This window comes from Anomaloglossus baeobatrachus, chromosome 1 (assembly GCF_048569485.1).
Source record: "Anomaloglossus baeobatrachus isolate aAnoBae1 chromosome 1, aAnoBae1.hap1, whole genome shotgun sequence".
Taxonomy (NCBI): Eukaryota; Metazoa; Chordata; class Amphibia; order Anura; family Aromobatidae; genus Anomaloglossus; species Anomaloglossus baeobatrachus.
Window position 1 is genome coordinate 163,975,507 of NC_134353.1, and position 144,179 is coordinate 164,119,685.

At 46.6% G+C, this 144,179-nt stretch overlaps 1 protein-coding gene across 3 annotated transcripts; it reads right to left on the reverse strand.

The window, feature by feature from the left end:
• Positions 1-8,294: 8,294 nt before the first annotated feature.
• Positions 8,295-88,745, reverse strand: NEIL3 (nei like DNA glycosylase 3). 3 transcript variants are annotated; one of them, XM_075347181.1, is made up of 10 exons: positions 88,603-88,745; positions 67,869-67,996; positions 60,298-60,432; positions 55,496-55,709; positions 51,653-51,727; positions 51,360-51,526; positions 43,833-43,996; positions 40,144-40,519; positions 22,021-22,195; positions 8,295-8,720 (listed from the first exon to the last, which is right to left on the reverse strand). In XM_075347181.1, the coding sequence occupies exons 1-10, from the start codon at positions 88,705-88,707 to the stop codon at positions 8,562-8,564; spliced, it is 1,698 nt and encodes a 565-aa protein (XP_075203296.1). In that variant the 5' UTR covers positions 88,708-88,745; the 3' UTR covers positions 8,295-8,561. The 3 variants fall into 3 exon arrangements, with proteins under 3 accessions (XP_075203296.1, XP_075203297.1, XP_075203298.1); XM_075347182.1 differs by lacking the exon at positions 88,603-88,745 and adding an exon at positions 80,605-80,678; XM_075347183.1 differs by lacking the exons at positions 67,869-67,996; positions 88,603-88,745 and adding an exon at positions 61,015-61,097.
• Positions 88,746-144,179: the final 55,434 nt, after the last annotated feature.

A 144,179-nucleotide genomic window follows, 5' to 3' on the forward strand; every position in this document is an offset into this window, starting at 1 on the left:
ACCTGGCAAATTTTGTTTAAATGCGGATTGCACATTGTCTGTTAGTACAATAAACCTCATTTCAATCCAGAAATATTACTCAGTCCATCAGTTATTAGATATATGAAACTGAAATAGCTGTTACAAAAACCCAAATTGTTATAAAGAAAAAAGGTTTACATTAATAGGGGTGCCCAAACTTTTTCATATGACTGTAGGTGCTTTGGAAGGTTTGACAAGATTTCAGGTCTAGACCCTACTATTCTCAACATTCACAACAGAAAAAAAAACACCAACTGAAAGCTCTACTAGACAAAACCCTTCTGTGTATAACTCTGATATGTTGGCTTCATGTCCGTAGTAAATGAAATTTTTATCCACGCTCAGCAGTTAAGACAAATAGACCCCTGCAAAGCTCCGGTAATGCTACTAGTGTTCAATATATGATAGTTGTTAGCCGACCTTTGACATCACCTGATATTTACTACCTTTGAGCAGCAAATTTATGGGCAGCTGAATTACGAGCTTGTTACTTAGTTGTTGTTTTGTCATTTTACTTGATATACTGTACTTAGAATAAACTCAAGCGTCGCAAAATAATATAGAAACATAAGTTATTATTGTGCCACAAAACAGGAGAACAATATACAGTGGTATGCAAAAATGTGGACACCCCTGATTAAAATTACTGTTATTGTGAACAGTTAAGCAAGTTTTAGATGAAATGATCTCTAAAAGGCATAGAGTTAAAGATAACACATTTCCTTTGTATTTTTAGGCCCAAATTATTATTTTTTTTATTTTCATCTTTTACATTTTAAAGTTATCAAAAAAGGAAAATGGGCCAATGCAAAAGTTAGTACCTAGTAGCACCCCCGGTTGGCAAGTATCATAGTTTTTTTAAGGTTGAAGGGAGACTCTAAGTCCATCTAGTTCAACCCGTAGCCTAACATGTTGATCCAGAGGAAGGCAAAAAAAAACAAAAAAAGAAACAATGTGGCAAACAAGCTACAATGGGGAAAAAAAATCCTTCCTGACTCCACATCCGGCAATCTGACTAGTTCCCTGGATCAATACCCTGTCATAAAATCTAATATACATAACTGGTAATATTACATTTTTCAAGAAAGGCGTCCAGGCTCTGCTTAAATGTTAGTAGTGAATCACTCATTACAACATCATGCGGCAGAGAGTTCCACAGTCTCACTGCTCGTACAGTAAAGAATCCTCGTCTGTGATTATGATTAAACCTTCTTTCCTCAAGACTTAGCGGATGCCCCCGTGTTCCAGTCGCAGGCCTAGGTGTAAAAAGATCTTTGGAAAGGTCTCTGTACTGTCCCCTCATATATTTATACATTGTGATTAGATCCCCCCTAAGCCTTCGTTTTTCCAGACTAAATAACCCCAAGTTTAATAACCTGTCTTGGTATTGCAGCCCCCCCATTCTTCTAATAATCTTGGTGGCTCTTCTCTGCACCCTCTCCAGTTCAGCTATGTCCTTCTTATATATCGGTGACCAGAATTGTACACAGTATTCTAAGTGCGGTCGCACTAGTGACTTGTACAGAGGTAGAACTATATTTTTTTCATGAACACTTATACCTCTTTTAATACATCCCATTATTTTATTAGCCCTGGCAGCAGCTGCCTGACACTGTCCACTAAAGTGAAGTTTACCATCCACCCATACACCCAAGTCTTTTTCTGTGCCTGTTTTACCCAGTGTTCTACAATTAAGTACATAATTATACATTTTATTTCCTCTACCCAAGTGCATGACCTTACATTTATCTACATTAAACTTCAATTGCCACTTCTCAGCCCAATCCTCCAATTTACATAAATCTCCCTGTAATATAAAATTATCCTCCTCTGTATTGATTACCCTGCAGAGTTTAGTACCATCTGCAAATATTGAAATTCTACTCCGCATGCCCCCAACAAGGTCATTAATAAATATGTTGAAAAGAAGCAGGTCCAATACTGACCCCTGTGGTACCCCACTATGAACTGAGACCCAGTCCGAGTACGTACCATTAATAACCACCCTTTGTTTCCTTAAATAGATATAAAACAAGCGCACTATGAGAAGCACCCGTGGAATCCTTTTAGCGTTTAAAAAATTAGAATTGCTCACCTTTGTTGGTTGTGCGCCCCCGCACAACTTCAGTGAAGGCTAATCAGTCTGGAGTTCCTCCGAACAGATCCTATGTCCAGGCTTCCAACATCCAGATTGTGGGTATCGTTGTCGGCTACTGATTTCCACCGGCACCATGGAAATCAGGTTCTTGTTCCTCTCTCCTCCAGCTAACCAGCTGGATTTTTTGATATGTCAGCAGGTCCTTTGCTGCTAATACCGATTCCCAACAGGGAGGGGGTAAATGGATAATTATTTCGGTCTAATATAGCGCAAAAAGGATATTTGCTGATATTAATTATTTGAACTTTATTGAATAGGCACTCCTATTATTACAACGCGTTTCAGCAGAGTTGCTTTCATCAGGTAAAATAGGAGTAGTAACTCCTATTTTACCTGATGAAAGCAACTCTGCTGAAACGCGTTGTAATAATAGGAGTGCCTATTCAATAAAGTTCAAATAATTAATATCAGCAAATATCCTTTTTGCGCTATATTAGACCGAAATAATTATCCATTCACCCTTTGTTTCCTATCACTGAGCCAGTTTTTAACCCAGTTACACATATTTTCCCCTATCCCCATTATTCTCATTTTATGTACCAACCTTTTGTGTGGCACTGTATCAAAAGCTTTTGAAAAGTCCATATACACAACATCCACTGCATTTCCCTGGTCCAGGCTTGAACTTACCTCTTGATAGAAGCTGATCAAATTAGTTTGACAGGATCGATCCCTCATAAACCCATGTTGATACTCTGTCATAAGGTTATTTTTCTTGAGATACTCCAGTATAGCATCTCTCAAGAAACCCTCAAGGATTTTACCAACCGTAAAGGTTAAACTTACCGGCCTATAATTTCCCGGCTCAGTTTTTGTCCCCTTTTTGAATATTGGCACCACATTTGCTATGCGCCAGTCCTGCGGTACCGACCCTGTTATTAAGGAATCTGTGAAGATTAAAAATAATGGTCTATCTATCACAGAACTCAATTCCTGTAGTACTCTGGGGTGTATGCCATCCGGGCCCGGAGATTTGTCAACCTTAGTGATTTCGAGGCGGCGGCGTACTTCCTGCTGGGTTAAGCAGGTAATATTCAAGGGTGAATTTATGGTATCACTGGTCATGTCATCTGCCATGACATTTTCTTGTATAAAAACCATAGAAAAAAAGTCATTCAGCAGGTTGGCTTTACCCTCATCCCTCTCCACCATTTCACCAAGACTATTTTTAAGGGGACCAACACTATCGCTTTTCAGTTTTTTACTGTTTATGTAGTTAAAGAATATTTTAGGAGTATTCTTACTTTCTCGCAATGAGTCTCTGTGTCTCAAATTTAGCTAACTTAATTTGCTTTTTACATATTTTATTTTCTATAATTATATAATGCCTCATCAGTACCTACCCTCTTTAATTCTTTTAAGGCTTTCTGTTTTTCTTTTATTGCTTCCCTTACAGCTCTATTTAGCCATAAGGGTTTCCTCCTATTTCTAGCATGTTTGTTCCCATAGGGTATATTTTCTGCACATGCCCTATTCAGGATGCTCATAAATGTCTCCCATTTCCTTTGTGTACTTTTATTACTTAGTGCAATAAACTGGGATGATGTACTAAGATCATCTCTCAACCGTTAAAAATTTTCTTTCCTAAAGTTTAGTGTCCTTGTAGCCCCTCTACTATACATCTTACTAAAGAATACATGAAAACTTATTATTTTGTGATCACTATTCCCCAAGTAACCCCCAACTTGTATATTTGATATGCGGTCTGGCCTATTGGTTAGTACAAGGTCTAGTAGTGCTCCCCCTCTTGTGGGGTCCTGTACCATTTGTGAAAGGTAATTATCTTTCATTGTTATCAAAAATCTATTTCCTTTGCTGGAACTGCAAGTTTCTGTTCCCCAATTTATATCAGGATAGTTAAAGTCCCCCATAATAATTACCTCTCCGAGACTCGCTGCTTTATCAATTTGCTTTATGAGGAGATTCTCTACTTCTTCCATAATATTCGGCGTCTTATAACATACCCCTATCTATTTTATTATTAATTCTCCCCCCCCCCACTTATCTCCATCCATAGGGACTCTACATTCTCAGTACCCTCACATGTTGTCACGCAGGATGGGTTTTAAGGATGATTTTACATATAGACACACACCTCCCCCTCGCTTATTTGTACGGTCATTCCTGAATAGGCTATAATCCTGTACATTAACAGTCCAGTCATAGCTCTCATCCAGCCATGTCTCTGATATCCCCACTATATCCTAATTTGTTTCCAACAATATTAATTCTAATTCCTCCACCTTATTTGTGAGGCTTCGGGCATTAGTGTACATGCACGTTACGTATGACTCTGTACCTCTATTCCTCCTTACTGTATTAACTGTCCTAACCCTTCCCCCCCGTACCACCCCCAATTTCATTACTTGTGCCCTGGTCACTATCTGCACTACATTCCCCTTCTATAAAGTGAATACCCTCGCCCCCCATTCCTAGTTTAAACACTCCTCCAACCTTCTAGCCATCTTCTGCCCCAGCACAGCTGCACCCTCCCCATTAAGATGCAGCCCATCCCTAGCATAGAATCTGTAGCCAACTGAAAAGTCAGCCCAATTCTCCAGGAACCCAAAACCCTCTTTCCTACACCAATTCCTGAGCCACCTGTTAACCTCCCTGATCTCCCTTTGCCTCTCTGGTGTGGCTCGTGGCACAGGTAGTATTTCCGAAAATACCACCTTGGAGGTCCTTGCTTTAAGCTTACAACCTAATTTCCTGAAATCATCTTTAAGGACCTTCCACCTACCTCTAACTTTGTCATTTGTGCCAATGTGTATAATGACCGCTGGGTTCTCCCCAGCCCCTCCCATAATCTGTCAACCTGATCAGCGATGTGCCGAACTCGAGCGCCAGGAAGACAACACACTGTTCGGCAATCCCGGTCTTTGTGACAGATTGCCCTATCTGTCCCCCTAATAATTGAGTTCCCCACTACCAGTACCTGTCTTGCCTGCCCTGCACTCCTATTCCCCAACTTACTGGAGCAGACACTCCTCTGGCGTTCAGAGGTCATGCCTTGCTGCAGCAATGCTACCCCTCATCTGCCAAGTTTGCAAACCTATTGGGCTGTGTCAGTTCAGGACTAGCCTTCCTAGCACTTTTCCCTTTACCACCCTTTCTGTCACCCAGCTACCTACCTCACTGTCCTGCCGCTCCCTACTACGATCCTCCCCCACATTTGACCCAGCAAGCTACTGCTCAGTGAGCAGCAAACTCCTTTCCATATTGCTAATGCATCTCAGAGTTGCCAGCTGCTCATTTAGATCCAGTATCTGGTCTTCCAAATGTGCAACTTGCACACATCTCAAACAACAGTATGCACCCTCGAACGGCTTTTCAAGGACTGAATACATGAGACAAGATGTACACTGGATCGCATTAGCAATAGTGAAGCACATTTTCTAATGGAGATAGTAGAATTGTTTGTATTTAGTTGCTAACACTTACTTTTGCTCACACTTTGTTCACTCACGCTCACAATGAAGAAGACGGGCCAAAATGCGGTGACTCTTCATTTATCCCAGAAGGCACTGGGAATATGCAAATTATCCTCGCAGGACTCCTCCCTGTATAACAACTGCCAACAACAGTCTTTCAGTTCTTTCATAATACTAAATAGGATAACTGAAGTGAGCACTAATCTATATTATGAGTGCAAGCCAAAAAAAAAAAATAGTACAAAAGGATAAGGCTGCACATCAAAGTAAGATAATAGTATAATTCTATAAGCATACCGAAAAACATTGAAGCATACAATGAAAAATGCCACTTGCTAACTTGAAAGTGTGAATAATGAAATGCATACCTGCCATGAATATTAGGAAAAAGGAGATATTTAGCAATCGCATTGATCAATGTAACTGAGCCCCAAAACCTCGTCAAGGTATATCTCTATATTGGGGTCCCTAGCTCTATGACCCTAACTGTGTGTCATCTTATTGCAATTAAAAACTGCTGTGTGTGGAGAGGGGTAACCAAGGACTTTCTTATATAGGAGATGGAAAAAACATGGCCGAAAGGGGCGGAGCTGTGTTCACATTCAGAAAAAAACTTCATAATACTAAATAGGATAACTGAAGTGAGCACTAATATATATTATGAGTGCAAGCCAAAACAAATACATAGTACATAAGGATAAGGCTGCACATCAAAGTTAGACAATAGTATAATGCTATAAGCATACCGAAAAACATTGAAGCATACAATAAAAAATGCCACTTGCTAACTTGAAAGTGTGAATAATGAAATGCATACCTGCCATGAATATTAGGAAAAAGGAGTTTCAGTTCTTTCAGGGATTTTTATCCATTCCTTCCTTGGAAAAGTCTTCCAGCTCTGTGAGATTCCTGGGTGATCTTGCATGCACTGCTCTTTTGAGGGCTAGCTGCATATTTTCAATGCTGTTCAGGTCAGGGGACTGTGACAAGGTCCATTTTTAAAACCTTTAGCTTGCGTCTTTTGAGGTAGTGTATTGTGGATTTTGACATGTGTTTAGGAATATTATCCATTTGTGGAGGCCATCCTCTTTTCAACTTCAGCTTTTTTACAGATGTAATGTTTGCATCAAGAATTTGTTGAAATTTCATTGAATCCAATTTTCCCTCAAGCTGTGAAATGTTCTCCCTGCCATTGGCTGCAACACAACCCAAAAGCCCGATTGATTCACTCCCATCCTTAATGGCTTTTAGAGATTATCTTCAACTTGGGCCTAACAGATGAATCTCCTTTTTAGATCAATAATTTAAAAACTAACATTTTATTTATATATATTAAAAATCTCAGTTAAGGTGATGCTTAGAGTGAAAAGTGACTAGTGCGAACACAGTGGGGCACAGCGAGAGAGCGAGACCAAATAGGTATAACAGTAAAAACGGGAAGACTCCTAAAGCCTTAAAGGGAACCAATCACCAGGATTTTCGTATATAAGCTAAAGCCAGTGCTATACTGGCACTATCAGGCTGATTCTATACATACCTGTAGTGGTCAGCTCCGATGTTTAGGTTTTGAAATCCAAAAAAGTAAAGTTTATAAAATTAGCTGCTTGTTGAGTGACAGCAGGTGAGGAGCAGATAATATAATCATACTTATCCCCTCCCTTTGTTAGAATTAGTATAAGTATTATATAAACTATTCGCTTTGTTGCAAGACCTGTGTGAGGTCATACCCATGTGACCTGGTATAAGCTGTTGGCTGAGGCTCCGCCCCTTCTGGTCCCATGGGTATGCCCTCACAGGTCCTGCAACAGACAAAGTGAGTCATTTGTATAATATTTATGCTTATAACAGCGGGAGGGGGTAACAATGAGTAGATTATCTGCTCCTTTCCTGCTGTTATTCAACAAGCAGCTAATCTTATAAACTTTACTTTTTTGGATTTCAAAACCTAAACATCCGAGCTGACCACTGCAGGTATGTAGATAAGCAGCCTGATAGTGCCAGTATAGCACTGGCTTTAGGTTATAAACGAAAATCCTGGTGATTGGTTCCCTTTAATTCCCATCGTGCCAGTGACCCTGCCATTTAACACCATCTCTGCCATCTGTTTGCACTATTACAGCAGCTGGCTTAGTAAGGGGGCACTCTCTGTTCGCCTCACTGTAGCTGTGGGGTTGTGGTCTGTTCCAATCACCTTGACTCTCTCCTGCACAATATTGGCCTGTTCCACTCTGCTACATTTGTTCCTTGCACTACTCTGTCACTTTTCCTTATCTGACTAAAACCGGGAAATGCCTTCCGCTATATTCCTCTTCACTGTGGGCTGGGTTCTATTTGGCTAACCCTTTCAGTCCTGCCACTATACCTCTTCCCTGAGCCTCCCTTCCCAGTTAAGGGCGGCACGGTGGCTCAGTGGTTAGCACTACAGCCTTGTAGCGCTGGGGTCCTGGGTTCGAATCCCACCAAGGACAACATCTGCAAGGAGTTTGTATGTTCTCCTTGTGTTTGCGTGGGTTTCCTCTGGGTACTCTGGTTTCCTCCCACACTCCAAAGACATACAAATAAGGAATTTAGATTGTGAGCCCCAATGGGGACAGCGTTCCTGATGTAGGTGAAACGCTGCGGAATATGTTAGCGTTATATAAAAATAAAGATTTATTTTATTTTTAGCTAAGGAGCCCAGGACTATTGACACCTAGTGGTAAGCTGACAGTACTGCGATATAACCACACAGTACTGGACATTTTGACATTTCCACATTACCAAACATTTCAATACACATATGACAATGATGTCTTCCGGAGGTCACAAGCCACTGCTCCCTCTATTACATGTCCAAAGCAGAAACATATTTTATTGTAGAGTATTAAGTGGAGAACAAAAGTAAGATACATTCATCACAATCTGTGTAAGTAACACTTAAGTATATGTGTGGTCCCAGACACAGACAATTACACTGTGGGTTTTGCCCATTCAAAGAAGCCACATTGCTTGTCTTTGCCAAAAGGGCACACGTAAAAATTTCTGCCATTGTTTGGGCCAAGCTTCAATACTGTCCTCATAATGCATCTCTTCACATGGTTGCAGAATGGAAAATGCAGATCAGCCCACTGAAAGAAAAGCAGAATCCTCTGTTAATTCAGACTAAAATTCAATGTGAACTTCTGTATCTGAAATCCAAGACTGACCGCACTCCCCCCTACCACAGATGCGCAGCTCAATATTCAACAGATCCTCGTGATGATTAACCCACTGTCATTCATTCAGTGGGGTTAATCCTCGGTGACTTTATCTAGTAGTATTACTTATTGCTGTGCCTATTTTTTTTTCAAAGCAGAAATTTTCCATTACTTGTAAATAGGGTTTCAGAAATCCAATTGATATGCGCTGGATGAGGAATTCAAAGAGTTCTGGATCAAATCAGACACGTAGAAGGGGCAATTAAAGAAACCGCATATTGGGAGATAGACTTGCTCCTAGCAAACAGGAAAAGGTCACTTTTCCTATTAATAGACTAATGATTGGATTAGCCGCTTTTTTCTCCGTCACAAATTTTATATATTTCACCCATTTATTGAATATCTCAAACATCTCAACTCTGCTGGACAGACCGCAAGTAGACCAGGAAAACACAGCAGAATGCTCACTGGATAGTCAGTGAGAGACTAAGGGCTGCTTCTCACTTGTGAGTTTCTCGAGTAGAGCAATGCAAGAAAATCTCGCATTGGACTCGGACACATGTTAGTGAATGATTCAGCTCGCATTTGCGATTTATTTATTTTTTTTCTCTCAGTCCAAATCGGACTGAGAAAAAAAAAAAAAAAAAAATCGCAGCATGCTGCTTTTTTGCGAGTTTCTACTGCGAGTCTCTCCAATGCAAGTCTATGGGAGCGTGTAAAAAATCGGATATCACGGGACGGCACTCACACCATCCTAGTGACATCCGATTTTCTAAATACATTTCTCGCATGTTTCCTAAAACACTGGAAACGAGTGATGTCTCACAATGTCTGTCAATCACTATTCTCTGTCAGTCGGTCTCTCCCTCTCGGTCTCTATTCTCTCTCTGTCAGTCGGTCACTATCTCTGTCCCTCACTCTCTGTCCATGTCTGTCTATCCCTCTCCCCCCCTCTCTCATACTCACCAGCGCAGCGCAGCACGGCGTTCACACTGCTCCGGCGGCTTCTCCTCTTTTGAAAAAGCCGGCCACTCATTATTCAATCTCGTATTCCCTGCTTTACCCGCCCACCGGCACCTACGATTGGTTGCAGTGAGACAGCTGTCACTCAGTGTGGGGGCATGTCTGACTGCAACCAATCACAGCAGCCGGTGAGCGTGTCTATGCTGTGCAGTAAAATAAATAAATAAATAAATAATTTAAAAAAACGGCGTGCGGTCCCCCCCAATTTTAATACCAGCCAGATAAAGCCATACAGCTGAAGGCTGGTATTCTCAGGATGGGGAGCTCCACGTTATGGGGAGCCCCCCGGCCTAACACTATCAGCCAGCAGCCGCCCAGAATGGCCGCTTCTATTAGATGCGACTGTTCTGGGACTGTACCCGGCTCTTCCCGATTTGCCCTGGTGCATTGGCAATCGCGGTAATAAGGAGTTAATGGCAGCCCATAGCTGCCACTAAATCCTAGATTAATCATTGCAGGCGTCTGAGACACCCCCAATGATTAACCTGTAAATTAAAGTTAATAAACACACACAGTGAAAAAATCCTTTATTTGAAATAATAAACAATAACAAAGACCCTCGTTCACCACTTTATTAAGTACGCAAAAAACCCATCCTTGTTCGACGTAATCCACGGAGGTCCCGCGTTGCTTCCAGCTCTGCTACATGAAGGTGACACGAGCTGCAGACGACACCGCCGCTCCTGTCAGCTCCACGCAGCAACTGAGGTAAGACGCGCGATCAGCTGATGTCAGTCAGGTAACTCGTGGCCACCGCTGGATCCTCCAACAGTGACAGCAAGTCGCCCGAGTGACAGCAATGAAGTCACAGGTGAGTTGCGGTCACGGGGGGGAGAATACAGCTGGCCGCGGGTAACCTGAGTGACAGCAGCGCTAATCGCTTTGCTCACTGCAGTCACTCAGGGGATTAGCGGTCACCGGTGAGTCCTTCACGGGTGACCGCTAATCAGGATGCGACACAGACAGAGCTGCGGTATGACAATGAAGTCGGGTGAAATTCACCCGAGTTCATTCTGATCGTGCGGCTCTGTCTGTGTCTGCTGTCATCTGCCATTCAGCTCTGCTACATGGCTGTCTGTGGCTGCTGTCAGCGGCCATGTAGCAGAGCTGAATGGCAGATGACAGCTGCTGAGAAAAAAAAGGATCACACACTGATCACACACGCATTGCACACGCACTGCATTCATGAGAAAAATCTCAGGATCGCAGTGCAGTTGCATTACACTCTGACCTAATGTGAACTAAAATCAGCCGAGTCTTTTTCAGCTAACTCGGACCGATTTTACTCGCATAGATGTGTTTCCAGCCTAATAGTGGATGTGCACGCCTAAAATGTCCACAGAGAATGGCATCCAAGTTCAGAGATTAATGTAAAGCCATGTGTATTCAGCAATGTTCACACGTCTTTGCAACAAAACAATTGTTCAAACAAAGCATAAGTGTCGGGTGCACTCTTGGTGTGACCAAGCAGTTCACCACACCTTCCCACCTACTTGTTTTCCCTCCATTTCTGCCCCTTTTCCTTGATTGGCAGCTCAGGCTTCACAGGAGCCAGAGGTCACAGATAGAAAACTTGTAGATGGGAATGTGCACTTAAATATTTGGTTATGTCAAGGGACAGTCATTTTGTGCAGAGATTCTCCTTAACCCCTTCGCGACTGGCCGATTTTGCGTTTTCCGGGGGGGGGGGGGGTTGCCATCCTTCCAAGAGACGTACCTTTTTTTTTTTTTTCAGCCAATATGGTCATGTGAGGGCTTGATTTTTGCAGGACGAGCTGTACTTTTAAATGAAGCCATGAGTTTTACCATATAGTGTACTTGAAAACGGCAAAAAAAAATTCCAAATGCAGAAAAATTGCAAAAATAAGTGTGATTGCACTATTGTTTTTGAGGTATTTTATTCACCGTGTTCACTATATGGTAGAACTAATGTGTCGGTGTGATGCCTCAGGTTGGTGCGAATTCATAGACACCAAACATGAATAGTATTACTTTTATCTAAGGGGTTAAAAAAAAAAAATCAGAAGTTTGTCCGAAAAAAGTGGCGTACGTTTTGCCATTTTCCGTGACCCGTAGTGTTTTCATTTTTTGGGATCTATGGCTCATTGACTGCTTATTCTTTGCTATCAAGCTGACGCTTTTAATGGCACTATTTTTGCGTAAATGCTACGTTTTGATCGTGTTATTGCACTTTGCTCAAAATTTGTGGTGACCAAAAAACATAATTTTGACGTTTTGAATTTTTTTGCCGCTACATCTTTTACCGATCACATTGATTTGATTTTTTTTTATTTTGATCAGACATTTTGCAGCGATACCAAATGTGTATATTTATTTTTTTAACCCTTTCATTTCCAATGGGGCAAATGGTGACTATAACAATCAGCAGTCTGATCGCCCATTCATTTCTCCCGATCAGAGCAGCACTGCTCAGACCGGGAGAAATTATCATCTCTTGTAACAGTCAGAACTTGGCTGTTTATTACAGGACCTTTAGGCATGTGAGCACAGGAGTCATCACATGACCATGACAACCACTGGTTCTACGTGATAACGTCACGTGAGTTCCGGTGGAGGCCTGTGAGTAAAGTTATAGCGCGATCACTATTATAATGGCACTGCCACATATTCACAGCGCCATTTAAGGGGTTACAAGGCACGGGCAGATAGCAATTCCGCTCATGCCTGGCAGGCACACATGTCAGCTGTACAAATCAGCTGAGATGTGCGCCGATCTGCAGCAGCCGGGAGATATTAACATTACAACCGCTATGACATAATTTTACTGCCAGCGGTCGTTAAGGGGTTAAAGGGGAACATATTGTCTCCAGAACTGCTATTTACCTGGAGATATAGAATTAATCTGCAGGATAATAGCATTAAAATTATGCCTGACTACTGGAGCAGCAAGTACAAGAAGAAATGTGAGGCCGGCGTCAAACTTACGATTGACTCGCACGAATGCAATGTGAGAAAATCTCACATTGCACTCGGACCATTGTTAATCAGTGAAGCAACTCCGATCTGCTGCTTTTTTTCTCGGCTCAAATTGGACTGAGGGAAAAAAAATCACAGCATGCTGCGATTTCTAGAGTTTCTCGTGCGAGACTCTCCAATGCAAGTGTATGGGTGTGAGAAAAAGACGGATGTCACAGGGACAGCACATGGACCATCCTAGTGACATCTGTTTTTCTAAATACAATTTTATCATGTAGTAGAGCACACTGTAAATGCTCACTGTATGCATCACTGTAATGACTAATAGCTGCTGAGGAAAAAAATGGATTGCATACTGACAGCAAACTGATGCAAAGTGAGAAAAAAATCATCCTACTCTCCGGCATGAGAATGGGACCGATTTTTCATACGCAAGTGTGACTCCAGCCTTACTTCTATTCGCTCTGTTGCTTTTTTTTTTAAAGGCTTTGGGGCAGTACAAGGAGAAGTTACCATCAACGCCTACTACAGAGTGAGCCTATAATGACTCCCCGGTATCTTGGTAGATAGCCTGGATGGCGAACACAATGCACAGAAGACTATCAAGTGATGAGTGATTACAGGTACGTTTAAGCTGGGGTCACACGTAGCGACGCAGCGATCACGACGACGACCTGACCTTATGCTGCTGCGTCATTACATGGTCGCTGGTGAGCTGTCAAACAGGCAGATCTCACCAGCGACCAGCCCCCAGCCAGCAGCGACACGTGGAAGCGTAACTAAGGTAAATATCGAGCAACCAAACAAAATGCTTCGCTGGTTACCGGATATTTACCTTGGTTACCAGCGCACACCGCGTAGCGCTGGCTCCCTGCACTCGTAGCCAGAGTACACACCGAGTTAATAAGCAAACCTCTTTGCTTATTTACCTGATGTGTACTCTGGCTACGTGTGCAGGGAGCCGGCACTGGCAGCCTGAGAGCGGCGGACGCTGGTAACGAAGGTAAATATCAGGTAACCAAGCAGCCTTTGCTTAGTTACCCGATATTTACCTTGGTTACCAGCGCACATTGCTTAGCGCTGGCTCCCTGCACTCGTAGCAAGAGTACACACCGGGTTAATAAGCAAACCGCTTTGCTTATTTACCTGATGTATACTCTGGCTACGTGTGCAGGGAGCCGGCACTGGCAGCCTGAGAGCGGCGGATGCTAGTAACGAAGGTAAATATCGGGTAACCAAGCAGCCTTTGCTTGGTTACCAGCGTCCGCAGAAGCCTGCTCCCTGCACATTCAGTTTGTCGCTCTCTCGCTGTCACACACAGCAATGTGCGCTTCACAGCGGGAGATCAACGTCCAAAAAATGGTCCAGCACATTCAGCAACAACCGGCGACCTCCCAGCAGGAGCCAGGTTGTTGCTGGATATCACACACGACAGCGACGTCGCTGAAAATGGTGACTTAGCAGCGACGTCGTCATCGTTGTGTGTGACATGACCACACGGCTACTGTATGTGTGCACGTTGCCTTTTTTGTGACCACAAACATGCAACGTTTTTGTGAGTTTTTTTGCCACAAAACGCACAAACGCACCTGCGATAAAAAAACCCCATTAAAAACGCATGCGTTTTTTGCAGCGTTTTTTCCTATGCATTGCATGGGTGAAAAACGCTGGCAAAACGCAGAAATAATTGACATGTTGCATCGTCGTGGTCACCACAAAACGTACCTAAAACAAAATTGCACTGTGCAGACAGCAAAAATGAAAACTCAGAGTTTCCTAAGGCAGCAAAGTCATGCAGTTTTTAAACCAAAAACACCGCGAAAAACGCATCGTGCGTACATAGCCTTCGTGTAATGTGCAGTGACTGTAACTGCGCCCTCCACCAACAGAGCTGAATGGAAGAGAGTGGCTACAGAGAGAATAAACCTTCATTTTCTCCCTGTAGCCGCTGCTCCAGTAAGCCAGCTACACAGGAATACTATTTACCTACGTAGCTGGACGTGTTAGGTACCCTTTAAAGCACCTCTCCATTTTTGTTTTTTATTTTACTGCTGGAGTGGTGCTGATAATCTCAGGTCCCTGCCCCCTGTCTTGCACTTGGTCTCCCATGTCTTCACCTATCTCCACTGCTCCGGTCAGCCTGTGGCAGTTTATAACCTGCCGTATCGCTTGAGTATTTCATGTAGCACACCCGAGGTCACTCTTCCACACAAGTCTATAAGAGCCTCATTCTCCCCCTCAGAGATGCACTGAGATTTTGTGATGTAACCTCTGACTTTGACCTCCAGCCAGTCAGAAGTTTTCGTTTTTGTCGGCATTGCGGGACTGGACCGGTGTTGATGAAGGTGAAAACACTGGAGGGTATGTATAAGAGTGGGGGCAGGGACCTCAGGATTAAAAGCATTACTACAGCAATAAAGAAAAAAAACTGGTTTGGTAATTTTAAAGTGTGTGTGTATACACTATGTTTTACAGGAGAAGTGGAGAAACTTTGTCGATGCTGCATATTCTAGATCTTGTAGTGATCCGCAGCATTTATAACCCGCAGGTTGCTTTCTTTGTCTTGTGGCATTTGTTGTAGTTTTTCGTGCCAAATTCTTCAAAATGACGCATTAATTTTGCAGGTTTCTCATAGACTTTGCTGGCATCACCATTTGCTTGCTGGATGAGGAATTCAAAGAGTTCTGGATCAAATCAGACACGTAGAAGGGGCAATTAAAGAAACCGCATATTGGGAGATAGACTTGCTCCTAGCAAACAGGAAAAGGTCACTTTTCCTATTAATAGACTAATGATTGGATTAGCCGCTTTTTTCTCCGTCACAAATTTTATATATTTCACCCATTTATTGAATATCTCAAACATCTCAACTCTGCTGGACAGACCGCAAGTAGACCAGGAAAACACAGCAGAATGCTCACTGGATAGTCAGTGAGAGACTAAGGGCTGCTTCTCACTTGTGAGTTTCTCGAGTAGAGCAATGCAAGAAAATCTCGCATTGGACTCGGACACATGTTAGTGAATGATTCAGCTCGCATTTGCGATTTATTTATTTTTTTTCTCTCAGTCCAAATCGGACTGAGAAAAAAAAAAAAAAAAAAAAAAAATCGCAGCATGCTGCTTTTTTGCGAGTTTCTACTGCGAGTCTCTCCAATGCAAGTCTATGGGAGCGTGTAAAAAATCGGATATCACGGGACGGCACTCACACCATCCTAGTGACATCCGATTTTCTAAATACATTTCTCGCATGTTTCCTAAAACACTGGAAACGAGTGATGTCTCACAATGTCTGTCAATCACTATTCTCTGTCAGTCGGTCTCTCCCTCTCGGTCTCTATTCTCTCTCTGTCAGTCGGTCACTATCTCTGTCCCTCACTCTCTGTCCATGTCTGTCTATCCCTCTCCCCCCCTCTCTCATACTCACCAGCGCAGCGCAGCACGGCGTTCACACTGCTCCGGCGGCTTCTCCTCTTTTGAAAAAGCCGGCCACTCATTATTCAATCTCGTATTCCCTGCTTTACCCGCCCACCGGCACCTACGATTGGTTGCAGTGAGACAGCTGTCACTCAGTGTGGGGGCATGTCTGACTGCAACCAATCACAGCAGCCGGTGAGCGTGTCTATGCTGTGCAGTAAAATAAATAAATAAATAAATAATTTAAAAAAACGGCGTGCGGTCCCCCCCAATTTTAATACCAGCCAGATAAAGCCATACAGCTGAAGGCTGGTATTCTCAGGATGGGGAGCTCCACGTTATGGGGAGCCCCCCGGCCTAACACTATCAGCCAGCAGCCGCCCAGAATGGCCGCTTCTATTAGATGCGACTGTTCTGGGACTGTACCCGGCTCTTCCCGATTTGCCCTGGTGCATTGGCAATCGCGGTAATAAGGAGTTAATGGCAGCCCATAGCTGCCACTAAATCCTAGATTAATCATTGCAGGCGTCTGAGACACCCCCAATGATTAACCTGTAAATTAAAGTTAATAAACACACACAGTGAAAAAATCCTTTATTTGAAATAATAAACAATAACAAAGACCCTCGTTCACCACTTTATTAAGTACGCAAAAAACCCATCCTTGTTCGACGTAATCCACGGAGGTCCCGCGTTGCTTCCAGCTCTGCTACATGAAGGTGACACGAGCTGCAGACGACACCGCCGCTCCTGTCAGCTCCACGCAGCAACTGAGGTAAGACGCGCGATCAGCTGATGTCAGTCAGGTAACTCGTGGCCACCGCTGGATCCTCCAACAGTGACAGCAAGTCGCCCGAGTGACAGCAATGAAGTCACAGGTGAGTTGCGGTCACGGGGGGGAGAATACAGCTGGCCGCGGGTAACCTGAGTGACAGCAGCGCTAATCGCTTTGCTCACTGCAGTCACTCAGGGGATTAGCGGTCACCGGTGAGTCCTTCACGGGTGACCGCTAATCAGGATGCGACACAGACAGAGCTGCGGTATGACAATGAAGTCGGGTGAAATTCACCCGAGTTCATTCTGATCGTGCGGCTCTGTCTGTGTCTGCTGTCATCTGCCATTCAGCTCTGCTACATGGCTGTCTGTGGCTGCTGTCAGCGGCCATGTAGCAGAGCTGAATGGCAGATGACAGCTGCTGAGAAAAAAAAGGATCACACACTGATCACACACGCATTGCACACGCACTGCATTCATGAGAAAAATCTCAGGATCGCAGTGCAGTTGCATTACACTCTGACCTAATGTGAACTAAAATCAGCCGAGTCTTTTTCAGCTAACTCGGACCGATTTTACTCGCATAGATGTGTTTCCAGCCTAATAGTGGATGTGCACGCCTAAAATGTCCACAGAGAATGGCATCCAAGTTCAGAGATTAATGTAAAGCCATGTGTATTCAGCAATGTTCACACGTCTTTGCAACAAAACAATTGTTCAAACAAAGCATAAGTGTCGGGTGCACTCTTGGTGTGACCAAGCAGTTCACCACACCTTCCCACCTACTTGTTTTCCCTCCATTTCTGCCCCTTTTCCTTGATTGGCAGCTCAGGCTTCACAGGAGCCAGAGGTCACAGATAGAAAACTTGTAGATGGGAATGTGCACTTAAATATTTGGTTATGTCAAGGGACAGTCATTTTGTGCAGAGATTCTCCTTAACCCCTTCGCGACTGGCCGATTTTGCGTTTTCCGGGGGGGGGGGGGGGGGTTGCCATCCTTCCAAGAGACGTACCTTTTTTTTTTTTTTTCAGCCAATATGGTCATGTGAGGGCTTGATTTTTGCAGGACGAGCTGTACTTTTAAATGAAGCCATGAGTTTTACCATATAGTGTACTTGAAAACGGCAAAAAAAAATTCCAAATGCAGAAAAATTGCAAAAATAAGTGTGATTGCACTATTGTTTTTGAGGTATTTTATTCACCGTGTTCACTATATGGTAGAACTAATGTGTCGGTGTGATGCCTCAGGTTGGTGCGAATTCATAGACACCAAACATGAATAGTATTACTTTTATCTAAGGGGTTAAAAAAAAAAATCAGAAGTTTGTCCGAAAAAAGTGGCGTACGTTTTGCCATTTTCCGTGACCCGTAGTGTTTTCATTTTTTGGGATCTATGGCTCATTGACTGCTTATTCTTTGCTATCAAGCTGACGCTTTTAATGGCACTATTTTTGCGTAAATGCTACGTTTTGATCGTGTTATTGCACTTTGCTCAAAATTTGTGGTGACCAAAAAACATAATTTTGACGTTTTGAATTTTTTTGCCGCTACATCTTTTACCGATCACATTGATTTTATTTTTTTTTATTTTGATCAGACATTTTGCAGCGATACCAAATGTGTATATTTATTTTTTTAACCCTTTCATTTCCAATGGGGCAAATGGTGACTATAACAATCAGCAGTCTGATCGCCCATTCATTTCTCCCGATCAGAGCAGCACTGCTCAGACCGGGAGAAATTATCATCTCTTGTAACAGTCAGAACTTGGCTGTTTATTACAGGACCTTTAGGCATGTGAGCACAGGAGTCATCACATGACCATGACAACCACTGGTTCTACGTGATAACGTCACGTGAGTTCCGGTGGAGGCCTGTGAGTAAAGTTATAGCGCGATCACTATTATAATGGCACTGCCACATATTCACAGCGCCATTTAAGGGGTTACAAGGCACGGGCAGATAGCAATTCCGCTCATGCCTGGCAGGCACACATGTCAGCTGTACAAATCAGCTGAGATGTGCGCCGATCTGCAGCAGCCGGGAGATATTAACATTACAACCGCTATGACATAATTTTACTGCCAGCGGTCGTTAAGGGGTTAAAGGGGAACATATTGTCTCCAGAACTGCTATTTACCTGGAGATATAGAATTAATCTGCAGGATAATAGCATTAAAATTATGCCTGACTACTGGAGCAGCAAGTACAAGAAGAAATGTGAGGCCGGCGTCAAACTTACGATTGACTCGCACGAATGCAATGTGAGAAAATCTCACATTGCACTCGGACCATTGTTAATCAGTGAAGCAACTCCGATCTGCTGCTTTTTTTCTCGGCTCAAATTGGACTGAGGGAAAAAAATCACAGCATGCTGCGATTTCTAGAGTTTCTCGTGCGAGACTCTCCAATGCAAGTGTATGGGTGTGAGAAAAAGACGGATGTCACAGGGACAGCACATGGACCATCCTAGTGACATCTGTTTTTCTAAATACAATTTTATCATGTAGTAGAGCACACTGTAAATGCTCACTGTATGCATCACTGTAATGACTAATAGCTGCTGAGGAAAAAAATGGATTGCATACTGACAGCAAACTGATGCAAAGTGAGAAAAAAATCATCCTACTCTCCGGCATGAGAATGGGACCGATTTTTCATACGCAAGTGTGACTCCAGCCTTACTTCTATTCGCTCTGTTGCTTTTTTTTTTAAAGGCTTTGGGGCAGTACAAGGAGAAGTTACCATCAACGCCTACTACAGAGTGAGCCTATAATGACTCCCCGGTATCTTGGTAGATAGCCTGGATGGCGAACACAATGCACAGAAGACTATCAAGTGATGAGTGATTACAGGTACGTTTAAGCTGGGGTCACACGTAGCGACGCAGCGATCACGACGACGACCTGACCTTATGCTGCTGCGTCATTACATGGTCGCTGGTGAGCTGTCAAACAGGCAGATCTCACCAGCGACCAGCCCCCAGCCAGCAGCGACACGTGGAAGCGTAACTAAGGTAAATATCGAGCAACCAAACAAAATGCTTCGCTGGTTACCGGATATTTACCTTGGTTACCAGCGCACACCGCGTAGCGCTGGCTCCCTGCACTCGTAGCCAGAGTACACACCGAGTTAATAAGCAAACCTCTTTGCTTATTTACCTGATGTGTACTCTGGCTACGTGTGCAGGGAGCCGGCACTGGCAGCCTGAGAGCGGCGGACGCTGGTAACGAAGGTAAATATCAGGTAACCAAGCAGCCTTTGCTTAGTTACCCGATATTTACCTTGGTTACCAGCGCACATTGCTTAGCGCTGGCTCCCTGCACTCGTAGCAAGAGTACACACCGGGTTAATAAGCAAACCGCTTTGCTTATTTACCTGATGTATACTCTGGCTACGTGTGCAGGGAGCCGGCACTGGCAGCCTGAGAGCGGCGGATGCTAGTAACGAAGGTAAATATCGGGTAACCAAGCAGCCTTTGCTTGGTTACCAGCGTCCGCAGAAGCCTGCTCCCTGCACATTCAGTTTGTCGCTCTCTCGCTGTCACACACAGCAATGTGCGCTTCACAGCGGGAGATCAACGTCCAAAAAATGGTCCAGCACATTCAGCAACAACCGGCGACCTCCCAGCAGGAGCCAGGTTGTTGCTGGATATCACACACGACAGCAACGTCGCTGAAAATGGTGACTTAGCAGCGACGTCGTCATCGTTGTGTGTGACATGACCACACGGCTACTGTATGTGTGCACGTTGCCTTTTTTGTGACCACAAACATGCAACGTTTTTGTGAGTTTTTTTGCCACAAAACGCACAAACGCACCTGCGATAAAAAAACCCCATTAAAAACGCATGCGTTTTTTGCAGCGTTTTTTCCTATGCATTGCATGGGTGAAAAACGCTGGCAAAACGCAGAAATAATTGACATGTTGCATCGTCGTGGTCACCACAAAACGTACCTAAAACAAAATTGTACTGTGCAGACAGCAAAAATGAAAACTCAGAGTTTGCTAAGGCAGCAAAGTCATGCAGTTTTTAAACCAAAAACACCGCGAAAAACGCATCGTGCGTACATAGCCTTCGTGTAATGTGCAGTGACTGTAACTGCGCCCTCCACCAACAGAGCTGAATGGAAGAGAGTGGCTACAGAGAGAATAAACCTTCATTTTCTCCCTGTAGCCGCTGCTCCAGTAAGCCAGCTACACAGGAATACTATTTACCTACGTAGCTGGACGTGTTAGGTACCCTTTAAAGCACCTCACCAGTTTTGTTTTTTATTTTACTGCTGGAGTGGTGCTGATAATCTCAGGTCCCTGCCCCCTGTCTTGCACTTGGTCTCCCATGTCTTCACCTACCTCCACTGCTCCGGTCAGCCTGTGGCAGTTTATAACCTGCCGTATCGCTTGAGTATTTCATGTAGCACACCCGAGGTCACTCTTCCACACAAGTCTATAAGAGCCTCATTCTCACCCTCAGAGATGCACTGAGATTTTGTAATGTAACCTCTGACTTTGACCTCCAGCCAGTCAGAAGTTTTCGTTTTTGTCGGCATTGCGGGACTGGACCGGTGTTGATGAAGGTGAAAACACTGGAGGGTATGTATAAGAGTGGGGGCAGGGACCTCAGGATTAAAAGCATTACTACAGCAATAAAGAAAAAAAACTGGTTTGGTAATTTTAAAGTGTGTGTGTATACACTATGTTTTACAGGAGAAGTGGAGAAACTTTGTCGATGCTGCATATTCTAGATCTTGTAGTGATCCGCAGCATTTATAACCCGCAGGTTGCTTTCTTTGTCTTGTGGCATTTGTTGTAGTTTTTCGTGCCAAATTCTTCAAAATGACGCATTAATTTTGCAGGTTTCTCATAGACTTTGCTGGCATCACCATTTGCTTGCTGTTTTGTGACTAAACTCCACCAGAAGACACAATAAAAATGCACTGTGCACATATAAAAATAAAAAAAAAAAAGCACAAAAAGGAAAAGACGACAAAAAAAATCAAAACATCAAAAACCAGCCCAAACAAATGCATAAATGAATTGGACCCAATACATGAGTTAAATCTGAAGACACCGAGTCACTCACTTCAAAATAGTCACATTGTTTCTCTTTCGGTAGAGAACAACTATAAAACTGTCGTCCTTTGTTCTCTCCATCTTTTTTCACGACATGACGAACAGCGGCTCGGTTATGCTTACTGCAGTGGGGGCCGATTGCATTCAGTGGACTTGTGCCCCCCGTCATGTGAACACGGGGCGAACTGCAAGAAAGTCAAAGTAGTATAATCAAGAAATCTGGTATATACCAAAGAATATATGAAGGGAACAGTCACAATTAGCAGATAAATTAAAGGGAAACTTCCACTTTATCCAGCAATTTATCACTTTCAGGGATACCGTATTTTTCGGACTATAAGATGGACCAGACCATAAGACGCACCCCCCTGGTTTTAGAGAAGGAAAATAAAATTTTATGCAAAAAATATGGTCATGACACGTTGTTATGGGGCGAGTATCTGCTGCTGACACTATTATGGGGGTAATGTCCCCAAATTCTCTACTAAGGTACCCCATCCTGGTAATGATCCTCCTGCCTTGTGTATATATATATATATGTCCCTCATCCTGGTATAGTCCCATCTTATACTGCCATCCTGGTATGTGCTCTCATCCTGCTATATACGCCATCATCCTGCTCCTATACCCCCATCATCCTGCTCATATACTCCCTTCATCCTGCTCATATACCCCCATCATCCTGCTCATATATCCCCATCAACCTGCTATGTCCTGCATCCTGTGGCACAGAAAAAAAAATAAACGTTTACACTCACCTTTCCTCGCTCCACGCAGCGTCGCTCCTCCTCCTGTCTGCCGGCAGCGCTGTGTGGAGCCAGCCACGATCCCTGCAGCATCGCGATGTCCTCCTGTCTGCCGGCGCGGCTGTGTGGACATATGTGCACAGCGATGACGTCATCGCTGTTAGCACCGCTAATTTCCATACAGCCGCAGCCGGCAGACAGGAGGACATTGCGATGCTGCAGGGGAATGGTGAGTACATTGATTCACTGCACCCCGCGCTGATGATGATGCGCGGGGGGGGGCAGTGAATACAGTCGAGCATGATCACTCCATGCTGTAGTTGCCAGGGGTGATCACAGGGGTCGGCTGTTTACTATGCGCGTGTCCCTGCCCACCTGTAGCGCCGTCTTCAGCGCTGAGAGATGATGGGCGGGAGGATGGGCGTGCATATGGAATGAGCGGGCCCACGTGGTCACGGCAGGCACTGCTACAGCCTGCTCGTGCCCCCGATGACCCTCATTCCCCGCAGCCACATTCAGACCATAAGACGCACCCTCCACTTTCCCCCAACATTTGGGGGGAAAAAAAGTGCGTCTTATAGTCTGAAAAATACGGTACTTGCTGTAGTTTTGATAACCGCACTATCAGCAGTAGTTTACCACTGGAGGACTAGTAATCTGCTGCCAGGTAGGAAAACATATTCATGATTAATGTAGAACCTCGCCATGACTGAGTGGCAGCTTTCTGCTTATGCACAGTGTCAAGCAGTGATGTATGCAGGGTTATAAAGAGCTCAGCTTTCAGAGAACTGAGATCTGCAGGAGATAAAACAGTGATTTTATAAAAATTACGACCAGTAAGTGACATCGCAAGAATCAGGGTCTGTGCCCATATACATCATCCTACTCACAGATGGGGAGCCAAAACCTGGTGCCATTCCCTTTAATAGATGCGGGCTTTCTCTAATAATTATATATATATATATATATATATATATATAGATATATATATATATATAGTTAGGTCCAGAAATATTTGGACAGTGACACAATTTTCGCGAGTTGGGCTCTGCATGCCACCACATTGGATTTGAAATGAAACCTCTACAACAGAATTCAAGTGCAGATTGTAACGTTTAATTTGAAGGTTTGAACAAAAATATCTGATAGAAATTGTAGGAATTGTACACATTTCTTTACAAACACTCCACATTTTAGGAGGTCAAAAGTAATTGGACAAATAAACCAAACCCAAACAAAATATTTTTATTTTCAATATTTTGTTGCGAATCCTTTGGAGGCAATCACTGCCTTAAGTCTGGAACCCATGGACATCACCAAACGCTGGGTTTCCTCCTTCTTAATGCTTTCCCAGGCCTTTACAGCCGCAGCCTTCAGGTCTTGCTTGTTTGTGGGTCTTTCCGTCTTAAGTCTGGATTTGAGCAAGTGAAATGCATGCTCAATTGGGTTAAGATCTGGTGATTGACTTGGCCATTGCAGAATGTTCCACTTTTTTGCACTCATGAACTCCTGGGTAGCTTTGGCTGTATGCTTGGGGTCATTGTCCATCTGTACTATGAAGCGCCGTCCGATCAACTTTGCGGCATTTGGCTGAATCTGGGCTGAAAGTATATCCCGGTACACTTCAGAATTCATCCGGCTACTCTTGTCTGCTGTTATGTCATCAATAAACACAAGTGACCCAGTGCCATTGAAAGCCATGCATGCCCATGCCATCACGTTGCCTCCATCATGTTTTACAGAGGATGTGGTGTGCCTTGGATCATGTGCCATTCCCTTTCTTCTCCAAACTTTTTTCTTCCCATCATTCTGGTACAGGTTGATCTTTGTCTCATCTGTCCATAGAATACTTTTCCAGAACTGAGCTGGCTTCATGAGGTGTTTTTCAGCAAATTTAACTCTGGCCTGTCTATTTTTGGAATTGATGAATGGTTTGCATCTAGATGTGAACCCTTTGTATTTACTTTCATGGAGTCTTCTCTTTACTGTTGACTTAGAGACAGATACACCTACTTCACTGAGAGTGTTCTGGACTTCAGTTGATGTTGTGAACGGGTTCTTCTTCACCAAAGAAAGTATGCGGCGATCATCCACCACTGTTGTCATCCATGGACGCCCAGGCCTTTTTGAGTTCCCAAGCTCACCAGTCAATTCTTTTTTTCTCAGAATGTACCCGACTGTTGATTTTGCTACTCCAAGCATGTCTGCTATCTCTCTGATGGATTTTTTTCTTTTTTTTCAGCCTCAGGATGTTCTGCTTCACCTCAATTGAGAGTTCCTTAGACCGCATGTTGTCTGGTCACAGCAACAGCTTCCAAATGCAAAACCACACACCTGTAATCAACCCCAGACCTTTTAACTACTTCATTGATTACAGGTTAACGAGGGAGACGCCTTCAGAGTTAATTGCAGCCTTTAGAGTCCCTTGTCCAATTACTTTTGGTCCCTTTAAATAGAGGAGGCTATGCATTACAGAGCTATGATTCCTAAACCCTTTCTCCGATTTGGATGTGAAAACTCTCATATTGCAGCTGGGAGTGTGCACTTTCAGCCCATATTATATATATAATTGTATTTCTGAACATGTTTTTGTAAACAGCTAAAATAACAAAACTTGTGTCACTGTCCAAATATTTCTGGACCTAACTGTATATATATATATATATATATATATATATATATATATATATATATATATATATATATATATATATATATAAATAATATATATATATATATTTTATTAACCATATACTATCATGGCCAAATTGCTATTTTGCACTTATTTTTTTTTTATTCTTCCCTGTTATTTTCTGTGTGATAACACTATTCATTTTACTTAATGCATTTAATATACTGGACAATAAGAAACATTCCAAGCCCAGGACAGTGAATGCAATTGTTTTCTTCAGGTTCGTTTTGCAGCAATTAATATATAGTAAAAATTACCGTTTTTTCGGTTTACAAGACACACCCCAAATTTAGAGGGGAAAAAAATATTGTTTAATGTTAAAATGAGGGTCTGTCGTATAATCCTAATTTGTCTTCATCCTAATGCTTGTCAGGGAGAGCAGTGGTGGTGGAGAGGCTCAGGAAGGTTATAGGAGGCAGGGTCAGTGATGCTGTGGGCTCAGAGCAGGGGGTTTTGCATCTCACGAGGGTCAGTAAATGGATGGTCGACAATACTGCAGCCTCGGGGGTGTCGTGGCGGCGGGCGCCATTGATCTGCCGATGTGCTGTGGGGGTGTCACTGCAGTGGAGCAACTCAGGAGGGTCACAGGACGAGGTGTCGCTGTGGCGGACAGGCGCCTGATTTAACTGCAGACTCCATTGAATCGCCCGCGGTTGACACTATGGACTTCAAGAAAATGGCCGCAGAGGCGGCGCTTGTTGCAGAAAGGCCTTCACGGCCATTTTCTTGAAGTCCATCGCATCAATCTGTGCACGCGCTGCCGCAGCAGCCATTTTCTTTAAGTTCATCACGTCAACTGCGGGTGATTCAATAGAGCCCACAGTCAGATCAGGCGCCCACCACTGCGACACTGCAGTGACACTTTTAGTATCACTGACCCTGCCTCCTTTGACCCCGCTCCACCACCACCACCCCGGTAAGCCAAATCCGTATTGTAAAAAGCACCCCCATTTTACCTCCAGTTCTGGGGGGAAAAATATGCGTCTTACCATCAGGAAAATACGGTACCTGTTGGCCTCATCTGCCGGGTCAGTGTAATTACACATAGCAAAAAAAAAAAAAAGTGATGATAAAAATAAAAACTGGTTTTAGAGCACCATTTTTCGAGACTTGTAACTATTTTTTCCCTTCGGAGCTATGCGAGACATTGCGTGTGTACCTACATGTAGTTCTTATTGATACCGTAATGGGCTACATATGTATTGGGTTCAGGTGCAACAATTAAAAATAAAGGCAAATTTATACACTTTCTATATTTTTTTTTCTGTGCATTTACTATTGGGGTTTAATAATTTTATACAGTGGAGCAAATCTATTTTTTTTTTTATTCATTATAAAGTTGGTCAATTTGTTTTTGCTTATACATTTAAATCTTTTTTTTTACCTTACACTTTATTTCTTTATTCCTCATAGGGACTCAAACTTGCAATAATGTGTATTGTGTATTTCAGTATACAGTAGAAATGACTTGTCTATTCATGGGCTTAATAGGACGAGAGGACCAAAGTAACAGTGATTGCAGCTTTTAGTAGACACCTCCACCCACCCGCTGCCTTTGAAAAGGATTGCTCCATGGAACCAAACTGGAGGAAATGCGTTGAATGAGCGCAATTCCAAGCAAACAATTTTTATGCCATTGTCAGTGATGGACAGTGACATCTAAATGATTAAACAGGAGTAACCGCTAACGCCAGTTGTTGATTTTCCAAGCAGAGGCCAGCTGTACGGCTAAGGCCCCTTTCACACATCAGTTTTTTGCCATCAGTAATAATCCGTCGAATTTTGAAAAAAAAATGGATCCAGTAACTGATGCTGCTGGATCCATTTTTTTCTCATTGACTTGTATTAGCGACGAATTGCGACAGATGGCCTCACGTTTCATTCATTGACGGATCCGTCAAAAAAAAAGTTTCCCCGTCGGACAGAGACAACGACGTCCACTAATGTTTTTTTGTGTACGCAGAAAAAACGGACAGCAACGGATCCATCGCCGTCTGTCATTTGGTAGAATAGAAGTCTATGGGTGCAGGATCTGTCGACATCTGTCAAATGTCAGAACCCGGAGACGGATTCAGTTTCTTTAATCTGAGCATGCTCCAAGTTTTATTGAGCCCCGGCTTGTTGGATCCGTCGAGAAAACACATTGTGATTGATGGCAAAAAACTGATGTGTGAAACAGGCACAGTCATGTATGGCCTATGTTGGGAATGGTTTAAAGAGACAATCAAGTCTGTACTAGTTTCTCTCAAAAAACTGCACCATTTTTAATTATGGGATGTATCCGGCGTTGCACCTGAGCCTTATTGACTTTAATAGATGGCAAGCTGCTATAATTGACCAAGCCCATAGAGAGAAGAAAAAAATAAGTGACGCTGTTCTGGGGGAAAAAAAAAGACAATTTTACCAATCTAGGACTAAGATTATGGAGATTTGTTGCAAAGATTTCTGTAACGGTAAAATCAGTTCCAATAATCAGAATGGATGGTCACTGCAGGAGGTGCACAGATTTCTACCAGCTCCATTCAGATAAATGGCCAATTCTCAAAAATGTCTCCAAAAACCTCCGAGTGTGAATAGTCTCTTACGTTTCTATGAGCATAATTAGGACTTAAACTTCACCTTTCATATAGGGATATCCTGATGAACGGAGGGGACTGTACGCTTTACAGGACGGGTAAAACGATGACACAAAGAATGCCCATCGTGTCACGTACAGGAATAACTCATTTATTTTTCATTAATGTTGGTCACAAACATACAGAATAGTTTAAATATGTAACTGCGGCTCGTACCAGCGCCATGAATAAATGATACCTGTGCGAGGAGTGTTTGCACTGATGGAATAATATTTGAATAGTTTTCTGAGGTTTTGTCACAGGAAAAACAGTGACATTTCTAGAAGGCAATTACAGAGTCACATTGTTCTAACGCCACCGAAGGCGATATGTGACGAGAAATTGAGTTAACAAGGATCGGAATAGGTGAAAGGATGAACACTTGACAGTTTTTTTTTTTTTAAGAAAATATGAAGGGAAAAAAAAAGAAAAGAAAATCAATACATGAAGAGAACAAAAAAAATGGAAGAAAATGTAGTTTTAATGCTTTTAATCTTGTTCTTGTCACAACATTTATCCATTTTCCGGGAAAACAGATTTCATTTTTAGAAATCCTTTTTATTACTCCCAGTTTGTATTGTGTTAAATATGGCAGAATTCATACAGGAGGGGGAAGGGGCTAATGCCCTGAATTCAGGCAGAAAAATCAGACTTTCAGAAACTCCTTTACTTGAACTTAAGCCGGTGTCACACTTGCGAGAGCCGCGCGAGTTTCGCGGTGCATTACCCGGCATGGACTCACACTCTCCTGCATGCAACCGAGCCGCTCCTGTGAGGAGAGTGTGAGTCTGTGTCGGTTGATGCACCGCGAGATTCACGTGAGGCAATCGCAAGTGTGACACTGGCCTTAAGATTGCCAGTAGAGATGGACGAGCACTAATATGCTCGGGTGCTCGGTCCTGGAGTCAAGCAGGCCAGACGCTCTGAAAGGGCTCAACTGGAGTAACGAGTATAATGGAAAACAAAGATTGAAGAGTTCAGCTCTCTGCCCACATACAGCGCATTTCGGGAGTGGGGGGGTTGGTTTTTCTTTTTCATACATTACATCCAAACACATTGTTGTAACCACCAGTGACAGCCATTCAGAGACTGCAAATGGCTATCACTATCATGCAGTGAAGCAAGCCAGTGCTTTGTATTTGATGCTTCACAGACTAAACATCAGACCACCTGTGATACTCGGCCAAGCACCGCGAGTACCGATGCACCCTGATCACTAATTGACAGGCATCCCTATATGGTGGTCCAAGACAGGTCCTGTAGAACCAATAAATAAATAGATTACATGAATTGTTCAACATCATTAAGGTACGTTCATACAAACATTTATTTTTTTTGTTCCTGTGCACAAACAATGTTAGCCTTTGTGCTAGTACTTTCAACATAAATCTCAGGTCCGTGTGGAACATTAAAAGCTCCTAGCATGCTCTAGTCTAGTCTGTTTTAAGGACCAGTGTAGTGCATGTAAATATCAGGCAGCTCCTGCACCCTTCCGTTTTGCGGACTAGCGCACTCAGCTAGTCACATCCACAATTTGCAGACATGACTGGCCTGAGTTTTACTATGGACGTCCGAATTTAGCCTTAAAGTTATTTGAAGATTACATTACGGCTTGTTCACATGTAGAGGTTTTGATGGTTTATTTTCTCCAGCACTTTTTTGGTGTGGGAAATGATAATATGAATGAGATTTGTAAAGTCTCATTTGCTCTGTGCGCTATTTTTACTTGTGAGTTTTGATATGTAATATGGTTTAAAAACAAAACAAAAAAAAACTTAGGTTAATTCAGTATTTTTAGTTTCCCCACTAATCACAAAATGGCTTAGCACAAAAATATCAAATTGTGCCCAAACATTAGTTTTTGACCACATAAGGGATGCTGCTACGTACGGGAAAGTTGCACAACAATTTGGGGGCTTCATTTTCTCCTATTACCAATGTAAGAAGTGGGTTGACATCAGTGGAGAGTATGTGGAATAAATCTAAAGTTTCATCATCCTATCTCGTTTCTTTCGGGGTAAAGCCAAAGACTTATCAGCAGCCCTTTGTACTGTGTGCCTTGACGTTTGGACGGATAACACATTTTTGTTTAAAACTTGATACATGAGACAACTAAAACAGTGAACCTAAGGCGGGCTTTACACGTTGAGACATCGCTAGCAATTGCTAGCGATGTCCAGCACGATAGCACCCGCCCCCGTCGCACATGCGATATGTGGTGATTGCTGCCATAGCGAACATTATCGCTACAGTAGATTCACACGCACATGCCTGCTCGGCGACGTCGCTGTGACTGCCGAACTATCTCCCCTTCAAGGGGGAGGTGCGTTCGGCGTCACCGCAACGTCACTAATCAGCCGGTCAATAGAAGTGGAGGGTGGATCTCGAAGACCGATCCAGACGAAATAACTTACGTTTCAGAGGGATTCCTGAGAACGTGCCCGCGGATGCACTGACAGAGTTCTTAACGGACATTTTTACAGCACTAGTGCCGTCAGCAGAGCAGAGGAATCTACTGATTGATAGGCTGCATCGGATCCCCAAACCCAAATCCGTTCCCAGCTCCGCACCACGGGACGTGATCGCCAGACTGCACTTCTATCATTTTAAAGAGGCAGTAACCAAGGCGGCGGCAGCAAACAAGCAAGAACGTCCAGAAAGATTCCAGAACATCCTGGTGTTCACCGACCTGTCTGCGGACACTCTGAATAGAAGGCGGGAATTCTCATCCGCAACCAAGATCCTGCGGGACAATAACATCACCTACAAATGGGGATACCCGGTAAAGCTAATCGTGATGAAAAATGGAGTCACACACGTCCTCGTGTCCCCCAGAGAGGCTATGACCCTGCTCCAAGACTGGTCCCTGACATCTGTGGACGAAGATACCAGCTCCCCGCTAAAGAAGAGACCCCTGATGCTGAACAAGGAATGATCCTGAACAGGGACACCTTCATTCCATTCTCTATTTTGATGCCACTTTCCTTTTTGATGCCATTCTTTGTTTTGATTGGCAGGTTGGAGGGGCACGAGAATAACGTTTAGTTTTTCTCTCGTTTTATTCTCACCCCCCATTGATACTGGATAGGGACGAATATCCAGTTGGTTCACGTAGAACCGGACTCTGAATTGTAACCTGTTGTAAGTACTGTTTGCACCCTAACCCTTTGCTTCCCTTACCATTACCTTGTACTTGGTGACATATTGATTTCTGTTTTTTCTTCTTTTATTACTATATCTGATGGTATTTAAAATTTCAACTATTAATGTGAAAGGTTTGAACAGCCCCTTTAAGAGATCATTATTGTGGAAAGAGGCCCAGACACTTAAAGCGGACATATTATGTGTCCAAGAGACTTACCTAAACAGCGAGGACGCACATAGACTAAAACACCAGCATTACCCCCACATCTATGCCTCACACGCAGTGAAAAAGAAAAGAGGCGTAACGATTGCGATAAAGGACACTATAGCGTTCCAGCTCATTGATAAAATCCTAGATGACGAGGGCAGATATGTGATACTCATATGCAATATCAATAATAAGACATACACAATCATCTCTATATACGCACCTAATTCAGGACAAATCACCTTTATTAGAGAACTTATAACCAAATTATCTAAAATAAAACAAGGATTGCTACTAATCTGCGGAGACTTCAATATCGTCCTGATCCCCAATATAGACAAATCCTGGTGCTCCAAGAAAACATCCCAGTCCCATGCGCTGTCCCAATGCCTCCTGTCAGAAGAATTGTATGACACATGGAGGGTCCTTCACGCCTCCGAACGGGACTACACATTTTACTCACATCCACATAAAATATACTCCAGAATTGACCTAATAGTGGTGGATAAGTGGCTCCTGCAAAATATACAATCGGCCCAAATAGGGAACATAACCTGGTCGGACCATGCCCCTATGTCATGCCAAATAAGAGAGACATATAATAACCCAACATATTCCCCATGGATGGAGAATTAATAACCACTTAATATCCTCAGATAGTATCAAATCCCAAATCCAAGACCTGTTACAGGAATATTTTGATATTAATAGCACCCCAGACATGTCCCCGACCACAGTGTTGTGCGCCCACAAGGCGTACATAAGAGGACGGATAATACAGATAGCAGCACAACACAAAAAGCTAAGAATGCGACAGATAGAGGGACTTCACAAAAGTATAGCATCATTAGAGGATGCCCATAAAAACAGCCCCTCACCCGCTATATACAAAGACCTACAAAAGGCAAGATACGATCTATACCAACTACTCCAATATAAACATGAGCACAACATGAGGAGAAGCAAAGCCAAATATTACTGGCAGGGAAACAAGGCGAGCAAAATACTAGCCAATAAAATCAAAGCCAGACTAACAAAGCAAAGGATAGCTCATATACAAGATGCCCAAAAGGACAAAATATACAACCCCAGACATCGCCAACACCTTCGCCAAATACTACTCCTCACTCTACAATCTCAAAGATGACAATCTCACCCCACAACCCAGCGCTGAACTCATTAATAACTTCCTAAATAGTATATCACTACCCAAAATCCCAGAGGACAAACTGACGGCAATAAACCAACCCATAAGCCAAATAGAAATCCAACAAGCCATCCAAACATCTAAGAATAACAAATCCCCAGGACCGGACGGGATAACGAACGAATACTTCAAGAAATTTCATCAAATATTGTCCCCACACCTATTACTAGTCTTCCAGAATATATTTGAAACAGGCCAAATATGAGATGAGATGCTACAGGCGACCATAGTCCCCCTCCCCAAACCAGGTAAAACCCCCCGACCAAACCAATATCTTCAGGCCGATATCCCTACTGAATACTGACCTCAAGCTATACTCCAAAATCCTGGCAGGTCGGATCTCCGGTGTAATGCCCTCCCTGGTGCACAGAGACCAGGTTGGGTTTATCAAATCCAGACAGACGCTGGATGGCACCAGACGGATGATTGACCTCATCAGTGTGGTGGGGAGAGGCCGGACGCCGTCTCTGCTCCTAGCACTGGACGCGGAGAAGGCGTTCGATCGGGTGCATTGGGGCTATCTATTTGAGGTTTTATCCAGATTCGGATTTACTGGCAGCATTTTTAATGCAATTACTTTATTATACTCTCATCCATCAGCGTCAGTTTTTGTCTCTGGAATGATGTCGGACAAGTTCCCTGTCACAAATGGGACGAGACAAGGGTGTCCGCTATCGCCCCTCATATTCGCCTTGGCGATTGAACCTTTAGCGGAAAAAATCCGATCTCACCCAGTAATATCAGGAATCCAGGTGGACAGGACAGAACACAAAACAGGTCTGTTTGCGGACGACATCATTCTAGCGATAACAAACCCCACAGAGTCATTACCGGCAGCAATGCAAATAATTGATCTGTTCTCTAGAATCTCATATTATAAACTAAACACGTCTAAATGTCAGGTATTAAACCTAACCCCATCCACAACGTACCCCAAAAAATTCCAGAACAAGTACCCCTTCAATTGGAATAACGATAGTATTGAGTATCTAGGTATCCAGCTAACACTCTCGGCAGATAAAATGTTATCTCTGAATTATGAGTCCCTGAAGAGGAAAATCCAAGCTGACATATTAAGAATGAAGAAACACGAGCTATTGTGGATGGACAGGATCGCATCAGTGAAGATGTTCATTCTCCCGCAGATATTGTATCTGTTCCGCAATCTCCCCATCATATTCCCAATGAAAATACTAAAAGAGATACAAGCCATCCTCTCCAAACATATATGGCAGGGAAAACAGCCCAGAGTCCAGGCAGACATACTCTACACCACTATAAGTAAGGGGGGCCTGGGATACCCCTCAGTGGTCCGCTACTACGGAGCCGCACTATTCGAGCAGCTACACTTCATGTGGAACGATGACGATGACCGGCACTGGATAACCATTCAGAAATATCTGATTGGAGCCACCAGTGTCTCAGCCTTTTTCCATGCACACCACACTTTAATCCCTGGTAGGAATTTTAACATATCCCCAACCATAGACGCGATCATGGAGCTATGGAAGATGTTAACTAATAAATTAGGCCTTATACAAATCGCACTCCTTAAGGCCCCCATAGAGACACTGGAGCATTGTATCCCTGACCTAAAGCTTAAAAACTGGAAACTATGCCAAATCACATGTATTGGGAATCTGTATGGTGGGGAGGAATTACTCACCTTCTCATCATTGCGAGATAGATACAATATACCACAAAGGGACTTCTACAAATATCTGCAGATCCGACACTTCCTATATGGAAGGAAGGAGCAGATGACTGCACCACCATCTAAGCTGTACTCTATGTTACTGAACCCCACCTCACAGATGAAAGCATTGTCTATAAGCTATGATTGTATGCTAGAGAACACCCTGCCCTCGCTAACCACATACCTGCAAAAATGGGAAAGAGACTCACACTGTACCTTCACACCGGATCAATGGCGAGCATCCTTCCTAATTATTGGAAGCGAATCTAAATGCACTAACCACATAGAAAACGCAAGGAAACTATTATATAGGTGGTATCTCACCCCCCATAGACTATCTAAGATGTCCTGCAATTCCCCGGACACGTGCTGGAGATGTGGAGACCCCAGCGCAGACATGTTACACATATGGTGGAAATGTAGTAATGTCAGACGTCTGTGGGAAGCAATAAATCATTTAATATTTCAGATTTGTGGTGTAGGAATAACGCTGTCCGCACAGCAGGCGCTGCTCGCCATCGATCTGGACTCACTCCCCTACGAGATCCGCACAGTAATTGTACATATCATTGTGGCAATAAGACTCAAAATCGCAAGTTACTGGAAAACCCCCCAATGCCCCGCATTAACCGAAGTCATCTCACTGATCAATGAGAACTGCCTATCCGAGAAGATACTCGCTTCATCCAACAATAACACAGCGCTATTCTATAAGAAATGGAACTACTGGTTATCTTTCCGATTAAATACTGTTATCAAATGAATCTACAGATGTATATATGGAGAATGTGACCCGGAAATTGATGTGATATCACCATTCCCCCATCCCCTTCTCCCCCTCCCCCCTCTCCCTTGTTTAATACCCATATTATTGTGATTTTTGTTGATAATGTGATGACAATATGATGTATGATGTAACATTTGACATTAATTACTAATAAAAAGTTATGGTTTAAAAAAAAAAAAAAAAAGAAGTGGAGGGGCGGAGATGAGCGGGACATAACATCTCGCCCACATTCTCTCTTCTGCATTGCCGTCGGGACGCAGGTAAGGTGATGTTTGTCGCTCCTGCGGGTTTATACACAGCAATGTGTGGAGCTGCAGGAACAACAAACAACATCGTACCTGCGGTCGACCAGACATTATGAAAAGGAACGACGCTACACAGTTCACCGATTTTCGACGCTTTTGCGATCGTTTATCGTCGCACCTAGGATTTACACGTTGCGATGTCGCTACCGGCGCCGGATGTGCGTCACTAACAACGTGACCCGACGATATTTCGGAAGCGATGTCGCAACGTGGAAAGTCCCCCTAAGTTTGATGTTTATTTTAGTAATAAGGATAAGGCCAATACAAGTTAGTAGGCTGTATAGGAAACAGAATCAATGGACTAGGAAAAAGACTAAATGGAAAATTCCATTTATTTTATGGGGTCCAGGAGAGCCAAGGTATTAACTATGCTATAGGAATTTACTGGTCACCTCCGGAAAGGATTACTGGTTAAGATCACCCTGAAGGAACAACCACAGCCATATCTATTATATTTTATAGAATGAGTGAGTTTGGTGTAACCGGGAACCATAAAATAAAGACATTACCCAGTGCCAGGATAGTAAGGACTTGCTACTCAAGCATCAGTGTTGATTTTATAGTTTGGCTGTTGAGACAGATCAAATATGGAGTGTATTATAGTTTGTCTACTGGGTTGCGTGTTTTAATAGGGTGCTAAGTGGCTTGTCCCAGAGCTATACAAGGGGTGAATTGTGCTAGCATCGATAGAAGCATTTAGGGTTTTAGAGTATAGAGCCAGACCTGGGAGCTTGGGGAACGAAATTTGCTTTATAATAGATGTAGGAAAAATACTCTTCAGGGAAAGACAACAAAGAGAACAAGGGGCCTGTGAGTCGAAGGTCAACCCAATGTTGGTGTAAAACATAGTATGCACTATGTTCCAAGTGCACCCGGAGAACTCCTAGGAGCGTACTGTATTTAGTACAAAACCCAAACTTTACAGTTCGGATTCGCTCATCCCTACACTTGAATTCAGCTATGCTAAAACCACATTATTGCAGAATGTAGATAAAATCAGTCTCCATAAAGACCAGCCTAGGGCAAGGCTTCCCAGAAATACCAACATGACAGGCACAGAAGTCTGTATCAGGTCCCTGGATGCCATGTAAACCCACTATAGCATCACAGCCGATAGGTGCAAGAAATGGCCCCACTCCCCCCCCCCCGCCCTTAAGGCCGAGCAGCCTAATAGCTGCGGTCATTGATTTTGTCAGCGGCATCTGACACTATAATGTAGGCTCAGCTCCTGAGCTTGCTCCATATATGTGGCCTGAGATTGTATGTGTATGTGTGTTATCAGTATGTGCAATGTTTGGAAGGGGAGAAATACACTTAGGTCCAGAAATATTTGGACAGTGACACAAGTTTTGTTATTTTAGCTGTTTACAAAAACATGTTCAGAAATACAATTATATATATACATATATATATATATAATATGGGCTGAAAGTGCACACTCCCAGCTACAATATGAGAGTTTTCACATCCAAATCGGAGAAAGGGTTTAGGAATCATAGCTCTGTAATGCATAGCCTCCTCTTTTTCAAGGGACCAAAAGTAATTGGACAAGGGACTCTAAGGGCTGCAATTAACTCTGAAGGCGTCTCCCTCGTTAACCTGTAATCAATGAAGTAGTTAAAAGGTCTGGGGTTGATTACAGGTGTGTGGTTTTGCATTTGGAAGCTGTTGCTGTGACCAGACAACATGCGGTCTAAGGAACTCTCAATTGAGGTGAAGCAGAACATCCTGAGGCTGAAAAAAAAAGAAAAAATCTATCAGAGAGATAGCAGACATGCTTGGAGTAGCAAAAATCAACAGTCGGGTACATTCTGAGAAAAAAGGAATTGACTGGTGAGCTTGGGAACTCAAAAAGGCCTGGGCGTCCACGGATGACAACAGTGGTGGATGATCGCCGCATACTTTCTTTGGTGAAGAAAAACCCGTTCACAACATCAACTGAAGTCCAGAACACTCTCAGTGAAGTAGGTGTATCTGTCTCTAAGTCAACAGTAAAGAGAAGACTCCATGAAAGTAAATACAAAGGGTTCACATCTAGATGCAAACCATTCATCAATTCCAAAAATAGACAGGCCAGAGTTAAATTTGCTGAAAAACACCTCATGAAGCCAGCTCAGTTCTGGAAAAGTATTCTATGGACAGATGAGACAAAGATCAACCTGTACCAGAATGATGGGAAGAAAAAAGTTTGGAGAAGAAAGGGAACGGCACATGATCCAAGGCACACCACATCCTCTGTAAAACATGGTGGAGGCAACGTGATGGCATGGGCATGCATGGCTTTCAATGGCACTGGGTCACTTGTGTTTATTGATGACATAACAGCAGACAAGAGTAGCCGGATGAATTCTGAAGTGTACCGGGATATACTTTCAGCCCAGATTCAGCCAAATGCCGCAAAGTTGATCAGACGGCGCTTCATAGTACAGATGGACAATGACCCCAAGCATACAGCCAAAGCTACCCAGGAGTTCATGAGTGCAAAAAAGTGGAACATTCTGCAATGGCCAAGTCAATCACCAGATCTTAACCCAATTGAGCATGCATTTCACTTGCTCAAATCCAGACTTAAGACGGAAGGACCCACAAACAAGCAAGAAGGCTTCGGCTGTAAAGGCCTGGCAAAGCATTAAGAAGGAGGAAACCCAGCGTTTGGTGATGTCCATGGGTTCCAGACTTAAGGCAGTGATTGCCTCCAAAGGATTCGCAACAAAATATTGAAAATAAAAATATTTTGTTTGGGTTTGGTTTATTTGTCCAATTACTTTTGATCTCCTAAAATGTGGAGTGTTTGTAAAGAAATGTGTACAATTCCTACAATTTCTATCAGATATTTTTGTTCAAACCTTCAAATTAAACGTTACAATCTGCACTTGAATTCTGTTGTAGAGGTTTCATTTCAAATCCAATGTGGTGGCATGCAGAGCCCAACTCGCGAAAATTGTGTCACTGTCCAAATATTTCTGGACCTAACTGTACATTTCTTACTTTGGAAATTCACATCAGAATGGTTGTATAATCCTAGACTTCAAATGAGCATTTTCGACTGATTACATCGGCGCTGGTTTTTCTATATTTCTGCTTTGGTATAGGTACAGTAATAGAAGTGTAGTGAAACAGCAATAGCACCCGGATGGACCCATTGACGGTAAGGCTCTGTGCGCACTGGGAAATGAAATTTCCTTGAGAGAATTCCGCATGCTCTCAAAGATTACCGCACCCGCGGTAAAAAACCGCGGGAAACCGCACCCGAAAACCGCATGCGGTTTGCCGCGGTTTGCCGTGGTTTTACCGCGGTATTATTCGCGGTATTGCCGCGGTTTTGCCGCGTGCGGGTTGGGATGTGCTTTATTGCATTCAATGCAATAAAGCACATTGAAGAAAAAAAAAAAAAAATACATTTAATTATGATAGTAGATAGACAGAAGAATAGATAGAGGGATAGATAGATAGACAGACAGATAGATAGAGGGATAGATAGAGGACAGATCGCTGCATTTCCCACGGTCGGCAGTGAGTTCACATTACCGGCCGTGGGAAATGACCGGTAATTACCTCTGCTGTCTGCTGCATTCAGCCTGTGTCTGTGACAGTCGCGGCTGGATGTCAGCAGTGCAGGACGCAGGAGCCGGAGCTGTGGATTATGCAGGACCCTGTGGATTACGCCGGAGCTTTGTTTGGGGGGGTTAATAAAATGGTGAACGAGGCTTGTTGGTTTTATTTAAAATAAAGGATTTTTGGTGTCTGTGTTTTTTCACTTTACTTACGGGTTGATCATGTCAGCTGTCACATAGACGCTGCCATGATCAAGCCTGGGGTTAATGGCGGTAGTCCCCCACCAACATTAACCCCTTGTATTACCTTGCCACCACTGCTACACGGTGGCAAGAAGAGCCGAGGACACGCCGGTGCTGCCGCATATTGCATGCGACAGTGCCGGGGCAGCTGCGGCTGATATTCTCGGCTGCGGGAGGGGGAGTGAGGCGGGGGACATTACCCCTGCCCCTCTCCCTCCCCAGCCTGAGAATACCGGGCCGCCGCTGTGTGCTTACCTCGGCTGGAAGGTAAATATGCAGCGGCTTCCTCTTCCTGTAATGACATCACTTCCCTGCAAAACCGCAGACAAGCGATGCACATTACCGGAGGTAAACCGCGAAATACCGCAGGGAATAACGCAGGAAAACGCAGTGAACCGCACAGAATTTGCTGCCTGCGTTATTCCCTGCGGGATTTCATGATTAACATTGAGTCAATGGAGTGAAATCCCGCAGCGATGTGCGGAAAAGAAGTGACATGCACTTGTTTTTGCTGCGGGATTCCCGCAGCAAAACATGCAGCTGTCAAATTCCGCCCAGTGCGCACAGGATTTTTTTTCTCCATAGGATTTGCTGGTGATTCACTGCAGAGATGTTATGAACATTTTCTGCAGCGAAACATGCAGCAAATCCGCGAAAAATCCGCGGCAAAATCCGGTAAGTGCGCACATAGCCTAAAAGGCGTTATCTGTCTGAAGTTTGAACAGAACAAACACCACATCATGCTTTTCATGAGTTCTTCTCAATATTTTTTCACCCAGCCTGACTTGCAGATACAGCTTGTACTGAGCAGTATGAGATCTCAGCAGCAGTAGAGGAAGAGGGTCACTTCCCATTGAAAAACAATATGTCTCTCTCTATTCTGAAATGGCTGATAACAGGAAACAATAGATTGTCATACTAAAGTGAGAGCATTACCTTACAGCGAAGCTTGGAGTGCTTCTGTTACTTGGTGAGGAGAGTTCAGTCTTCTGCTTCTTCGGTTGTTGAGTGAATGAACTTGTGCCATCCGCAGCATTCACTGTCCACTCTTCAATCTCACTGCTTCTTCTCTTACTGGACACCCTGTGCATGTCGTTATAACGGTTAATAATGGAGACACCTGCCGGAGACATAGGTGTACCTAGCTCTTCTGTATAGGAATTATTTTTTGCACTGAAATCACTTAACACCAATGTTGTAAATCCAAAAGCGGTATTTCTATTAATCTTCACTTCAGACAATGGTTTTCCAAAATTATTACACGGATATTTAATCAGGTCAGAGTCACTTTCAATGGACCGATTTTTTGGTGCTGGAAAAGAGAAAAACAAGAATCATAAAAACACCCCAGCACATCACATCACTTTCCCCTATATTTGCCTACTACAAATGTTTGTTTTTCAGGGATGGTGTAAAACAAAAAAAAAAATCAAAAAAAATAGTAACTTGACTGGTAACAGATTCTACATTTTACAGTAATACCTCGGTTTTCGTTGACATCGATTATTGCAGGATTCGGATTTCATCGATTTTTTTTTTTTTCCCGGTGGAAAATTTGTCTCGGTTTTCGTCGGCTGCGTTGGATTTCGTCTGACTTCATCTGCATGCCCACGCTGCTAAGTTTTGGGACTGCAAAGGGCGAATCGCGCACTCTCCTGCTGAGAGGCGTGATGCGTGAGCATTACCCTGCGTTTCAAAATGTAAGTACGGTCCCTGTAGGTATAGGTGTGTCCCTTGCTAATCAGTTGGCTAATTAGTTAACCCCTTCCTTGTGGCTCCATCATGGGACCAAAGAAAGTTTCCAGGGCCAGCAGCCTTTTGAAGAAGGAGGCCAGGAACAACATAGAGTTGAAGAAGGAAATTAATGGAAAATACGAGAGTGGCATTAGGATTCCTCAACTAGACCACATTTAAGGGGCGCCAGCCACAATAAGTTCCATTAAGGCAAAAAAGGAAGCAATAAAGGATGCTAATGTACGAAAGGTGTGAATACGATAACAAAACAGAGATCGCGAACAATTGAAGAGATTGAACAGTTATTATTAATCTGAATCAATCAAAAACAGTTAGATGGCAATTCTGTTTCGGAGGCCATCATATGTGAAATAGCCAGACTGTTATATGCTGATCTTATTAAGAAAAAGCCTGGGACAAGTGCTAGTGCACTTAATGATTTTAAGGCCAGCAGAGGCAGGTTCGGTAAATTCAAGAGGTGCACTGGCATACAGAGTGTTACTAGGAATGGCGAAGCTGCGAGTTCGGACAAGTTTGGGGCAGAAAAATTTGTGACTGAATTCAAAAATTACATAGAGGATGAAGGATTCATCCCTCAACAAGTCTTCAACTGTGAAGAAACTGGCCTCTTGGAAAAAAATGCCAAAGAGGACGTTCATTACACAGGAGGAAAAAGCACTGCCAGGGTATAAGCCTATGAAAGATAGGCTAACTTTTTTGTTTTGTGCTAATGCTGGTGGTGATTGCAAACTGAAGCCATTACTGGTGTACCATTCAGAAACTCCTAGAGTGTTTAGCAGAAACAATTAAAAGTAAATTGTGTGTGATGTAAGGGCAAACAAGGACAATTTTCATTGAGTGGATGAATGAAGTGTTTGGCCCAAGTGTGAAAAAATACCTCCAGGACAATCAGTTGCCCCTTAAGTGCCTCCTGCTAATGGACAATGCTCCTACACATCCTCCTAGTTTGGAAGACACTTTGTTGGAGTTCAGTTTCATCACAGAGAAGCTCTTGCCTCCTAATACCACACTTCTCATCCAGCCCATGGACCAGAATGTCATTTCAAATTTCAAGAAACTGTACACAAAAGCAATGTTTCAAAGGTGCTTTGAGGTAACATCAGATACAGAATTGTCCTTAAGAGAGTTCTGGAAAAAACATTTCAACATTCTCAACTGCATTAGCCTCATAAATAAGGCTTGGCAGGGAGTGACATCCAGGACATTGACATCTGCTTGGAAAAAATTATGGCCAGGATGTGTCCTTGAGAGGGATTTTGAAGAAATTGAGCCTTCCTCTGATGACCCTACAAATGTGGTGCAGTCAGTTGTTGATTTGGGGACATCCATGGGTTTGGAGGTGAATGGTGAGGATGTGGAAGAGTTAGTGGATGACCACAGTGAAGAACTCACCACTGAAGAGCTGAAAGCCCTCAGATGAAGAGGGAAAGACAGAGAAGAATGTGCCATCTTCAGAGATTAAGGACATCTTCTCCATCTGGAGTGAGGTTCAGGGGTTTGTGGAGAAAAATCACCCTGACAAAGCTGTTGCAGGCAGTGTCTGCAACTTGTTTAATGAGAATGTCTTGCCCCATTTTAGGCAAATCTTAAAGAGGCGGCAGAGACAGACTTCTTTGGACAGCTCTCTTGTGCATCATATCTCCACTGACTCTGAACCTGGTCCTAGTACCAAAAGACCAGGAAGGGAAGTGACCTCAGATAGTGCCTTGCCTATGGTCCTCATGGAGGGGGGATTCCCTTTCCAAACAACGATACAGTACAGTACTGTATCTGTAAATGCCATGTTAAATGTTAGCATTTAAAGATTAGGATTAGTCTTTTATATTCAGGCTATTCCACTTGTTATTGCTTTTACAACTAAACATCTTTATTCTACATAAAATGCGTTTGTGGTCTGCATTTTGGAGGGTCTAAAACTAATTCATTGTATTTACTTTGATTCCTATGGAAATAATTGCTTCGGTTTTCATCGGTTTCGGATTTCATCGATTGTTTTCCGACAGATTATCGACAAAAACCGAGGTACCACTGTATTAATACTTGGACCCTGATTCCATTCAGCAATATCAGAAGAGTATGCAGCGATCTAAAGACGTCAATGAAAGGCCCCTAACTTGCCCGAGTTAAAAGGAGACGTACACAAGTGTATATCCAAATTCTAAACCTCATGCCAATCATTTGAATTAAAGGGTTTGTCAAACAAGCTACAATAAATACCGATCCACAGGATAAACAAAATATATGGCTTTTGATGGTCTGCACAGATCCAAAAAGGTTAAAGGGAGGGGGGGGGGGTCCAAAGTCTTCTATGTAATGGGTTGCTAGTGAGCATGTGTGACCACCACTCCCACATGAACCAAATAAAGCAGTGGTCACAGATGCTCACTGCCGCTCCATTTCCAAAGTCAGACATTTCTCATCTGTCATGTGGTCTTTAACTATAACACAAACATAGTTATTGACATTTTTAAAAAGGTATTGCAGCAAATAACTATTTTACATTTGCAGGATACACCATAAAATGTCTCATAGGAAAACGTCCCACTTCCGAGACCACCATCAGGAGAGGACAAGCGTCAATTAAGTCTATGGATGTTACGAGAACCTCAATACAGTACCCTCTCTGCTGCTATTTGCAACACCCATACACTACATTGAGGACAGCCACATGAATACCTGCCATTTCAGAGTTATCCATATCTTGCAGAGAGGTTTAACTGAATAATAGGGATAATAAGGCTTGTCTTTTTCCAGTAAGTGAATGTCCTAGAGGAGGATTTTTCATTTATTTTTTACAAAGACAATTTCAATTGATGTTTAATAGATTAAAAGCAGAAAAAAACATTATGTCCACAACAAGAGTAACACACCTTCTGGTCTAGGAGTGAGACAGGCATCACAATTCTGGTCAGATGGTTTATTAAGGAGAGTGCAAACTTCACATGCCCAATGTTCTTCTTCACTTTTGGCCACATGGTCTTGTGAGTCTTGTTTATATGCCCATCCAAGAATACTATTTCTTTTTGGCAATGTACTTGTAGAAAAAAAAAAGCATAAAAACATAAAATAGACAAGGTATAATAATAAGAATGGGGAAGAAAAATAACAGCAAAAGCACCAAAGTATGTGTTCACTTGTTAAATATTGAATACAGCCATTTGTCTGGACATTCTGACACTTCTTTCTCACAAAGTCTGATTACTCTATAAAAGGGCTTGTAACAAGTATGGAAGTTATAAAGCTATGTGCCCACGTTGCTTTTTTATGTGCACATAAAGAAGAATGTTTTGGCAGGAAAACTGCACATTTTTTATTGCATTTACTCGTGTTTGTTATTTGCGTTTTTCTATACTTTTTTTGCATTTTTTTAAGTCATGGCGATTGCGACGGTTCAGGCACTATATGCCCACAATCACCGCCAGGTCTCCTGCTGATGTTACAGCAAAGACCAGGTCTCGTTGGCCGGAGTGGTAACCGCGCTGCTCCTGGCAGTTTAACCCCCCCTGAATGCAGCAATTAGTGTGATTGCAGTATTGAGAAGGCAGGGAGAGAGATGACTTATCTCTCCCTGGCGATTGGATCCCAGTAATGCGGTCACAGGGACCTGATCGCTGCCATAATAACCCTAGGTCATCATGGTGACAAACCCGGGTTACTGAGCTACGGAGAGCCTCACACACCATGCTGTCTGCATAGTGTGTGAGGTGACGTGCTGAGATATAATCTACTATAGTGATTAGAGGGGATTATAGATACACAGGAAATAAACGCAGAAACAATTGACATGCTGCTTTTTTTTTCAGCAACAGAATCTGCAAGAAAAAAGTAACAGCGTGTGCACAGTCATGGTTCTCATAGACTTTGCTGGGATGCTTTTTAATTGCTTTTATTGATTAAAAGAAGCAATCAAAAACAAAAAAAAAATGCCACGTGGGCACATAGCCTATGCGATAACCTCCTTATCACTGGGGGTTCCCACAAGTGCTGTTCTCGGCCATCTTCATAAGTCTCATAATACAGACAGGGCTCCACTTGGTATCGGTGGAGTCCTAGCTCTTGGACAACTGTCATGAGGGTAAAAAACAAAAAAAAAAAACCCCAAACATTTAAACCAGTTTTAAAAATAAAAGAACTATAAATCCTGCAATTTTACAATCACATTTTCCGCATGTGTGTGAGGATGGGAGAACAACTCACTAATATGGAACTCATGTCACAAGTATATAGGTAAATTGTTTAGATTCTGATTTGTACCATGCCAAGTATAATGCCACCAAATACAGAAAGAAGGGAATTTTGTTTACTTACCGTAAATTCCTTTTCTTCTAGCTCCTATTGGGAGACCCAGACAATTGGGTGTATAGCTTCTGCCTCCGGAGGCCACACAAAGTATTACACTCAAAAGTGTAACCCCTCCCCTCTGCCTATACACCCTCCCGTGCATCACGGGCTCCTCAGTTTTGGTGCAAAAGCAGGAAGGAGGAAACTTATAAATTGGTTTAAGGTAAATTCAATCCGAAGGATGTTCGGAGAACTGAAAACCATGAAACAATTGAACATGAACAACATGTGTACACAAAAGAACAACTAGCCCGAAGGGAACAGGGGCGGGTGCTGGGTCTCCCAATAGGAGCTAGAAGAAAAGGAATTTACGGTAAGTAAACAAAATTCCCTTCTTCTTTGTCGCTCCATTGGGAGACCCAGACAATTGGGACGTCCAAAAGCAGTCCCTGGGTGGGTAAAAGAATACCTCGATAACAAGAGCCGACACGACTCCCTCTTACAGGTGGGCCACCGCCGCCTGAAGGACTTGCCTACCTAGACTGGCATCTGTCGAAGCATAGGCATGCACTTGATAGTGCTTTGTGAAAGTGTGCATACTAGACCACGTAGCTGCCTGACACACTTGTAGAGCCGTTGCCTGGTGCCGCAATGCCCAGGACGCCCCCACGGCTCTGGTAGAATGGGCTTTCAGCCCCGAAGGAATCGGAAGCCCTGAAGAACGGTAAGCTTCAAGAATCGGTTCCTTGATCCACCGAGCCAAGGTTGACCTGGAAGCTTGCGAACCCTTACGCTGACCAGCCACAAGGACAAAAAGCGCATCTGAACGGCGCAGGGGCGCTGTGCGAGACACGTAGAAACGGAGTGCTCTCACTAGATCTAATGAGTGCAAATCCTTTTCAAAGCGGTGAATTGGATTAGGGCAAAATGAAGGTAAAGTGATATCCTGATTGAGATGAAACGGCGATACCACCTTAGGGAGAAATTCCGGAACAGGACGGAGAACCACCTTATCCTGGTGAAAAACCAGGAAGGGGGCTTTGCATGACAGTGCTGCAAGCTCCGACACTCTACGGAGTGAAGTAACTGCTACTAGAAATGCCACTTTCTGCGAAAGACGTGATAAGGAGACATCCCGCAGCGGCTCAAAAGGCGGTTTCTGAAGAGCCGTTAGCACCCTGTTAAGGTCCCAGGGTTCAAGCGGGCGCTTGTAAGGTGGGACTATGTGGCAAACTCCCTGCAGGAACGTGCGGACCTGCGGAAGCTTGGCCAGGCGCTTTTGAAAGAATATTGAGAGTGCCGATACTTGCTCTTTGAGAGAACTAAGTGACAACCCCTTATCCATTCCGGATTGAAGGAAGGAAAGAAACGTGGGTAAGGCAAAAGGCCAGGGAGTAAAACCTTTATCAGAACACCAGGACAAGAAAATCCGCCAAGTCCTGTGATAGATCTTGGCGGTTGTCGGTTTCCTGGCCTGTCTCATAGTGGCAATGACATCCTGAGACAACCCTGAAGACGCTAGGAGCCAGGATTCAATGGCCACACAGTCAGGTTGAGGGCCGCAGAATTCAGATGGAAAAACGGCCCTTGCGACAGCAAGTCTGGGCGGTCTGGCAGCGCCCACGGCTGACCCACCGTGAGATGCCACAGATTCGGGTACCATGACCGCCTCGGCCAGTCTGGAGCGACGAGAATGGCGCGACGGCAGTCGGACCTGATCTTGCGTAGTACTCTGGGCAGCATTGCCAGAGGAGGAAATACATAAGGCAGTCGAAACTGCGACCAATCCTGAACTAATGCGTCCGCCGCCAGAGCTCTGTGATCTTGAGATCGTGCCATGAAGGCCGGGACCTTGTTGTTGTGCCGTGACGCCATGAGATCGACATCCGGCGTTCCCCAGCGGCGACAGATCTCTCGAAACACTTCTGGGTGCAGGGACCATTCCCCCGCATCCATGCCCTGACGACTGAGAAAATCTGCTTCCCAGTTTTCTACGCCCGGTATGTGAACTGCGGAGATGGTGGATGCTGTGGCTTCCACCCACTGCAGAATTCGCCGGACTTCCTGGAAGGCTTGACGACTCCGCGTGCCGCCTTGGTGGTTGATGTATGCGACGGCAGTGGCGTTGTCCGACTGGATACGGATCTGCCTGCCCTCCAGCAACTGCTGGAAAGCCAATAGGGCCAGATACACTGCCCTTATCTCCAGGACATTGATCTGAAGGGAAGACTCTATCGGAGTCCAGGTTCCCTGAGCCCTGTGATGGAGGAACACCGCTCCCCACCCTGACAGGCTCGCGTCCGTGGTGACCACAGCCCAGGTTGGGGGCAGGAAGGATTTTCCCTGTGATAGAGAAGTGGGAAGAAGCCACCACTGAAGAGACGTCTTTGTTGCGAGGGAAAGAGAGACGTTCCTGTCGAGAGAGTTCGACCTCCTGTCCCATTTGTGGAGAATGTCCCACTGGAGCGGGCGCAGATGGAATTGCGCGAAGGGCACTGCTTCCATCGCTGCCACCATCTTCCCCAGGAAGTGCATGAGGCGTCTCAAGGGGTGTGACTGAGTCTGAATCAGAGATTGCACCCCTGCCTGCAGTGACAGATGTTTGTCTAGTGGTAGCTTGACTACCGCTGACTGTGTATGAAACTCCATCCCTAGATAGGTCAGAGATTGGGTCGGTGTCAACTTGGATTTTGGGAAGTTGATGAGCCACCCGAACTGCTGGAGGGTCTCCAGAGCGACGGTAAGGCTGTGTTGACACGCCGCCCGAGAAGGTGCCCTGACTAGGAGATCGTCTAAGTAGGGAATCACCGAGTGCCCCTGAGAATGCAGGACCGCCACAACGGATGCCATGACTTTGGTGAAAACCCGTGGGGCTGTCGCCAGGCCGAAGGGCGATGCCACGAACTGAAGGTGTTCGTCCCCGATGGCGAAACGCAAAAAGCGTTGATGTTCTGGTGCGATCGGCACATGGAGATAGGCATCCTTGATGTCGATCGATGCGAGGAAGTCTCCTTGTGACATCGAGGCGATGACCGAGCGGAGAGATTCCATCCGGAATCGTCTGGTGCTCACGTGTTTGTTGAGCAATTTGAGGGACGGAATGATCCGTCTTTCTTTGGCACCACGAATAAGTTGGAGTAAAAACCGCGACCCTGTTCCTGAGTGGGAACGGGAGTCACGACTCCTTTTTTCAGAGCGACCACTGCTTGGAAAAGTGCGTCTGCTCGCGCGGGGGGCGGGGAGGTTCTGAAGAAACGAGTCGGAGGACGAGAGCTGAACTCTATCCTGTAACCGTGAGACAGGATGTCTCTCATCCATCGGTCTTGAACATGTGGCCACCAGGCGTCGCGAAAGCGGGAGAGCCTGCCACCGACCGAGGATGCGGTTCGGGGATGCCGTGAGTCATGAGGAGGCCGCCTTGAAAGCAGTGCCTCCGGCGGTCTTTTGGGGGCGTGACTTAGACCGCCACGCATAGGAGTTCCTCTGGCCTTTGTCCTGTCTATTGGACGAAGAGGACTGTGGCTTGGCGGAGGGACGAAAGGACCGAAACCTCGATTGTATTTTTCGTTGCTGAGGTCTCTTAGGTTTGGACTGGGGTAAGGAGGAGTCCTTTCCCTTGGATTCCTTAATAATCTCATCCAATCGTTCGCCAAACAATCTCTCGCCAGAAAACGGCAAACCGGTTAAGAACCTCTTGGAAGCCGAGTCTGCCTTCCATTCGCGCAGCCACATGGCCCTGCGGACTGCAACAGAATTAGCGGATGCCACCGCTGTACGGCTAGCAGAGTCTAGGACTGCGTTCATGGCGTAGGAAGAAAACGCCGACGCCTGAGAGGTTAAAGATGCAACCTGCGGGGCAGACGTACGTGTGACCGCATTAATCTCAGCCAGACAAGCTGAGATAGCTTGGAGTGCCCACACGGCTGCAAAAGCCGGGGCAAAAGACGCTCCCGTGGCCTCATAGATGGATTTCACCAGGAGTTCTATCTGCCTGTCAGTGGCATCTTTTAGTGATGAGCCATCTGCAACCGAAACCACAGATCTAGCCGCCAATCTGGAGACTGGGGGATCCACCTTAGGACATTGAGCCCAACCCTTAACTACGTCAGCGGGGAAGGGGTAACGTGTGTCAGTAAGGCGCTTAGTAAAGCGCTTGTCCGGAACTGCTCTGGGCTTCTGGATGGCATCCCTGAAGTTAGAGTGATCAAAAAATGCACTCCGTGTACGTTTGGGAAACCGAAACTGGTGTTTCTCCTGCTGAGAGGCCGACTCCTCTATAGGTGGAGGCGGGGGAGATAGATCCAACACCTGATTGATGGACGAGATAAGATCATTTACTAAGGCGTCCCCTTCAGGTGTATCAAGATTGAGAGCAACATCAGGGTCCGAGCCCTGAGCTGCAACCTCCGCCTCGTCCTCCAGAGAGTCCTCAAGCTGGGAACCCGAGCAGCGTGAGGAAGTCGGGGAAGATTCCAAGCGAGCCCGCTTAGCTGGTCTGGGACTGTGGTCCGTGGAGGAGTCCTCCACGTGAGACCTAGGGCCCACCCCGGCCGGGGGTGTACCGAGAGGGACCTGGAGGCGCCGATCTAACAGGGTCCGGGGCCTGTGTAAGGACCGGTCTGGACTGCAAGGCTTCCAGCAACTTGGCAGACCATTTGTCCATAGACTGAGCCATGGATTGTGAGAGTGACTCTGAGAGCTTTTCAGCAAAAACTGTAAACTCTGTCGCTGCCACCTGGACAGTGGAAGCAGGGGGGTCTGCCTGAGCCGAGGGGCCCACTAGTGACCGAGGCTCCGGCTGAGCAAGCGTAACAGGGGTCGAGCATTGCTCACAGTGAGGGTAGGTGGAACCCGCAGGTAACATGGCCCTACAAGAGGTACATGTCGCAAAAAAACCCTGTGTTTTAGTGCCCTTGCTCCTTGTGGCCGACATGCTGTTGTGTCCTAGGAGCGTGATCACTGAGGGTATATAGAAAAAAGGGTATACAGTCCGGCCGAACAGAAATAAGTATATATATATACGTATCTATACCGGCACCCAAGGGGACCAACACCGAGTGACCGGTGCGGCTTACCGACCGCTAAAAAGCGGGGTGTGTGTGCTCCAGATTCCCTGCCTTGGTCTCCCAGAGCTGCAGAGCTATTTTCTGTGATTCTCCACCGGCAGAATGTCCTAAAGATGGCTGCCGGAGCTCTCAGGGGAGGAGTGAAGCCGTGGGCGGCGTTAGGAAAAGTGCGGGAATCTGGGGTCCCCACAGTGATCAGTGAGGCGGGAGGGAGCATACAGGATGCCCCGGCCCTCACATCCGACGTCAGGTCGGCTGTCCCGCCCCTATCTCTGATAGACAGGCCCGGGGGCGGGAGTTTTGCCACTAGGCCGCGATGAAGCCGGGGACTAAATTTAATACCGCGGCCGACAAGCAGGCGCGGTCGGCGCGGTAGTCCCCGGTCTTCACAATTCAGCAGTCAGTTGCGGCGTCCGGAAACCAGGCGCTCCATACACAGTCCCCATGGGGACACAGAGTACCTCGTGGATGCAGGGCCCTGTCCCTGAGGATAGATAAGCTCCTGTCCAGCAGATTCCCTCAGGGGCTGCGGAGGGAGCACGGTCCCAGAACCTGGATGACCGCTTCGGATCCCACTTCTACCAGAGCCCTCAGGGATGGAGAAGGAAACACGGCATGAGGCTCCGGCCGTCGTACCCGCAATGGGTACCTCAACCTTAACAGCACCGCCGACTTAGTGGGGTGAGAAGGGAGCATGCCGGGGGCCCCGTGGGGGCCCTCTTTTCTTCCAACCGATACAATCAGCAGCTGCTGCTGACTAAAATGGAGATGTGTGAGTGGATGTGTGCCTCCTTCCACACAAAGCATAAAACTGAGGAGCCCGTGATGCACGGGAGGGTGTATAGGCAGAGGGGAGGGGTTACACTTTTGAGTGTAATACTTTGTGTGGCCTCCGGAGGCAGAAGCTATACACCCAATTGTCTGGATCTCCCAATGGAGCGACAAAGAAATATCTGTTTTCAGCCTAAAACAAAATTCCCTTCTAATGCAGTCCTCTTGTAAATGATGGATACAAACGCACAGTTAAAGCCGAGAAGGTCTGTTCTCTACCTTACAACAACTTGTTCAGGTTTATCCGTCTGACAGTTTGAGCAAAAGTAAGTCATCCTGTTGTTTTCCCCCAGACGACACACTGTGATTTTCGTCCCACATTGGCCACAGACAGGTTTTTTGTATACTTTGTAATGTTTGTAGAGTGCGGAGCCATTTTTTCTACACTGCGAATAAAAATATTTTTTTTTTTTATATGAAAAAACTGATACCGGATACTAAAAGGAATACTACAAAGACTTCCATGTAGTCCCAGTTTAAATGGCAGGAATTCATTATATCCCACTAGATACCTTATAAAAGAGTATTGTAAAGTCCCGTGTCATTTTGACCACATGGCTCACTTGCTTGTCAGTTAGCAGACCAGTCTATGATGCAGAAGGACACAAAAAAAGACAGGGTTTTTTTACTTTTACAATATTAATGAACTGAAAAAAAAACTGTTCCAACATACTGCATCACAATTATAAGTAAAAAGTATAACCTTTATTTAAGTCATCCACTGAAAAAGAAGATTTTGGGTACTTAACATAAAATCCCTTCTTAGAGTCTTAGTTGGGGGACACAGGAGAACATGGATGTATGGTACAGTCACTAGGAGGCTGACACTAAGCAATAAAAAACATTAGCTTTGTGGCAGTTCATGGGTGTACCCTGCTGCGGAGGAGCTAATCAGTTAGTGAGAATGCAGTAGTAAGGCAAGAACCAGGAATAATGCACGGATCAGGTATGGGCTATTATCACTTGCAGTGGCGGCTGGAGTTCAGGCCCGACTGCAAAAAAGACAGGATGAAAGATAAAGAAAAAAGACCTGAGAGTCTTTTGGCTGGACTCACATCAACAAAAAATGCCTTTCAAGTTCAGTGGTAGACTTGGGAAGAGGAGAGTCTTCTCACCTTGATCATCGTCTGGATGTTGCGAGAAACTTGCATCTCTTTAAATTGCGGCTTCAACAGCCATGCCATAAAATGAGAGACTGAATTCTGATGCAAGAGGGTATCTTGGGGCTTTAGGTCTGGACAATTGGGGAGCTGCTACGGAAAGTCCGCAAAGTTCATTACGTCTGCGTATCACGCTCTTCTGGGCCAGTCTGGTGCCAATACAGTAGGATGACTGGTACTTCTTCTGCCTTGACAAGTGTGATTATCATATCAGGAGCAGAGGTGAAAACAGAGATGGCAGGTTACATTGAGATGACAGGAAAACAAGGCCATTGGAGCCGATCGCTAGATTTGAAACTAATTGGGGAGTTTTCTTGTAAACACTAGAAGCCATCATCAGGTATACGTCGGTAGTACCCTTTCTTTGGAAAATTTAAATTGAAGACCTCTGGATTCTAAAGGCTGCTTTACATGCTTCAATTAATCATGCGATCGCACCCGCCCCCATCGTTTGTGCGGCACTGGCAATTTGTTGCCCGTGTCGCACAATGCAGTAACCCCCCGTCACACGTACTTACCTTCCAAATGACCTCGCTGTGGGCGACGAACATCCTCTTCCTGAAGGGAGAGGGACGATCTGCGACACAGCGACGTCACACAACGACCGGCCAATAGAAGCGGAGGGGCGGAGATGAGCGGGACGTAAACATTCCGCCCACCTCCTTCCTTCCGCATTGCCAGCGGTCGCAGGTAAGCTGCAGTTCATCATTCCCGGGATGTCACACGGAGCGATGTGTGCTGCCTCGGAAACAATGAACAACAGGACGTTCGATTTTTAGAAAATGAGCGACGTGTCAACGATGAACGAGAAGGTGAGTATTTTTGCTCGTTCATAGCTGTCACACGCTACGATATCACTAACTATGCCGGATGTGCGTCACTTATGACGTGAACCCGCCGACATCTCGTTAGATATATCGTAGCGTGTAAAGCCCGCTTAAGCCCATTCACCCGAAGAGAGACCTTCGCAGCTTAGGAAGTTGGTGGCTCAGTTGTCTACAATCAGGAATATGCACTGCTAAGATTACCAGTATCCTGTGTTCAGCCCATGACAAGATATGGGAAACCTCCACCAAGACTGGTTCCGCCTTTGTGATTGATGTATGCCACAGCTATGACATTGCCGGACTGGATGCGTACCAAACGGCCTGATAGAAGATACTGCCAGTACAGGAGAGAAAGGTAAATATCCCTGAGGTCTAAGATGTTGATGGGAATGGAGGACTCCTACAAGTTACAATATCCCTGCACTATGAACTGGTGATACATGGCACCCCATCTGAGAAGACTAGTGTTTGTCGTCAAGATCAGCCAATGCAATGGGAGAAAGGATCTCCATCGGTAAATGAGCGGTGAAAGTTGACACCAGGAAAGGGCCTGTTTCACCCTTGGCGGTAAGATTATTGGATGGTCCAGAGAGGAGATCTTCTTGTCCCAGGGTGACAGCAGAGTCAGTTAGAGGGGGGAGAGTGTGCAACTGCACAAAGGAAATAGCCTCCATTGCAGCTACCATGTTTCCCAGCACGCTCATGCAGAGCTGAAGGAGGCAGGGCAAAGGGTGTCTGAGGGAGCAAATCCTGGGCAGCAGGGAGGAAAACTTTTCTAAGGAAAGAAAAACTTTGGTGCGCTCAGTGTCGAACTACATAAGCAGGAAAACTAGGCGTTTACTCAGGATCAGAGATGACTTCGCCTTGTTGATTATCCTGCCCAGTCTGGACAGATTGTCAACAGTGACGTGAAGACTTTTGCAGCAGGCTTAATATGATTAAGGCCCCGTCCTAATGTGGTCCTAGTAAGGGAAGGCCACAATCCCTCTAGAACATAAAATGGCCATGACAGCTGCAAGCTCTGGGGGCGGAAAACAGACAATGCTGTACTGCGAACCGGAGGAATCTTTGATGCGACACTCAGATTGGTATATGAAGATAAGTGTTCTAGAGGTCCACCCAACAGAGGAGCTCCTGGGGTTGCATGGAGGCAATCACTGATCGGAGGGACTTTATCCTGAAATGACGGAGACTGACACACTTGTTCAGGAACTTGAGATCCAAGGTGAGCAGGATGGAACTATCCTTCTTTGGAACCACAAAATAGTTTGAATAGAAATCTGAGAAGTATTCCTGGGAGGAGATGGGAATGATGAAAAATATGGAAAAAGTTTTGGGGGGAAAATGAGTTACTTTGCAAGTAAAAATGGGCAAATTTACTTGAACCAATTACCACGCCAAGGTGTAACTCTCAACTGGGTCCTAATCTAATTTATGCCTCTCTTTGTGTTAAAACTGACCTCTTATATGGGCTAGAAAAGGACATCCAAAAGAAAAATTATAACACCTGAAGTAATTGAGAGGAGTCCACAGACAAAGGACAAGACTCCATAATAAAAATAGAAAAACTGCCAGCATAAATAAACTTCTTTTTTTCTTCCTTTTTTTTCATGTTTTCTGGGCAGTAATGAATATTCACATTTTAATGTTCACCATTTACAGCCTTCAGTTTTTTCCTCCTCCCTTTACTTGAGTGCAACTGTTATTTTGGATATTTTATGTTATATTGAGTTTGCACCAGTTCAGACTATAAGATTAGGAAGTGGCGGCAATTCTTCTCTTTTTCTATTATGGAGTCAAGTCTTTTGTCAGCGCACTCCTCCCAGTTACTTCAGGTGTTTTAATTTTTCTTTTGCAGGTCTTTTTCCAGCCCATATATTTTGTCAGTTTGGACACCAAAAGAAGCAAAAATTAGATTAGGACTCAGTAGAGTTACATCTTGGCGTGGTAACTGGGCTCAAGTAAATTTGTCCATTTTTATTGGCAAAGTAACTCATTTTTTCCCCAAAAAATTGTTTCATGTTGTCTGGGCAGCAATGCATATTCACATTTCAATGTTCACTATTTACATCCTTCAGTTCTTTCCCCTCACCTTTACTTGAGTGCAACTGTTATTTTAGATGAGATCAAAACCGTGTCTACCTCCTACGGACACTAACCTAAAACTGATTATTTCCATGCTAGTTGTGCGGTGTACCTTACTGAGGAGGAACGCATTCTTTTATTGAATAGTGTAAGCCTCCCAGTGGCAGCAGCATACACCCATGGTCTCTGGTGTCCATCAATGAAGCAAATGAAAAAAGGTTGTTCTGTTTAACCGACTAAATAATTAAACTGCAGACGAGATGCACAGACAAGCACACAGTACCTGGACGGCTGGATGGAGGCCACTGTCGAAAAGTGCTTCATTTTTAATAATGTTACCCACTCCAGGCAGCACGGCCTGATCGAGGAGCACGTCACAGAGCATACGGCTGCCTTGCCTCTTAATCTCACTCTCGGCTCTCGAGAAACTGAACTTGGAGGAGCAGACATCCAACTCCTGAAAAGATTGGACTTTTTCTTGACAATCTGATGCATTCCTGAAATACATAAAAACAGTATAATAATATAATTCTATTAATTTCCACGATTGTGGAACGTGAACTAAGAAACTGTATCTCAATTAAGATTCCTACTCATTTTCTAACAGTTCTAACAAAAAAAGAGAATCTAAAAACATGAATAAAAACAGGACATATACCTCTCTATAAGAGCTTACAATCTATATGGAAAAGGAGGAATGACACAAAAGGTATAACAATATGTTTGTGTTAGGTACAAAATCTGAGGTCAAGATGCACAATCACTATGTTAGCCAAACTGAGTATAAAGTGCAAACAAGGTAACAGGGAGGCAGAAGACATCTGGGAGTGGGTCAGGATGTATTCTGGATTATTTCTATTTAGTTATTATACTTAGTTATATAGCATCAGTAATTACCCAGCTCTTTACAGACATTATCATCACTGTTCCCAGTGATGTTCACAATATAAATTCCCTATCAGTATATCCTTATACAGTATAATGAGTGTGGGAGGAAACGGAAGAATCCAGAGAAAACACACACAAACATGGAGAACAAAAACTCCTTGCAGATGTTGTCTGTGAGGGGAATTGAACCCAAGACCCCAGCACTGTAAATCAAAAGTGTTAACTACTGAGCCACCATGCTGCCCTCTTAAGGCTATGTAACACAGATTTCCTTCCAAAAATATGTTTTTGAGACATGCATAAAACTGGTAATGTTAGGAAGGAGCATACAGACTCAGGTAGTTAGTTCCTCCGAATGGGTGCAGCACAGACGTCCTGGAGACAGGAGCGTGAAGATGTAAAAAAGTAGGATGAGAGTCATAGGCCATTGCCTGAATGTAAAGCATAGGTAAATTGTTAAGCTGAGATAGAAGAATAGAAGCGACCTGAATCTAATATAGAGAAGCTCTGGAGAGGGACAGCAGAACCAACAAAATAGGCAATGGTGTCTGGTAAAAGACAAGAAAAACCAATGGTAGTGTTCACCTGAAGGTGTAGTTTGCAGACAAGCTGTACAGGGATGCTGTTTCACGGGTGTCTAATGGCCGATGCCCGGTTCCATGACCTTGGGGGTCGCTTGAAAAGGGATTATATACAGGGGATATTAGAGAGTTTAGGCCGTGACACCACTTGCGGGTTGCGGTTATGGTGATGGAACCGCCGCTGCACAGTTTCTCACCGCTGAGGCTGATGTTAATGGCAGCCTGGATGTTGGGCCCTCCGCAAGTAGGGCCGGGCCCCAGGGGGTAGATGATGGAATTCAGAGGGGAAAGAAGGGAGACCACACGATGGGGATGCAGTGCAACTGGTGTTTAATCACAGCGGTGGTAATGCTGGTTCACCGAGGACAGCTGGTTTCGACCCCTGGTCCCTTTCGTCCCAGTGCCGGTGTGGTAGCCTGGTGGCTTCTTTCCCCTGCACCTCTCACTGGTTGGTGTAACCCCATGACTTGGAGCGTCTGGGAGTCCCCTCCTGTTTGACGTTTAGTCTCTGGTCCATACGGCGGGCAGTGTGAACCCCGTAGGGTCGGTGGTCTGTCTGGTCCCTGGTTCTCTCGTTTCTGCTGGTGCCCCTGGATTCTTGGGTCACTGACAACCTGGATGGTCCCCTCACTCTGCAGGTATTTGTCAGGTAGCCTGAAGCGTTCGCCTGACCTAGGGCCCTGTGCCTCATCGGTGCTATGGTTCCAGGGGTTCCTTGTCGTACCCTCCCAGGCAACCACTCTCCTTTACCAGCTAGCTCACTGCTACACGACCCCGTCTGAAGCTGAAGACACATCCGTCTCCTAACACTGTCACTACAGATTGAACCACTGTCTCACTCCTCCCCCCTTGGTTGTCGTCTAGTGGACTGGATCGGCTCCACCCCTGGGTGGCCATCTATTGGGTCCCAAACTAGTCAGTCACCCATGATTGGGAAACTGGGGATATTTATGTGTTTTGATGTTACCAACACTGGTCTTCCAGGTCCCTGGGGGTAGGCCCTGCATCTTTGACAGGATGGAGTACCTTGTAGTGCCCTGATGGGTTCAGGAAATCAAAGTTATAGGGTATTGGTGTGCACTCAGCTAGAGTATGGTTTAATACTGATTATATAATATAATATTTAATTATATAATACTGATGGGTTCAGGGGCGCTACAACAACACCTAGAAAAGTGTGGAAATGGAAACTGGCATGTTTAGGCAGGCTGCGCAGTGGGACTGAAGAGCCTTGGGACTCCAAGTTGTTTTTAATTAACACCAATGCGTTTCTGCGTTGGACCAGAGCCTTTTTCAAGCCAAGTGACACCTTGAGAAATGCACCTGTCTGGTGCAGAAATGTGTTAGTATTAATAAAATCTGATTTGTTATCCCAAGGCTCCAGTTTCCATTTCTGCCTAAACAGCCATTTGAAGACCACCTATTATAGGGCGAGAGTGTGGATAATGTGAGGTATTTGCATTTCGCTAGCGCTGGAAGCACAATCCTCACGGGTGCGTAATAACCGGTTGTTGCCGTGTGTTCCACTCTGTTTACTGAACAAAAAACAAAAATTAAATAGCCATAGAATGGAGCAGACGCTCGCAGACATTATAGGCACTACCAGACATCTTGAGGCTTATGGCACTTCAAAGTTTCCTTTTTTTTATTGAGCAAAATAATGTTTTCATAATCTGAATTGGATTCTTCTTGAAATAAAACACAGACAGACATGCCTTCTGTGGCACGTGCAGTGTGACACCAAAGCCATGACACGTGGGCAGGAGAGCACGGCTTGTGGCTAACGTTAGTGTTACTATTTCTACTGTTTGACTGGACTCACAAGAACATATGTAAAAGCGGTCCCATTTTCGTCCAGGAGAGTAGGACGATTTTTTTCTCACTTGTCATCCATGTGCTGTCAGTGTGCTGCCCGTGTGTAATCCGTTTTTTTTCTAAGCAGCCATTGGTCATTTACAGGAACATTTACAGTGTTCTCTGCTACATGATAGAATTGTATCCATAAAAACAGACGTTACTGGGATGGTCCGTGTGCCGTCCGCTTTTTTCTCGTTCCCATTGACATATTGAAAAGTCTTGGACAATTTTGGCAGCAAATTGCAGCATGTTGCAACTTTTCTCTCATCCAGAATCTGGATGAGAAAAAAAGCTGACCAACTGCTCTGTCCCCTTGACTAACATTGGTCAGCGTCCCATTGAGAGATTTTCTCGCATTGCACTCGTCCGATTCATACGCTCGTGTTAGCGTGCCCTATTTCTACTGTTCATGTGAGACACTTGTAGCACAGGGAGAAGGTGGAGAGGTGATTTAATTTAAGGGAATGCAATAAAGCCTCTGTTGGCATGATTTTGGCAGCAGGGGCAAAACAACATGGTGATGAGTGCATGACTCTCGGGCTACTCAGTCATTACCATATCAGGTACCAGAATATTAAATAGTGTTATTTCACAAAATACAGGGAACTTTTCTAAACAATTGCCATGTTAGGAATCCATGTAGATTTATTGTAATTGGCATATAGTGTTAAATCCCCTGACAGGTTCCTTTAAAGGGAACCTGTCACCAGTTTTTTGACTATTAAACTAAAAGTGTCACCTTCTGCAGCTCCTGGGCTGCATTCTATGAAGGTGCATCTCGTTGCTGACCCCCCCTTGCAGACCCCAAAAAGAACTTTATAAAATCCCACCGTGTTCTATGCTAATGAGCTGTGTTGGCCAGATGGGCGGGCTCATTTTCGGCTCCTGTCCCTCCTTGTCGCCTTGTTCGCCATCCTCCTGTCGTGATTGGCAAGGATGGAGCCGCCATCATCATCCCACGCTGCTGTCCAAGTCTCGCGCAGGCACAGTTCTCTCTACCCCTATCGTGGGCCGAGCATAAAAACAGTTTACCTTGTGTGCGCCGGTGATGTATCTGCTCAGGCGCGAGATCATGGTCGGGTACGAGGATGACGCTGCTGTCATGATCTCGCGCCTGAGCAGATACATCACCGGCGCACGCAAGGTAAACTGTTTTTATGCTTGGCCCGCAATATGGGGCAGAGAACTGCGCCTGCGCGAGACTTGGACAGCAGCGGGGGATAATGACAGCGGCGCCATCCTTGTCAATCATAAACAGGAGGATGGCGAACAAGGCGACAAGGAGGGACAGGAGCCGAAATAGAGCCTGCCCATCTGGCCAACACAGCTCATTAGCATACAACACGGTGGGATTTTATAAAGTTCTTTTTGGCGTCTGCAAGGGGGGGGGTCAGCAACGAGGTGCACCTTCATAGAATGCAGCCCAGGAGCTGCAGAAGGTGACACTTTTGGTTTAAAAGTAAAAAATCTGGTGACAAATTCCCTTTAAGGTTATTTTTGTTCATTCATGTTTATTAATGTCACTGAGATAGTTACCACAAGTGATATTAATATTACAACTATTGTCTGTCAATGAAAAATGCAGTAATCCAGAGATCTGATGCATTTATTACACCGTCCACAACACTGGCAGGCCTACAGGCTTATCTGATTAAGACATATTAGTAGAATAATAACTTTTTTCTTTTCCTTTTCTTTTTACGTCTATGTCCTCTCACCACAGAGCAATTTGTAATAGTCGCCGGAGCCAAAGCCTTACCTGACATCTACTGTGGAGTCAAAGAAGCAAATCAAGTCCTTGGTGAGCTGCACTTCCAGAGCGGCTGGAGCTCCACTTCTATCCGTCTTCTCTGCTGGATTAATGCGCATTGATCCATTCATTCCAAAATGGACTCTACAATGGAACAACGGGACATTGTTTAAGTGTGATTATAGCTGCAAGCGACATGGGGAAAGCGAACAAGCAGTAGATAAAACTGGCCAGCTCATTAGCGGGTCATTTTCTTGGCATGAGGTATACAGGTTAAGTTAGAAAACATTTTCTACAGGTCTCTTCTAGATAACGATGAAGTCTATTATTTCCATGTAAGTTGTATTTATGGGTCTGATTCTGGAAGTTCAGCGAGTCCGGTGACCGGCAGAGGTGAAGTTAAAGGAAAGCATTAAAGGCATTGCGCCCAGCCTTGAATACTTGTACAGAAGACAACAGGGTATTGATGTTTGTGTTTGTTGAAAACATTGAATTATTTACAATTAAATTATCTCGTTTTCTCGATCTTTAAATATTTATCCAAGGTCATCGTGCAGACGCTCGGCTACATGGAGCGTCCCGAAGGCTTGTTTGTTTTACAAAATAAAGATGGAACTGAAGGCTGCTCTGCCGTAAGAAGCAATATATTACGCGGAGTGGAGGTGAGCGAGGTGCTGGATAATGTATTTGTCACTAGCCGCCTCCGCTGGAAACTTATGCACTTACCAAACAACTCAACAGGTCATCACTCACACAGAAAAATGAGCTGGATGTTCTCCTATTACAACATGCACTGTCCTAAGAGAATACATCTCCATGAAAGAAGGAAAAACACAGCAAATGCAAAAATTAGAAAACTGTCCACTGAACACAAATACACGGGAATTTCTCTAAAGATAATAAGTCAGCAGGTTTTTGCTATGGAATCTGAGAGCAGCGTGATGTTGGGACAGAGACTTTGATTCCAGGGATGTGTCACTTACCAGGCTGTGTGCTGTAGTTTTAATAAAATCAGTGTTTTATGGTCAGGAGATTATCACTAGAGGACTAGCTGTCTTGTGCCATGTCGTCCTCCTGCTCTGTATAACAGACCCCTACCACAGATTGGCAGCCAAAGTACAAATCACACAGAAAGCTGCTAATCAGTGGTGTGAGCGGGGTTATACAGGGCTCAGCATGCAGAGAGCTGGGAGATTTGCAAAAGAGAAAACAGGGATTTTATCAAAACTGCAGAAATTGATAATGCTGGAATAAAGGTATCTGTCACTACATCATGCATCTTACATGTTAAAAGTCGGGCGACAGATTCCCTTTAATCTGGCATTAATGGGAAACCAATAGGGCTTTTGGGGACAACACATTGCTGGCAAGGGTATGAAAAGACAAGTTCAAATATAAACTATATGGGCAAAAGTATTGGGACAGACTTAAAGGAGTTTTCTCAACTTCATAAATGGGTAAAATTGCAAAGTTTTTATAAAAAACAAGTAACTTTGCAATTTACCTTTTATTTAAAACTAGCTGTAGTACCCGGGCGTTGCCCAGGATAGTAACTGTCTCTCTGTCGCTCTCCCAGTCTCTGTCTGTGTGTGGCTGTCTGTCTCGCTGTATGTCTCTTTCCTTGTCTGTCTATTTCTATCTCTCTGTCTGTATTTGCATCAGTCTGTCTCAATCTCTGTATCTGTCTGTCTCTCTCTCTCTCTCTGTCTCTTTGCCCGGCTGTCTCTTTGCCCGGCTGTCTTTCCAGGCCTGTCTCTCTCCAGGTCTGTCTCTCTCCAGGTCTGTCTCTCTCCGGGTCTGTCTCTCTCCGGGTCTGTCTCTCTCCGGGTCTGTCACTGTCTGTCTTTCTCTATCCGTCTCACCAACGACATCTTTTAACCTCACACATAAGCTTCTTATACTAACAGTTTATTTTGTTCCTATAGCAACCACTGACAGTTGCTGTTTATAGCCTGCAGCTCCCACCTCAATTCAGTTTAATGGCTGCAGGATATTTGTAGAGTAACTGGAAAGCGCGGGGTTAAATTTTCCCGCCCAAACATAGTCTATGACGTTCCCTGAGTCACATGGAGTGTCTGTGCAAAATTTCGTGATTGTAAATGCGACGGTGCGGATTCCTTTAGCGGACATACGCACATACACACACACACACACTGAGCTATATATATTAGATATGCTCCATCCTATAGAACAGACGGATCTTTGATTCTATAGTTTACGACTCAGTGCCAAGGTTATTAGCCACAGCCGAGGATCAGTTTCCTAGGCAGGAGACTGCAGGGTACCAGCATCTCCAGCCTCCGCACATCTCTGATCACTTGCCCAAGAGTGCACAGGTCAGGCCAGGGGGCTGTAATGCTGCTGACCAACAGTCATTCCTCAATAGTGCCTGACCCTAAGAAGAAAGCTGGGGGTTATTGTAATGGTGTGCTCCTAATGATTAACATCAGACAAACCCTTCAATCACCGATTCCCATCACCACAGATATGAGGTTCTGACACATTTTTTACACAAGGGTAAAAATACTCCTTGGTACTTTTGAGAAGGCAAAGAGGAGAATGTAACTTACAATAGCCCAGGGGCATCGCTAGGCACTTAGATCCGAGGCCAGGCCACCGAATCTCAGTTTAGCTTTTTTTTTTTTTTAATAAACTTTATCTGTGAACAGAGCTACACAACATGAAGGATGTGTATAATCCCTCCCTGTGTGCTATGTGTGTGTGATTAGCTGTGAAGCTCTTCCTCACCCCCAGTTCTCCTCGCACCCAGCTCCCCCTCCTCACCCCCAGCTCCCCCTCCTCGCCCCCAGCTCCCCATTCTCGCTCCCAGCTCCCCATTCTCGCACCCAGCTCCCCATCCTCGCACCCAGCTCCCCATCCTCGCACCCAGCTCCCCATCCTCGATCCCCCTCCTTGCACCCAGCTTCCCCTCCTCGCTTCCAGCTCCCCCTCCTCGCACACAGCTCCCCCTCCTCGCACATAGCTCTCCATCCTCAGAGCCAGTTACAGGAGAGGTTTCCCCGTCTATTTGCAGAGAGGTTCAGTGTCCGTATCAGTGAGGGAGAAAGGGAAGAGGTGAACAGGGCCAGATGAGTTACCAGTGCAGCTGGTCAGGCTGCTGATGGCCCCTTAAAGGGAATCTGTCACCAGATTTTTGCTCTCCCATCTGAGAGCAGCATAATGTGAGGGCAGAGATCCTGATTCCAGCGATGTGTCACTTACTGAGCTGTTCGCTGTCATTTTGATAAAATTAATGTTTATTCTACTGCAGCTCTAACAGTTATACAGAGCTCATGAATATGCTGGACTACCTGTCAGCAGACCAAGTAGTCCTCTAATGATAAAATCACTGATTAATCAGCAGGAAATTATCAACAAAAACATGGTGACAGATTCCCTTTAACTGCTATTTTACTCCTCTGAAGTTCAGCTATAGGCAGAGCTTCATAGAACAGCAATTTATCTATACACTGAGTACAGAATTATTAGACAAATGAGTATTTTGATCACATGATACTTTTTATACATGTTGTCCTACTCCAAGCTGTATAGGCTTGAGAGCCAACTACCAATTAAGTAAATCAGGTGATGTGCATCTCTTTAATGAGGAGGGGTGTGGTGTAATGATATCAACACCCTATATAAGGGGTGCATACTTATTAGGCAACTTCCTTTCCTTTGGCAAAATGGGTCAGAAGAGAGATTTGACGGGCTCTGAAGAGTCCAAAATTGGGAGATGTCTTGCAGAGGGATGCAGCAGTCTTGAAATTGCCAAACGTTTGAAGCGTGATCACTGAACAATCAAGCGTTTCATGGCAAATAGCCAACAGGGTCGCAAGAAGCGTGTTGGGCAAAAAAGGCGCAAAATAACTGCCCATGAATTGAGAAAAATCAAGCGTAAAGCTGCCAAGATGCCATTTGCCACCAGTTTGGCCATATTTCAGAGCTGCAACATTACTGGAGTATCAAAAAGCACAAGGTGTGCCATACTCGGGAACAGGCCAAGGTAAGGAAGACTGAAAAACGACCACCTTTGAACAAGCAACATAAGATAAAACGTCAAGACTAGGCCAAGAAATATCTTAAGACTGATTTTTCAAAGGTTTTATGGACTGATGAAATGAGAATGACTCTTGATGGGTCAGATGGATGGGCCAGAGGCTGGATCAGTAAAGAGCAGAGAGCTCCACTCCGACTCAGACGCCAGCAAGGTGGGGTACTGGTATGGGCTGGTATCATCAGAGATGAACTTGTGGGACCTTTTCGGGTTGAGGATGGAGTGAAGCTCAAGTCCCAGACCTACTGCCAGTTTCTGGAAGACAACTTCTTCAAGCAGTGGTACAGGAAGAAGTCAGTATCGTTCAAGAAAAATATGATTTTCATGCAATGCTCCATCACATGCATCCAACTACTCCACAGCGTGGCTGGCCAGTAAAGGTCTAAAAGATGAAAAAATAATGACATGGCCCCCTTGTTCACCTGATCTGAACCCCATAGAGAACCTGTGGTCCCTCATAAAATGTGAGATATACAGGGAGGGAAAACAGTACACCTCTTGGAACAGTATCTTGGAGGCTGTGGTGGCTGCTGCACGCCATGTTGATCGTAAACAGATCAAGCAACTGACAGAATCTATGGATGATAGGCTGTTGAGTGTCGTCATTATCAAGAAAGGTGGCTATATTGGTCACTAATTTTTTGGGGTTTTGTTTTTGCATGTCAGAAATGTTTATTTCTAAATTTTGTGCAGTTATATTGGTTTACCTGGTGAAAATAAACAAGTGAGATGGTAATATATTTGTTTTTTATTAAGTTGCCTAATAATTCTGCACAGTAATAGTTACCTGCACAAACAGATATCCTCCTAAGATAGCCAAATCTAAAAAAACCCACTCCAACTCCAAAAATATTAAGCATTGATATTATGAGTCTTTTGGGTTGATTGAGAACATAGTTGTTGATCAATAATAAAAAAAATCCTCTAAAATACTAGTTGCCTAATAATTCTGCACATTGTGTACACTGCAATAATAACATATTTCAGTATATAGTGTAAAAACCTCTTTCCCCTTTCAAAAAAAGCTTGTTCTTCTCATGACCAAAAAAGTCTGATCTATCAAAATTTAAAAATTATTTAAGACATTTGTTAAATGTGGAAAAGGAATTAAAAAAAAAAAAATACCAGTCAAATTATCATATCTACACCAACATTGTATTTAGCTCAGCAGACAAAAATCAAGTCCTTTCCCAGCTGCATGGACAATAAAATCAGAGCATGTGCGCATGATAACTATTTGCTGCAGACATTTCTGCACCAAAAACGTGTCTCTAAGCAGGAAAAACAAAGCTGAAAATAAAAGCATTTTTGCCTTTTTTTTACTGATGTTTTTGATTACTTGTTTTGCTTGCATTTTTGTCTTATACTTTTGAAACTAGTTCACATCTATAGGCTATGTGCCCACGGGCCAACGTACTCAATTTTGCAGCGGAAAACCTGCGGATTTATCTGGATTTTCCAGATAAATCCACAGGTTTGCGCAAGTACAGACACTCCCCATGTTATCCTATGGGATTTGCAGGGTGCTGTATCAATGCTGCGGTATGTGCGGCTGCGGAAAATGCTGCAGATGTCCCGCAGCCACACGTAACTGCATGTGAATTATTCATGCGGAAATATCTGCGGATGTCCAGCCTTTCCACTATGTCAATAGAGGGCGGGACTTCCGCAGGTATTTCTGCACTTGTTCCGCAGATTTACCGCAAGAAAAATGCTCGAATCCCGCAGCAATGGATAGCTGCGATTTCCAGGCAGCAGAAGCAGTAAACCTGTGGACACACCTGCGACAAAGTCCGAGGGTACGTTGTTCTGTGGGCTCATAGCCATAAAGAAAAAACAAGCAACAGGAATCTCATTCACTTTGGTAGTACTATGAAAGTTTTGTGACAAAACTGTGTGGAAAAAAAGTCTCAGTTAAAGGTCTCAAAGAATGGCAAAAACCCCTTTTTTTTTTCAGTACATTTTATGGTAACGTGCATGATGTCATTTAAAACAGGAACTCCCCCCACAATATCGCCCCACTTGTCTTTGTACTCCTCACCTGGTTGCTGCCACACACGCTTGACACCACCTGAACCAAATAAGTTTATCTTGGTCTCATCAGCCCACTGGACATGGTTCCAGTAATCAATGTCCTTACTCTGCTTCTCTTCAGCAAACTATTTGCTGGCTTTCCTGTGCATCATCTTTAAAAAAGGCTTCCTTCTGGGACAACCATGCAGTTCAATTTGTTACAGGGTGCGGCATATGGTCTGAACACTGACAAGTGGACCCTTCCCCCACCCTTTAACCTCTGCAGCAATGGTGGCAGCACTCATGTGTTAATTTTGAAAAGACAAACTCTGGATAGGACGCTGAGCACATGCACTCAGCGGGACCCTACTGTGAACTCTGGGATCTAACTGACGTCACTGCTGCTTACAGCACGGTCCCCCTCAGCCCTCTGTGTGTCCCAGGAGCTGCAGTGATCATTTGTGTTTTCCATCACTGCAGCTTCTGGATGAAGCAGTGCCGAGATCGTCGTGGGACCTCATGTAGATTACATTGGACCTGTGGGGGTGTTTCAGGGGTTAATAAATTGGTGAAAGAGGGTGTGTTTTATTATTACTATTATTTGAAATAAAGGAATTTTGTGCTTTGAATTTTTTCTTTTTACTTACAGGGTTGGTAAGGAGAAAGGGTCTCAGACACCTCTCCATTAATAACCCAAGGCTTGATGGCAGCTGTGATTTTTGATAAAGCACAGTTGATATCAACCCCATATATTACCCCGATTGCCACTAAACCAGGGTAATTGCAATGAGCCGGATAAAGCGCCACAATTGGTGCATCTAATGAATGTAACAATTGTGGGGCGGCTGCAGGTTGCTATTTTTAAAGTGGGGAGGACCAAATAACAATGGACCTTCCCAGCCTGAGAATACCACTCCCCAGCTGTCTGCTTTATCCAAGCTGGTTATCAAAAATGGGCAGAAGCCCACGTAGGGTTTTTTTTTATAATTTAAATACTAAAAAAAAACAAAAACCTGTCGTGAAGAGCCTCTATTTTTTATAACAAGCCAAGATAAAGCACACAGCTGTCTACTTTACCTGCACTAGTTATCACAAACAGGCGAGGTACTGTACATCAAAGTGGTGTAATACCCTGACAACATTGTTCCCAGAAGTGGCCTGTGTTTCAGGGATGCATCCAGGCATCTTCCTCATACTGTACCCATTCAATTTCAGCACTTTTCCATGCATTTTAGCATTTTTACAGCCCCGGCAGACACCTTGGGACTTTTTGACGGAAAATTATTTGCGTTTCAGATTGACTTGCATTAGATTTTTTTTTATTCGTGACGAATAAACAAATAGTATGAAATATTTGAGACAAACAATGTAAAACAGCTATCTAAAACAGCTGACCATTTAATATGAATAGGGGTGTACTTACTTTCTTATTGGCAGATATGGACACTACTAGGATTTGGTTCCACATGAAATCATAGTGGTATTATAAATAGGTGAAAACATATCTTACCGTAAAGCCTTCAGTCCAAAGTACATAAAGAGTTCTTTTCCTAATGTTTCCACCCCAGTAAAAGTGCAGGAAACCAAAGACTGGAGAACGCTGTTACCTGGGCCGGGGACTGCTTTGTTGGATGAGTTCTGTCAAACCAATAAAGAAATGATAGATATCTTTATAGAATATTGTGCCTCTTCAGACATCAAAAACTTTTTACAAACTCTACCATAGATATGATTTCCAAAACTGAGATTCTGTCTGCTATAAAATTGCCACAATACAAGCAACATACAGTAGGTCCCTGTCATTGACCTATGGTGGCTCTAATGCCCTTTTTGCATAGCTAAAGACTTTTATGATATGTTGGATGTTTATACAGTTATACAATAACCTAATGCTACATTTTAGAGGACATGACAATTCTATATAGATGGTAGCGTGTAATGTGAGCTGGGCCTGATTAGGAGGCCAGGGATATTGTGTGCCTTACATTTTTCTATAGGGCTGTGTATGGTGCCTGTGCAGGTCTGCCATGTCCACGGGCCCCAGTATAGAAGTGAAGGTGAACTGTTCCTGAATGACATTTTGATAGCATGCTATGGCAGATTCAACATTTTTTTAATAATCACTTTCCAGTTTGGTAGAACACAATTCAATAGGAACAGCCCATACCAAGTTATACACAATCCAGTCCTCAGTGAGGGCTCCTCATGTATCTATACGAGTATCTAAACATACTGTACATGTGGTTTTTTATTTGTTTTTATCGTTTGTCCACCTGAACAAAAGAAATATTAGCGTTTGTGTTGAAAATAAGCTATACAACTTTATCATATACTTCAATTAACCAAGGTGCCCGGATCTCCAGACGGTAGCACCTTTACCATTGCTCACCTAGGTACAAGCACTCTCTATTCTTTTTCCCTGAACAAAGGCTAGATCACCGAGCAAAAGGGGAGGTTCAGCTTCAAAAAAATGATCATATATAATCACACTTAAAAGGAACCTGTCACCTAGAATATGCGTTCTGACCTATCAGCAGACGCATGTGTGCCCTAATTACACCTCCCTACCCATCCCTGTGCTGCAAAATTGTATAATATGAAAGTAATAAAAGAAGGGAATTTTGTTTACTTACCGTAAATTCCTTTTCTTCTAGCTCCTATTGGGAGACCCAGACAATTGGGTGTATAGCTTCTGCCTCCGGAGGCCACACAAAGTATTACACTTTAAAAAGTGTAACCCCTCCCCTCTGCCTATGCACCCTCCCGTGCATCACGGGCTCCTCAGTTTTGGTGCAAAAGCAGGAAACTTATAAATTGGTCTGGGGTAAATTCAATCCGAAGGATGTTCGGAGAACTGACAACCATGAACCAAAAGAACAATTCAACATGAACAACATGTGTACACAAAAGAACAAACAGCCCGAAGGGAACAGGGGCGGGTGCTGGGTCTCCCAATAGGAGCTAGAAGAAAAGGAATTTATGGTAAGTAAACAAAATTCCCTTCTTCTTTGTCGCTCCATTGGGAGACCCAGACAATTGGGACGTCCAAAAGCAGTCCCTGGGTGGGTAAAAGAATACCTCGATAAAAAGAGCCGAAAACGACCCCCTCTTACAGGTGGGCAACCGCCGCCTGAAGGACTCGCCTACCTAGACTGGCGTCTGCCGAAGCATAGGTATGCACCTGATAGTGTTTCGTGAAAGTGTGCAGACTAGACCAGGTAGCTGCCTGACACACCTGCTGAGCCGTAGCCCGGTGCCGCAATGCCCAGGACGCACCCACGGCTCTAGTAGAATGGGCTTTCAGCCCCAAAGGAAGCGGAAGCCCAGAAGAACGGTAGGCTTGAAGAATCGGTTCCTTGATCCACCGAGCCAAGGTTGACTTGGAAGCCTGCGAACCCTTACACTGGCCAGCGACAAGGACAAAGAGGGCATCTGAACGGCGCAGGGGCGCCGTGCGAGACACGTAGAGCCGGAGTGCTCTCACCAGATCCAATGAGTGCAAATCCTTTTCACATTGGTGAATTGGATTAGGGCAAAATGAAGGTAAGGAGATATCCTGATTGAGATGAAAAGGAGATACCACCTTAGGGAGAAATTCCGGAACAGGACGCAGAACCACCTTATCCTGGTGAAAAACCAGGAAGGGGGCTTTGCATGACAGCGCTGCCAGCTCCGACACTCTACGGAGCGATGTAACTGCCACTAGAAATGCCACCTTCTGCGAAAGACGTGATAAAGAGACATCCCGCAGCGGCTCGAAAGGTGGTTTCTGAAGAGCCGTTAGCACCCTGTTAAGGTCCCAGGGTTCCAGCGGACGCTTGTAAGGTGGAACTATGTGGCAAACTCCCTGCAGGAACGTGCGGACCTGCGGAAGCCTGGCTAGACGCTTTGAAAAAAATACGGATAGCGCCGATACTTGTCCCTTGAGAGAGCCGAGAGACAAACCCTTGTCCATTCCGGATTGAAGGAATGAAGGAAAAGTGGGTAAGGCAAAGGGCCAGGGAGTAAAACCATTATCAGAGCACCAGGATAAGAAGATCCTCCAAGACCTGTGATAGATCTTGGCGGACGTTGGTTTCCTGGCCTGTCTCATAGTGGCAATGACATCTTGAGATAAACCTGAGGACGCTAGGAGCCAGGACTCAATGGCCAGTCAGGTTGAGGGCCACAGAATTCAGATGGAAAAAACGGCCCTTGTGACAGCAAGACTGGGCGGTCTGGGAGCGCCCACGGTTGACCCACCGTGAGTGGAGACCACAGCCCAGGTGGGGGGTAGGAAGGATTTTTCCTGCGACAGATAGTTGGGAAGGAGCCACCACTGAAGTGACGTATTGGTTGCAAGGGAAAGAGACGTTCCTGTCGAGGGAAGTCGACCTCCTGTCCCATTTGCGGAGAATGTCCCACTGGAGTGGCCGCAGATGGAATTGCGCGAAGGGCACTGCCTCCATCTTCCCCAGGAAGTGCATGAGGCGCCTCAAGGGTTGTGACTGACCCCGAAGAAGAGATTGCACCCCTGCCTGCAGCGAAAGCTGTTTGTCCATCGGTAGCATGACTACTGCTGACTGAGTATGAAACTCCATCCCAAGGTACGTCAGTGATTGGGTCGGTGTCAACTTGGATTTTGGGAAGTTGATGATCCACCCGAACTGCTGGAGAGTCGCCAGAGCGACGGAAAGGCTGTTTTGACACGCCATCTGAGAGAGTGCCCTGACCAGAAGATCGTCTAAGTAGGGAATCACCGAGTGGCCCTGAGAGTGTAGGACCGCCACAGCAGATGCCATGACCTTGGTGAACACCCGTGGGGCTGTCGCCAGGCCGAAAGGCAATGCCACGAACTGAAGGTGTTCGTCCCCGATGGCGAAACGCAAAAAGCGTTGATGTTCGGGTGCGATCGGCACATGGAGATAAGCATCCTTGATGTCGATCGATGCTAGGAAGTCTCCTTGTGACATCGAAGCGATGACCGAGCGGAGAGATTCCATCCGAAACAGTCTGGTGCTCACATGTCTGTTGAGCAGTTTGAGGTCCAGAACGGGACGGAACGAGCCGTCCTTCTTTGGCACCACAAACAAGTTGGAGTAAAAGCCGCGACCATGTTCCTGGGGGGGAACAGGGATCACAACTCCTTCTGTCTTCAGAGCGTTCACCGCCTGAAAAAGTGCATCGGCTCGCTCGGGGGGCGGAGAGGTTCTGAAGAAACGAGTCGGGGGACGAGAGCTGAACTCTATCCTGTAACCGTGAGACAGAATGACTCTCACCCATCGGTCTTGAACATGTAGCCACCAGGCGTCGCAAAAGCGGGAGAGCCTGCCACCGACCGAGGATGCGGTTCGGGGATGCCGAGAGTCATGAGGAGGCCGCCTTGGAAGCAGTGCCTCCTGCGGCCTTTTGGGGGCGTGACTTGGACCGCCACGCATAAGAGTTCCTCTGGCCTTTCTCTGGCCTGCTGGACGAAGAGGATTGGGGCTTGGCGGAGGGACGAAAGGACCGAAACCTCGATTGTATTTTCCGTTGCTGAGGTCTCTTCGGTTTGGACTGGGGTAAGGAGGAGTCCTTTCCCTTGGATTCCCTAATAATCTCATCCAATCGTACGCCAAACAAGCGGTCGCCAGAAAACGGCAAACCGGTTAAGAACCTCTTGGAAGCCGAGTCTGCCTTCCATTCGCGCAGCCACATGGCCCTGCGGACTGCCACAGAGTTAGCGGATGCCACCGCTGTACGGCTAGCAGAGTCTAGAACTGCGTTCATGGCGTAGGAAGAAAAAGCTGACGCCTGAGAAGTCAAAGACGCAACCTGCGGAGCAGAATTACGTGTGACCGCATTAATCTCAGCCAGACAAGCTGAGATAGCTTGGAGTGCCCACACGGCTGCAAAAGCCGGGGCAAAAGACGCGCCCGTGGCCTCATAGATGGATTTCACCAGGAGCTCTATCTGCCTATCAGTGGCATCCTTTAGCGATGAGCCATCTGCAACCGATACCACAGATCTAGCCGCCAATCTAGAGACTGGGGGATCCACCTTGGGACATTGAGCCCAACCCTTAACAACGTCAGAGGGGAAGGGGTAACGTGTGTCAGTAAGGCGCTTAGTAAAGCGCTTGTCCGGAACCGCTCTGGGCTTCTGGACAGCATCTCTGAAGTTAGAGTGATCGTGTACGTTTAGGGAACCGAAACTGGTGTTTCTCCTGCTGAGAAGCCGACTCCTCTACAGGTGGCGGCGGGGGAGATATATCTAACACCTGGTTGATGGACGAGATAAGGTCATTTACTATGGCGTCCCCTTCAGGTGTATCAAGATTGAGAGCAATGTCAGGGTCAGAGCCCTGAGCTGCGACGTCCGCCTCATCCTCCAGAGAGTCCTCAAGCTGAGACCCCGAGCAGCGTGAGGAAGTCGGGGAAGATTCCCAGCGAGCCCGCTTAGCCGGTCTGGGACTGTGGTCTGTGCAGGAGTCCTCCACGTGAGACCTAGGGGCCACCCCGGGAGCACGCTGCGGCGCAGACCGAGAGGGGCCTGGAGGTGATGACCCAACAGTGCCCGGGGCCTGTGCAAGGAACGGGCTGGACTGCAAGGCTTCTAGTAGCTTGGCAGACCATTTGTCCATAGACTGAGCCATGGATTGTGAAAGCGACTGCAAACTCTGTCCCTGCCGCCTGGACAGGGGAAGCAGGGGGGTCTACATGAGCCGAGGGGCCCACTAGTGACCGAGGCTCCGGCTGAGCGAGTGCAACAGGGGTCGAGCATTGCTCACAGTGAGGGTAGGTGGAACCCGCAGGTAACATAGCCCCACAAGAGGTACAGGTTGCAAAAAAACCCTTTGCCTTAGCGCCCCTGCTCCTTGTGGACGACATGCTGTTGTCTCTTAGGAGAGTGATCACTGAGGGATATAGCCAAAAGCAAACAACCCGGCCGAACAGAGAAAATATATATATACAAATATATATATATATATATATATATATATATATATATATATATATATATATATATATATATATATATATATATATATATATATATATATACTCCGGCACCCTAGGAGGACCGGTGTTCCACCACATTCCCTGCCTTAGGTCTCCCAGAGCTCGTTCCTGAAATCCTCCACCGGCAGAATGTGTGTAAAAATGGCTGCCGGAGCTCTCAGGGGAGGAGGGAGCCGTGGGCGGCGACTAGTAAAGTGCGGGAATCTGGGGCCCTACAGTGATCAGTGAGGGGGGGGGAGGAAACCTAAAGTATGCTCCAGCCCTTACTGCCGACGTCAGGTCGACCTTCCCGCCCTTACCCCTGACTGGCAGGCCCGGGGGCGGGAGTTATGGTACTAGGCCGCAATGAAGCCGGGGACTAAATTTAATACCGCGGCCGACAAACAGGCTCGGTCGGCGCGGAAGTCCCGGTCTTCACAAACCAGCAGCTGCTGCAGCGTCTGTGAAACAAGCGCTCCATGCACCGTCCCCATGGGGACACAGAGTACCTTTAGATGCAGGGCCCTGTCCCTGAGAATACATCGACTCCTGTCCGGCAGATTCCCACAGGGGCTGCGGAGGGAGCCCGGTCCCAGTGAATGGATGACCGGTTAGGATCCCACTTCTCCCAGAGCCTCTAAGAGATGGTGAAGGAAAACGGCATGTGGCTCCAGCCTCTGTACCCGCAATGGGTACCTCAACCTTAACAGCACCGCCGACTTAGTGGGGTGAGAAGGGAGCATGCCGGGGGCCCTGTGTGGGCCCTCTTTTCTTCCAACCGATAAAATCAGCAGCTGCTGCTGACTAAAATGGGGATGCATGAGTGGATGTGTGCCTCCTTCCACACAAAGCATAAAACTGAGGAGCCCGTGATGCACGGGAGGGTGTATAGGCAGAGGGGAGGGGTTACACTTTTTAAAGTGTAATACTTTGTGTGGCCTCCGGAGGCAGAAGCTATACACCCAATTGTCTGGGTCTCCCAATGGAGCGACAAAGAAAACATATATTATCTTCATATTTCCTATGTAAATAGAAGGGTATTTGGTCCCATGGACAGCGCCTTGCCCTATGGACGTCTGCATACTTTCCGTGGTATCACGCCCCTGTGGGCGTGATACCATGGAGTCACATGAGCGTCGACCCCGTCGTTCATTCTATCCTGTGCGCATTGCGGCAAGCTTCTCTTCCAGGTTCTCCTTGTCAGTTTCAGATGCGCACTGCGCATGCGCAGAGCGCGTCTGAAGCCGGCGAATGAACACCCGGAAAAGAAGCCTGCCACAATGCGCGCAGGATAGAATGAGCGACAGGGACATCAGATGAACAGTGAGGGTTGCCCGATCTTCAGACATCAGTACATCTTCTGAATGCATTGGCTATGATAGAGAAGGGGGCTGGTTAAGCCACTAATGAGCAGTCAGACAGTCCTAGGCACACACAGTACTAGTCAAACCAGAAGAATAGCGGCAGTGACCTGCATCGATATCATACATACAGGTGCATCTCAATAAATTAAAATGTCAAAAAATTAATTTCAGTAATTTAATACAAAAAGGGAAACGCATATATTACATAGCCATTACAAACAGAGTGATCTATTTCAAGTGTCTATTTCTGTTAATGTTGATGATTAAGGCTTACAGCCAAAGAAAACCCAAAAGTCATTATCTCAGAAAATTAGAATAATTACAACAAAACACCTGCAGATGTCCAGAAGGCAGTCATTGACACACTCCACAAGGAGGGTAAGCCACAAAGGGTCATTGCTAAAGAGGCTGGCTGTTCACAGAGTCCAAGCATAATTAATGGAAAGTTGAGTGGAAGGAAAAATTGTGGTAGAAAAAGGTGCACAAGCAACCGGGATAACCCCAGCCTTGATAGGATTGTTAAGAAAAGGCCACTCAAAAATTTGGGGAAGTGGACTGCTGCTGGAGTAAGTGCTTCAAGAACCACCACACATATCCAGGACATGGGCTACAACTGTCGCATTCCTTGTGTCAAGCCACTCATGACCAATAGACAATGCCAGAAGTGTCTTACCTGGGCCAATGAGAAAAAGAACTGTACCGTGACTCAGTGGTCAAAGGTGTTGATTTCAGATGAAAGTACATTTTGCATTTAATTTGGAAATCAAGGTCCCAGAGTCTGGTGGAAGAGTGGAGAGGCCACAATCCAAGCTGCTTGCGGTCTAGTGTGAAGTTTCCACAATCAGTGATGGTGATGGTTTGGGGAGCCATGTCATCTGCTGGTGTAGGTCTACTGTGTTTTATCAAGACCAAAATTAGCACAGCTATGTATCAGAAAATTTTAGAGCACTTCATGCTTCCCTCTGCTGACAAGCTTTTTGGACATGGAAATTTCATTTTCCAGCAGGACTTGACACCTGTCCACACTGCCAAAAGTACCAATACCTGGTTTAATAACCACAGTATCACTTTGCTTGATTGGCCAGTAAACTCCCCTGACCTAAACCTCATAGAGAATCTTTGGGGTAGTCAAGAGGAAAATCAGAGACACCAGAACCAACAATGCAGACGAGCTTAAAGCTGTTATCACAACAACCTAGACTTCCAAAACACCTCAGAAGTGCCACAAGCTGATCACCTCCATGCCACGCCGCATTGATGCAGTAATTCATGCAAAAGGAGCCCCAACCAAGTATTGAGTGCATTTATTGTACATACAGTGGGTAAGGAAAGTATTCAGATCCCTTTAAATTTTTCACTCAGTTTCATTGCAGCCAGTTGTTAAATGCAAAAAAGTTCATTTTTTTCTCATTAATGTATACTCTGTACCCACTCTTGACAGAAACCCCCCCCCCAGAAATGTAGAATTGTTTGCACATTTATTAAACAAGAAAAACTGCAATATCACATGGTCATACGTATTCACACCCTTTGCTCAGTATTGAGTAGAAGCACCGTTTTGAGCTAGTACAGCCATGAGTCTTCTTGGGAATGACGTAACAAGTTTTTCACACCTGTATTTGGGGATCATCTGCCATTCTTCCTTGCAGATCCTCTCCAGTTCCATCAAGTTGGATGGTGAACGTTGGTGGATAGCCATTTTCAGGTCTGCTCAATTGGGTTTAGGACAGGGCTCTGGCTGGTTCAGTCAAGAATGGTCACAGAGTTGTTCTGAAGCCACTCCTTTGTTATTTTAGCTGTGTGCTTAAGGTCATTGTCTTGTTGGAAGGTGAACCTTTGGCCAAATCTGAGGTCCAGAGCACTTTGGAAGAGATTCTCTTCTAAGATATCTCTGTACTTGGCCGTATTCATCTTTCCTTCAATCAGAACCAGTCGTCTTGTCCCTGCAGCTGAAAAACACCCCCATAGCATGATGCTGCCACCACCATGTTTCACTGTTGGGATTGTGTTGGGCAGGTGATGAGCAGTGCCTCATTTTCTCCACACATACCGCTTAGCATTATTACCAAACGTCTTCCATTTAAGTATAATAAAGGCCACTGTGCTCTTAGGAACCTTGGGTACTGCAGAAATGCTTTTGTAACCTTGGCCAGATCTGTACCTTGCCACAATTCTGTCTCTGAGCTCCTTGGCAGTTCCTTTGACCTCGTGATTCTCATTTGGTATGACATGCACTGTAAGCTAATCAGAAAAAAGACTGACTGGAACACCTATATGTGTGAATTAGGTGCTAGCCTAAGAATACATGACTATAATATTATAATAATATAATAACTTTATTATATTCACGTATTTTAGGGTAGCACCCAATTTACACATATAGGTGTTCCAGTCAGTCTTTTTTCAGATTAGCATGCAGTTTCTCCTTTAACTAGACTTTACTAGACTTTATTCATGATCCTATATTGCTAAGAGCCTGTCTTCCCATACTTTCAGATTTTTAATAGCACATAGAGAGGCATTAAAATTAGGTTCCCGAAAATTAGAGATTACCTTGTCGTTGTTTTCGAGTTCATTTGCATTGATCAATACATTTGCTAAACATTCAAATATTCATAACAGTTTTGCAATACCATTTTTCATATATTTCATTTTTTCTAGATAGCTAAATGTATTTTTCATTGTTCATAGTATCCCTATAGCAGTAATGCTTTACCATTTTTCATGTTTATATTTTATATTGGTTAGTGGGCAGCTTATTATCTTTATTATATGCACTGTAAGCTGTGAGGTCTTATGGTGGTGTCACACACAGCGACGACGACAACGACGTCGCTGCTAAGTCACCATTTTCTGTTCCGCCGCTGTTGCTGTGTGTGACATCCAGCAACGACCTGGCCCCTGCTGTGAGGTCGTCGGTCGTTGCTGAAAGTCCTGCTTCATTTTTTGGACGTTGTTCTCCCGCTGTGAAGCACACATCGCTGTGTGTGACAGCGAGAAAGCGACGAACTGAAGCGAGCAGGGAGCAGGGAAACGGCATCTGGCAGCCTGCGGTAAGCTGTAACCACGGTAAACATCGGGTAACCAAGAAGCCCTTTTCTTGGTTACCCGATATTTACCTTAGTTACTAGCGTCCGCCGCTCTCACGCTGCCAGTGCCGGCTCCCTGCTCCCTGCATAATTAACCCGATGTGTACTCTGGCTAGGAGTAATATTCTAATATAATATTCAACATCAACATTAACAGAAATAAACACTTGAAATAGAGCATTCTGTTTGTAAAGACTCTATATACAGTTAGGTCCAGAAATATTTGGACAGTGACACAAGTTTTGTTATTTTAGCTGTTTACAAAAACATGTTCAGAAATACAATTATATATATAATATGGGCTGAAAGTGCACACTCCCAGCTGCAATATGAGAGTTTTCACATCCAAATCGGAGAAAGGGTTTACGAATCATAGCTCTGTAATGAATAGCCTCCTCTTTTTAAAGGGACCAAAAGTAATTGGACAAGGGACTCTAAGGGCTGCAATTAACTCTGAAGGCGTCTCCCTCATTAACCTGTAATCAATGAAGTAGTTAAAAGGTCTGGGGTTGATTACAGGTGTGTGGTTTTGCATTTGGAAGCTGTTGCTGTGACCAGACAACATGCGGTCTAAGGAACTCTCAATTGAGGTGAAGCAGAACATGCTGAGGCTGAAAAAAAAGAAAAAAATCCATCAGAGAGATAGCAGACATGCTTGGAGTAGCAAAATCAACAGTCGGGTACATTCTGAGAAAAAAGGAATTGACTGGTGAGCTTGGGAACTCAAAAAGGCCTGGGCGTCCACGGATGACAACAGTGGTGGATGATCGCCGCATACTTTCTTTGGTGAAGAAGAACCCGTTCACAACATCAACTGAAATCCAGAACACTCTCAGTGAAGTAGGTGTATCTGTCTCTAAGTCAACAGTAAAGAGAAGACTCCATGAAAGTAAATACAAAGGGTTCACATCTAGATGCAAACCATTCATCAATTCCAAAAATAGACAGGCCAGAGTTAAATTTGCTGAAAAACACCTCATGAAGCCAGCTCAGTTCTGGAAAAGTATTCTATGGACAGATGAGACAAAGATCACCTGTACCAGAATGATGGGAAGAAAAAAGTTTGGAGAAGAAAGGGAACGGCACATGATCCAAGGCACACCACATCCTCTGTAAAACATGGTGGAGGCAACGTGATGGCATGGGCATGCATGGTTTTCAATGGCACTGGGTCACTTGTGTTTATTGATGACATAAAAGCAGACAAGAGTAGCCAGATGAATTCTGAAGTGTACCGGGATATACTTTCAGCCCAGATTCAGCCAAATGCCGCAAAGTTGATCGGACGGCGCTTCATAGTACAGATGGACAATGACCCCAAACATACAGCCAAAGCTACCCAGGAGTTCATGAGTGCAAAAAAGTGGAACATTCTGCAATGGCCAAGTCAATCACCAGCTCTTAACCCAATTGAGCATGCATTTCACTTGCTCAAATCCAGACTTAAGACGGAAAGACCCACAAACAAGCAAGACCTGAAGGCTGCGGCTGTAAAGGCCTGGCAAAGCATTAAGAAGGAGGAAACCCAGCGTTTGGTGATGTCCATGGGTTCTAGACTTAAGGCAGTGATTGCCTCCAAAGGATTTGCAACAAAATATTGAAAATAAAAATATTTTGTTTGGGTTTGGTTTATTTGTCCAATTACTTTTGACCTCCTAAAATGTGGAGTGTTTGTAAAGAAATGTGTACAATTCCTACAATTTCTATCAGATATTTTTGTTCAAACCTTCAAATTAAACGTTACAATCTGCACTTGAATTCTGTTGTAGAGGTTTCATTTCAAATCCAATGTGGTGGCATGCAGAACCCAACTCGCGAAAATTGTGTCACTGTCCAAATATTTCTGGACCTAACTGTATGTGATTCCATCATTTTTGTATTGTGGTGAGTATTCAGTAATATATGAAGATATCCAAAACAGGACTCAAAATGGCGTTTAAACTGTACTCGGACATGGGACTTTCTGGTCATGAGACTTTTCGTGATTCATGCTGACTCTGGTGAGGTTATTGCGCAGGCGCGAGATTATGGGCGGCGCTGTGAATGTCATCACCAGCGTCATCCAAGTACCCACCCATAATCTCGTGCCCGTGCTTTTCCCTCTGCCTCCACCGTTATGCGCTAGCTCTGGCCATATCATCCACGTTACCTATTACCGCGGACACGAGATTATGGGCGGGTACTTGGATGACGCTGGTGATGACATTCACAGCGCCGCCCATAATCTCGCGCCTGCGCAATAACCTCACCAGCGCTCGCAATTTGCACAATGCTCAGTCCCGCGATAGTGCCACTGGGCATGCGCGAGAACTCAGGAGCACTGCGTTACATGAGGGCGACGGCCTCATGTATGTAAATGGACACTGGGGGATGGTGAACAGCGGCAGGAGGGGGAATAACGGACACAATACAGTCCACCCCAGTGGCCAGAAACCATCATTAGCATACCAAAAGGTAAGATTTTCTAAACTGTTTATTTAGGTCTGAAAGGGGGGCCAGTAGCAAGAGGAACCTTTCTAGAATGCAGCCCAGGAGCTGCAGAAGGGGATTCTTTTAGTTTAATTGCGAAAATTCTGGTGACAGGTTCCCTTTAAAGCAGTCATCTGTTCTACTTGGACCCATGGTCATCTCTGGCCTGTGTAATTTAATATAGCATGCCTGACATACATTTGTCTCATGATTTGGAATGCAGACGTGTTTAAGATGCGGGTGCATACTTCAATTGCATCATCCCAAATTATGCCCCCCTTATCAAAATTAACTTTTTGATGATATTGTAACTTATTGAGATGCACGTGTCTATATAAAAAAAATAAAAAATATATTTAACATACATTCCCTTTCTTTTAAGTCAATGATCCATATTCTGAATAGAGGGTGCTTGCATGGAGCGGCATACTCCTCAGTGTCACCACTTCTGTGTCCGATTTGCAGAGGATGTTTCTTTCTAGGGGATTTGGTACCAAACAGAAAACACATAAATAGGCGCGCGCAGCCGGAGAATCTGCACAGCTCATTACACGCACCTCCTTATTTATGCCATTTCACTAGACCCTTTAAGTCTTTTAGGAATTGAGAAAAAAAGCTTGTGTGTATTTCTACAAAGGTCACTGATGGAAACATATGGAGATGGCTTAGCCGGCGTGATTTAGGGAAGAACATGGCAGCAGCCACAGCGATTTATCCAACCAAATGGGTCACCTTGTTAATATTCCAAATACTAGTAGCAGATTTATAAGATACAGTGTGGTAGAAATGCAGATTTTTTTTGCCTGGGATAACAAGGTCTCTAAGCTCTACGGCCATGACATGGATGTATTAAAGGAACCCTAATAAGCAGCACAGTCAGGATTGATATCCACGTCTGGCCTTGCTACGTTATCGCACCCTCCGCCGGCTCCTGGCCGCTGCTCCACCGTATTGATAGCCCCTGTATTGTCCCTTTTGAGAGCAATTTCACAGTGAAATGACCCCTTTCAGCCCCCACTATTATATCTAAGAACGTATCTCTGGAATATTTGTTTTAATAATTTACCGTGACAAAATCTCTTACAAATGTCTTCTCGCAGCCATAAGAGAACAAAATGTTCCCTAAATATGCAGGAGGGACACAACAGCATTGATGTATAACTCCACACGCTCATCGTCGTTGTGACTGCGAAATGTAAGAGTCTGAAGAGCAGTCAGAGCCCGGAACAGACGGCGGAAAAGCCCGGACCTCAAAAAACAAAGGGACATTAAGTAAAGAGGAGCTGCAGGTCTCACTAATGGACCGCCGCACTCATCTGCAGCCAGGTAATTAGAAAGCCACTATTGGCATATGCTCTGGTATACACCATGGGCAATTACTCCGATTCAGGGCTGAGCACAAATCTGTAATTAAAGATGAAGTCGACATCATTTTAAATACTATTTAAAAAGTGAAATGACTGCAGAGAAAAGCTTTGTGGTGGAAGAAGGATTTCAAAGGGAAAATGAAAGAAAAGGAGATGAAAATCTAAGCTATTAACATGGTATTAATATTAAAGGAGAAGCTGTAAAATCCCTGAGCTAGAGAATCCTAAACTCCTACAATGCTCACTGCCTAGCATGGCATAGGTGGCACGTCCCTGCTCGCCCTCTGTGCAGAAACAATAGTGGCCCTATTATTAAAGGGCACCTGTCACCAGTTCTTTGCCCTATAAGCTGTGGCCACCACCAGTTGGCTCTTATATACAGCATTCTAACATGCTGTATATAAGAGCCCAGGCCGCTGTGTACAACATATAAAACACTTTATAATACTCACCTAAACCGGTCGCTGCAGTGGATGTGGCTCAGATGGGTGTCTTCGTCCTCCGATGCTGGCGATGCTTCTTTCGGCCATCTTTGTCGCTGCCTCTGTTGTCCTTCTGAAGCTGCGGTGCATGACACGTCCGACGTCATACACACTCGCTGGCATTCAGGTCCTGAGCAGGCGCACTTTGATCTACCCTGAGCAGGGCAGATCAAAGTATTGTAGTGCACATGAGCGGGTCCGATGAGTGTGTGTGTAACGTAGACGCGTCATACACCATGGATTCAGAAGGAGGACGAAGATGGCCGAAATATGCGGCGCCGACACCGGAGGATGAAGACGCCCATCTGAGCGACATCCACCGCAGTGACCGATTTAGGTGAGTATTATAAAGTGTTTTTTTTGTTCTACACAGCGGGCTGGGTTCTTATATACAGCATATTAGAAAGCTCTATATAAAAGCCCGCTGGTGGTGGCCGCAGCTTATAGGGTAAAAAACTGGTGACAGGTTCCCTTTAATCAGGATTGCCAGGGATAAATCCTGATGACAGGCTCTTTTTAAAGCAGGGGTGGGCAATTCATTATCACAAGGGGCCACATCAGAGACCGCGACTGGTGTGGAGGGGAAAACAAATAGGCTGAAATCAATCCTCTTCAATATTAATGTTAATATTAAATAACTATAATTATGTTGATTGTATCACATAATATTGAGCAGAATTAAGTATGCTGACATCCCCTTATAAACAGTACAGTGTGTGCCCACACATAGCTCCCTTAGGCTATGTGCGCACGTGTGCGCTCTGCACCGCACACAAAAGCTCCGTTCTGAAGCGCCTGGTGCCTGCAGAATTCGTGCGCTCTGCATGCTGCCTCTCCCTATAGACAGCATGCAAAGCACAGGACAGAAGTGACATGTCACTTCTTGGAACGCACGCTTCAGGCAGCAGCCGAATCGCCGCGTTCTAATATGCCACGTGCGCACGTCTCATGCACAATCTTCATAGATTGTGCTGGGGACGCAGGACGCATGCAGTTACGCTGCGGTGCAGAACGCAGCGTAACTGCATGCAATACGCACACGTGCACACATACCCTTACATACAATGTGAGCTATGTAGGGGGCATAGCCCCTCCATATATGGTCTGAACAGGTGCAAAACCGAACATAACATATAAAAATAATAAAAAGACAGTTGCACTCTGAAATGCTAAAACGTACAAACCATGAAAGTAAGAATATAAGAATATAAACATGCATTACTGCTTAAGAAAATCTAGGAAAAAGTGAGCTATTTAGCAGACTGTGTGAGCCTCCACATAGCATCCTCTAGTATTCAGACCCCTTTAAAATTTTTCACTCTTTCATTGCAGCCATTTGGTAAATTCAAATAAGTTCATTTTTCTCTCATTAATGTACACTCTGCACCCCATCTTGTCAGAAAAAAAACAGAAATGTAGAAATTTGTGCAAATTTATTAAACAAGAAAAACTGAAATATCACATGGACATAAGTATTCAGACTCTCATATTTGAGTCACATGCTGCCCATTTCCTTGTGATCCTCCTTGAGATGGTTCTACTCCTTCATTGGAGTCCAGCTGTGTTTAATTAAACTGATAGGACTTGATTTGGAAAGGCGCACACCTGTATACACAAGACCACCTCACTCCTTAGGCTGCTTTCACACTACGTTTTTTTAACATCCGTCAAACGTTTTTTTAACGCAAAAACGGATCCAGTGCAAATGCATTTTCATTTCAATGCATTTGCAATGGACTCACGTCAACATGCATTCACCTGCGTTTGTGTGCGTTATAGTGAGGATCCAGCGAATTGCAGTTTTTTAACATTTTTCAAAAACGCTACTTGTAGCGTTTTTGAGCTGCGTTTAAATACTGCAAATTGCTGGATCCTGACTATATTGCACGCAAACGTATGTGAACGCTGGCATGCTGATAGACAGGATCCTGCTTGCTCTACTGAGCATGCCCAGAAACCAGCCTCGGGTGATCAGTCCCTCTCTCTCCCTCCCTCTCTCCCCCTCTCTCTCTCCCTCTCTCTCCCTCCCTCCCTCTCTCTCCCCCCCCTCTCTCTCCCTCCCTCTCTCTCGAGAGGTGCGGACACTCGTAACCAAGATTAATATCGGGTGACCAAGCAAAGCGCTTCTCTTAGTTACCCGATGTTTACGTTGGTTACGTGTGCAGTGAGCAGGCAGCCCGGCTCCTAGCAGCTGCAGACGCTCGTAACCAATGTAAATATCGGGTATCCAAGCAAGTTACCCAATGTTTACCTTGGTTACGAGCCTCTGCAGCTGTCAGAAGCCGGCTCCCAGTCTATCACGTTCAGTTCCACTGACTCCCAATCACATGACTCCAACGCCCGCCCATAAACTTAAAGTGACAGGATCCTGCAAATAACACATGCGTTTGCATGCATTTTTTTGCTGTAAAAGCAGGATCCGCTTTTACAGCAAAAAACGTTCATGAGGCATGTTAAAAAAAGTAGTGTGAAAGCAGCCTTACAGTGCATGTCAGACCAAATGAGAATCATGAGGTCAAAGGAACTGCCCAAGGAGCTCAGAGACAGAATTGTGGCAAGGCACAGATCTAGACAAGGTTACAAAAGAATTTCTGCACTACTCAAGGTTCCTAAGAGCACAGTGGCCTCTATAAGCCTTAAAGGAAACCAATCACCAGGATTTTCCTATATAACATAAAGCCAGTGCTATACTGGTACTATCAGGCTGATTCTATACATACCTGTAGTGGTGAGCTCAGATGTTTAGGTTTTGATACACAAGAAAGTAAAGTTCATAAAATCACCAGCTTCTTGAGTGACAGCAGCTGAGGATCAGATAATACATTCATAGTTATCCCCTCCCCCTCTTAGAATTAGCCTAAGTATTATACAATCAATTTAATTTTTCACAAGCAGGACCTGTGTGAGGTCAAACCCATGTGACCAGAAGTGACTGGGCCTCAGCCAAAAGAAAAATGTTGCTTCCTGGTATCAGTTTGTTGGCTGAGGCCCCACCCCTTCTGGTCACATGGTTATGACCTCACACGGTCTTGCTTGTGAAAAATTAAAGTCGATTGTATAATACTTATCCTAAAGGCCCTGTCACACACAGAGATAAATCTGCGGCAGATCTGTGGTTGCAGTGAAATTGTGGACAATCAGTGCCAGGTTTGTGGCTGTGTACAAATGGAACAATATGTCCATGATTTCACTGCAACCACAGATCTGCCAAAGATTTATCTCTGTGTGTGACGGGGCCTTAACTCTAACAGGGGGAGGGGATAACTATGAATATATTATCTGATCCTCAGCTGCTGTCACTCAAGAAGCATGTCGGATGGAGCACGATGGGGGGTGCGCAGCATGGGGGATGGAGCACGATGGGGGGTGCGCAGCATGGGGGATGGAGCACGATGGGGGGTGCGCAGCATGGGGGATGGAGCACGATGGGGGGTGCGCTGCATGGGGGGATGAAGCACGATGGGGGGTGCGCAGCATGGGGGATGGAGCACGATGAGGGGTGCGCAGCATGGGGGATGGAGCACGATGAGGGGTGCGCAGCATGGGGGATGGAGCACGATGAGGGGTGCGCAGCATGGGGGATGGAGCACGATGAGGGGTGCGCAGCATGGGGGATGGAGCACGATGAGGGGTGCGCAGCATGGGGGATGGAGCACGATGAGGGGTGCGCAGCATGGGGGATGGAGCACGATGAGGGGTGCGCAGCATGGGGGATGGAGCACGATGAGGGGTGCGCAGCATGGGGGATGGAGCACGATGAGGGGTGCGCAGCATGGGGGATGGAGCACGATGAGGGGTGCGCAGCATGGGGGATGGAGCACGATGAGGGGTGCGCAGCACAACACACCACACACACACTGGGAACCACAAACACCGCCCTACACAGACACCCACACAGACAACGCCGCACGCACACACACAACACCCAACACACAAACACCGCGGCATACATAAATATACGCACATACCGCACAACACACACATTGCACAAAACATACCTCCCCCCAAAACACGCACCCCACAGCCCCACAAACCGCGCAACACACACAGCACCACACACACAGAACACTGCAGACCACAGCGCTCCACAAACAATGCAACACACACAACGCAACACACATACAACACCGCCCTCACACACACCCACACCCAGACAACACCCAGAACATTTACATCTATATATATATATATAACAAGAATCATACATTAACTACACAATACGTAAATTCTAGAATACCCGATGCGTAGAATCGGGCCACCTTCTAGTATTATATATATATATATATATATATATATATATATATATATATATATATATATATATAAACCCCACATAGGCCCTCTATATACAATATAAGCCTCTGCATAGCCTCATCTTTTATGAGCCCCTACATAACCTTTTATTTACTTTATGATCCTCCTATATACAGCATGAGACCCCCCACAGAGCCTCCTATATACATTTCTGAGCCCAAACATAGGCTCTTACATACATACATATATCCCATATACATGAGAAAGAAAAAAAAAAAAAAAAAAAGCAGCAGTGGTGGCAGACAGGTGGTGCGGGAAGGGTTCAGTCTTTTGCCTGTCTCAGTCCAGACTGGAACAACCAGAGGGCTGGATGTGGCCAGCAGGCCGCAATGTGCCTACCCTCCTTTAAAGGGAACCGGTCATGTAAAAAAAAATGCTATTAACCTGCAGATATGGGGTTAATAGTGTTCTGATGCAAAGCGGCAGCTGCACGGAGAACCCTGCTGCTGGGAGAAAATTAACTTTATTCCTTCTGGCAGCCTCGTGCTTTCAGTCATAGAGGTGTGGCCGGCGCAGTTTCTGTTATCGCTCAGTACAGTGAGCAACAGCTGTATTACATCTCAGCACTTACTGACAGTCGGCTTAGCATGGCATCAGTATAGAGCCGGCTGTCAGTCAGTGTCGAGATAACAGCCTTCACTCATTATGTAGAGAGCGGTGACTGAAACCACGCCGGCCGTCCCAGTGACTGCAAGCCTGAGGCTGCAGGGAGGAATGAAGTAAATTTCTTCCTGGCAGTTGGTGTTCTGGGGTCAGCGGCTGCACAGTGTCAGAAGGCTAGATTAACCCCATATCTACAGGTAAGATAGGTTTTTATTTTTTACAGGATCACCTTGCCAGAAGTTGCTATCATGAAGGATATAGCCACCTATGGGGACATATTCATTTTTCTGAACAGTAATTTGTGCTAAAAGTCATTTTTGCAGTTGAGGGTCATTAAAAATGTGCAGCATTTTGCTTTTGCTCTCAAGAGTGCTTTACATGCTGCGACATCGCTACCGATATATCGTCGGGGTCACATCGTTACTGACGCACATCCGGCGCCGATAGCGACATCGCGTGTGACAGCTAGGAGCAACGATCGCAAAATTATTCAAAAACGGTGATCGTTGACACGTCGCTCCTTTCCTTAATATCGTTGCTGCAGGTACGATGTTGTTCATTGTTCCTGCGGCAGCAGACATCGCTATGTGTGACACCGCGGGAGCGAGGAACATCTCTTACCTGCCTCCACCGGCAATGCGGAAGGAAGGAGGTGGGCGGCATGTTCCGGCCGCTCATCTCCGCCCCTCCGCTTCTATTGGCCGGCCGCTTAGTGACGCCGCAGTGACATCGCTATAACGCCGAGCTCACCTTCCCCTTGAAGGAGGGATTGTTCGGCGGTCACAGCGACATCGCTGACAAGGTATGTGCGTGTGACGCTGCTGTAGCGATAATGTCCACTACGGCAGCGATAACCAAATGTCGCATGAACGACGGGGGAGGGTGCTATTGCTAGCGATGTCGCAGCGTGTAAAGCACCCTTTAGTTTCTGATTACTGACTCCTGTCACAAGTCTGGACAATCCTTAAAGGGAACCTGTCACCAGTTTTTCACTATTAAAACAAAAGAATCACCTTCTGTAACTCCTGGGCTGCATTCTATGAAGGTGCACCTTGTTGCTGGCCCCCCTCGCAGACCCCAAAAAGAACTTTATAAAATATCACCATTTCCTATGCAAATTATGTGTTTGCCAGATGGGCGGGTTCTATTTTGAACTGCGCCTGTGCGAGACTTCGCCAGCAAAGTGGATGATGACGGCGACAATCATGTCAGGATGACGGCGAACAGCGGCAGGAGCCAAAATAGAGCCCGCCCATCTGGCCAACACAGGTCATTTGCATAGGAAACGGTCAGATTTTATAAAGCTCTTTTTGGGGTCTGCGAGGGGGGCCAGCAACAAGGTGCACCTTCATAGAACGCAGCCCAGGAGCTGCAGAAGGGGATACTTGTTTTAATAGTGAAAAAAAGTGGTGACAGGTTCCCTTTAAGGAATACGTCTGTGCTGAGGTGTGGCAGGTGCAGGAGGGGTGCAGCGACCTCAGGACACATATACCGGCTGAGCAGAGGGCAGTCAGCAGTGCACAGATCACACTGCGAGTCTCCCCTGCTCCGTATAGAATGGCCCTGCTCTGTACTCCCCACTATGGCCGTCCGTTACCGTGCAGCCGCCCGCGCTCCCCCGCACGTCCTGCACGCTCTGCCCCTGGGGGACCCGAGCCCGGATCTTCTCCCCGTTCAGGGTGCAGCCCGGACCCTCCACCATGGCGACAGCAGCTGTCACTGTCCCCGCTCCAAGGATTCAAAATGTGGCGGCAGCCGTGACAGTAAACCCCGCCCCACACGCTTCTGATTGGCAGAGAGTGAGGAAGTAGGAAGTGTATACATACTTTCTATTGGTTTACTTCTGCAAACGTCGCAATTGATTGGTCGGGGAAACTATTCATCACTTTGGTATCGCTATGGAATCTATGTAGTATGTAGGTGAGTTAGTTAGGAAAGTGAAGTGCGCATGTGCAGAAACATTTGTTTCGTAAGGAATATAAGGGTTTGTGTCCACTGGGACCAGCAGAGGGCACAAATAAGCTGTAACCATGGTGTCCGGCAGAGGGTACATGTAGGCTATAACCATGGTGTCCAGCAGAGGGCAGATGTTGGCTATAACCATGGTGTCCGGCAGAGGGCACACGTAGGCTATAACCATGCTGTCCTGCAGAGGGCACACGTAATGAGACCGACCTTAAATCAGTAAACCTACACAGAAAAACTCCACAAAAAATTTTTTTTAATAAAAAATAGATCTATTTTTTATAAAAAAAAATAAAATGTGTTTTTCTGTGTAGGTTTATTAGAGGGTACATGTAGGGTATAACCATGGTGTCCTGCAGAGGGCACATGTAGGGTATAACCATGGTGTCCTGCAGAGGGCACATGTAGGCTATAACCATGCTGTCCGGCAGAGGGCACATGTAGGCTATAACCATGGTGTCCTGCAGAGGGCACATGTAGGGTATAACCATGGTGTCCTGCAGAGGGCAGATGTAGGCTATAACCATGGTGTCCTGCAGAGGGTACATGTAGGGTATAACCATGGTGTCCAGCAGAGGGCACATGTAGGCTATAACCATGCTGTCCGGCAGAGGGCACATGTAGGCTATAACCATGCTGTCCAGCAGAGGGCACATGTAGGGTATAACCATGGTGTCCGGCAGAGGGCACATGTAGGCTATAACCATGGTGTCCTGCAGAGGGCACATGTAGGGTATAACCATGCTGTCCTGCAGAGGGCAGATGTAGGGTATAACCATGGTGTCCTGCAGAGGGCACATGTAGGCTATAACCATGCTGTCCAGCAGAGGGCACATGTAGGCTATAACCATGCTGTCCGGCAGAGGGCACATGTAGGCTATAACCATGGTGTCCTGCAGAGGGCACATGTAGGCTATAACCATGTTGTCCGTCAGAGGGCACATGTAGGCTGTAACCATGGTGTCCAGCAGAGGGCAGATGTAGGCTATAACCATGCTGTCCGGCAGAGGGCACACGTAGGCTATAACCATGGTGTCCTGCAGAGGGCACATGTAGGGTATAACCATGGTGTCCGGCAGAGGGCACATGTAGGCTTTAACCATGGTGTCCAGCAGAGGGCACATGTAGGCTATAACCATGCTGTCCGGCAGAGGGCACATGTAGGCTATAACCATGGTGTCCTGCAGAGGGCACATGTAGGGTATAACCATGGTGTCCGGCAGAGGGCACATGTAGGCTTTAACCATGGTGTCCAGCAGAGGGCACATGTAGGCTATAACCATGCTGTCCGGCAGAGGGCACATGTAGGCTATAACCATGGTGTCCGGCAGAGGGCAGATGTAGGCTATAACCATGGTGTCCGGCAGAGGGCAGATGTAGGCTATAACCATGGTGTCCGGCAGAGGGCACACGTAGGCTATAACCATGGTGTCCGGCAGAGGGCAGATGTAGGCTATAACCATGGTGTCCAGCAGAGGGCACATGTAGGCTATAACCTTGGTGTCTAGTAGAGGGCAGATGTAGGTTATAACCATGGTGTCCAGCAGAGGGCACAAGTAGGCTATAACAATAGTGTCCAACAGATGGCACACATTTGCTATAACCATAAAGGCGCATGTAGGCTATAACCATGGTGTCCAGCAGAAAGCGTATGTAGGCTATAACTGTGGTGTGCAGCAGAAGGCTAATGTAGGCTATAACCATGGTGTCCAGCAGAGAGCACATGTAGGCTATAGTGATGGGCGAATGTGCTTGGTACTCAATCGAGCATTTTGATGCTTGGATGCCATAATCATGTCCCCAACCAGCTTTTTATCAGCCATTAAACATGCAGGGATTGCCTGCCAATCACGATAATGCCATAAACATCTTGGTTACTTGCATTACTGTGATTGGCCGGCTGCATAGTATCATTTTCCTTGTGTCTATATAAGACCCAGAGATGCCATGTTTGCCGCACTGTACCCCGAAATAGTTTAGGGACTAGGGGGAGATTCTTCTGGATAGGAGACAGTGTGCTATAGTGTAGTGCCCCTGAGTACATCAGGGTGCTAAAGGGAACTGCATCCTTTTCCCCAGGGTGCAGGACCTACCCCCCATGGTTCCAGGTTTCCAGAAACCAATGTCACCTCCATCAGCACCACAAACTCCAACCCACACCTCACACCATGACCTGTCAGACACCAGTGGGTTGGTCTAGCTGGAATAGGGCCACCCACCTAGGGGTCAAGCAGACTGGTGGGAGGGACCAAGTCAGAGTAGTGACAGCTCTCAAAGAGAGGAGTGGAGCTGGAGTGTTAGCTCCTGGGGAGCTAGAAAGACCAATGTTGGGTCGCAAACAGTGGTCCAGAACCAGAGGAGTCGGTGACCTGGTTCAGGGACTAACAGAACTGACCAGTACCGAGCACGACGGGGTACAGGACCCTAGATCAGGAGCCGATTCAACATCCTGGCAATTAACCTGCAGAGGAAGAGGGCCTTCAGCGACCTTCCTAGAGCGAAGAGACTGAGGGCATCAGCACAACGCGGGGGACAGGATTTTCCAGACAAAGCAACCCACTGAGGTCCCAAGTGCCTTAGGAGCAAGACTTCACTTAAAAACTGAAGAATTAGCCCTTACGGCTTCAAGCTATAGGGACCCACAAAGACACAAAACAGTGCATGGAGGCACGTTCTGGACTACTAGAGACACCAGTGGTACCGGGGACCTGGACGTGCTCCAGGCAGCGGCAGCTGTACACAGAGACTTGTTTAAGAACAGTGTGTGCCTCCGTTTATCGCCTCCCATACAGCACATCAACCACCGCAGTGAGTACGCCTGCCCCTGCACCCTGCCTTTTACATCTCCTCATCACCTGAGCTCCGGGGCCTTCCCTACCTGTGGAGGGACTGTCACCTTGCTGCTCCCCACCATCTGCCCCATTCCTCATTGCAGCAGCGGCGGTACTCCCATTACCGCACCCCGCAGGTGGCATCACGAACACTTCCCCTGTAAATAACCCCTTCTCCAGTTTTGAGTGTCCGCCGAGCCCGGGTCCAGACCCCTCGAGCCACGACCACCATGGATCCGATCACCCTGGTTGTCACCGGGGCAGCACAATAGCGTGACAACCTGCTGGTACGTAGCAAAGAGCAAATACTTGGCACTCAAATAGTTGAAGAAACTGGTATTTTATTGAGTAAGCTTGACCAGACACAGCACAGATGTTTCAGTCTAATGCTTGGCAGATGTTTCCGGTCTGTTTACCAGCACCACCCTGTCTTCCACACAGTCGAGGCTGACTAGTCACACACTCAGGACCACATAATCCTAACCCTGACCTGCCTTCCTCCCATCAGGGTGAGTCTAAGGAGACAAATGACCCCACACTTAGACACTCCTTGGAATGCTTTACCTTTCTATTTATGGTTTCTTCTGGCCTTTCAACAACCACATTTCAAGAGGTACATGAGGAGATGGTGTGCGGTAATGGCCAAATATTTGAGCAGCCACGGTCAGAAGAACGTGACGGTGGTGAATGGCAATTACTGTCTCAAGAGGTGGATGATGATGATGATGAGACACAGTTGCCAGCAAGTCAGACGAAGTCTATAAGTCAGGAGAAGGAATAGAGTGTGTAAGTGGAAGACAAGGTGGTAGACGATGGAGTCACTGACCCAACATGGTGAATTGGCATGCAGAGCGAGGACAGCAGCTCATAGGGGGGAGATCCGCAGCACCGACACAGGCAGCAAGAGGCAGTGGGGGAGAGCTAGAGGCAGAAGACAGACAACTGTTCCCCAAAGCAAGATCCCAAGCCAAAGATTAGGTGTTCCCCAGTCTGGCGTTTTTTTACAGAAAGTGCAGAAGACATGAAAACAGTCATTTGCGCCATACCAAGTGTCGCGGGCGAAGGGAACACACTCGCCATGTTCGGGTCCGGGGCTTCTGCTGCTGCTCGGTGGCTCGAGCGGCGGGCCGGACCCGGGGACTCGAGCAGCGCTCCTCACCCGTGAGTGAAAAGGGGGTGTTTTGTTTAGGGAGATAGTTTGTGACGCCACCCACGGGTCGTGGTGATTATTAGCACCACTGCTGCTGGTGACGGGGATCCCGGGAGAGATGGTAGGGAGCAGCCAGGATGTTGTCCCCTTCGCGGGTAGGGGTTGGTGATCCCGGGGCCCAGTGGTGTAACAGGGAGGCTGGATGGCTGGGGGTGCAGGGTTGCAGGGACAGCGCGGTGCGGTGCCGGATGGCACTGGTGTACTCACTCAGACAGTCAATGACAGAGTCTCTGGTAAACCAAACGGCTGGATGGATGGGTCCCGCAGCCGGCTGCAGTGTTGTGTTCTCCCCGGACGGCTGATGGTGGCTGTCTTTCCCTGCACCTGCTAGAATGTTCTGACTCCTGTGGTTGCCCACCAGTAGTCTGCTCCCCGGTGTATAGGTGCCGTAGGAGCCCGTTTTGCCCGCAGGAGCTGGCCCTTGGATCTCTAGCCTAGGGCGGTGGCTGTATATCCTCTCAGCGTGGACTGTTGCCTTCTGTCGGGTCTTGGTTGTTGAGAAACCCCTGGGGTTCCGGTCACACTCGGATTTGACTGTTGTCGGCGGCTCCAAGCCTAGTCGGGGTCCGATGGCCCTGCCTGTGTGCTTAGCTGCACTCCGCTCCCCGGTTCGGTACCGGCAGGCCAACGCCCGACCCCGGTCTTACGGCTCTGCAGAGATTCACTAACTCCTGCAGACGGCCACCACCTTCTGCCAACCTTGCTGTTTGTGTCTGGGCCCCTACCCAGACACCGACAGTTTGTGTCCTCTCACTTTCACCTCCAAAACTAAACTGCAACTCACTGCTTTTTCCCGCCTCCAGACCTGTGAACTCCTCGGTGGGTGGGGCCATCCGCCTGGCTCCGCCCCACCTGGTGTGGACATCAGACCCTGGAGGGAGGCAACAAGGGTTTTTGTTTGACTGGTGTGACTGTCTAGGGTAGGGGGTGTGTGTGGTATTATGTCTGTGACTACCTGGCTAGTCCAGAGCGTCACATTCCCCCTTGGTAAAATGCAGACTGTAAAAGATAAATTAACATATAAAACATTCAACATAAGCATACTTTTCAGTTCTTCCCTTACGGGAGGCATGGCACTTTAACATTTCAAACATATGTAAACATTTTTATTACCAATGGACGGGTTCATGGTCATCCGCTCCCCCACCCAAGCAACCTAAACCTTGATGCTGCCCCTAAGAAACGGGCAGCACCCCTTTACCCCAGTCCTGGTCCAGGTTACCCGAGCGGGAACGGGTACGGTGTCTCGCACCCATCTGTCACTTCAGGGGACCCCAAGTCCAGGGGGACCCCTGACCCCCGGAGGATGGCCACCGGTCCTGGTGGCAGCAGGGCCCCAGCCTGCTCAGCTGCGGGCCCTTCCTCCACTGAACGGAAAACGGCCCACAAACTATTTACAAACCCACAAGTTCGTGGGTGGCCTGCAAGTTCTCGGCCATGTTCATGAGCAGTTCCTCATGTGGGCTGTTTTGGGTAAACACACTGATGGTCCCAACGGGGATAACTTGTCTTACAACGGACGGCAATCAACTGGTTGATGATCAGGTAAAACTTCGGATTGATTAGTATTTATTCATTCAATATTTACACAATCAGCATACTGCACCCCTAGATGGTAGTTTCCCTATACCTAAGCGGGGGCCTACCTAAGTTGGGGCGTGTGGACCTTCGGAGGACAAGGTCGCTAGTAGCGGGCAAGGGGATAGAGTAGACAACCGTTTCCTCTTCCCGTCTGTCAGATATGGCAAGTGGAGACCCAAGGTGAGGGGGTATAGGTGCATCCCTGGGCGCTTGTTCGAGTGGCTCACTGGCGGGCGTCTCCGTCTCCATTTCTTCCACGTGTTGTGGGAACATTATCACCGAAACAATCACCACGCCGTTTTGCATAGGCCAGTCTGCTGGAAAATCACCCATCACTGTGTGGATCACCTCCTTCTCCTTTTCCCCGCTCGGCGTGGGAACCGGAACCTCATTTGTCACTCTCAAGGGGTGAGGGCATTTCTTCAGGTGGTCCCTGGAAACCGTAGTGGCGGTCCTCCCCTGGTCGCGACTGATCAGATAAGCCTTCTCATTCTCCCATTCAGTGGGCTGTATGACATACGGGGTCTTTTCCCACTGGTCATCAAGCTTATGGGTCCTTCTCTTCCGCTTCAGCACTACATCTCCCGGCTCAAAGGGGACGGCTGACGCTCGATTGTTGAAGCGTTGTGCTTGTTTCTCTCGGCTCTGACCGAGATTCTTCTCCACATACTCCTGGACCTGTCGGTATTGGATTTGTCGCCGGGTATCCCAGCCAGCAGTCAAAGGAAGGGCCTCTGGAGCTTCCAAGTCCATTTCTAGGTCCACCGGCAGCCGGCCCGGTCGGGCTCTCATCAGATACGCCGGGGTGCATTTGGTAGAACTACAAGGGATATTATTGTACATGTCTACCAGGTCAGGCAGCTTTTCTGGCCACAGGTTCCGCTCTTCCAACGGTATCATCTTGAGGAGATTCAGGACCAGGTGGTTCATCTTCTCACACATCCCATTAGTCTGGGCATGGTATGGCGTGGTCCTGATCTTCTTACAACCATACAATTGGCAGAACTCTTGAAACACCTGTGCTTCAAAGGCTGAACCCTGGTCCGTAAGCACCCTCTCCGGATATCCGTGCGGTCGACAGAAGTAGGCCTGGAATGCCCTAGCTGCGGTATGGCCAGTCAAATCTTTGACTGGAACAACCATGCATATCCATTCCGGCTGGGTGTGAGCTTGACGTGGGCCAAAGCAACCAACTCCAGCGGTTTATGGGTGACGATCGGCTGCAGAGGGGCTCTTTGGCTTACTTCATCCTTTCTTCTCAGCGCACAGGGGCCGCACTCTTGGCACCAGGCCTCCACAGATTCCCGCATCCCACTCCAATAAAACCGCTCTCTCAGCAACATCTCCAGCTTTTTCCAGCCGAAGTGCCCGGCACCATCGTGATATGCCCGTAGGACTTTGGGCACGCTGGCCTGAGGGACCACCAGCTGACGAACCTTCTCGTGAGCCTTCGGGTTGATCAGCCCTCGATACAACTTCCCTTCGTGCAGGTACAGCCGGGCTCGTTCTTTACACAGCCGCTGGGCCTCAGAGGGAGCTGCAGGATCCATTCCGGAGGAGCCCTGCTCAATCATGGTCTTGACCAGCTGGACAGCAGGCACTTGATCTTGGGCTTCTTGCCATCCCTGACTGAGTAGCGGGTCCAGGTTCGTCTGTTGTTGTTTGACATATAGTTTTTCGACCAGTGGCCGATGGAACGCGGGCAACTCAATTTCTTCGAGGTCATCATCTTCCAACCCCCCATCCGGCAGGTGGGGCATCCGGGATAACGCGTCCGCGTTGGTATTCTTGCGGCCGGCTCTGTATTTGATAGTGAAGTCATAATTAGACAGCCTGGCCACCCACCGCTGTTCCAGAGCGCCCAGCTTGGCCGTGTCCAGATGAATCAACGGATTATTGTCCGTGTAGGCAGTGAATTTTGCCGCTGCGAGGTAATGTCGGAACCTCTCGGTGATTGCCCACACCAGGGCCAGGAACTCAAGCTTGAAGGAGCTGTAACTTTCGGGGATCCTTTCCGTGGGCCTGAGTTTCCTGCTGGCGTAGGCGATCACTTTCTCCTTCCCGTCCTGGACCTGGGACAAGACTGCCCCTAGGCCCACATTGCTGGCGTCGGTGTAGAGGACGAACGGGAGGCCGTAATCGGGGTACGCTAGAATTTCTTCCCCAGTCAAGGCCGACTTCAGTTGGTGGAAGGACTCCTCATGCTTCTCCTCCCACACAAACGGGGGTCCAGGGGCCCTACCACCCTTGGTCTGTCCCACGAGGAGGTCTTGTATAGGTGCAGTCATCTTTGTGTACCCCTTGATGAAGCGACGATAATAGCCCACCAGGCCCAGGAACTGTCTCACCTCTCTCACTGTGGTCGGCCTCAGCCAGTCCTGGATAGCAGTGATCTTCTCGGGATCTGGGGCGACACCTTCCGCGCTCACCACGTGTCCGAGGTACTGTACCCTAGGCTTCAGTAGGTGGCACTTGAAGGGCTTCAGCTTCATCCCATACTTGGCTAGGGACGCGAACACTTCAGCCAAGTGCTCCAGGTGGGCTTCGTACGTCTCGGAGTATACGATCACATCATCTAGATACAGCAGGACAGTTTCGAAATTGAGATGTCCCAGGCAACACTCCATGAGCCGTTGGAAGGTTCCAGGGGCATTGCACAGCCCAAACGGCATGCTGTTGAACTCATGGGAGTGGCGAATGCAGTCTTCTCGCGGTCCTCTGGTGCCACCTGCCAGTATCCGCTGGTAAGGTCAAGGGTAGAGAAGAAGTTAGCAGTTCTCAGCACAGCTAGCGACTCTTCGATACGGGGAAGAGGATAGGCATCTTTATGCGTTATCTGGTTGATCTTCCGGTAATCCACACACATTCTCATGGTGCCATCCTTCTTCTTCACCAGAACCAGTGGGGCTGCCCAGGGACTACAACTATCCCGAATGACCCCTGCCTCCTTCATGTTCCTCAACATGTCTTTGGCGCATTGATAATGTGCTGGCGGGATGGGCCTATACCTTTCTTTGATGGGTGGATGTATGCCTGTAGGGATATGGTGTTGAACCCCTTTAATCCTCCCGAAATCTAATGGGTGCTTGCTGAAAACCTGTTCATACTCCTGTACTACCCTGTATACCCCCTCTTTGTGATGCGTGGGTGTGGCTTCAGTGCCTACATGTAGTTCCTGGCACCACTCCTCTAACTGTTTGGGAGGTATATGGTTACTGGCAGGGGATGCTGAGGTAGGAGGGACGGCTTTGTGAATGGTGTGAGGGTCTAGGGTAAGCAACTTGGCAAGGGTAGCGTAACGGGGAATCCTAACTTCCTCCTCTCCACAATTCATTCAGCACTCTCACAGGCACTCTCCCCTTTTTGACGTCAACCACCCCTCTGGCCGCCATCACTGTGGGCCAGTGTTCAGAAGGCGTGGGTTCCACCATCGCCGGGTAGTCGCGCCCCTGGGGGCCCACTGCTGCCCTGCACCAAATCATCATCTCGCTTCTGGGTGGCACTACCAAGGGGGCCACATCCATCACCCTCACTCCACCAATCTCTCCATCCGTCGACTTCACTTCGAAATAGGAGGGCCCGGATCTCACGCTGCACAGCCCTCTGTCGACCTCCTCCTGCTGTGGCGGCCAACTGCTGCAACAGACTCAGCACCTCACTCATACAATGCTCCATCACATTGGTCCCCAGTCAGGGGGGCCATTGGTGTCTACTCCTGAGGATTGGCCCTCGTTTAACGGGCATCGCCTAGAGTAGTAGCCAGGTTTACTGCACCTGTAACAAATAGGAGGCCCATACCGCGAGTCATTGGTCCTTCTCCGCTGCATCCAGGGGACGTCCTCCGGGCTGTCGGCGAGCTGGATCCTCCCTGGGGGCTTGACTCTCGTCGGAAGCTGGAGTGCGGCGAGGATCTTGGCTAGGTCTCCATCCATGCGGCGGACCTGGGCAGCTAGCTTCTCTATCATCCCGACGGGCGCTGCAGGGGCCGGGGGAGCAGGGAGAGGAAGTGCCACCAAGATGGGAGCAGTTTCTGCCGGCCATGGGGCCACCTCAGGAGTGTCTGACGTTGGGGCCTGCAGGGCCTTGATGGCCCGCTCCTTCAATACTGCAAAGTCCAGATTGGGGTGTTCCAGGGCCCACAGCCGTAGCTGCTTGTGGTCTTCCGCAGACCCCAGCCCTTGCAAGAATTGTTCCACTAGCATCTTATTGCTGTCCGCATCGTTAATAGTGTCCACCCGCTTCAGCGTACGGAGGGCTGTTTTCAGGCGCAGGGCATAGTCTCTTATATTATCCACAGGCCGCTGTCGACACTGATAAAACTGCATCCGCAAATCTGCTTCCGTGCGGGTCTCAAAAGCGATTTGGAGTTTCTCAAAAATGGAAGTCACTGAGGCCCGGTCCGCGTTGGTCCAGGTCTCCGTCTCCTGCTCAGCCGCGCCGGTTAGCTGCCCTAACACTACCGCTGCCCGTTGCCTGTCAGTCAAGGGATATAAATCGAGGACCGGGCTAATCTTTTTCTGGAACACCTGCAAAGCATCAGGCTTCCCATCGTACTGCGGCAGCCAGGTAGCACCGGGCACATAGGGCAGGGAGAACGGCATTACCTGGGCAACCGCTGAACCCGCAGCCTCCCCCGCTCTTGCGGCCAGAGCACGGTCTACCCCGTTTCCATCTGCGGGCGCCGCTGCGGCTGCGACCGCCACTCCTCCAACGGCTCGTCGGGCGCAGACATCTTTTTCCCGTCCCCCCTTGATTCTTTCTCGCACTTCCTCTTTGGGGGCGGGGCTTCGCTTTCGCGCCTTCCCTGCTCGGGGAAGATGCTCGAGCGGGAAATCTTCGCGCCAAAGATGGCGGCACTTCAAATTTTTCGGCCGGACGCCGCCGGCGGGGACTGCAAGGCGCACTTCTACCGGTAGGGAAACTGGTTCTATCCTGTTCGTGACGCCAAGTTGTCGCGGGCGAAGGGGACGCGCTTGCCACGCTCGGGTCCGGGGCTTCTGCTGCTTCTTGGTGGCTCGAGCGGTGGGCCGGACCCGGGGACTCGAGCAGTGCTCCTCACCCGTGAGTGAAAAGGGGGTGGTTTGTTTAGGGAGATAGTTCGTGATGTCACCCACGGGTCGTGGTGATTATTAGCACCACCACTGCTGGTGACGGGGAACCTGGGAGATATGGTAGGGAGCAGCTAGGATGTTGTCCCCTCCGTGGGTAGGGATTGGTGATCCCGGGGCTCGGTGGTGTAACGGGGAGGCTGGATAGGCGGGTGCAGGGTTGCAGGGACAGCGCGGCGTGGTGCCGGATGGCACTGGTGTACTCGCTCAGACAGTCAATGACAGAGTCTCTGGTAAACCAAATGGCTGGAGGGACGGGTCCCGCAGCCGGCTGCAGTGTTGTGCTCTCCCCGGACGGCTGATGGTGGCTGTCTTTCCCTGCACCTGTTAGAATGTTCTGACTCCTGTGGTTGCCCACCAGTAGTCTGCTCCCTGGTGTATAGGTGCCGTAGGAGCCCGTTTTGCCCGCAGGTGTTGGCCCTTGGATCTCTAGCCTATGGCGGTGGCTGTATATCCTCTCGGAGTGGACTGTTGCCTTCTGTCGGGTCTTGGTTGTTCGGAAACCCCTGGGGTTCCGGTCACACTCGGATTTGACTGTTGTCGGCGGCTCCAAGCCTAGTCGGGGTCCAATGGCCCTGCCTGTGTGCTTAGCTTCACTCCGCTCCCCGGTTCGGTACCGGCGGGCCAACGCCCGACCCCGGTCTTACGGCTCTGCAGAGATTCACTAACTCCTGCAGATGGCCACCACCGTCTGCCAACCTTGCTGTTTGTGTCTGGGCCCCTACCCAGACACCGACAGTTTGTGTCCTCTCACTTTCACCTCCAAAACTAAACTGCAACTCACTGCTTTTTCCCGCCTCCAGACCTGTGAACTCCTCGGTGGGTGGGGCCAACCGCCTGGCTCCGCCCCACCTGGTGTGGTCATCAGACCCTGGAGGGAGGCAACAAGGGTTTTTGTTTGACTGGTGTGACTGTTTAGGGTAGGGGGTGTGTGTGGTGTTATGTCTGTGACTACCTGGCTAGTCCAGGGCATCACACAAGTTATTTAGGAGTAGGACCACTACCAGCCTAACCCCCACCAACATGTTCAGGCACATGTTATTCAAACACCCAACTAGGTGGGCCAAATGCCTCTTCCAAATCATTGTCTGCGGGTGATCCCACTGCCTCTTCCCTTCTGCTGCATGCTGGTTAATCCCCTGTCCAGGAAGCAGGTGCCATTGAGGCTACATTATAGCAGAGACCGACTCTTGGTATTCGGTCGCAAGCTGTCAATATTTCTTCCTGTGTGACGTCCCGCCTTACAAAAGCACCTGTCCCATAATATCACCAGTGCCCTCCGCAACACAGTTACTGGCAAGGTCCACTTAACCACAGAAACGTGGACAAGTGCTTATAGCCAGGGATGTTACATTTCCCTGATGGCACACTAGGTGAACCTCATGGAAGCGAGAACAGAGTTGGAGCCTGGGCTAGCATACGTGCTATCGACACATTGAATTTCAGGCCATAGTTCAATAAGGGTTTTCTCCACTTCCTTTGTCAGTTCCTGCACCCCTTCTCCTCATCCTCAAAGTGTTATCCCTGTCAGTTGCAAGCTAAAAACGCTGATGCACTGCCTCGGTAAGGTGGCAACAGACACTGCATCAACTCACATCTTTAGGTGACAAACAGCACACCGCCATAGAGTTGTTGAAAGGTCTAACAGACCAGACAGATCTGTGACTCTCTCCGCTGAACCTCCAACTAGGAATGGTTGTGTGTGATAATGAGAGAGAAAAACACTGTGGAAAGAAAGCGCAATAGGGTCTTACCCCAGAAAAATGGGGGAAATTCAAGGAGGGTGGTCTTACTCACCTATAGGGGTTGTGAAAGTCACAACGCCTATAACAGCATATAAAATTATCCAAGCCACGGCAGCGGACCCAAGAGTAGCAGATAACAGATAGTAGTAGATAGGGATGTTAAACCGCGCCACTGACTCAGCCGATCCAGGAGATTAATGGATAGGTGTTGCTTTAATTCATTACACAGATCAGGTCAACGCGTTTCGGGAGTCGCAGCTCCCTTCATCAGGACAGTCTGGCAAGCAAAACAAATCTCCTGGATCGGCTGAGTCAGTGGCGCGGTTTAACATCCCTATCTACTACTATCTGTTATCTGTGTGTGATAATGGGCATAACCTAGTGGTGGCTCTGAAGCTTGGGAAGCTCACGTGCTCAAATTAGTGTTTCAGTGCTTTCTAAAAGCCTACCCAGATTTGCTTGAGCTACTTGTGAAGGTGTGCCAAGTGTGCACCCTCTTTTGCATGTCAGCTACAGCTGCCACCGGTCTGGCAGTGCTGCAGCAGCGCTTGCATGTGCCAGCTCACCGACTGTTTTCTGACTTGCCCAAGTGCTGGAACTCATCATTACATATGTTGCCAAGGTCATGTGAGCAGCAGTGGACCATAGTAGAATACCAACTCCAACATGCCTGCTGGTATTGTGGTCAGCCACTGCACATAAGAACATATGAGTGGCCATGGCCAAGAGTGGCCATGGATGTCTGACATCTGTGTTGTTCTCCAAAACCTTTTGGACTTAAGCAAGATGGTGAGTGATGATGATGCAATAATCAGCATAACCATCCCACTTATGTGTCTACTGAAACGCTTGCTGATCTTAATGAAAGAGGAAGTTTTACATGTGGAATAGATAGAGATGGAGGAGGAAAATACACAAGGCGATGCTACCCAGAGAAAAAAAACAACAGCTCACTTAGACCTTGCAGTTCATGTGGTGAATGATTAGATGCCCGGTTCCAAGACAGGCCGGATCCTGCTGAAAACATGCAGAAAGGAGTGGAAAAAAACAGCACCTACTCAGGAGATCCAAAAAACCTTCTTTATTGCAAAAGCCATGTGTATAAAAACATAGTGCAATTTTAAAAAGTAGACCACGTCTACACATTTCCGACACCAAAAACTTGGCCCTTAATCCAAATTTTGGATCTCCTAAGTGCTGTTTTTTTCCACTCCTTTCTGCATAATACTACCCAGCCCAGCCTCATCTCATAGTCATAATGCGTATTGGGTGACAATAAGGAGGAAGAATCTGTTCAGCATGGATGGTGGGAAAAGGAGGAATAGGATGAGGAGAGGGAGGAAGAGGTGTATAGTTCCTTTTATAATCCCAGGACTTTACCCAGCTTTTCCTGATTGCCATTGTTTGATCGTGGTAAAAAGGGGTTAATGACAGCTACCACTTTGCTTTAGATTAGTAATGTGCAGGATCTATGAGACCCCCCTATAACTAATATGTAAGTGAAAAATAAACACAAACACAGAAAAAAATCCTTTATTTGAAAAAAAAAAACCAAAAAACAACCTCTTTCACCATTTTATTAACACTAGAAGTCCCAGAGAGGGGTCATTGAACATTTCTACCTTTGGAAACCAGAGACGGGTGACCTGAAGGATTTTAGCTAACATTCTATAATCACCGCTTTTGTTCTGTAATTAAGGCCATTACTGTCGCACCACAGGAGGTTGTTGTTTTCCATTGAGTTTAGCCATTTAGTTTCTAGTTAGTTCTATTCAGTTTATTGTATGTCATTTGACCCTCTTTCGGAACTTCAGGGGAGAGCTCGAAATTTCTGGGATTTCTAGTGCTAATCAAGGTTGTGTGCATGAGGCTATGTGGACCTGAAAAAAAAAGAATTTCCTCTTTTGCAGCCAATGTCTTCTTATATTGTTACAAATCATTTGAAAGTAATGAAGTTTGTAAATGTTCATAGTTAAACATATTCTATACTTCAGTGTCTACAGCTCCTCTGTAGACTCATACAGTACATGGTACGCCAGTTGATATTCTGGATCACCATATTTCCCCAGACTAACTAAGATAAACTATAGCCGGTATAGGTGAGAGGATCCAGCCAGCAAATATAGGAGGCGAGCAGATATCATTGGCTCCCCCACAGCAAGTGATCAAAGACGACTAACAAGCAGACTAGCACATATTAAATCCTGCTAACCTGCCTCTGAATTAGGACTCAGAAGATCGACACCCGAATCTGCCTGCTTAGATCAAAGACACCAGAGGAGTTAACAGGCAGAGTATCAAAATCTATATTCTGAACAAAACCGACACTATCATGACTAGAGATGAGCGAACCGGCCGTGGTTCGGCTCGAGTTCGGTTCGCCGAACGGAGGTCCCGTTCGAGTTCGGTTCGGCGAACCGGTTCGGCGAACCACTCAAACCCCATAGAAAACAATGGCAGGCAATCACAAACACATAAAAACACCTAGAAAACACCCTCAAAGGTGTCCAAAAGGTGACAAACAACTCACAACACAACACAAACACATGGGAAAGTGACAAGGACATATACTCATGCGAAAACAAAAGAGCTGGACAAGGAAAAAGAGGAGGAGACACAGATATATGAGTATATGCAAGGAAACATCGATGCCATTACTGTGCAACTTGAGCCCTGCTCATTTTAGGCTTCAAATCTGGATAAATTGCCTGAGCTCGCCACGTACGCCTTGGGGATCTTGTCGTGTCCTGCAGCCAGCGTTCTCTTGGAACCTGTCTTCAGTGCTGCTGGGGGTCTGCTGGCAGATAAGCACGCGTGTCTGTCCACTGACAATGTGGACATGGCTCTCAGAGGACTTTTCTTCCCCTGGCTCAGCCAGGGGAGGCGAAAGGCACGCATATTTTTGAGAGTGCTTCATGCAAAGCATCTGTTTCATTTTGGAAATGGGCATCAACCGATGCCAGTCAAGTGGGGTGTGTGTGGCCCAATTAGTGTCAACGAGGGAGACTGTGGTTGGAGTCCCCTCACTGTGTTTCTAAAAGAACCAAGATGAACGAGTCATGGCTCTCAGAGGACTTTTCTTCCCCTGGGTTATCCAGGGGAGGCGAAAGGCACGCGTATTTTTGAGAGTGCTTCATGCAAAGCATCTTTTTCATTTTGAAAACGGGCATCAACTGATGCCAGTCAAGTGGGGTGTGTGTGGCCCAATTAGTGGCAATGAGGGAGACTGTGGTTGGAGTCCCCTCTCTGTGTTTCTAAAAGAACCAAGATGAACAAGTCATGGCTCTCAGAGAACTTTTCTTCCCCTGGGTCAGCCAGGGGAGGCGAAAGGCACGCGTATTTTTGAGAGTGCTTCATGCAAAGCATCTGTTTCATTTTGAAAAGGGGCATCAACTGATGCCAGTCAAGTGGGGTGGGTGTGGCCCAATTAGTGGCAACAAGGGAGACTGTGGTTGGAGTCCCCTTCGCTGTGTTTCTAAAAGAACCAAGATGAACAAGTCATGGCTCTCAGAGGACCTTTCTTCCCCTGGGTCAGCCAGGGGAGGCGAAAGGCACCCGTATTTTTGAGAGTGCTTCATGCAAAGCATCTGTTTCATTTTGAAAAGGGGCATCAACTGATGCCAGTCAAGTGGGGTGTGTGTGGCCCAATTAGTGACAACGAGGGAGACTGTGGTTGGAGTCCCCTCGCTGTGTTTCTAAAAGAACCAAGATGAACAAGTCATGGCTCTCAGAGAACTTTTCTTCCCCTGGCTCATCCAGGGGAGGCGAAAGGCACCCGTATTTTTGAGAGTGCTTCATGCAAAGCATCTGTTTCATTTTGAAAAGGGGCATCAACTGATGCCAGTCAAGTGGGGTGTGTGTGGCCCAATTAGTGACAACGAGGGAGACTGTGGTTGGAGTCCCCTCGCTGTGTTTCTAAAAGAACCAAGATGAACAAGTCATGGCTCTCAGAGAACTTTTCTTCCCCTGGCTCATCCAGGGGAGGCGAAAGGCACGCGTATTTTTGAGAGTGCTTCATGCAAAGCATCTTTTTCATTTTGAAAAGGGTCATCAACTGATGCCAGCCAAGTGGGGTGTGTGTGGCCCAATTAGTGGCAACGAGGGAGACTGTGGTTGGAGTCCCCTCGCTGTTTTTTACATGATTTTCGAAGTGCATGACATGCCTAAGAGGTTTAGTTTCAGCATATCAAACTTGTTGGCTACAGGAAGGCTGCCTTTACACCCTTTTGTCACCGAGGATTTTCGAGACGTTATGCCCATTGCAGTGCCCCAAGAGCCGATGGCCATTTGCCACTCCTTCTCCAAGAAAGAGGTGCCCGCGCTAACACAGCAGGTCGCACACAACATCACCGCTTCCTTGAGAAACTCTGTGTGTGACAGGGTGCATTTCACCACAGATACTTGGAACAGTAAGCATGGACAGGGGCGTTACATGTCGCTGACTGGGCACTGGGTAACTATGATGATAATGGAGAAGTGTCTGCTGTACAAGTCTTTCCGTTCCCACGAGTTGTGTGTTTCAATCCTTCCTCTGTATGTACAAGTTCCTCCACTGCTTCTGCCTCATCAACCTCGTGTTGTTCCTACACCTCAGCCCAAACCCTGTGTGGTCAGGCCACCCTTCCTTGTAACTGCACCCAAGGAATACCACACACCTCCTTACTATGCTGGCAGCAGAGCTCAAGGCCATCAGGCGGTCAAATGTTTACTTTGAAATGTAGGGGAAATGTGAGACACCGCTGAGGAGTTGTGAACGGTTAGCTCTGTAAAGTGAGACCGAGTTTCATCAATGGTTGTCTTCACTCAACCAGCAGCCAGGGAATGCCGGGTGCGACAATGATGCTAAACAGTCTGCGTCCCTGCTTCAGGGCAATGTGACACACGTGCCTTGTATGGCTCACGTGTTGAATCCGAATCTCCAGCAATTTTTAAAACACCATCCCAGCCTACATGTCCTTCTGTCAAGGGCACGGTGTAACGCCTGCCTGGATCGACACACTCAGACGGGCTGTAAAGGATAGGCTAGAGGGAACCCACTCACCAAGCTGGACCCCCAGAACCCTGAAACCCTTTAATCCCTATACAGTGATGTTGAATGACACAGGGCCCAAGTTGATCAATACCTGTGGAAGGCTGCAGTTCCAGAGAATAGTAGTCATGCAGGGTTAAAACATTAATTGAGGAAGAGGAACAGAATGGGAGGGACAGGACTTAATCAGAAAACAAGCAGACGTGAAAGGCAAATCGGCCAATGAGGTACCTAAACAGGAAGCAGGAAAAGTAGTCAGGTAACAAGCACACAAACTCATAAAACTAAACTGGGGGTAACAGTAACCAGAGGTTCATACCTATGTCTGGCAGTGGTCTGCAGACAGGAGGGGCCTAAAAAAGGGTGTTGTGTCTTCCCATTGGTTGTAGCTGAATGATGGTACTTCATCTGTGAGATACCCACCACCTGCATTAAGCCATTGGTTCTGCATATGTCAAGGTAACGCATCCCAGTAGGTGAGCATAACCTGCGTCCACCTGCGCCGCTGGCTTCGACTCCTCTCCCATCATCAGCACTATGCACGAAAGGAACATGTTGTCACCTTGTGACAGGAGTACAAATTGACGTAGCGGACTACTGTGGTGACTTAACAGCCGTGTGCGGCAATGATGCAAACATGGCAGCGTGCCTTCGTCAGGCCAATGTGACACACGTGACTTGTATGGCTCACGTGTTGAATCCGAATCTCCACCAATTTTTAAAACACTATCCCGGCCTACATGTCCTTCTGTCAAGGGCACGGTGTAACGCCTGCCTGGATCGACACACTCAGACGGGCTGTAAAGGATAGGCTAGAGGGAACCCACTCACCAAGCTGGACCCCCAGAACCCTGAAACCCTTTAATCCCTATACAGTGATGTTGAATGACACAGGGCCCAAGTTGATCAATACCTGTGGAAGGCTGCAGTTCCAGAGAATAGTAGTCATGCAGGGTCAAAACATTAATTGAGGAAGAGGAACAGAATGGGAGGGACAGGACTTATCAGAAAACAAGCAGACGTGAAATGCAAATCGGCCAATGAGGTACCTAAACAGGAAGCAGGAAAAGTAGTCAGGTAACAAGCACACAAACTCATAAAACTAAACTGGGGGTAACAGTAACCAGAGGTTCATACCTATGTCTGGCAGTGGTCTTCAGACAGGAGGGGCCTAAAAAAGGGTGTTGTGTCTTCCCATTGGTTGTAGCTGAATGATGGTACTTCATCTGTGAGATACCCACCACCTGCATTAAGCCATTGGTTCTGCATATGTCAAGGTAACGCATCCCAGTAGGTGAGCATAACCTGCGTCCACCTGCGCCACTGGTGTCGACTCCTCTCCCATCATCAGCACTATGCACGAAAGGAACACGTTGTCACCTTGTGACAGGAGTACAAATTGACGTAGTGGACTACTGTGGTGACTTAACAGCCGTGTGCGGCAATGATGCAAACATGGCAGCGTCCCTTCGTCAGGCCAATGTGACACACGTGACTTGTATGGCTCACGTGTTTAATCTGATTCTCCAGCAATTTTTAAAACAACATTCCGGCCTACATGGCCTTGTACAGCGGGCACGCTCACTATGTGCTCACTTCCATCGTTTGCACCCAGCAGCTCAACAACTGTCATCGCTCCTGAAGTCTTAAGGTCTGGCGGTTAAACGTCAGAAATGCGATGTTCCGACATGCAGGAATTTTAATCTGCACATGTTGCAGCGTCTGTGGCAGCACCGCAGAGCCCAGCTGAAATACGTTATGACATATACCCTGGGCTAACTTGATTCAGAGGTGGTGCAGATCACGCTGCTGGAGTGGTGTCAGATCAAGGACATATGCACCGTTCTACACAGTTTACAAATGTCGACGCAGATGTTTAACACTGGCGATGACATTCTCAGCGTGACAATTTTGGTCATCTACATGATGGAGCACACTGTAAGCATTATTCGGAGTCAGGTGTTGGTCCAAGAGGAAGGGAGGAAGTACTGGAGGAGTCATATGCGGAAGGGATAACAAGATCTACAAGGTCCAGGCGGTCAGCGGCACCTTGGCGGCAGTCATGGTACGGTGGGGGAGAGGGATTATCAAGGGAGCATAGTATCAGCAAAACAGTTGAGGAAGGTGCAGGAGCCCAGGAAGAAATGGAGGACAAACTGGCGATGGGCATGGAAGACTCAGCAGATTAGTGAGAGCTTGCTCACATTTTGGTTGTGCGAGGTTGTGGGGAGAGGACAGAGGAAGGAGGCACGATTCTCACCTCTCCGCCACCAACACACCAAGGACTTGGTCCTCCTGGATTCTCAAGACCCATGAGCGCCTTCTTGCTGCACTACCTACAACATGACCCTTGGATTGTACGAATTCCAAGTCATGCTGACTACTGGGTTGCCACATTGTTAGATCCCCGGTACAACACAAAATTTTGCGAAATAACACCTGCCATAGAAAGGGACGCACGTATGCAGGAGTATCAGCAGAAGGTGTTACGCAATCTTACATCTGCTTTTCCACTAAACACCAGTGGTGGACAGAGTGAATCTCAACGCTTTTTCATCGATAGGAGGAAATGGTCTTACTTGTCCACATCTTAGGGACCGAGGGCTGCCTGCTGTGCTGAGACGGTGTTGAGTACGGTGTCTCTGCAGAGTTGCATTTTTGGTCATATGCAAACTGAGTTGAAAAAGGACAGATGCTGGTGGAAAGGGGAACAGGTGTGTTGGAAAGGGTAAAAAAGTTTGTGTCCGTGGGTTTGGTGGTTAAGCAACATTAACATTTGCTGAAGAAACAACATCTGGTATGGTGGGACTGGCAGATTTGGATAAGGTGGTATATACTATGTTACCGCTATATAAAAAATATTAAGAAGAAAAGAAAGAGAAAGGTAGATATCCCAATCGCCATTCGGTGTCCACCGTGCTCACAGATGGAAAAGGAGAGGTTGGCAACTGGAAGGTTAGGTGGAGGATACAGAGCAGGTTGACTCTCAAACAAATAGTAGCCTGAACCGAGTTAGACGCCACTCGGATCTGGAGACTGGGAGCCCTGTTAGTGTGACAGGCTCCACACGACCACCCAGCCCCGGAACTCCCTGTTAACAACACAGGGGCCATTGGTTACGCTGTCCGTGTGCGTAGGGGACACACCTGTGGACAGCAGGCGCATCAGCAGCAGGCCTGTTTATGCCACTGGGCTGCACTAGCAGGACTGGTAGGACAGGAGCTGTTCTTAAACGTTCTGCTTTACCAACTGTGGTGGCGGCCTGCATCGATGACCTATCCCTGCCTACCTCTGGACTAAAGCCGCAATGGGTTCAACACATGGAGGTGTGCTCTTTCGGAGCATAATAGCAGACTGGGCACCTTCTTCTTGGCTCCACCCACTTTTATAACCTGGGTCCGCCCGAAACCAGGGTGGACCACAATGCACCTCCTGGAGACAAAAGCAGAGTGACACGTCATGAGTGGCATAGCTAGCATCCTATTTTGAACCGCCACTTGAATGATGACCTCATGGCTGCCACAACCAAAACACCTCAACAGTCATCATCTGACCAACAACAATGAGGTGACAAGTCATAGGGGCGGCCCTCTGCAAGCCTGTTGGGAGTGGCCTGGCCAAATTGTCAGGACACCTGATGCCCTTTGGTCTATATGGGCCCCCCACATCAGGGGCAGGGCCAAAGAGTTCATTACCCGACCTAGCCTCTGATGCAGTAAGTGCCTGAGCATGCTCAGTAGCATAAAATACAGTTTCTGAAAAAAAGACTATCCGCTTCAGCATGCTATCTAGGCACAACACAGGACTTAGACCCGGCACGGAGTGCAAGTACCTGTGCAAAGAGGCTTTTCTCAGTCAGTGTGAAGCCCCACAGGTGTTTTGTTGGTGCATTACCTTCAGGGACTCCACGTGGAGGAAGAGTCTGGTCACACTTAGGTTGCTTCTTTATGTTTATTTTCGTGACGCCACTCTCGGTATTGCGGTCAGTGGGGACTGCCACTGCAGTGTAAGGGGACACCTGGGGCTGATGTTGGCTGCAGTTAGTTTTAGTGGCCTCCCGAGAGTGAGTCAAGCCCCAGGGCCCTGTGTAAGTGTGTTGAGCCGCAGGTCGCAGAATGACTCAGGCACAGTCCAAACGAGCATGTGCTGTAGCCCAAAATGAAGACTTTGCCTCAGGAATGACACAGTCAGGCAGAGCATACTCAGTTGGCGAAATACTGGAGTTAGGCTGCGGCTGGGGTAAATCGGCACTCAGGAAGGAGCAACCACGGAAACACTTCGTTCAATTGTGAGGGAAGTCATTTTGGAGTTTGGTGAGGAGTACCGTAACGCCAGTGAGCAGCATCCTGTGCCACAGACCAACATTCTTCCGGTGCTGTCTATACCGTTAACCATGATAGGAGCGTAAAGTCTGTATTTATGGCAACTGGACATCACATTACCCGGGTACGGTAGGCTGTGCCCAGACAGTAATGCGTGCACGCAACACTTTGTTTTATTATGAAAACACATATCTGTTCTGGGTAGGACGACTATATAGACAATCACACTTGCTGTCTCTGCACTGTCAAATTGTCACATACAGTTTAAATCATAGAGGGACAGCGACACATGTTTGCATTGAATGTTGCTTTTCAAGATTTACATGAGTGTGTTGCAGAGCTGTGTGGTTTGCATTCACACTGTTATCATCTGCCTTATCTGTGAGGCTTCAGCTAACAAGGGTATTCAGGGTGGGTGATGTGTTTTGTCTATGTTTAGGTAGATAACTGGGAAGCTCTTGTGATGTGCCACTAGTAAGTTGTCTTCGCACACACGCACAAACACACACAAACACACAATTACTGCTGCTACGCAGAGGGCTTAGCAAGCAGTAGGCAACTGAATAGATTGTTCTATTATTTCAATTTAATGCATGGTTCTTATTGTTTGTTTTGCGAAAGTGAAAGAATCATTTATGAACCCAATTGCAAACACTGCTTTTCATGTTGCGTTGTTTTGCTGCATACTGTGGATCCCACCAAATACAAGACTTAAAATGAAGCATAAGTCGCAAAGGGAATTTCACTGTGTTACAATGCGGGCTATCGGGGCTGTGCAACCACCGCCTGCCCCATCAAGTGCATCTGCGTGCTCTTCATCTTCTGTGACTGTGGGGACAGCAGTCACACATGCTTTTTCATGATGAACTTCCACCCCTTTACCCGTAAGCGGGAGTGTGATTGCCAGGTCGTCACTTGTTTTGGAAGTGGAAACAGATGGTATTGTTGAGCTGTCAGACATCGAGAGAACCACCATTGGATGAAGGCAACATTATATCTATGCCTGCACCTTCGTAACAGATTGGCCGGACTACCTGCAGTTAATTGTTGCGTTCCAAAAATGGAAAGGACTGTAGAATGCACATATGTTGTACCTCGCTTGGCAGCAAAGGAACACTAACTTAGTATTCCAGACAATTTTAGGATGGCAGAAAAAGTGTCAGCTCTTTGGACAAATTAAATAGCGTGGCAAAAGTGGGCAGCTGGGTACAGTGGCCGTGTTCTGTGTGTACCAGGACAGTAAAGGAAGCCTCACTTTCTATCCCTCCTAATGATGAAATGCAGCAAGGAATTCCCTGAGTTTGCTATAAAAAATATCGTTGCAAAATGTGCAGGAGGGTGTAATGCAGAGGTGCTGGAAATAGCTTGGCACCATTGGGGCAGAAATGCATGACAACAGCCACTTTTTATGCCACTAACTTGCAGCATTTTTTGCTATTATTATAGCTTATTAAAAACAGAGCAGGAGGGTGTAATGCAGAGGTGCTAGAAATAGCTTGGCACCATTGGGGCACAAATGGAGTACAACAGCCACTTTTTTATGCCACTAAGGCCCCTTTCACACGTCAGTGATTCTGGTACGTTTGTGCTTTTTTTTAAACGTACCAGAATCACTGACATACGCAGACCCATTATAATGAATGGGTCTGCTCACACGTCAGTGATTTTTCACTGCACGTGTCCCCGTGCGGCGTACCCGCGTGTGCGTGATTGCTGCACGGAGACATGTCCATTTTTTTCTGGCATCACTGATATTCCACGGACCACGCAGTGGTGTGGTCCGTGAAACACGTGCCAGAAAAAAACGTGCATTTAAAATAATAAACATTTTAACTCACCCGGCGTCCAGCGATGTCCTCTGCAGCCCGTTCTCCCTGCTGCTTCTAAGCCGGCTGATTACTGTCGCGCATATTCATTATGCGCGACAAAGCCGACCCGGAAGCAGCTGCTGCAGGGGTCAGCGCCGGCCGGATGCTGCACCGCGGGAGCGATCAGCACCATGGACAGCGGGAGCGGGCGCAGGTGAGTTGATTTCTAAGTGCAATCACGGGCCACGGATAACGGAGCCCGGATTGCACTTAGACAACCCACGTGTGCCGTGATTCACGGCACACGCAGGGACATGTGCGTGTTTTACACGCCAGTGAAAAACGTCACTGTTTTTCACTGACGTGTGAAACGGGCCTAACTTGCAGCATTTTTTGCTATTATTATAGCTTATTAAAAACAGAGCAGGCGGGTGTAATGCAGAGGTGCTGGAAATAGCTTGGCACCATTGGGGCAGAAATGGAGTACAACAGCCACTTTTTGGATGCCATTAAGTTTACTCAGTGTTTGCTAGTATAATGGCTTAGTAACAATGAGTTTGAGTGTGCAATGCAGAGGTGCTGCAAATAGATTTGCACTAGTGGGACACTAATGGAAGTCCAACAGCCACTTTTAGGATGCCACTAAGTTTACTCAGTGTTTGCTAGTATAATGGCTTAGTAACAATGAGCTTGAGTGTGCAAAGGACAGGAGGGTACAGTGGCAGGGTTGTGGGTCTGGGTAGAGGAAAGTAAGCCTGACTTTATAGCCCTCCTAATGGGGAAATGCAGCGAGGAAGTCCCTGACCTTAGCTACACAGACGCTGTTATCTTGTGTAGCTGTTAAAATCTGTTTCCACGGACCTGACTGTCACCTACGGCTGTGAGCCTGCTGTAATTAGCCCTTACAAGAGCTGAAAGAAACTGCTATCCCTACTCTGTATAGCACTGTGTATAGCGCGTACGCAGCAGTATCGGAAATAGGAGCTACGCCAGCGGTGACTGACACCCAGACGCAGAAGGCAGATAATGGCGTCCAGATGGGCAGATGCCCGTATTTATAATGCAGGGATATGTGACATGGACATCCTATCACACATGCCGTTGCTTCTCTGGCTAAAAGTCCACTTAGCTGTGTGTGTGTCTGGGATTGGCTGACATACTGGCCCGCCCCACTACACGCGCGCACTTAGGGAAGGAAGACAAGGAAAAAAAAAATAAATGGCGATCGCCATTATCCCAGCAGCAGTGATCTGAATGCGCTGTTCCTGCACACTATACGCTGAAATTTCATAATAGTGTGAGTCACAGAGTGACTTACACTGTTACAGCGGAAAGCCATCTAGTAATTAGCTTGGCTTTTTGCTGCTAGAACCGTTCTCGAACGTGACTAGAACTATCGAGCTTTAGCAAAAAGCTCGAGTTCTAGTTCGATCTAGAACAGCCCCCAAAATCACTCGAGCCGCGAACTGGAGAACCACGAACCGCGCTCAACTCTAATCATGACAGTCGGCTAAGTTTGTGAAAGTCTCTGTGTGACATTACCACTGGCATCAGGGGAAGCCAACCACTACACTTAACTGCAGTAGAAAACAGCCAGAATGACAAGGGACATTACAGTGATGAGCCTTTAACAGGAAGGATGCAGATCTGTGTGTCAGACCTCATCCACCATCGGCACTTGCCAGTTCTAAATGTTTTTGGTCAAAATGGGTCTGGTGAGTGTGATTCTTTTAGAGGTGTCTGCTTTCATTTTTGGCGGGGTAGGTGCTTTCCTTGATGAAGGATCTACTCTTTGTGCTCTGCTGAACTTTATTTACTTTATTACATTGATCATAACAAATATTTAGCCAGCCATTTATACAGTGGTATCAATAATGGAACCCTGGAAACTTTCTACACACCGTATCTATAAATGTGGCTAAAAATCAAATAGCATTGAAAAAGACTTATTCACAAACTATGTATAGCCATGAATAAATTAGGAAAATATATCTTTATTACTTGTATGAAATATCACTAAAGTTTAAAAACAAGAGGAATACCTCTCTTGTCCTTAACCTTTTGTTATATTTGATACAAGTAGTAGAGATAAACTTTTATAATTTATTCATGACTATTTATCATTTGTGAATATATCTTTTTTACTTTTTTTTTACATGTTTCCTGATAGCTGCCTGAACATCTTTTTGATTTATGTTCATGGATACTGGTTAATGTAGATTGTTGTGCATGGAAAAAGGAAATGGGATCTCAAGAAATTCATAATGGAATTCACTGTTTGGAGAGTTATGATGATGTTCCAGAATGTGATGACATGATTATACTTGAATAAATATATGTAAATATTTTGTTCATGGAAAAAGAGACATCCCCTGAAAATAAGCCCTAATCCATCATTTGGACCAAAAATTGATATAGGACCCTATCTTATTTTTGGGGAAAGACAGTAGCACTCAGGAGGCTGGGGCAGACTGGGGCATATACATCACAGGAGACGCTGGGACATGTGCATCACTGGGAAGGCTGGGGCATATACATCACTGTAGAGGCTGGGGATCATACCCCTTTTACATATCTGTCTCCATCTGTGTGATGGGAGAGCATCCCGCTTTAACGCCACCCACAAAGTACATCCTGATGCTGACACTGGCACTCCTAATGGAAGAGGTGTGCAAAATGTAGCTGCGAGCACTGCAGTTCTTGGGAATCTGCCTAGGGTAAAGGGTCATCCACATGCAGCCCACAGTCAAAAGGTTTCCTATCCCAGATCTAAACGCTTCAACTCTGTTATGTTGATGTGTTTGCTACATGAACTGCTCGCTGTCTGTTTTACGTTATTGTCTTTTTGCATGACTCACATTCTCTTGAAATTCATCTCATGGATAGATGAGCTGACATTTGCCATTAGAATTTGCTGATACCATAATTAATGGAATGATGAATCCTGAATTGTAAGTTGTCCTGACCCAGAAAGAACAAAAGAGGCCCAAACCATAATACTACCACTATTGTATTTCCCAGATGATATGAGTAGAGATGAGAGAGTACCGTAATATTCGTAATCGCTATACTCGTAACGAGTACTTTGTAATATTAGTGTATTCATTCTGTATAGCTAGTACAATGCAAGTCAACGGGAAATGCAAGTAATTTTCTGCTGGACCCAACAAAGGGGTCTGGGGGCCTGAGGAAAAGGCTGAAATGGATGGGAAAGTGATGAAAATGTAACGCCTGCCTGGATCCACAGACTCAGATGGGCTGTAATGGGGAGGCTAGAGGGAAGCCACTCACCAAGCAGAACCCCCAGAACCCTGAAAGCCTATACAGGGATTTGGAATAACACAGGGCCCCGGTGATCACTACCTGTGGAAGGCTGCAGTCCGATGAGAGTAGTAGTCAGGTAGGGTCAAACCAGGAATTGCGGAACAGGGACAGAATCGGCAGGCAATGACATGATCAGAAAACGTAGCAGAGGTCAAATCCGGATCGGGCATCAAGGTACAAAAATAGTAGGCAGGAGAGTAGTCAGAAAACACGCAGAAGTCAGCAAACAGGAATCACTAAACAGAATAGGACGTAACAGGAGCCAGGAAATTAGAACTATCTCAGGCAGAGGTCAGCAGACAGGAGAGGAACTAAGAAGGGTGTGGTGTCTTCCCATTGGCTGTAGCTGAATGATGATACTTCAGCTGGGAGACACCCGCCACCTACAGTCAGCTAGTGGTACTGCAGATCACCAGGAAACCCAGACCAGTGGATGAGCGGATCCTGCGCCCTCCAGCGTTGCCGGCATCGACTCCTCTCCCATCACCAGCACTATCCACGGCAGGAACACGGCGTCGCCTGGCGATCGGAGTAGAAGTCGATGGAGCGGACTTCGGTGGTGATGTAATAGAAACTGAATGGGGAGAGCCTGGAGAATATGCCTGCATGCATTTCTGACTCACATATGGTTTCTGGGATCCACTGAAGCCACACGGAAGAACTTCCAAGTAGCTTCAGTCTATTGGTGCCCCTGCAGTGTATGTCACACTGCCCTGGCCAGACCAGCAGTGACTCACACAGCACTGCGAGCAGCTGTTGGATGATGAGCGCCGACATCAGGAGGTTTGCTCATTACCGGCTGTGATGACCTTTGCTGAACTCATGACGCCAGTGCTCAAAGTTAGCGCTCGTCACTGACTTCCATGACACCGCGTTCTCACATCAAGTCTCGAGATTGTGACTAGCGGTGACGTCATGGGCTGACGGGACAATTCGCATGAGAACACGGAGGCCATGGAACTCAGTATCAAGCGCTGACCTCACGAGTTCATGACGTCGGCACCCCGTAGTGACCTGGCCTGACCTTATGATGTTAGTTCAGGTCACTACACTGCTTTCCCAGTCAATGGGGAACGTTCTGTTCTTTATTGACTGGGAAAGTGAGTATGGTATGCATCGTCGTGGGACCTCCTTATTGGATTACGCTGGACCCGGATTTGTTTTTCTTTTCAATAAATTGGTGAAAGAGGGAATGTTTTGGGAAGTGTTTTTTCAAATAAAACATTTATTTCTTGTCTATTTTTTTTTATTACTGTATGGGTTAGTGATGTCAGGTATCTGATAGATGCCATGACATCACTAATGCCAAGGCTTGATGCCAGGTCACATTACATAGCTGGTGTTAACCCCATATATTGCCTCGTTTGCCACAGCACCAGGGCAAAGGCATGAGCTGGGCAAAGCACCAGGATTGGTAAATCTAATGGATGTGCCACTTCTGGTGCATCTGTGGCCTGCTATTTTTAGGCTGAGGAGGATCCAATAACCATGGACCTCCCTAGTCTGAGAATACCAGACTACAGCTGTCCGCTTTACCTTGGCTGGTGATCCAATTTTTTGTTTTCACTTATTTATATACTTTAAAATAACAGCATGGGGTTCCCTCTATTTTGGATTACCAGCCAAGGTGAAGCTGACAGCTGTGGTCTGCAAGCTAAAGCCGTCTGCTCTAGCATAGCTGGCTACAAAAAATAAGGGGCACCCCAAGTCATTTTTTTAATTATTTATTTATTTTTTGGCTAAATACAAGCCTAAGCACCCTTTAGTGCCACATGAAAGGCACTAAAGGGTGCAAGATTACAAAATGCAGGGGAGTGGGACATTATATCTATCTATCTATCTATCTATTTATCTATCTATCTATCTATCTATCTATCCAGCTATATATCTATCTATCCAGCTATCTATCTAGGTTTTGACTGTATGTAACCGTAACCCTCCTTCCGTGTCTTTTTTTGCGGTCCGCAAAAAACCCAACGGAAGGCACATGGATGTAAACAGACAATTTACAGAACGGAAAGGATACGGTTATCACACGGATGTACATTGTTTAAAAAAAAATAGCCCTATGGCCTGAGTCATGGTTGACGCAGGAAATTTCCATCAGAAGGGCCTCCAATGACAAATAGTAGTTAGGCTGCAGTAGGAGTACTGTCCTGGTTTGCCTGCCACTGCACAATGTGCATAGTGTTTACAAAAATTAGCCCTATGGCCTGAGTCATGGTTGATGCAGGAAAGAAACGGCTTTATATGGCAAGGGGTGGACGTTAACAGCAGTAGTCAAAATGAACATTTTGGGGGAATTTAGTTTGGCTTTTACTCATCTGGAGAGATTGCAAACTGTGGAAAAATCCAGTCATTTTGAATTTAATCAGAGTAAGTCTGTCTGCATTTTCTGTGGAGAGGTGTGAACGCCTATCAGTGATGCTTTCCCCAGCAGAACTGAAAACACGCTCTGACATCACACTAGCAGCTGGGCAGGCCAGCACCTCCAAGGCATATAAGGAGAGGTTGGGCCAAGTGTTCAGCTTGGACACCCAATAATTAAAGGGAACTGAAGCATAAGAAAGGACGCAGGTATGGTCACTTAATTACCCCTTGACCAAGTAGAGCAACTTCTCCCTCCTTGGCATTGTTACAGGCACAGATAGCCCTTGTTGATGTCCTGGTTTATTGAAAATGGCCGGGTTTGCGCTCATTTCCCACCACCTCTGTTGGACCTGGTGTGTCTTTCCCCTTTAATCCTTGGTGTTGAAAAGAGCCTGTAACTCTGCCACCAGCGTTGTCTGAGGATGATATTTTCATCAACTGATCTATAACGACCCTATTGAAGGATTCCATTGTGAAACCCTTTGGTGACTCCAAAAGGAGAGAAGGAAATTTCTCCTTGTACCGTGGGTCTAGAAAGGTGGCCAACCAGTAAAGGTTGTTGGATAAAATGTGTATCACCTGAGGGTCTTGCCACAGACACTTATACATGAACTGTGCCATGTGAGACAAGCTGCAAACAGGCAAAGGTTCTGTATCCCTACCAGGAGGATCAATACCCATCCTCTCCTCACGCTGACTCACCTCCTCCTCCTCCACCTCCTCCTCTCCAGCCCACCAATGCTGGCCAGACATGAAGCTGGGGTTAAGAGTCCCCTGTGTAACATTGGGAGTCTCCTGAGTAGCACAGAAAAAAGTCTTCTTCCTCCTCATCCTCCCCATCCTTCTCATCATCACCCAATGTTGCCTTAGAATATTGGCTAGGCTGGGTAATATCACCCATGGGGAAATCTGGCTACATAGCCACATGCTGGGATCTAAAATCTTCCTCTTTGAGATTATGCAGTGATTGTTTCAACAGATACAGCAGTGGGATGGTTAAGCTGAAAATAGCCTGATCACCGCTCATGAACTTGGTGCAGTACTCAAAGTTCTCAAGAATCTCACAAATGTCAGCAATCCACATGCACTCAACAGTTGGTATGTGTGGTGGCTGACTCCCAGTCTGACGGGCATGATGAAGCTGGTATTCAGCTACTGCTCTCTGCTGCTCACTAATCCTTATGAACATATATAACGTAGAGTTCCACTGTGTGGGCAGGTCGCACATGAGTTGGTGACTTGATAAATTAAAGCACTTTTGTGAAGCCCCACAGGTGTTGTGTCGGTGTCGGTGCATTACCTTCAGGGACTCCACGTTGCTGGATCTCCGTCACTGGTAGGAAATCTTCTGTTTGATCGTGACGCCACTCTCAGTATTGCGGTCAGTGGGGACCGCCACTGCAGGTTAGGGGTGCCTGGGGCTGATGGTATGTGCAGTTAGTTGGAATAGCCTCCTGAGAGTGAGGCAAGCCCCAGAGCCCGATGTAGGTGCGTAGTACCACAAGTCGCAGAATGACCACACAGGCAGGATGTCTTTTAGGGTTTTTACTCACATTTGATGGCAGGGTGAGTAACCCGGGCGTAGCTGGGATGAACCAGATGGGAACCAGGTATCCTTCAGGCTGACTTTATGAGGGTGACTACTGACTCGCCTTCCTTAGCCCTTGGTGGTTTGGGGTAACCCCGACTTTGAGTCCCTATGGGGGTCACCCAGGGAAGATGCTGCAGCCTCTCTCCCCCTTTTGTTTGCCGTTTGCTTGTTCCCCGGACCAGGCCACTCCAGCTGCTTGCCTCCTGTGACCTATGGGCCCTAACTGTGGTTACGTGGCTGCGGCTTTTGTGGTGTTGTGGTGTGGGCTTTGAGAGCCCCACACCGGCAGGTTTAGCGGAAGAAAGCTGGATCTATCTTCGCTTCGGGATCTGCCGCCCGGTTGGGCCTGGTGCTCTCTAGCAGTCTCCTTACTTCCCACTCCGTGCTTTCTCTCTAGCTGAAGCTGGCTTTCAGGTAGCACTCCTAGTTGACCGTTCTCCCCCGTCGGTAGCCACTGCGCGGGCGCTGTTAGACAGCATCAACCCCACAGGTCTGCTCCTCACTGAGCCCTCTGGAGTTCTCCTCTAACTGGCTCACATCTGGGACCTTCACTGCTGCTCCTGTCTGAGCTTCACTTTCCTGCTCCTCACTCCTCCACACTCTGCTGCAGACTCTCGACTGTTTACTCCTCCTTCTCTTTTCCCTTTTGTGCCTGCCTACGCCACCTAGCAACCAGATTCTCTTACCACACCCCTTGAGAGGAGATGGAGGCTTTTGGCCCCCTCCACTATTCCAGTGAAGGTCAAGGCTTTTCCCCCTCCTGGGATCCCCAGGGGTCCTCTCAAAGGTACATGTGTGAGACCTGATCACTATGCGCCTGTGTTCCACACCCCTGTCAGCCATCTGGATTACCTGTATTGTACTGTCCCCAGCATGGGTGCAGTACTCAGTGGTGCCTGACCAGGTCAGGGGCGCCACATTCCCCCTTAGTTATCACCAGCACGTCCTCGGGCTGCAAGACAACATTTTAAAATGCATAAAACATTAAAACATGTAAAACATTTAAAAGCACCAGGTACCATACATCACCACCCTCCACCCACAAGTCCGTTAACCCACCCAAAACCCTTTCACGTTGGCCGCGACTTCAGCCACTTCTGGCAGGATGTAGAGGCGGCTTACATGGGCTGGTGGTTTCAGGGTATACCTGGCCTGGTGGATCCGCGCCTTCAGCCTCTTCTGGCAGGATGCAGAGGCGGCCTCCACAGTTGGTGCTGACCAGGTACCCTCTTTGTGGTGGTGAGCCAAGGCCCCATAAACAGGCGTGCTCTCTGGTTGCAGGTAAGCCAAGGCCCTATATACGGACGGGCTCCTCCTGGTTGCAGACGAGCCAAGCCCCTAAACAGGCTGACTCTGGTGGTGGTGGTGCCCTCTGGTGTAACTATTTACACTGCGAGAGTTTGTGGCTATAGCCAGTTCATAGCCTTAAGGTTTATTTCTCACAATAGTTTTTGTGGGCACATGCTTAAACGTTGCAAAACAAAACTTTCAAACTGGTCAAAACAGTAACTTCTCTTCTTACTTTACTTTTCTCTACTCCTCTTTACCAGGGCTTGAGCCTGTTGGGCTGCGGCACCTGCTGTTTTCCTGCTCTTTGTCGTCGTCTGAGGTAGTTTCATCTGTAGGTTCCTTGTCTTTTCTTTCTTGATCTTCATCTGTTTCCTTTGCTGCATCTGTTTCTTTATCTCTGGCTTTTCTTTCTTGTAGCATGGGGTGGCTATAAGGTTTGCTGGTACATAGTGCTACGTCAAGCGCGTACAGTCCTCTTTCGCCTTCATGCATAGTGAATTGTACTGAATCCCCCATCTTTAGGTTTCTGCCAGGGTGTCCTCTAGGCAGATGAGCGCTCACATCTCTTCTGTTGACAAATATCCCTTCTTTGATACCAGGGGCTACAATAAAGCCGTATCCGCTTTTCAAGTTGAAATCCTCTACTACTCCTCTGCAAAGGGGTCCTCTAACCTGGGCTCTGGACCTTCTCAGTAACCTTTTCTCCTGTAGGTCTCTGGCTGTGACTTCTCTCTGCTCTGGAGACTGTGGTGCAGGGGACAGCGTTGTTCTGTTGCGACGCCTTATCTTGCGGCCTGAACTCTGCGTGGTACAGCTTGCAAACTCCCAGGTGAGACTTTTAGGCAGATCTTCGTCAGCGGACGGTGTCAGGTCTTCCTCATCCCAACGGGAATAGGGTAACATCTCCGGCTCTGAGTATAGATCCACTGCTGGTGGCTCCGGAGTCAGCTCCTCAGCTTCCTGGCCTCCTCTCCCCCTTAGTTCTTCGCTGCACTCTGGTTGTGGCAGCGCTGGGGATGAGTGGTCCTCAGCTGGTCTGGGCAGTGGACTCTCTGGCGCGGCTGCAGGGGTTGCCTGAATCTCCTTGGGGGTATGCGGAGGGAGCAGATACCGATCCACCATCTCTTGTGGGAACTGGGCCTCCAGGTCAGCCTTCAGCTTCCAGTATTCGGGGTCCTCTCCTATCAGGGTCTTCCTAGCAGGGACCTCTCTGGACTGGGGAGCGGTGTCTGCTCTGGCCTTGCAGGCCGGGGAAAATAGTGATGCAATCTCTTCTTGGCGGGCCGCGCCTGGCATGGCGGCGGCCTGGTCTTGGCGGGCCGCGCCTGGCATGGCGGCGGCCTGGTCTTGGCGGGCCGCGCCTGGCATGGCGGCGGCCTGGTCTTGGCGGGCCGCGCCTGGCATGGCGGCGGCCTGGTCTTGGCGGGCCGCGCCTGGCATGGCGGCGGCCTGGTCTTGGCGGGCAGCGCCTGGCATGGCGGCGGCCTGGATCAGTGTCGCTGTTGCAGGAGGCTCTGTGCAGGCTGGGCTGGACGTCGCTGCAGCAGTCTGGGCTTGGCGGGCCGCGCCTGGCGTGGCTGCGGCCTGGTTCAGCACCTCACTTGCGGCGCGGACGAGCGTTGCTGCGGCGGTGGGGTCTCGGCGGGCCGGGCCTAGCAGGGCGGCGGCCTGGGTCAGCGTTACGCCTGCGACGCGGATGAGGGTCGCGGTGGCAGCCGGTTCTTTGCGGGCCGGACTGGGCGTTGCTGCAGGGACCGGGTCTTGATGGGCCGAGCAGGGCATCGCTGCGGCCGCTGGGTCTTGGAAGGCCGCACCTGGCGTGGCTGCGGCCTGCTTCAGCGTCGCCGCACCGGACGCCTCTTCGGGGACCGCGGGCGTGGCAGCAGGGGTCGGGGCACTTGCGCTGGCCGGGGCATCACTTGACTCACCCACCGGTGGCAGCATCGGGGTCTGCGTCGTCGCCGTCCTGTCTGGCACTCGGCGCGCGGCTCTCCTTTCATAGGCCCGAACCGCGGCAGCCATCTCCAGCAGTTCCATACGTTCTTCTCGGATCTGCTCCACGACCCGGGTCTCCAGTCGGTCGCAGAACTGGGCCAGCTCCCGATACCACCAGGCAGCGGAGCCCGGTTCTGGATTTCTGCGGTCAGACGCCATTTCTTCTGCGCCCTCTTCTGCACGACTCTCCAGCTGTGGACTCGCCGTTGCCTCTAATAGCAAGCTGTTCAGTTTCTGCTCTGCCTCTTTCAGCAGCTCCTCTCCCAGCAGCAGGCTTCTGGCTCCCTTTCTGTCCCGACGTCTCTGGACGCTTCCACTCTCATAGCTGGCAAGGTCAGAACTCTGCAGGGGATCTCTGGGTAGCCACACCTCTTCATGGGCGGTAACTTCTTCCAGCGCGGGCTGCTGTTGTTTTTCAGCGCGCTTTTCATGGTGGCAATATGGCGGCGCTTCCAATTTTTCAAGCGGACCGCCCAGGCACATGGTCACCTGTCTGGACAGGTCTAGTCCTTATCCTGTTCGTGACGCCAGAAGTTGTGAAGCCCCGCTAGTATGTGTCGGTGTCGGTGCATTACCTTCAGGGACTCCACGTTGCTGGATCTCCGTCACTGGTAGGAAATCTTCTGTTTGATCGTGACGCCACTCTCAGTATTGCGGTCAGTGGGGACCGCCACTGCAGGTTAGGGGTGCCTGGGGCTGATGGTATGTGCAGTTAGTTGGAATAGCCTCCTGAGAGTGAGGCAAGCCCCAGAGCCCGATGTAGGTGCGTAGTACCACAAGTCGCAGAATGACCACACAGGCAGGATGTCTTTTAGGGTTTTTACTCACATTTGATGGCAGGGTGAGTAACCCGGGCGTAGCTGGGATGAACCAGATGGGAACCAGGTATCCTTCAGGCTGACTTTATGAGGGTGACTACTGACTCGCCTTCCTTAGCCCTTGGTGGTTTGGGGTAACCCCGACTTTGAGTCCCTATGGGGGTCACCCAGGGAAGATGCTGCAGCCTCTCTCCCCCTTTTGTTTGCCGTTTGCTTGTTCCCCGGACCAGGCCACTCCAGCTGCTTGCCTCCTGTGACCTATGGGCCCTAACTGTGGTTACGTGGCTGCGGCTTTTGTGGTGTTGTGGTGTGGGCTTTGAGAGCCCCACACCGGCAGGTTTAGCGGAAGAAAGCTGGATCTATCTTCGCTTCGGGATCTGCCGCCCGGTTGGGCCTGGTGCTCTCTAGCAGTCTCCTTACTTCCCACTCCGTGCTTTCTCTCTAGCTGAAGCTGGCTTTCAGGTAGCACTCCTAGTTGACCGTTCTCCCCCGTCGGTAGCCACTGCGCGGGCGCTGTTAGACAGCATCAACCCCACAGGTCTGCTCCTCACTGAGCCCTCTGGAGTTCTCCTCTAACTGGCTCACATCTGGGACCTTCACTGCTGCTCCTGTCTGAGCTTCACTTTCCTGCTCCTCACTCCTCCACACTCTGCTGCAGACTCTCGACTGTTTACTCCTCCTTCTCTTTTCCCTTTTGTGCCTGCCTACGCCACCTAGCAACCAGATTCTCTTACCACACCCCTTGAGAGGAGATGGAGGCTTTTGGCCCCCTCCACTATTCCAGTGAAGGTCAAGGCTTTTCCCCCTCCTGGGATCCCCAGGGGTCCTCTCAAAGGTACATGTGTGAGACCTGATCACTATGCGCCTGTGTTCCACACCCCTGTCAGCCATCTGGATTACCTGTATTGTACTGTCCCCAGCATGGGTGCAGTACTCAGTGGTGCCTGACCAGGTCAGGGGCGCCACACTTTTGCAGCTCTATAAGACCAGCAAAAGCTATAGAGGAATGGCGGAAATGGGCACTAATACCGTCTCAAGTAGGTACGGCAAGTCAGGGTAAGGTTTCATAAATTTCTAAACAACTAGGTTCAGCACATGGTCCATGCATGGCACGTGTACCAGCTTGCTGATCTTTAAAATCGCCACCAGGTTACGCCCATTGTCGCAAACAACCAGGCCGGGTTTGAGGTGCAGCAGGAAGAGCCACTGATCAGCCTGCTCTTTTATACCTTGCCACAGCTCTGCTGCAGTGTGTGATTTCTGACCTAAACAGATCATCTTCAGGAGAGCGTATTGCTGCTTTGCCAATGCACTGCTGCACAACTCTCAGCTTGGCAGTGATGGGTAGAGTAATTCAGCAGAGGATGAGGAGCAGGAGGAGAAGGAGGAGGGGAGACAGGAAGGGGCATATGATGAGGCAGAAACGCTGGTAGAAGTTGGGCCTGCTATTTTTGGCGTGGGTAGAATTAATGTGTGATGATACGGTTTGTGAGTTTGTCCCAGCCTCCACCAGGTTCACACAGTGTGCCATGACAGATATGTATTGTCCCTGTCCACAACAACTTGTCCATGTGTCTGTTGTTAGGTGAACTTTGCTGCTTACAGCGTTGGTCAGAGCATGGTTGAGATTGTTTAACATGTGCTTGTGTAATGCGGGGACGGCATAATGGGCAAAATAGTGGCAGCTGGGAACACTGTATCATGGGGCAGCCACAGCCAAGAGATCACGTAAACACTGTGTTCCCACAAGCCTAAATAGCAGCATCTCCATAGCTAGCAATTTGGCAATGTGCGAGTTTAGGTTTTGTGTCTATGGGTGCGTGACTGGGTATTTACGTTTCCTTTCCAAGACCTCAGGCACGGACATCTGGATGCTTCCCTTGGACAAGGAAGTGGATGTGGTTGATATTTACAGTGTCTGTGCAATTGCACCTTGTGGACAGGATGTATGAACGCCTGCTTCCTGGACAGCAGATTGTGAAGAACGTAGCACAGGCGACATGGCAGTTGTTTGACTCGCAGACACAAATTTGGTACACTGGTGTTCTGCCCACCTACTGGGTGCTTGGCTGCCATGTGGTTCCGCATACTGGTGGTGCTCAGGTTGCCTTTGCCCTGGCCTCTGCTCAACTTGGTATGGCAGATGCTATAGATTACAACATTTTTCTCTGAAGGACTTTCAGAATGCCCCCTTGCCCTGACTTGGGCCACAGTGGGGATGCTCTTGGGAACAGTTGACCCAGTTCTCACTCTGGGTAAACCACTACCCCTTGGTGCCTGTGTTGGTGCTACAGATCCATTTTCTTCTGTGCTGCTGTGCTGGCTATGCATGTCAACGGTCTAGGTCACATCAGTGGACTCATCATCGACCACCTTGTCATCCATCTCATCTTCCTTCCCACTTGAGATTGTAGGCTGACCTGATGGCAACTGTGTCTCATCATCATCAGCCTCCACCTCAGGAGAAAGTAAATCATCTTACTCAAAATGGCTTTCTTCTGGCCGTAGGTCCTCAAATACTTGTGCATCAATACATGCCACCTCCTCACGTCCCTCTTTCATGCTGCATGGCGGAAGGCCAGAGCCAACCAATGAGTACATACAAAACAGATCCTCAGAGTAGCCAAAATTGGGGTCATATGTCTTCTGTGACTGATGAAGGGGGGAGGAAGGAGGACCAGGTTGAGGATTGGATGGGCCAGCCTTCTGTGTATCCACAGTAGACTGTGTGGTCTTGGAAGATTGGTTGCTGCTTGACAAATGCGAAGAGGCCTTGACTGCCATTCAAGACAGAATCTGCTCTTGCTTTTTTGGCTTCCGCACTTGTTTACAATCCAGAAATTTGGCAAGGAACATAGTGGATGCATCAAGCTTCTTCTGACCTGACACAGGCTCAGTGCCTTGTCACCCACCACTGACAACACCACGCCCATGTCCATGTCCCTGTCCTTTAACAACTTGCCTTTTTGTCATTTTGGGTTTTGCTGACATATTTAAATATGTTGATTGCCCAAGCCAATGAAACTTTGACTCCAAAAATATTCTGGAGAAAGTACAAGTGAGTACTTTGTACCAGGCAGCACAAAATTGTAGAGTTCTGCTTTGTATTTGCAAAGGCCACTAGCAACGTATGAATGTGGCTGACATGGACAGACAGCACAAGTCAGGTTGTGAAACCCTAAATATTGTGGAAACAGGAATGGTGCTTTAATGTATCAGGCAGCAGTAATCACTCGAATACTGGTTTTTAACTATTTTCAAAAGCCAATAGCAACGTATGAATGTGGTTGACGTGGACGAATGGCACAAGTCAGGCTGTGAAACCCTAAATATTGTGGGAACAGGAAGGGTGCTTTACTGTATCAGGCAGCAGTAAATACTAGAATACTGCTTTGTAACTATTTGCAAAAGCCAAAAGCAACCTGTGCCATCTTTCCACATGGCTGACATGGAAGGACGGCACAAGTCAGGCTGAGAAACCCTAAATATTGTGGAAACAGAAACGGTGCTTTACTGTATCAGGCAGCACAAAATAGTAGAGTCCTGCTTTGTAGCAACGTATGAATGTGGCTGACGTGGACGGACGGCACAACACAGGCTGTGAACCCCTAAATATTGTGGAAGCAGGTCCCAATTCCTTACCTAATCCACAACCTCTCCCTCCCTGCTGTGACATTGTTCAGTGCTATCAGCTCTTAAAGAGCTATTGTATTCTGGTTTCTGGATGGTACTGTGGAGATAGTAACACACTGCTTTAGGGGTGCTTCACACACAGCGAGATCGCTGCCGAGATCGCTGCTGAGTCACGCTTTTTGTGACGCAGCAGTGACCTCATTAGCGATCTCGCTGTGTGTGACACTGAGCAGCGATCTGGCCCCTGCTGCGAGATCGCTGCTCGTTACACACAGCCCTGGTTCGTTTTCTTCAAAGCCGCTCTCCTGCTGTGACACACAGATCGCTGTGTGTGACAGCAAGAGAGCGACAAATGAAGCGAGCAGGGAGCAGGAGCCGGCGTCTGACAGCTGAGGTAAGCTGTATCCAAGATAAACATCGGGTAACCAAGGTGGTTACCCGATATTTACCTTAGTTACCAGCCTCTGCAGCTCTCACGCTGCCTGTGCTGCCGGCTCCGGCTCTCTGCACATGTAGCTGCTGTACACATCGGGTTAATTAACCCGATGTGTACAGCAGCTAGGAGAGCAAGGAGCCAGCGCTCAGTGTGCGCGGCTCCCTGCTCTCTGCACATGTAGCTGCATTACACATCGGGTTAATTAACCCGATGTGTACTGTAGCTAGGAGAGCAAGGAGCCAGCGCTCAGTGTGCGCGGCTCCCTGCTCACACTGGTAACTAATGTAAACATCGGGTAACCATACCCGATGTTTACCTTAGTTACCAGTCTCCGCAGCTTCCAGACGGCGGCTCCGTGCAAGCGCAGCGTCGCTTGCACGTCGCTGCTGGCTGGGGGCTGTTCACTGGTCGCTGGTGAGATCTGCCTGTTTGACAGCTCACCAGCGACCATGTAGCGATGCAGCAGCGATCCTGACCAGGTCAGATCGCTGGTCGGATCGCTGCTGCATCGCTAAAGTGTGAAGGTACCCTTAAACACTTCCGTACTCTGAAATTTCTCCCTCTGAACGCTACACTGACCTATGCTGTATGCAGTTCTGAAAATGGCTTTTTGTATTATTAAGAGGCCTACACTCTCCCTAGCAGCTGCACGTTCTATCCCTACGCTGATACAAAGCAGGCTCCAGACGCAGTATGTGCCAAATGGCAGCGGAAGGTCTTTTATAGACCCTATGACGCTGAGCGGCCATCCAATCACAGTAACGCCACAACCAAGATGGCTGTGGCATTACTGTGATTTGTTAAGAAGCTCAGCATGTTTATTGGCTGCAAATCAGGCACCAAAACAGCTGGACGGGGCATCTGAATATGTCAAGGCAATTACACCATTACTTGCTATATAACGAATAGCCTGAGTACCATACAATTCTGCAAATAGTAATAAATACACTCGCTCATCACTAGATGTGTTTATGGTGTTTAGGTGTTTATGCTGTAATGCAGTGTATTTTTTCTTTAACCGCTTCACCACCTGTCGATTTTCCATTTTTTTTTTTTTTCGTTTTTTCCTCTCTTTCTTCCAAAAGCCATAACTTTTTTTTATTTTTCCATCAATATAGACATGTGAGGGCTTGTTTTTTGCTGAACAAGTTGTACTTTTGAATGACACCATTCATTCTGCCACATATTGTGCTGGAAAATGGGAAAAAAATTCCAAGTGCAGTGAAATTGCAAAAAAAGTGCAATTCCACAATAGTTTTCTGTTTTTTGTTTTTTTTTTTTTTATTTACCATACTGACTAGAGTATAAAACTCACCTGGCAATATCATTTCCCAGGTTAGTAAAAGTTTATAGATACCAAACATGTATAGTTTTATTTATATTTTAGTGGCAAAAAAAATCTGAAATTTGTTTGTTTTTTGTTGTTTTTTTTTTTTTAATAAAAAAGGCGCTTTCATCGCCATTTTCCGAGACCTGTAGAGTTTTCATTTTTCAGGATATGGGGTTGTGTGGTGGATAATTTTTTGCTTCCTGGGCTGATATTTTAATTATTCTATGTATGGGTAGATGCAATGTTTTGATCGCCTGTTATTGCATTCTTTTGCAATGTTACAGTGACCATAAACTGCAATTATTGCATTTTTCTTTTTACACCTTTTTCTGATCAGATTTATTTTACATTTTGATAGATCCAGGCATTTCTGAACCGGGCAATACCAAATATGTGTATTTTTATATATTTTTTTTATTGTTTTTTTAGTACAGAGTAAAGAGAGGGTGACTTTTGTGTTTTTCTTGTCTTTTTGCTACCAAAACTCATTAAGAACGCATGTAATCTGCACCTAAGAATGTTAATACCAGGAACTTTAAAAAACAAAGTAGCTTTAATTAAAGTATGACACACCAAAGAGAGACAAAAAATGCAGAGTCAAAAATGTGATAAAAACGCATTTTAAATTATCACCCAAAAATGTGTGGAGCTCAACTGATACACAGTTTAGAATCCAGCCATGCTTTGGATACTGTATTCAAACAGGAGGGAAAGATGTCATGTATTTTATTCTCTAACAGTGGAGGAAACGCAAACATGCATACACCTCATGATTGCATTGCTCTGGTGCAACAAGAAATGGTAGGGTTTGAACATGTGTCGAATGAGCCCATTGCTAACGCAGATTTTGAGGGTTTTTTGCTAACACAGATTTTGTGTTTTTTTCTGTAGATGGCATAAGATACTAAGATGCTGGTTGATTCTCCAATGGATATGCTCTGGGTGCACAACATGATGTAATAAAAGCCAAACCACTCCCTTCTATCCTATCAGCACAAGAAGCAGAGATGAAGGCACTCACTCACTGGAGCATGTAGAGCAACAAAGGGTAAGATAGTCAAATGTGTGTATAGGCAGCAGATCTTTCCTAATGTCACATAAGAAACCTATAAAGACTGCAGAGAGCACATGAGCCCTGATGGAGGTTCTCCTGTTATCAATTAAGCCTGACATAGTGAAGATAAAGCTCACACCTGATGAATCCAGAGGAAATACTTGCACAGATGCAGCCGACAAACCAGCAGCGTACACATCTAGAGTTTTGATACCAATGCAGACCAGGACTTCAGTGGCACCTGTCATTTCTGATTTTCTTAAATCCCTTAAGAAAAAAGCTTTTCAACATGAAAAGGAGTGTGAAACGCATGGAGGCAGCTAACTGAGGAAGGTCTGTAGAAAAAGGGCTGGAAGCTTTCTCTGCCACAAGCTTTCTACTCAATGATGACCCAGGTAATGCATAGACAAGCACATCTGTTAAAGACAGTTATAGGTGTGGTTTGGTAGACAAGGTATGAGTGGCACTGTCGCGGGCAGAGGAGGGGACGCTGCGCTCTCCCACTGCTCGGGTCCGGCTGCTGCTGCTCGGTGGTGGCTCGAGCGGTGGGCCGGATCCCGGGAACTCGAGCGGCGCTCCTCGCCCGTGAGTGAAAAGGGGGGTTTGATTGTGGGGATTTGATATTGTCCGTGACGCCACCCACGGTTGTGGTGAGGTTGGTGACACCACCGCTGCTCTGGACGGGGATCCCGGGAGTGATGGCAGGGAGCAGCCTGGATGTTAGTTCTCCCCTCCGTGGGTAGGGGGTTGGTTGTCCCGGGGCCCGATGAGGGGGTAGGGATGGATGGCAGGCGGGTTACGGGGCCTGGTGAGGTGCAGGGTTGCGGGGGCAGTGCTGTGCCGCATGGCACGGTGGTACTCACTCAGCCAATGATAAACACAGAGTCTCCGGTAAAACAAATGGCTGGATGGACGGGTCCCACAGACGGCTGCGGTGTTTCTCCTCCCGGCAGGTTGATGGTGACTGTCTTTCCCTGCACCTGTGTAGTGTAGACGGTTCCAATGGGTTCCCACCGGTAACCCGCTCCTCCAGCTTGAAGGTTGCTGAAGGAGCCCCTTTTGCCCGCAGGCTCTGGCCCTGGGAACTTTAGCCTTGGCGGTGACTGTGTTTCCCTCTAACGGTTGGACTGTTGTCTTCTGTCGGGACTTGGTTGCTGGGAAACCCAGGAGGTTCCCTTCGCTAACGGATTTGACAAATTGCACGGCGACTCCTAGCCTTGTCGGGGTCCGTAAGCCCCTGCCGGATGGTGCTGGCTTCTCTTTGCGTACCAGTCCAGTACCACCAGGCCACCGCCCGTCCACGGTCCTTACGGCTCACTCCAATCGGCCTCTCCTGCAGACGGTCACCACCGTTTGCCAACCTTGCTGTTCCGTCCGGGCCACACACCCGGACCACTTTCTTTCTTTCTTTCTGCTCCTCTACCACTTCACTCCTTCCACTTCAAACTCTAAAACTCAACTCCTTCCTTTTCCCGCCTCCAGGACTGTGCACTCCTCGGTGGGCGGGACCAACCGCCCGGCCCACCCCCTGGTGTGAGCATCAGCCCCTGGAGGGAGGCAACAAGGGTTTTTGTCTGACTTTGGTGTGCCTGACCGGGAGTGTGGGGTGTGTTGGTGTAGTGCTTGTGACGTCCTGGCTTGCCCAGGGCGCTACAGCACAACCAAGGTTCAGTACATAGGTGGCCAGAAACACCCAGTCTTGTTTGACATGTGCCTAATACAATGTAGGAATAACTGTAAAGACCCCACAGAAACACGCCCTCATCCGCTCTACCTGTTCCAGAGATTGCAGATCGATTATATCCATCTACAATGAGTAGGTTTATATGAGTTTGTTCCTGTTGTGTCAATTTGTTTCCAGGATTGATCTGAGGCATATCTAGTGCAGAAAACTATGTTACTGCTGAAACATTTATCATGGAGGTGGTATGTAAAAGTCAAGTTCCTGAAGTGGTAAAGGTACATGTTTTATAAGAGAGATCATTATAGAGATTTTACAGTATCTGGGAATTAGCAGACTTCCCATACTCCTTACCATCCCACAGAGCTGTGGGAAGGTAGAAAAGCTGAAAAGAACTGTGACGGGGTCTTTCTCCCATATCACACAATCAACAGAGCGAGCGATGGCTGTACAATCCAAAGAGCATTTATTTCAAGCAAATCAAGACGATCCATAACATAATCCACCATACAAAGGGTAAAATGTTGAAGAAACACGAATATAGTCTAGAAAGCGATAAATAAATGTCAAGTTCTCTCTGAGAAGCCGCAGCTCTCCCATAGGATCAATCCTTCTTTCCTGAAGTTCTCAAATAGACTGCAGGAATCTCCCAGGTAAGCAGAGAGTTTACAGTAGGTGGATCTCACGCCACCTCCCCCAACTTAAAAATAAAACGCTGGCAGGGGAGGAATTAAACTTGCAAATGGAACACTGTACACATAAGGAATACAGAATGATCAGTGAACCACGCCCAAACACTAACCCACACAAAATGGTACACAATCCACAATATTCCACCATCACAGAACAATCAAGTTAAAAATGGAGACAGTAAAGGTAGAGACTGGCAAGTCATAAAACAAATGCTTGCTTTCCTTTTTCTTAATAAATAGGTTTCCACATAAGATATTTTTTTTAGCTTAGCACCTAGAACAGGATTATATTTCCCACAGATACATCAGATACAGCATGATAGATGAGACCAGAAATGTCCAAACCTTATACAGGGTGCGCCATAAGTATGGCTACACCTTGATAAAATGGAAGTGGTTGCTAATATCACCTTACCGTTTGCTGCATATTAGTACATGGGAGGCGCATGAGCAATACCGCAGATCCAGGATGTGGGACACCTGAAGCAACGGATACAGGAGGCATGTGGTAGCATATTACTCTCAGTGTGTCAAGAATGGGAGAAGAGAATCGTGTTGACAATTCAACACAATGGGCAGCACTTTGAGCACATCATCTAGTGGGTTGCTGTCATTGTTCCATGTCACAAACGTGTCAATAACTCGATAATGAATAAAGCTACATTAAAAATGAGCACACCATTGTTTTTCTTGTGCAATTCTCTGTGTTTGATGTGTCACATGACCCCCTTTTATTGAAAAAAGTAAAGTTGAATTCAAAATGGTGGCTTTGCAGATAGCTGCCATGGGCGTAACCTGGCCTCAAATGTTTTGCCCCTCCCATGTACTAATATGTAAGGTGATATCAGCAACCACATCCATTTTATCAGGATGTATCCATACTTATGGACCACCCTGTATAATTGACTAAATAGTGTGATAAAGAGATGTATTCTTCAATTGTAGATCCTAAAAAGACAAGCAAAAAAAGAGCTGCAAACCTAGATCAGATGAGACAATCCAGCTTCTACTAACCACAGTAACTTTGATGAAGCTTGAGGGAAAACCCAGTTGGATACACAGCAGTTGATGTCAGCAGAGTTAGGGACACCATAGTGCTGGACTAACACATATATGCCCTAATGGGAAATCTCCAAGTTGGGAATGATATATAGGATACAGACAAAATAAAGGAGTGATGGTTACAGTAGCATGATGCAAGCAAGGACTGATAGTGGGAGAAACATTCTCTTTCCTGAACTAGCCAATTGTATCAAGTGTTTAAGTGGATTACTCTCAGGGATAACACACACCTGTATGCAGCTGGTATTGTTTTGTTTGTTGGTCTATGTAGCCATAAAAGTGCATTCACCTGTGTTTTCTTCCATACTAGATCCTAACTCTTTAGAAAGTATTCATACACTAGTCTTTGCATCCTTTGTGTTTAGTGGCCTATCGACACATCTCGTGTAAGTACCAGCTGACAATTTAGGTTCACTAACCTAGGCAGGTGAAAATTAAGGTCACTTGGGTTCCAGAACAATAGTTGAGAAATAAATGTAATAATAGTAGTTGTAGAAATAAATCGTCTGCATAGTGTTTTAATCACTATGTATCTATGTTTGAATTTCAAGAGAAAATAAATTTCTTACACACACTGACCTTCAAGCTATCTCTGAAGGAACACTGTCTATGACCTTGAAGCTTCCTTCTGAGAAGACATGTAATGTCAAGTTCTCATAGATAAGAGGTACACACACAAGGCCCCTTTACACACTGAGACTTTCTAGCGATCCCACCAGCGATCCCAACCTGGCCGGGATCGCTACAAAGTCTCTGGTGAGCTGTCAAACAGGCAGACCTGGCCAACGACGCAACAGCGATCCGGACCTGCAGAACGACCTAGCTAGTCATTGGGGACGTTGTCAGACCTAAAACACACATCCGTGAAAACCGTGAAAACCACCGTGAAAACTGTCGGCAGACAGCAGACAGAGTAGCGCGATGAGAATGAACTCGGTTGAACTTCACCCGACTTCATTGTCATGCCGCGGCTCTGTCTGTGTGCCATGTACTGATTAGCGGTCACCTGTGAAGGATTCACCGGTGACCGCTAATCCCCCGAGTGACTGAAGTGTCCCCCCCTCTCTCATACTCACCGATCCCCGATCACCAGCGCTGCACGGCGTTCACACTGCTCCGGCGGCTTTTTCTAATTTGAAAAAGCCGGCCGCTCATTAAACAATCTCGTATTCCCTGCTTTCCCCGCCCACCGGCGCCTATGATTGGTTGCAGTGAGACACGCCCCCACGATGAGTGACAAGTGTCTCACTGCACCCAATCACAGCAGCCGGTGGGCGTGTCACTATGGAGTATAGAAATAAATATTTAAAAAAAACGGCGTGCGGTTCCCCCCAAATTTAATACCAGCCAGATAAAGCCATACGGCTGAAGGCTGGTATTCTCAGGATGGGGAGCTTCACGTTATGGGGAGCACCCCAGCCTAACAATATCAGTCAGCAGCCGCCCAGAATGGCTGCATACATTAGATGCGACTGTTCTGGAACAGTACCCGGCTCTTCCCGATTTGCCCTGGTGCGTTGGCAAATCGGGGTAATAAGGAGTTATTGGCAGCCCATAGCTGCCAATAAGTCCTAGATTAATCATGTCAGGCATCTCCCCGAGATACCTTCCATGATTAATCTGTAAATTACAGTAAATAAACAGACACAACTGAAAAATCCTTTATTAGAAAGAAAAAACACAAACACATTGCTGCTGCTGAAGACACCGCCGCTCCTGTCACCTCCACGCAGCAAATGAAGAGAGCCACGTGATCAGCTGAGCTGTCACTGAGGTTACCTGGATCCAGCGGTGGATGCAGCGGTGGCCGCGGGTAACCTCAGTGACAGCTCAGCTGATCGCGCTACTCACCGCCGCTCCAGTCAGCTCCACGCAGCAACTGAGGTTAGTATCACGATCAGCTGAGCTGTCACTGAGGTTACTCGCGGCCACCGCTGCATCCACCGCTGGATCCAGGTAACCTCAGTGACAGCTCAGCCGATCACAGGGCTCTCTTCATTTGCTGCGTGGAGGTGACAGGAGCGGCGGTGTCCTCTGCAGCTCCGGTCACCTCCATGCAGCAGAGCTGGATGCGACGCTGGACCATCCTGGATTCCGCCGGACATGGAGGGCTTTTTGGGGCTGATTAAAGTGGTGAACCAGGGAATGTGTTTGTGTTTTTTATTTCTAATAAAGGATTTTTCAGTTGTGTCTGTTTATTTACTGTAATTTACAGGTTAATCATGGAAGGTATCTCGGGGAGACGCCTGACATGATTAATCTAGGATTTAGTGGCAGCTATGGGCTGCCAATAACTCCTTATTACCCCAATTTGCCAACGCACCAGGGCAAATCGGGAAGAGCCGGGTACAGTCCCAGAACTGTCGCATCTAATGTATGCGGCAATTCTGGGCGGCTGCTGACTGATATTGTTAGGCTGGGGTGCTCCCCATAACGTGGAGCTCCCCATCCTGAGAATACCAGCCTTCAGCCGTATGGCTTTATCTGGCTGGTATTAAATTTGGGGGGAACCGCACGCCGTTTTTTTTAATTATTTATTTATTTCTATACTCCATAGTGACACGCCCACCGGCTGCTGTGATTGGGTGCAGTGAGACACTTGTCACTCAGCATGGGGGCGTGTCTCACTGCAACCAATCATAGGCGCCGGTGGGCGGGGAAAGCAGGGAATACAAGATTGTTTAATGAGCGGCCGGCTTTTTCAAATTAGAAAAAGCCGCCGGAGCAGTGTGAACGCCGTGCAGCGCCGGTGATCGGGGATCGGTGAGCATGAGAGAGGCGGGGACACTTCAGTCACTCGGGGGATTAGAGGTCACCGGTGAATCCTTCACAGGTGACCGCTAATCAGTACACGGCACACAAACAGAGCCGCAGCATGACAATGAAGTCGGGTGAAGTTCACCCGAGTTCATTCTCATCCCGCTACTCTGTCTTCCGACATGTAGTACCGACATTTTGCATTACACACGGACATTTCTCGGAAGATCAAATAACACGCACGTGTACCTTTAAACATAAAAAACATATGTGCACGTTTGGTCGTATCTCCGGTATGTACGGAAACGGACCAAACACGCACGTTTTAAACGGATGTGTGTTGCAGGCCTAAAGCAGCTTTTTGAAAGGGAAGTCGCTAACGATGTCGCTGTAAAGTCCCCTTTACACACTGAGACTTTGCTGCACAGCGGGAAACAAAGGACCAAAGAATGGTCCTGAGCGATTTGTAGCGATCAGCAACTTCACAGCAGGGGCCAGGTCGCTGATGTGTTTCACACACTGCAATGTCGCTGGGGAGGTCGCTATAACGTCACAAAACCGGTGACGTTACAGCGATGTCGTTTGCGATGTTGCAGTGTGTAAAGCCACCTACACACACACACACACACACACACACACACACACACACACACACCCATATGGCAGTATGCCCACACTATAATAATCAAAGGCATGAAACGTAACCTATGAACATGTTAGTTTGAAATTAATATCCAATTATGTGGAAGACAGAAATACAACCAATCAGTAGTAAAATGCTAATGCAACCAATAAGATCCTTAAGTTTTTTTATATTCTCTCTTTGCTAAGCCCAAAAAAGATGCACGATAAATATGTATTACTTTTTCTAATAAATGGGGAATCTTGTTATACTTAGAACTTTGCTGGCGTGTGTGAACCTATTCCCTCTGTTGACTGTATTCATCTGTGACACGAGGGACTAATTCATCTGTGACGCCATAGCTGCCATGACAACACCTGGAGTAGTTTAGAAAATATGCTAAAAACACTAACAAGACTTAAACACAACAGAAATTCCCTCAAAAAGCGCACTGCTAATAGCATGCTTCATATGTTATTACTGAAGTCAATCTTATTTCTGGCTGCAGTTTTTGCTATAAAAAAATGAGAAAACTGATGCAAAAATACTGTATAAAACCAGAAAAAGTGATATATGTCGACAGGCAGCAAGATAACTTATTGGTTAGCACTGTTTGCATGTTCTTTGTGATTTACGTGAGTTTCCTCCCACACAACAAAGACATACCAATATGGAATTCAGGTTATGAGAACCAATGGGGACAGTGATGACAATTATGTAAAGTGCTGTTAGAATTTAGGGGCTGTAATATAAGGGAGTAAAATAAACATTTACCTAATTTTATAGTATTTTGTAGAACTCATAAGTAGATTGCAGATGAATGCTAAACACTTTTGGGCACACTTATAACTGTGGCTTTTATGATGGGTTTATTGACGAAAACACAAATCAATAGAAAAGGCTTCCAAGTTCTTACGAGCTTTTCTACAAAACATCCTAGGTGCTTTGATACATATCATATAATAAAATGGTTGATTACACCTGGAATCTGAGAAAGCCGCAATGTTATCACGATGAAGGCTATTTCCCATTATACATTGCTGGTATAAGCGGTGGAGGGCTATGCTGTAATTACTTTTGAATATTTTAGTAATTATATTGAGCATCAGAATGGATTTGGCAACGACTATTGGAAATTACTGCTGCCAATATAGACTGAATAATATGTATGATGGGTGCCACATGTTACAATAATCTTTGAACTCGGCATACAAACATTTGGGTAATTATAAACCTCTAACAGGTATAATGTAAATTATTTGGCTGATACAAGTGCTGCTTTAGCTCTCCACTTACTCCCTTATGAGTCAATGGAGGATACAATCTAATATTATTTATACTAAACAATTGCTTCTCCTAATGCTAGAAGCAATTATAAACTCTCAATGGCTTTTTAATACCACTTGATTGGTGCTGTTATGCAACATCATGCTTATGGCTTTCATTTTGCATGGGCCATAACTTTGTAAAATAGATTGGAACAATATTCCAGGCGCATTAACAAATCCATTCAGGTCTTTTTACTTTTCTTTTTAATTTATTTTGTCTTTGAAAACTTTTCAGTATTAAAACAAAACAGATCTAATTCTTCGGCCTAGAAGCTAAATGTGAGATTAAAGGGGATGTTCGGTCTTAAGCGGGCTTTACATGCTGTGACATCGCTAGCGATGTTGCGAGCGATAGCACCCGCCCACGTCGGTGCCGAGTCACGGGGTGATCGCTGCCGTAGCGAACAATATCGCTACGGCAGCGTCACACGCAATTACCTCTTCACCGACGTTGCTGTGGCCACCGAACAATCTCTCCTTTAAGAGGGAGGTTCGTTTGGCGTCAAAGCAGCATCACTAAGCGACCACCTAATAGAAGGGGAGGGGCGGAGATGAGCGGGCGGAACATCCTGCCCACCTCCTTCTTTCCTCATTGCAGGCGGCCGCAGGTACGGTGATGTTCCTCGTTCCTGTGGTGTCACACATAACGATGTGTGCTGCCGCCGGAATGACGAACAACCTGCGTCCTGCAACAGCAATGATAATTGGGATTAGAACGACGTGTCAACGATCAACGATTAGGTGAGTAATTTTGATTGTTAACGGTCGTTTCACATGCAACAACGTCGCTAACGAGGCCGGATGTGCATCATGAATTCCGTGACCCCAACGACATCTTGTTAGCAATGTCGTTGCGTGTAAAGCCAGCTTTAGTGTACAAGTCTGCACTCACTATATGTAACTGCAGACTTGTGAATCCTCACAAGAAAATACTGTGTGTTGTGAGGACTGTCTGGTGGAGACATCGAGAGCAGTTGGCATGTTATCGCAAGTATGTGCTTTGCATACATGTGGCCACTTACCAACTACACAGACGCGGCCACGCTCAATGCAAGTGTATGCACATCTAGTTGGAATGTGGCCAAAAGTACGCAAATTGCACACTTGCTGTTACATGACCACCCGCTCCCATCATCGGCATCAAAGAATCACCCTATGAGGATTAATAAGTCTACAGTAATGCGGGCGTGACACGGTATGATCTATCGTGCGATCGCACGAGCAATCGTACCCGCCCCCGTCATTTGTGCGTCACGGGCAAATCGCTGCCCATGTCGCACAAAGTCATTTAACCGCTGTTACACGTACTTACCTGCTGAGCGACCTTGCTGTGGGCGGCGAACATCCTCTTCCTGAAGGGGGAGGGACGTTCGGCGTCACAGCGACGTCACACAGCGGTCGGCCAATAGAAGCCGAGGGGCAGAGATGAGAGGGACGTAAACTTCCGCCCACCTTCTTCCTTCCGCATAGCCGGCGGGTGCCGCGGGACGCAGGTAAGCTGCAGTTCATTGTTCCCAGGGTGACACACGGAGCGATGTGTGCTACCCCGGGTACGATAAACAACCGGCGCCATGAAAAATAAACGATTTTTTAAAAATAAGCGACGTGTACACGACTCACGATTTGTGACCGATTCAGCCTCGGAGGTGTCACACGAAACGACGTCGCAAACGATGCCGGATGTGCAACACGAAAACCATGACCCCGACGATGCATCGCACGATAGATTGTCTCGTGTGATGCCCGCATTACACAGAGTGACTACATACTTGTACTTTGACTGAACAACCCCTTTAAGAGCATCAGCAAAATAAGTGGAGCAAACATGTTCTGAAATATGTATATTTGTATACAGCTTTTGTCATAGTTTGTAAATTATATTTATTATGATGGTAGTGCTGATCAGATAAATAGGATTTTTTTTAAGGATAGAGACAAATGATTGTTTCTGATCCTAGGCCTGCAGTATCACACTGTCACAGTTAGGAGCTCTCTGTATATGGATTTATTACAGAGCTCTTCAAGACTCATGTAAACCCATATATAGTGAACTTCTCCTAATGATTAATGCAAGCAGGCAGAATTTTATCACAGAATTTAAGGGGAACCTGTCAGGAATGTTATGATTACCAAACTCATTACATTGCTGGGTAGGGTAATAGTTCACACATACCTACCTGTTTGCAAACATATGTTTTACTGCTGAGATAATCAACTTTGAATCTTTATATAATTGAGGTTGTAAGTGCAAATATCCTCTGTATTATCATGCGATTTTAGTCACGTTAAGTGATAAGTGGACCTGGACTGTAAGGGTATGTGCGCACTAGGCGTTTTTTTCACGCTGCGTTTTTATGTGCATTTTTGTCTCAAAAAACGCATCCGCGGCTAAAAAACGTGACAAAAACGCATGCATTTTTACCGCGATTTGGTGCGATTTTTGCTGCGTTTTTGCTCACTGCGTTTTTAATCAGTGCACAATGCAATAAAGATTGTTGATGAAAAAAAAAAAAAAATGGTCTGATGTCATTTCCTTCTTCAAAATGTTCATTGTATGCAGGAGAGCAGACAGCTGCAGAACTAGTGTATGCAGGAGAGCAGACAGCAGCTGCAGAACTACAAGGCTCAGCATCCTCCATCCAGGACTGTATGCTGGAGTTTTTTGCCCAAAAAGAAAAAAAAATGACATGGGCTTCGCTATATTTTTGTATGCTAGCCAGGTACAGCAGGCAGGTACAGGCTGCCCCCAATCCCCAGCTGCCTATTTGTACCCGGCTGGGAATCAAAAATATAGGGAAGCCCTTTTTTTTTTTATTTCATGAATTTCAAGAAATAATTAAAAAAAAAAAAATGACATAGGCTTCGCCCAATTTTTGAGTCCAGCCAGGTACAACTAGGCAGCTGGGGATTGGAATCCGCAGTGCAGAGTGCCCAAGCTTTCTGGGCACCCCCGCTGTGAATTGCAGTCCGCAGCAACCCCAGAAAATGGTGCTTTCATAGAAGTGCCATCTTCTGGCGCTGTATCCAACTCTTCCAGCTACCCTGGTGACTGTGGCTCGCTGGGTAATAATGGAGTTAGGGCTAGCTGTATATTATCAGCTGGCCCTAAGCCCGAAATTCATGGTGTCACGCCAATATTAGACATGGCCACCATGAATTTCTAGTAATGATAAAAAAAAAAAAACACAACACACAGAAAAATATTTTTATTAGAAATAAAACACAACCCAATTAGTGACTCCATCTTTATTGAAATAAAGAACCCCCCTCCGCAGTAATCCTGGGTCAAGGGTCCTGTGCCGTCCAATCCGGATCCAATATCATCTGATCGGTTTGCTGGAAGGCAAAGCGATCAGATGATGTTTCAGGTTAAAGGACGTGAATCACATCACACATCAGCTGATTGTATAAAAGCCGATTATACAATCAGATGATGCATCAGTGCAAAAATAAATAAATAAATACTCACGTCTGTGCTGATTACCGGCAGCTCCTGGAGCGATCGGATGAGAGTCTGATCCTGTCCCATCGCTGCAGGAGCTGCCGGTAATCAGCTGAAGTCCCCTGACGGAAGGATCAGCTGATAGCCGGCCGGGCGCGAAAAAGCCGGCGACACCGCGAGAATTATGATCAGCTGATGCGTCAGGTGACTGGATCAGGTGATCCACCGCCAGGTCCTGCAAGCTTCGTACGTGCCCCGGGGAGACTGCACACAACCAGAGCGGCGGTACCGTGAGAGGAGATGGGAGCGGGCATGGCACCGGGACCCTGCAGACAGGTGAGTATGACATTTTTTTTTTCTACTGTTCACTTTTGTTTTCGCCGCTGCCTCCACCTCCCGCCCAGACATGGCGCCGCACGGAGCTGACATGGCACCGGGCGGGTTGTGGACGCAGCGGTGACGGTACCGGGAAGATTCATGCTTCTGTGTTTACCAACAGAAGGAATCCTCTTCCTGTACACGTCACTTTACTACCCACCTCCTGCGTTTATAGCTGCGTTTTTAGTCATAGAAACGCAGCTATATGCGTTTTTCATTGCGTTGTTGAACATGTCATTGAACTCGAATACAACAAAATTATAATTATGCACAACATCTCAGAATCATCACACATTAGTCATGAAGCCTCTCCTTTGAAAGATATGATTACCACAAAAAGAACTAGAGATTTTAATTGGCTGAGGTAAAAATATATATATATTTTATTTAATCAATCATATACAAAATATAGAAAAAAAATATAGGCAAGAAACACCACACAATTAAAAACAAGGTGCTTTGATGTTAACAAGGGAAGAAAGGGAAGGAAAAAATTCCACCCTATCCTAATCCCACAAGAGGCAGACACACCAGTGTATATTAAAGGGTGTATCAGGGGAGTACAAGATATAACCATATAACTATGTTGGTAACCAAGGGTAATAAATAATACACAAGGGGACAGGGTTATTGCACATGCCAATGTATTCACTTTATCATATTGCCCTATGTCCCAGCCATAATTAGACCGAAAAAATCATTACCCAAAAAGGGGATGGTAACAAGTTCTCACCCATGATGCAGTGGCCCCACCGATGTGCCTCTATCTGCCTAGAACCTCCGACGCGCGTTTCGCGATGTTACATTTACCGCTTCGTCCGGGAGAGTAATGTAAATTGAAATTGCAGGACCTTAAATCCCCGGTCCCCGGATTGGTTGCGCACAACCAGGACCTATCCGGTTTCGACAGCCAATCCGTGCCTACTGTCGGCGCATGCGCGCCGCATGCACAATGCCCGCAAACGCCCACGCCAGCGTCATGGAGACGAACCCAGGGAGCGCGCACAGCACCACAGATCACTATGGATACCGCGCACACGCCCATATCTCCATACAGACACCGACGTGGGACATCACAGGCACGCACGGGCGGCAGGCATGCGCACCGGCGGCAAGGAGAGGCTGTGCACATAGTATGCATATAGTAGTGAGGAAATTACATGGATAATAATATAAATACTACACACACAGAAAAAATCATATTGATTATATAAAAAAATTCATAAACTGTTTCTTCTTTGTTCTTTCTTTCTGTATGCATCATGTATATTCCTTCATAATCGCTTTAAAATATGTAGAATTCAATCATAATCACTATGTTCAGATGTCAACAATACAGTAAAAGTGGACCTGCAAAAATCATAGAAGGGCAGAAAAGGAGAGGATTTTATTTAGAAACAATAAACTATAGCATATAAAAACATTCCTTAGCACCATAGAAATATATTATGAAAATACTTAAAAACACATTAAAAAACTGATGGTAAGTACTTAAAAATTGTATTACAAAATGAGATTGAATTATAAAAAGCAGGAGAAACTCAAAGACTCATTGAGCCCTTTAGGGGACACAGTATCCAACACAGTAATCCACCTTGCCTCCCTTTGGGCCAGGAGCTTTTTAACATCACCACCCCGTATGCCCATGTGGACCACATCAATCCCCCTGACACTAAAAGATTTGGGATTACACCCATGAAAAGCCTTAAAGTGTCTAGGAATGGTCTTAAGTTCTGCCTCATTTGTCGTCATTCTAGCTGCGCCAATATCCC

Coding starts and splice junctions, on each gene's coding strand:
- NEIL3 (XM_075347181.1), bottom strand. CDS start 88,707: ATGGTGGAGGGTCCGGGCTGCACCCTGAACGGGGAGAAGATCCGGGCT. Junction 60,433..67,868: donor TTTGGACTGAAGGCTTTACG/GTAAGATATGTT, acceptor GTTCCATTGTAG/AGTCCATTTTGGAATGAATG. Junction 51,728..55,495: donor GCCTCCATCCAGCCGTCCAG/GTACTGTGTGCT, acceptor TCTGCATCATAG/ACTGGTCTGCTAACTGACAA.